Source organism: Rhipicephalus microplus, chromosome 6 (assembly GCF_043290135.1).
Source record: "Rhipicephalus microplus isolate Deutch F79 chromosome 6, USDA_Rmic, whole genome shotgun sequence".
In the NCBI taxonomy this organism is placed as follows: domain Eukaryota; kingdom Metazoa; phylum Arthropoda; class Arachnida; order Ixodida; family Ixodidae; genus Rhipicephalus; species Rhipicephalus microplus.
In genome coordinates this window covers 84,923,606-85,037,209 of record NC_134705.1, presented here as the reverse complement: position 1 = coordinate 85,037,209, position 113,604 = coordinate 84,923,606, and the positions used below count along the sequence as shown (strand labels likewise).

At 55.9% G+C, this 113,604-nt stretch overlaps 16 pseudogenes; all 16 read right to left on the bottom strand.

Moving 5' to 3' along the window:
* Positions 1–6,241: 6,241 nt before the first annotated feature.
* LOC142766422 (U2 spliceosomal RNA) lies at positions 6,242–6,416 on the bottom strand (annotated as a pseudogene).
* Positions 6,417–9,496: 3,080 nt separating this feature from the next.
* On the bottom strand, positions 9,497–9,671 carry LOC142766421 (U2 spliceosomal RNA; annotated as a pseudogene).
* A 3,087-nt stretch (positions 9,672–12,758) lies between these two features.
* Positions 12,759–12,937, bottom strand: LOC142766363 (U2 spliceosomal RNA; annotated as a pseudogene).
* A 7,882-nt stretch (positions 12,938–20,819) lies between these two features.
* LOC142766141 (U2 spliceosomal RNA) lies at positions 20,820–20,994 on the bottom strand (annotated as a pseudogene).
* Positions 20,995–29,378: 8,384 nt separating this feature from the next.
* LOC142766406 (U2 spliceosomal RNA) lies at positions 29,379–29,553 on the bottom strand (annotated as a pseudogene).
* Positions 29,554–32,629: 3,076 nt separating this feature from the next.
* On the bottom strand, positions 32,630–32,808 carry LOC142766362 (U2 spliceosomal RNA; annotated as a pseudogene).
* Positions 32,809–38,115: 5,307 nt separating this feature from the next.
* Positions 38,116–38,284, bottom strand: LOC142766203 (U2 spliceosomal RNA; annotated as a pseudogene).
* An 8,480-nt stretch (positions 38,285–46,764) lies between these two features.
* LOC142766170 (U2 spliceosomal RNA) lies at positions 46,765–46,937 on the bottom strand (annotated as a pseudogene).
* An 8,192-nt stretch (positions 46,938–55,129) lies between these two features.
* LOC142766211 (U2 spliceosomal RNA) lies at positions 55,130–55,298 on the bottom strand (annotated as a pseudogene).
* Positions 55,299–63,994: 8,696 nt separating this feature from the next.
* LOC142766169 (U2 spliceosomal RNA) lies at positions 63,995–64,167 on the bottom strand (annotated as a pseudogene).
* Positions 64,168–77,602: 13,435 nt separating this feature from the next.
* On the bottom strand, positions 77,603–77,771 carry LOC142766202 (U2 spliceosomal RNA; annotated as a pseudogene).
* Positions 77,772–86,253: 8,482 nt separating this feature from the next.
* Positions 86,254–86,432, bottom strand: LOC142766459 (U2 spliceosomal RNA; annotated as a pseudogene).
* Positions 86,433–88,763: 2,331 nt separating this feature from the next.
* LOC142766448 (U2 spliceosomal RNA) lies at positions 88,764–88,942 on the bottom strand (annotated as a pseudogene).
* A 2,332-nt stretch (positions 88,943–91,274) lies between these two features.
* LOC142766246 (U2 spliceosomal RNA) lies at positions 91,275–91,443 on the bottom strand (annotated as a pseudogene).
* An 8,696-nt stretch (positions 91,444–100,139) lies between these two features.
* On the bottom strand, positions 100,140–100,307 carry LOC142766463 (U2 spliceosomal RNA; annotated as a pseudogene).
* Positions 100,308–107,464: 7,157 nt separating this feature from the next.
* Positions 107,465–107,643, bottom strand: LOC142766361 (U2 spliceosomal RNA; annotated as a pseudogene).
* Between the last annotated feature and the right edge of the window lie 5,961 nt (positions 107,644–113,604).

Here is a 113,604-nt window from a genome sequence, read left to right as displayed (position 1 = left end):
CCTCACCCTGTCAAAGGCCTTAGCCTGGTCCAGGGAGAGGAAGGCCCCAGCGACTCGCTTGTAGGAGGCATACTCGAACACATCCCTGGTCAACGTTAGGTTGGTGTACATAGAGCGGCCAGGGACGGCGCAGGACTGGTGCGGAGCGATCAAGTCCGGCAGGAAAACCTTCGTTCTGTTGTTTACTATGGCCGCCACGATCTTATAATCTACATTAAGTAGGGTGATCGGGCGCCAAGATGACGGGTCGTTCGGGGGCGCACCGTCTTTAAGGATCAGGACGATCCGTCCCGCACCGAAGGAGGCCGGCTTTGCACGCTCCCCCAGTACCAGGTTGACGATATGCAGAAGGGGGGCGCCAAGGACGTCAAAAAAGGTCATGTAGAACCCCGCTGTCAGGCCATCGATGCCTGGCGCCGAGTTGGGCGACATTGACCTGATTGCCTGGCGGAGTTCGTCGAGTGAAGCGGGAGCGCATAGGGTCTCGCATTCGTCGACTTCGAGGCGTCGGAGGTTCTTGAATAAGGCCTTGTCGAGGGCGGGGTCGGGCTGCACTTCGCTCGGGTCGGGTTCGCTAAAGGCCACCTTGAAGTGGTCGCGAAATGTGGCCTCGATCTCTACCGGGTCTGAAGTAAGTGTGCCGTCGGGGCGCAACACTTCCGAGATGCGCAGCGACCCGTTCCCACTGACCTCGCGCAAGTCCGCGTCCGACGGATCGCCCGGGACGGCTCGCGCCGCTCGGGTTCCCTTGGCGGTCGCACTGAGCAGCCTGTCGTGTTGGACCATGAGTGAGTCCAAGTAGTCGCGAGTGCAAGTCGTGAGAGCGTCAGCACTTTGGATAATCCGGATTCTGCGTAGGATCTCATTCAGTCTTGCTGTTAAACGCTTCTTCCGTGCGCTACCCTCCTGCTGCAGGAGTTCCCGCCACGTCGCCTTCAGGTCGTCCCAATCGGCCGGGGATGCGCAGGGGGAAGCCAGGAGCGAACTTTCCAGCCGAGACCTAATGCGCGCGACGCACTCATCGTCTTGCAAGATCACGGGGTCGAGGCGCCAGGCTGCGTCGCGCCGCCGGGCACCCGGCTTCGCTTTCACGGTTACTACCACTGGGGCGTGGTCCGATGACTTCACCAGGGTGTTCGGCAGAGCGAGGACCTCGCACGAGATGACAAGGGGAAGCAGCATGTCTGGGACATAAATGCGGTCTAGCCGGCTCTCTGTGTGTCTTGACGTGCGGGTTGGTACAAAGTCATCACCGTGGTGGTGGACCCAGGCGTCCGTGAGCATGAGGTGTCGTAGAATCTTGGTGAGCTCCTTGGCGTGGTAGGATGAGCCACCGCGCCCCGGGCCTCTTACATCCCTCGTGGTGTCGACGACGCAGTTAAAGTCGCCGAGGACCACGTGGGGAAGGGGCTCGAGAAGGTAAGCGTGCAGGTCCCGGAAGAACCGATTGGTGTCCGAACGCGTGACGGGTGCGTAGACGTTAGTGAATCGAAACTTCCTCCCGTCGATAAATAAGTCGAGTAGGAGGGTTCGTCCGTCTGCTCCGAACACGCAATGCGCCTTTTCCCGGTAACGGCCCGAGACGAAAATCACGCCGACGCCACACGCCTTGGCATTCGTCAGGGAAAAAAACCCTTCGACCTGACAGTTACGACGGAAAAGGGTCACGTCGAGAGGGGTCCTAAAGTTGGCTTCCTGCACGAACAGAAGGTCGATGCCCTGGTTCTTGGCGAACGACACCACAGCGCTTTGCTTGACTCGGTTGCGAAACCCGCGAACGTTCCAAGTTGCAAATCGCAGTGGCGTCATCGGCTAGCGTGACGTAACGACAGACGGAGTGCGGAGGGGGAAAGGAGGAAGCAGCGCGCGCCGGCGCTACGGAGAGGGGGAAACATACGGCGCCGAAAGAAAGGAGGAGGCTGCGAGAGAGCGGGTGAGGAGAGGGAAGCTACGCAGCCGGCGAGGGCAGAGATCGGGCGCATACTCAATGTTGGGGGCCAGCAGGTTTGGGGGGGGGCTCCCCTTTGCCGGCGCTGTTTGTGTCGAGCTTCTTCGCTTTTGCGTGCGGGGGAGCATCGCTGTCGCTGCTCCGCCCTTCAGGCCCGGGTCGGCGCTGCCTTGGCTCCTTGCTAGGAGTCCTGTGGCGGGCGGTCTCAACGTCGTCTTTCCGCCTTCGGGAGCGCGAGCGGGTTCGCTGCTCGCGGCCGGGTGCCGATTGGTCCGCCGTCGTATTTGGGCGTAGCGCTGAGGGAACGGAGGGAGGGAGAAGGGTGGTCCTGTCGCCGTCTCGATCGCCGGGAAGCATGTAAAACCCGCGGCTTACTATGGGTACCTCGTCCCGGGCGGGGTCTTGGGCTTGGGGTTTCAGGTCCTCGGGGGTCACTGGGGCCAGCGCGTTCGCGGGTGCTTTCGGGTCGGGGGAACTTGCCGCATCCAGCACAGGGGCATCGGGCGACGCTTCCGGTGCAACAGGCAAACTTTGGCAAACAACCTCGCCCAGCGGGTGTGCGGGTGACGCGAGGGGTGACGATGGAGTCGACACGGTTTCAAAATCGCTCGATTCCGTGTCGGAGGATGAGGCGGGCGCGGTAGAAGCCTTCATCCGCGTCTCCTCCACCGTTGCGGTCAAGGTGGTAGTTCCGCCGCTGTCTGTGACCTGGTCAGAGCTCGTATCGCGCTCCTCAGAAAGGGGGCCCTTCGTAGTCGTGGGGGATGACGACTTGGGCGAGAGCACCTGCAGGCGCGAGGAGGAGCCAACTGCCCTTGGTGAAGCGGGGCTGCGTAACTGGGAAGGGGCTGTAGCGCGGTCAGGCAAGGAAGGGAAACCGCGGGCTGCCGACGCGTAAGAGCGCCTGCGGAAGCACTCCGCGGTACCGTGCTGACCACCGCAGCGCTTACATTCTGCACTACAACCCTCCGTCTCGTGGCCGAAAGAGCTACATCGTTTACAATAGGCGGTGGTACACGCGGTTGCCATATGCCCAGACTCGCCACAGCGCGCGCACACGCGCCGCATCCCCCGGTATTCGCACATTACTCTGTGCCCAGCGATTGTCAAAAAGTTAGGAACGGGGCGGCTCATTTCTATCTTAACTAACCTGACCCCGTTCAACTTAGTCTGGCGAGAGGGTAAGGTGGCAAAGGAGATGCTCTTAACCTTGCCAAACTGGGCTAAAGCGTTACTGAGGACCTCGTCGGGCAGGAAAGCCGGATAACGGTAGACGTTCACGTACGTCACCGGCGGCCCGACTGCCTCTACCGGCACCTTCACGCTGTTAACTTCGAACCCCTCTGCCACCATTAGCCTCGTCGCCTGACTGGCGTTCCGCGTGCACACTAGGAATTTTGCTCCCCCCATGTGCTGGAGCACAAACACACTGTCGTCACCGGCGGTTCTTTCGACCGCGTCAATCAAATCGTCAACAGAAACGTCGCCCTCGGGCGCCGAGAACATAAAACAATTCTCCCTTACCGGGAGCTCAAATGGCATGGCCATGCTGGTAGGCGGATCCCGCAAGCTGCCGGGGGGGGGGCGAGGCTCTGGGACGACTCGTGACGTGCAGACGAGCTGCACACTGGTATGCGGCGGCTCAGCCGAGGCGGGGGCCGCTTAAGGTCTGGTGGTGGCAGGGGTCGCAGCTAGGAGCTCCGGGGCAGCAGGGGCGGACCGGGGGCCTGGCTTGACCTGGCATGTAGAGGGTCTCCGGGCGGGAAGGCCCGAAACCCAAGGGTGGCAGCCGCGTGCACGAGGCGGCGGCGGCGAAGGGCTTGCACTGGCTTTGGAACTCGACTCCGAGAGGGCCCGGGGGCCGACGCCGACGTGACGTGACCCCGGGACTCGCGCGAGGACTCGTAGAGACAGCTAACTCGACACGTTGATCTTAGCCAAAAGGCCGAGAAGCGATGCAATTCATTAGCACGTAATTAAAATCCATTCTTTCACACCTCGTACTTAGTTCTGGCCAAAAGCCGGGCAAACAGTAGCAAAGCAATTCCGACGTCCACCCATGCACAACCAGCATTGTGCACCGACAGCGGCAGCGCTGGCTTCACGGCATTGCTTTTATCCCCAGTCCGCTTGAAGTTTCTAGTTTCGCTTACAAACATGTTAAAACTGAAACCTTCTTTTTCCCAGAGGTCGAAGCCACGCGTGCTTGCTTGCATGCGTACTCTCTATGCGCCCATGACGTCACACCAAATGCTTGCTGGCGAACATTATCAGGCATGTCGCGAGGGATGCTACAGCATTTGTTTTAAAAACTGATGCATAGTGTACATGTCCAACTCGAGCACCAAAGTCTGGAAGGAAGGAAAAAAAAAAAAAAAAATGACTGTGCAAAATGTGAATACGTCACCCATCCAACATGGCTTCTACGCCGGCTGCCCAAGCAACGCCTCTGCAACGACGCCCACAATCATCGGCAAAAAGGTGGTGCCTTTGGCTGCTTCAGCACGCTCAACATATGCCTTGCAAGTTCCGACGTGGCGGAACACCGCACCGAGGTCGACGAAGGTCCTGCCGTGAAAGGCAGACCCGGGAATGCGTGCGAAACGTCTACCGCGTGGGTTGTGAAGCCGGTGAATGAAGGATCATGTGGCAGAGGGTGACGGAACGTGAGTGTGCGACTTGACGCTGCGATGTCGTTCAAGCGTTCAACGGGCCGGCAGGTTCTGTCTGTCGTGGTCGAAAACGTCCGAGTTTTGCTGATTCCGAGGGGTAGGAGTGCTATGGTGGCGTGTACGAGGCGCTGGTGCGGCGCTCCGTCGATCGTGCCGGACGGACATGAGGCGGCCGAAGGCGGTCGTGAAGTGGTCGCGGAAATCAGTGGAGAAGTACTCGCCTGCGCTTTTCGTCGAAGACGCGCGACAGACGGTCTTCGGGAGACACGGGTGGTTGCACAAATGCGACCGTGCGTCAACGTGCAGCCATATTCGTGGATTATTTCGCCCCATTACGATAGCTTCGTCACTGCGCTCGCTGGTGTTGCTTGTTTTTGTTGACCTTCACTTGTGGCTCACACCCACTGTGGGGGATTGGCTGGTTTGTTGTTCTGCTTCTTCGACTTCTACATACTCGGCTTAGTGAAGCTGTGAGGAGTGACGAGTGGGTACGGAGGCAAAGCGCGCCCGGGGCGTGATCTCACGCGTCCTGGGGTCCACGTCGCTTCAGGTACGTGCGTGGTGCGTCCGAACGTCTAGTGCGCAATTTTCTTGGAACTTCCAGCAACTGGCAATTCCATTGAGGTGAGCGTGCGAGGATGTTCGTTGTAATTAACGAGAGCCAACGGTGGATGAGCTGGTATGAGATGGTGTTCAGAAATGAAGTGTTTGATCAACAAGGCGATGCCCGCCGTGGTGGTCTGATGGCCGTAAGGTACTCGGCTGCTGACCCGCAGGTGGTGGGATCGAATCCCGGCCGCGGCGGCTGCATTTCCCTGTGCTCAGATTAGGGTGCACGTGAAAGAACCCCAGGTGGTCGAAATTTTCCCATAATCATATGGTGGTTTTGGGACGTCAAACCCCAAAGGTCAGTGGACATAGGAAAAGCACATCGGGGCTTTGCCGCTCCACCGTACAGCAGGTGTGTGCGGAGTGGGTCCTGTGGCGTTCTTTGCGATTTTAATTTGTGATGGGGAATAGTGTAGATGCGTAGACGTGGCGAGAGCACGCGTCTTCAGGTTCAGACGCCGCGTGAAGATGTGAAATAAAAATGCCTTCGCTTGCCACTGCAACTGTAAACAGAAACACCAACCAAACCCCATTTTCTAGAGGCTTTTTTTATTTTTCGTTGCGAAACGGGTGAATTCGAAAAGCGGAAATAGCTTGGCACATACATACACACTTCTACACACATACATACATACACATCGCACATGCATACACATCGTATACACACTTCTAGCTTTCCTCCGAAACAGTAATGATAATTTCCTCAATAGTTTTATTAATATGAGTAGGAACGTTAAAAAAAATAAGAAACTTGAGTATGTACGTGTGAACATAACAAAATAAAAGAGACCCTCCATATATGAAATACACACGGAAACATTTATTTTCCCAGAGCAATCGTAAGTGTAAACACAGCTAGCGCACTCCCTGCACGCGAATACCGCGTCAGCCGGGGCGGCGTGCCGCCACCGTCTCGGACACTCGACGCACCCAAGCCGTTTACCCCGGTATCATGGGTAAATCCGAACACTCCTTCTATCATTGAATTTATTGTCGAACTCACCCCGCAGGGGGTGAGTGGGCCGATCCCGGAGGTAGTGCAATACCGGGCCAACCCGTGGCGGAGGTGAAGCAAGCTTCAAGCACTCCGCCGCATCACAAAAATAAGTTTAATATCTTGGATCCAAATAGGATCCGTATCAGATATTAAGCTGATAAGAACAGAGTGAGGTTGTCAAAAGAGGCAGCACACAAGAGAGGGAAGTAGAAGTCTCGGCCTTGCTGGCCCGATCAAAGGCCGCCCGGACCTCCGGGACCACCGGGCCAAACCAAGGGTGCGGCGCCCTACCGGCTGCCCCAGCGTCCACCCTTTCTCACCAAAGGGCTTGGCCAGTCGCCATGGCTTAGAGCCATGGTGGAGCTGCAATGGAGCAGGCCGGCAGAGCAGGGGCTGAGCCGCACGTCCACCCAGGGCCGGGGAACCCTGGGCTTAGTCGGGAAGGCCGCCTTGGGCGACCACCCGCCAGCTAAGCAAGCGACCCCAGAGCTTATAGCTCAATACAGCGGTGATAGCGGGGTGAGCCTTTTGCCCACCGCGGAGCGTCACTCCCCTGCTGCCACACCCCGAAGTGAGGCCACCAAGTGGATCCCGCAGGCATAACACCTTCGCGGGTCCAAAGACCCCAGACAGTCCTGCTGGAGAGGCCAGGCGGTCAGGGGTGGGTTTAGACCCACGCCCTGACCTCAGGACAGGGGAAGAACGTATAAGTTGCGGTGCAACTGCCCAGTCAGCTCCCAAGGGAGCCCGGTTTGGATGCACCGCAAGCGTAAGAAGGAAGCGGGAAAAGAGAAGCGAGAGGAGAAAGAAAAAAAAGGGAGTGAAAAGGGTTGTCCCCCCTCAAGGGGGGGCATCCAACCCCGGCCCAAAGGCCAAAAATGTAGTCCCGAGAGGTAGGACTACACTTGGATCTTAGCCAAAAGGCCGAGAAGCGATGCAATTCATTAGCACGTAATTAAAATCCATTCTTTCACACCTCGTACTTAGTTCTGGCCAAAAGCCGGGCAAACAGTAGCAAAGCAATTCCGACGTCCACCCATGCACAACCAGCATTGTGCACCGACAGCGGCAGCGCTGGCTTCACGGCATTGCTTTTATCCCCAGTCCGCTTGAAGTTTCTAGTTTCGCTTACAAACATGTTAAAACTGAAACCTTCTTTTTCCCAGAGGTCGAAGCCACGCGTGCTTGCTTGCATGCGTACTCTCTATGCGCCCATGACGTCACACCAAATGCTTGCTGGCGAACATTATCAGGCATGTCGCGAGGGATGCTACAGCATTTGTTTTAAAAACTGATGCATAGTGTACATGTCCAACTCGAGCACCAAAGTCTGGAAGGAAGGAAAAAAAAAAAAAAATGACTGTGCAAAATGTGAATACGTCACCCATCCAACATGGCTTCTACGCCGGCTGCCCAAGCAACGCCTCTGCAACGACGCCCACAATCATCGGCAAAAAGGTGGTGCCTTTGGCTGCTTCAGCACGCTCAACATATGCCTTGCAAGTTCCGACGTGGCGGAACACCGCACCGAGGTCGACGAAGGTCCTGCCGTGAAAGGCAGACCCGGGAATGCGTGCGAAACGTCTACCGCGTGGGTTGTGAAGCCGGTGAATGAAGGATCATGTGGCAGAGGGTGACGGAACGTGAGTGTGCGACTTGACGCTGCGATGTCGTTCAAGCGTTCAACGGGCCGGCAGGTTCTGTCTGTCGTGGTCGAAAACGTCCGAGTTTTGCTGATTCCGAGGGGTAGGAGTGCTATGGTGGCGTGTACGAGGCGCTGGTGCGGCGCTCCGTCGATCGTGCCGGACGGACATGAGGCGGCCGAAGGCGGTCGTGAAGTGGTCGCGGAAATCAGTGGAGAAGTACTCGCCTGCGCTTTTCGTCGAAGACGCGCGACAGACGGTCTTCGGGAGACACGGGTGGTTGCACAAATGCGACCGTGCGTCAACGTGCAGCCATATTCGTGGATTATTTCGCCCCATTACGATAGCTTCGTCACTGCGCTCGCTGGTGTTGCTTGTTTTTGTTGACCTTCACTTGTGGCTCACACCCACTGTGGGGGATTGGCTGGTTTGTTGTTCTGCTTCTTCGACTTCTACATACTCGGCTTAGTGAAGCTGTGAGGAGTGACGAGTGGGTACGGAGGCAAAGCGCGCCCGGGGCGTGATCTCACGCGTCCTGGGGTCCACGTCGCTTCAGGTACGTGCGTGGTGCGTCCGAACGTCTAGTGCGCAATTTTCTTGGAACTTCCAGCAACTGGCAATTCCATTGAGGTGAGCGTGCGAGGATGTTCGTTGTAATTAACGAGAGCCAACGGTGGATGAGCTGGTATGAGATGGTGTTCAGAAATGAAGTGTTTGATCAACAAGGCGATGCCCGCCGTGGTGGTCTGATGGCCGTAAGGTACTCGGCTGCTGACCCGCAGGTGGTGGGATCGAATCCCGGCCGCGGCGGCTGCATTTCCCTGTGCTCAGATTAGGGTGCACGTGAAAGAACCCCAGGTGGTCGAAATTTTCCCATAATCATATGGTGGTTTTGGGACGTCAAACCCCAAAGGTCAGTGGACATAGGAAAAGCACATCGGGGCTTTGCCGCTCCACCGTACAGCAGGTGTGTGCGGAGTGGGTCCTGTGGCGTTCTTTGCGATTTTAATTTGTGATGGGGAATAGTGTAGATGCGTAGACGTGGCGAGAGCACGCGTCTTCAGGTTCAGACGCCGCGTGAAGATGTGAAATAAAAATGCCTTCGCTTGCCACTGCAACTGTAAACAGAAACACCAACCAAACCCCATTTTCTAGAGGCTTTTTTTATTTTTCGTTGCGAAACGGGTGAATTCGAAAAGCGGAAATAGCTTGGCACATACATACACACTTCTACACACATACATACATACACATCGCACATGCATACACATCGTATACACACTTCTAGCTTTCCTCCGAAACAGTAATGATAATTTCCTCAATAGTTTTATTAATATGAGTAGGAACGTTAAAAAAAATAAGAAACTTGAGTATGTACGTGTGAACATAACAAAATAAAAGAGACCCTCCATATATGAAATACACACGGAAACATTTATTTTCCCAGAGCAATCGTAAGTGTAAACACAGCTAGCGCACTCCCTGCACGCGAATACCGCGTCAGCCGGGGCGGCGTGCCGCCACCGTCTCGGACACTCGACGCACCCAAGCCGTTTACCCCGGTATCATGGGTAAATCCGAACACTCCTTCTATCATTGAATTTATTGTCGAACTCACCCCGCAGGGGGTGAGTGGGCCGATCCCGGAGGTAGTGCAATACCGGGCCAACCCGTGGCGGAGGTGAAGCAAGCTTCAAGCACTCCGCCGCATCACAAAAATAAGTTTAATATCTTGGATCCAAATAGGATCCGTATCAGATATTAAGCTGATAAGAACAGAGTGAGGTTGTCAAAAGAGGCAGCACACAAGAGAGGGAAGTAGAAGTCTCGGCCTTGCTGGCCCGATCAAAGGCCGCCCGGACCTCCGGGACCACCGGGCCAAACCAAGGGTGCGGCGCCCTACCGGCTGCCCCAGCGTCCACCCTTTCTCACCAAAGGGCTTGGCCAGTCGCCATGGCTTAGAGCCATGGTGGAGCTGCAATGGAGCAGGCCGGCAGAGCAGGGGCTGAGCCGCACGTCCACCCAGGGCCGGGGAACCCTGGGCTTAGTCGGGAAGGCCGCCTTGGGCGACCACCCGCCAGCTAAGCAAGCGACCCCAGAGCTTATAGCTCAATACAGCGGTGATAGCGGGGTGAGCCTTTTGCCCACCGCGGAGCGTCACTCCCCTGCTGCCACACCCCGAAGTGAGGCCACCAAGTGGATCCCGCAGGCATAACACCTTCGCGGGTCCAAAGACCCCAGACAGTCCTGCTGGAGAGGCCAGGCGGTCAGGGGTGGGTTTAGACCCACGCCCTGACCTCAGGACAGGGGAAGAACGTATAAGTTGCGGTGCAACTGCCCAGTCAGCTCCCAAGGGAGCCCGGTTTGGATGCACCGCAAGCGTAAGAAGGAAGCGGGAAAAGAGAAGCGAGAGGAGAAAGAAAAAAAAGGGAGTGAAAAGGGTTGTCCCCCCTCAAGGGGGGGCATCCAACCCCGGCCCAAAGGCCAAAAATGTAGTCCCGAGAGGTAGGACTACACTTGGATCTTAGCCAAAAGGCCGAGAAGCGATGCAATTCATTAGCACGTAATTAAAATCCATTCTTTCACACCTCGTACTTAGTTCTGGCCAAAAGCCGGGCAAACAGTAGCAAAGCAATTCCGACGTCCACCCATGCACAACCAGCATTGTGCACCGACAGCGGCAGCGCTGGCTTCACGGCATTGCTTTTATCCCCAGTCCGCTTGAAGTTTCTAGTTTCGCTTACAAACATGTTAAAACTGAAACCTTCTTTTTCCCAGAGGTCGAAGCCACGCGTGCTTGCTTGCATGCGTACTCTCTATGCGCCCATGACGTCACACCAAATGCTTGCTGGCGAACATTATCAGGCATGTCGCGAGGGATGCTACAGCATTTGTTTTAAAAACTGATGCATAGTGTACATGTCCAACTCGAGCACCAAAGTCTGGAAGGAAGGAAAAAAAAAAAAAAAAAAAAAATGACTGTGCAAAATGTGAATACGTCACCCATCCAACATGGCTTCTACGCCGGCTGCCCAAGCAACGCCTCTGCAACGACGCCCACAATCATCGGCAAAAAGGTGGTGCCTTTGGCTGCTTCAGCACGCTCAACATATGCCTTGCAAGTTCCGACGTGGCGGAACACCGCACCGAGGTCGACGAAGGTCCTGCCGTGAAAGGCAGACCCGGGAATGCGTGCGAAACGTCTACCGCGTGGGTTGTGAAGCCGGTGAATGAAGGATCATGTGGCAGAGGGTGACGGAACGTGAGTGTGCGACTTGACGCTGCGATGTCGTTCAAGCGTTCAACGGGCCGGCAGGTTCTGTCTGTCGTGGTCGAAAACGTCCGAGTTTTGCTGATTCCGAGGGGTAGGAGTGCTATGGTGGCGTGTACGAGGCGCTGGTGCGGCGCTCCGTCGATCGTGCCGGACGGACATGAGGCGGCCGAAGGCGGTCGTGAAGTGGTCGCGGAAATCAGTGGAGAAGTACTCGCCTGCGCTTTTCGTCGAAGACGCGCGACAGACGGTCTTCGGGAGACACGGGTGGTTGCACAAATGCGACCGTGCGTCAACGTGCAGCCATATTCGTGGATTATTTCGCCCCATTACGATAGCTTCGTCACTGCGCTCGCTGGTGTTGCTTGTTTTTGTTGACCTTCACTTGTGGCTCACACCCACTGTGGGGGATTGGCTGGTTTGTTGTTCTGCTTCTTCGACTTCTACATACTCGGCTTAGTGAAGCTGTGAGGAGTGACGAGTGGGTACGGAGGCAAAGCGCGCCCGGGGCGTGATCTCACGCGTCCTGGGGTCCACGTCGCTTCAGGTACGTGCGTGGTGCGTCCGAACGTCTAGTGCGCAATTTTCTTGGAACTTCCAGCAACTGGCAATTCCATTGAGGTGAGCGTGCGAGGATGTTCGTTGTAATTAACGAGAGCCAACGGTGGATGAGCTGGTATGAGATGGTGTTCAGAAATGAAGTGTTTGATCAACAAGGCGATGCCCGCCGTGGTGGTCTGATGGCCGTAAGGTACTCGGCTGCTGACCCGCAGGTGGTGGGATCGAATCCCGGCCGCGGCGGCTGCATTTCCCTGTGCTCAGATTAGGGTGCACGTGAAAGAACCCCAGGTGGTCGAAATTTTCCCATAATCATATGGTGGTTTTGGGACGTCAAACCCCAAAGGTCAGTGGACATAGGAAAAGCACATCGGGGCTTTGCCGCTCCACCGTACAGCAGGTGTGTGCGGAGTGGGTCCTGTGGCGTTCTTTGCGATTTTAATTTGTGATGGGGAATAGTGTAGATGCGTAGACGTGGCGAGAGCACGCGTCTTCAGGTTCAGACGCCGCGTGAAGATGTGAAATAAAAATGCCTTCGCTTGCCACTGCAACTGTAAACAGAAACACCAACCAAACCCCATTTTCTAGAGGCTTTTTTTATTTTTCGTTGCGAAACGGGTGAATTCGAAAAGCGGAAATAGCTTGGCACATACATACACACTTCTACACACATACATACATACACATCGCACATGCATACACATCGTATACACACTTCTAGCTTTCCTCCGAAACAGTAATGATAATTTCCTCAATAGTTTTATTAATATGAGTAGGAACGTTAAAAAAAATAAGAAACTTGAGTATGTACGTGTGAACATAACAAAATAAAAGAGACCCTCCATATATGAAATACACACGGAAACATTTATTTTCCCAGAGCAATCGTAAGTGTAAACACAGCTAGCGCACTCCCTGCACGCGAATACCGCGTCAGCCGGGGCGGCGTGCCGCCACCGTCTCGGACACTCGACGCACCCAAGCCGTTTACCCCGGTATCATGGGTAAATCCGAACACTCCTTCTATCATTGAATTTATTGTCGAACTCACCCCGCAGGGGGTGAGTGGGCCGATCCCGGAGGTAGTGCAATACCGGGCCAACCCGTGGCGGAGGTGAAGCAAGCTTCAAGCACTCCGCCGCATCACAAAAATAAGTTTAATATCTTGGATCCAAATAGGATCCGTATCAGATATTAAGCTGATAAGAACAGAGGTTTTCAAAAATGTTAGGAACATTTCTGACCGAAAAGGAAAAACTTGTTCTCATTTTTTGTTCCTTCAACCAGAAAGGAAGAAGGTGGTGTATCGTGAACTGTGTATAGAGAAGGTGAAAATAGGAAATAGCAGGGGAGAAAAAGTGAAAGGGGCGTGTGTCGTGTAGTATCACCTCTTATTTTTGCGATGTCTTTGGGAGGGTGACTTTGTCAGCACGTGGCCCAGCGAGTGACAGTCACTTTATGGCCACGTGTGCGCAGTACACTTCCCGAGAAGCTGCAATGGTCTCGCTCACTGCAAGCTTCTTAAGTAACCGGAGATATCTCCGGCTGCAGAGTTTTTTGAAAACTCTGTCATTTGCCGGGTCCCAGGAGCCAAGCATGCCGACGACGACTGCTTCGATCGTGACTCTCTGGTAGCGGCGGAGCAAGAAGTCCCGAACTGGTTCGTATTTTCGTTCCTTTTCCAGTCGGGCTGCCTCGAGTGCTTTGAGCCGGTTGTCAAAGGGGCAGGTCACGTCCACGATGATCGCCTCTTCCCCCCTGGCGAGAACGAGGTCGGGGCGAAGGTTGGTGGTACCAACCGCTCTGTTCTCATGCGTGACCGTGAACTTCTTGCTGGCGGCTTGTTTCACCCTCGCCACAATCTTGTTGTGACGACTGGTGTAGGCCATGCTGTGGCGCATGCAGTGACCCAGGACGTGTGGCAGCGTTTCCACTGCGTAACCGCACACACGGCACCGTTTGTCGGCGGAGGTGGTCCATGGGTTGGCTCCATTCACAGGTAGGAGGTTCAGGCGTGCCCTGTGAATGAAGCGCCAGTCGCAAAAGCGGGTGAATTTGCCGGAGCGCATGAAGTGGGAGCTGCTCGGGTCTGCGGCGACGCATTCCATTGCCTTCCCTTGATTGGGCATTTCTTGAAGGAAGCGATCGCGTGCCCGCATCATTCGGAAGCGCAGCGTTTTCACCACTTTTCGTCGTTTCTTTGACGTGAGAGTTTCCTCTCCGTCACACGTGATGCTGGTCCCCCCGTCCTCGAAAATTTCCCAGGTGACGTGTAGCCTGCGGGAAGCCTTCCGAGCCTCGGTCCAGACGGACTGCAGTTGTGTCGGCCGTGCCTGGAAAATGCCCTCCGTTTCGCCGCTGAGGTAGCAGGCGAGCTCCTCGTTGGTGGCCTGCCTGCGAATGCGCTTGGAGACAATTTTGGTTAGCGCTTCGAAGGCAAGTTCCCGGACCTCGAGATCGGCCGAGGTCAGAAGCTTGAAGGCGTTGTCCACGCGGCAGGCGTCACTTGTGTCTGCGGCGAGGGGGATTCCAGCTGCTCCGGCCGCTGCGCTGCCGTAGAGGTAGTTGTTTGCAGCGTTACCTGGAAGATAAAGAGTTTTCTTTATCAGGGGCCGGAGTGCGTCGTCTAGGCGGGCCCATTCCGCCTTGCCCACTTGTCCGCACCGCATGGCGAAGTTGAGTGCTGGAAAGACAAAAGTTTTCAGTGCATCAATTCGCTGCCATGGGGCAAGCATGGACTCGAGCAGGGTGCGGCCGACGGAGATTGCCTCATCGACCTTAGAGCGGTCTTGGAGAAGGCTGAACCCGACGGGGCGTCCTAGAAAAGATTGACTCTCGTAGTCACTGATGCGAGGGATCTCTTCTCCGTTGACGAAGAATTTCGTGTCCCTAGTGCCTACGGGAGTCCTACCAGAGAGGTGCAGGCTTCTGCACTTCTTGGGGTTCAGCCGAAGTCCCAGCTGGCCCGCGAGAGCCGCCACGACGTTGATGCGGTCCTGCAGTTTCTTGGGGCTGTCCGCCAAGGGGGTCAAATCATCGGCGTAAGCCAGCACATTGTGCTGCCTCTCACCTCCTTGGACCGCCCGAATGACTGGATCGAGCACCAAGTTGAAGAGCAGGCCGCTCAGTGGGCAGCCCTGTCTAATTCCGGCGGAGATTGTGACTGGGGCCGTTGTCCCAGCTTCGGCGACAATCCGGGTGGCGTTGTCTCGGTAGAGGTCTGCGATGATTGCGCAGAAGTCCTCTCCTGCACCTGCACCACGAAGAGAATCGATTAGTGCGTTGTGCGGAACTGAGCCAAATGCGTTGGCGAAGTCGAGAAAGGCCACGCAAAGGTCACCACCGCCGGCCCGCGCGGCGTCCAGGCGCTCCTGCAGCACGAAGTTGTGTTCAAACACGCCGTCGTGCGGCAGGAACCCCTTTTGACACCTCGAGAGCACGTCATGGTCACACACCCACTGCTGCATGCGGGAAGCTAGGCAACCCGCATACAGCTTGGAGATGGTGTTCCCAAGGGCAATGGGTCTCCAATTCGTGACCTCACTCGGATCACCCTTCTTGTGGATTAGGATGGTCCTCGTTTCCTTCCAGGCGTCGGGCACTTGCTTGAAATGGAGGCACACGTTGAATGCTGCGGATAGAAAGAGACCATCAGGATCATGTTCTTTCCAATGACGGTAGGTGATCCTGTCACTGCCGGGGGCCGTGTTTTCGCTTCTGCGAAGACGGGCCGCCACCTCGTCGCTGGTGAATCGGGCGAGGCAGATCTCTGTCATGTCGTCCGGGCGAGCCTTGTTAAGGAGCAGGTGGGTGTTCCCTTCCTTCGGCGCCCATGTTTCAGCAAAGTGTTGCTCCAGTTTGTCGAGCGGAATCTCGCAGAGTTTTGTTTCGCCCTGTACGATGACACGAACAGCCCGACGGCGGTTGCGACGATACAGGCTCTGTATCTGCTGGGCGTTGTTCGGGTTGGTCGGGACGCGGGGTTTTCCACCGGCAGGGTTGTCTGGAATTTTCGCCTCCCTCCTCACCGCCGATACGGCTTCCTCCAGGATGGAGAGGAAGTCGTCCCAGAGCTCAGCAGTGGCGGGCTCCCGAAGCAGTTGCCGGATTCGCTGGGTCTGCTCTGCGAGTACGCTTGTGTCGTCGATTGGCCCGGAGAGGGTGATCTCGCCGGGGTTCACTGTCTGTGGGGCGGGGTCCTGTGACTCGCCGCCTGCGTCGTCTATCGAAAGTCCCTCGGGTGATGTTGGGGGTGTGGGGGAGTCGACGCTGTGGCTGACACTCCTGGCTGATGGACTTGGTTGAGGGTTCCCTTGTGCCGTGTCCAAGCTGTGCTGCGGTGCTCCTTGTTGACTGGTCCTCTGAGTAGCGCGGGCTGTGTCTGGATCCTGCTGGAGACGGGACGAAAACCATGACCCTTCTGGTGGTGACTCCTCCTCGCTGGTTGCTGATGGAATTGTCGCATCCCTGGAGCTCTGGCTTGGAGAGCAAGCTGTGCTGCCTAAGAGAGGAGGGAGAGGGGTAAGGGCCCGGTCCGGTGATGGTGGCCGGGAACGCCGTGGGTTGTCGTGGTCCGTGTCGCGGTGCGGTGACTCATGTTGCCTGGGACTCGGCGTGATGGAGGATGCATTTCCAACCTGTGAGAACAGAGAGGCACATGAAGACCTGCTCCTCGCTGTGGCGGCCTCGCTAGGCGTGGGCGATGGGGTGCCCGTAGTTGCCGAAACCCGGTCAGGGATTTCCTGCAAGTCACCTAGAAGGGGGGAGGAAGGTGTGAGTGCCAGCTCTGTTGGTGCTGGAGAGTCCGTCGTTGCGCTCAGTGTCGTGCTGTCCTCGCTTGGTGATGATCCCGTTGACGTCGTTGAGTTGGAGCTCTGTGACGATCGAAGGGTCATTGTCCGTGTGGCTTGGTTGCCGGCAGCAGCGCGGGGGGGTCGGCCAGTCGGAGTTGCAGTAGGTGCCGCCCTCGAAGTCCTTGAAGTCGTTGGTCCCTCGTTCATGTGCTGTGCTTCCTGTCTTTTGTGTTTGCGCATGTGGTTGTCCAGTCCCTTCCTTGTTGTCATGGTGGCAGGGCATTGTGGACACTTGTGCCTGTTGAGGTCGAGGGGCGACAGCTCGTGTCTGCCTCTTGCGATGCAGGAGTGGAGTGTGGGATGCAGCCCAAGGCCGGTCGTGGAGCATAGGGTACAGGTGTATGCCACCTTTACTTTGAGCTCATGCTCATCTAGTAGATGCCGTACCAAGCTTTGTCGCCTGCTTGTCCAGCTGATCCCGGAGTACCGTACCCCACATTTGTCTATGGGGCAGGTGAAGCTGTGTGGGATTGGGAAAAAGACATCAAGGGTCTGTCCCTCCTTGCCTAGCTGGGGTTGGTTTTGGGCATCTCGCGGCCTCGGTGCAGTGGGCGTCCCGGTCTCCCCTGTATTCGGGGGACCTACCTCCTCGGACATCACCTACTGGTGGGCGAACACTTGTAAAGAAAACAGGATTATCACGGCCGGATGTACATCATTGTGAGAACACTTAGGCATCTTGAGAAAAAACACTTCAATAAAAGACGGCACTGTACACTTGAATGAGAAGTAGAAAGATGGAGAGGAGATAGAGAAAGAAGAGAAGGAAAAAAAAAAAAGGGTGGGGGTGGGGGGTGATCGTCAACCCATGTTTAAGTGTAGCTGACGACCTAAGACGAAGGGGAAGAAAAGGAGGGAGTGTGTGACCTCCTCCCCCTAGTCGGGGGAGAAGAGAGAAGAGGGGTGCGCTCGCCGAGAGAGGAAGAGGAAGAAAAAGAAAATGAAGAGAGAAAAAAAAAACCACGGCGTGCGCACCAGTGAGAGTCGCGGGCTACCCGCTACATGGTGAGTGCAGCTGGCAGCCCCAAGAAGGCAGAGAGAGTACTGACCGCCTCAGCAGAGAGGAGGGTACCAGAAGGAATTAGTAAAGAAGACAGAGGAAAGAGAGCGAGTGAGAGAAGAGAAAAGAAAAAAAAAAGGGAAGGCAGGCGAACCCGGTTGAGCGTGCCCTCTACTGACACGTGTCACCAGAGGCGCTTCCGGAAAAAAAAAAAAAAAAAGGAGCGTGCAAGAGTAGAGAGAAAGTCGCCTGGCTACATTGTTAGTGTAGCTGGCAACAGTGGGAGCGGGAGGGGAGCCTTAGCGCGGGCCACGTGGACGGAAAGTAGAAGAGAGGAAAAAAAAAAGAGGGAGAGAAAAGTGAAGAAAGAGGAGAGAGCGGAGACGCTGCTTCCACGTGGTCACCAGCGGCGCTCGCTGGTGTCCAGAGTAGAGGCGCGCTCCGAAAGAAAAAAAAAAAAAAAAAGGCGTGCAAGGAAGGCTTGCGCTATCTTACATCACTTGGGCAGATGATGCAAGGGCCGCTGAGCCAACTAATACACAAGAAAAAGGGTGCTTTTCAGACGGGAAGCTGCCGGCAAGGCCGGTTGGAGCAGCCCGTCTCGCCGAGCACGAGAACCCACCCCCCCAAAGGGGGGCGGAAAAGACAGGCAAAAAAGAAGTGTTTTAAAGAACTAGCATCTCACCAATGACCAGAGCCAGAAATCCAGGGCAGCAGGAACCAAGTGTCAGCAGGGGGGTCCAAGAATCCGCAGGCAGTCGTTGCTGGTCGCTCGAACAAGCTAAGAAGGCATGCACACAACAACAACACAAGAAGAGACAGAGAAAGACACCGCACTAACCGGGCGGGTGGTCGATTGCTTCTACAAAGAGCAGGAGTAGGATGGACAAGCCAACACTACACTTTGATCTTAGCCAAAAGGCCGAGAAGCGATGCAATTCATTAGCACGTAATTAAAATCCATTCTTTCACACCTCGTACTTAGTTCTGGCCAAAAGCCGGGCAAACAGTAGCAAAGCAATTCCGACGTCCACCCATGCACAACCAGCATTGTGCACCGACAGCGGCAGCGCTGGCTTCACGGCATTGCTTTTATCCCCAGTCCGCTTGAAGTTTCTAGTTTCGCTTACAAACATGTTAAAACTGAAACCTTCTTTTTCCCAGAGGTCGAAGCCACGCGTGCTTGCTTGCATGCGTACTCTCTATGCGCCCATGACGTCACACCAAATGCTTGCTGGCGAACATTATCAGGCATGTCGCGAGGGATGCTACAGCATTTGTTTTAAAAACTGATGCATAGTGTACATGTCCAACTCGAGCACCAAAGTCTGGAAGGAAGGAAAAAAAAAAAAAAATGACTGTGCAAAATGTGAATACGTCACCCATCCAACATGGCTTCTACGCCGGCTGCCCAAGCAACGCCTCTGCAACGACGCCCACAATCATCGGCAAAAAGGTGGTGCCTTTGGCTGCTTCAGCACGCTCAACATATGCCTTGCAAGTTCCGACGTGGCGGAACACCGCACCGAGGTCGACGAAGGTCCTGCCGTGAAAGGCAGACCCGGGAATGCGTGCGAAACGTCTACCGCGTGGGTTGTGAAGCCGGTGAATGAAGGATCATGTGGCAGAGGGTGACGGAACGTGAGTGTGCGACTTGACGCTGCGATGTCGTTCAAGCGTTCAACGGGCCGGCAGGTTCTGTCTGTCGTGGTCGAAAACGTCCGAGTTTTGCTGATTCCGAGGGGTAGGAGTGCTATGGTGGCGTGTACGAGGCGCTGGTGCGGCGCTCCGTCGATCGTGCCGGACGGACATGAGGCGGCCGAAGGCGGTCGTGAAGTGGTCGCGGAAATCAGTGGAGAAGTACTCGCCTGCGCTTTTCGTCGAAGACGCGCGACAGACGGTCTTCGGGAGACACGGGTGGTTGCACAAATGCGACCGTGCGTCAACGTGCAGCCATATTCGTGGATTATTTCGCCCCATTACGATAGCTTCGTCACTGCGCTCGCTGGTGTTGCTTGTTTTTGTTGACCTTCACTTGTGGCTCACACCCACTGTGGGGGATTGGCTGGTTTGTTGTTCTGCTTCTTCGACTTCTACATACTCGGCTTAGTGAAGCTGTGAGGAGTGACGAGTGGGTACGGAGGCAAAGCGCGCCCGGGGCGTGATCTCACGCGTCCTGGGGTCCACGTCGCTTCAGGTACGTGCGTGGTGCGTCCGAACGTCTAGTGCGCAATTTTCTTGGAACTTCCAGCAACTGGCAATTCCATTGAGGTGAGCGTGCGAGGATGTTCGTTGTAATTAACGAGAGCCAACGGTGGATGAGCTGGTATGAGATGGTGTTCAGAAATGAAGTGTTTGATCAACAAGGCGATGCCCGCCGTGGTGGTCTGATGGCCGTAAGGTACTCGGCTGCTGACCCGCAGGTGGTGGGATCGAATCCCGGCCGCGGCGGCTGCATTTCCCTGTGCTCAGATTAGGGTGCACGTGAAAGAACCCCAGGTGGTCGAAATTTTCCCATAATCATATGGTGGTTTTGGGACGTCAAACCCCAAAGGTCAGTGGACATAGGAAAAGCACATCGGGGCTTTGCCGCTCCACCGTACAGCAGGTGTGTGCGGAGTGGGTCCTGTGGCGTTCTTTGCGATTTCAATTTGTGATGGGGAATAGTGTAGATGCGTAGACGTGGCGAGAGCACGCGTCTTCAGGTTCAGACGCCGCGTGAAGATGTGAAATAAAAATGCCTTCGCTTGCCACTGCAACTGTAAACAGAAACACCAACCAAACCCCATTTTCTAGAGGCTTTTTTTATTTTTCGTTGCGAAACGGGTGAATTCGAAAAGCGGAAATAGCTTGGCACATACATACACACTTCTACACACATACATACATACACATCGCACATGCATACACATCGTATACACACTTCTAGCTTTCCTCCGAAACAGTAATGATAATTTCCTCAATAGTTTTATTAATATGAGTAGGAACGTTAAAAAAAATAAGAAACTTGAGTATGTACGTGTGAACATAACAAAATAAAAGAGACCCTCCATATATGAAATACACACGGAAACATTTATTTTCCCAGAGCAATCGTAAGTGTAAACACAGCTAGCGCACTCCCTGCACGCGAATACCGCGTCAGCCGGGGCGGCGTGCCGCCACCGTCTCGGACACTCGACGCACCCAAGCCGTTTACCCCGGTATCATGGGTAAATCCGAACACTCCTTCTATCATTGAATTTATTGTCGAACTCACCCCGCAGGGGGTGAGTGGGCCGATCCCGGAGGTAGTGCAATACCGGGCCAACCCGTGGCGGAGGTGAAGCAAGCTTCAAGCACTCCGCCGCATCACAAAAATAAGTTTAATATCTTGGATCCAAATAGGATCCGTATCAGATATTAAGCTGATAAGAACAGATACTACATCAAAGAGAAGTTTATTTAACTTCAGACATAAAGGGCACTTTAGACCGGTTTTTACAGAATACTCAGCCACAGTTTGGCTGGGATCTTATGCACAAGTTGTGCGGAAACAAGTATAATCGTTCCGATGGTAGAACGAAAAAAAAGGGTAAAAGTGCATAAATGTCATCGTTTATACAAGAGTATACGTAGTCATGCAAACAGTTATGAATAAAAAGGCGTTTGAGAAGGCGCTGTTCACATGTGTCAAAAGCAAGCACTTAAATACACTATTCTTGATGTGCAAAAGGAACTGGAGAAAGGAACACGCAAATTATTTACATATGTACAAGGCGATGTGCTGTCACATGAACGTATATACATAAGACATGGGGGAAAGAAAACAAGAAAGGATTGTGCGTGCACTATCGTGCAGACATGTTTCAGGGCGTGTAGTATTTAGTGCGGTTGGAACGGCATGGAGGGGAGCCGGGGTTAGTAAGGAATTATTGGGGTGCGGAGCTTCGCATCTTTAACAAAAAAGAATTTGGTGTGCCAGCGGCGGAGGAACTTTTCCTCGCCACTGGCTTCAAGCTGTTCCGATAAGTAGCGCCATATCATGCGCCTGATTCTGGTGACGACCGGGTAAGCTGCCCTGACCGGCGAGCTGCGCGCCTCCGCAAGTGAGCGGCGCTGCCAGATAGCGAAGAGCGTACAAGCGACCACTAACTTTGCAAACGTGCCCTTGTTGCGCTTAAGGTGAGGAGGGGGGCGAATGCCAAAGGTGCGCTCAACGAGGCGCCAAACGGGTTTCGCCGCTGAGCATTGCTGTAGAGCGTGCGTTTGCGACTCGACTTCGCGGCAGTTGGGGCACTTGGCGTCCGGGACGATGCCAAATTTATGGAGTCGCTGTCTAGTCGGTAGGACTCCCCACGCTTTTTTCCAGAGGAAGTCGCGAACGGGCCTTGGCGAACTTCGGCCGAGTCTTGCTAGCGATCGCTTTGCAGCCTCTGCTTTACTCTTGTCGGCGTCGCTTAACTGGCTGAGCGTGAGAGCTTCGATCAGCCGCGCAGGTGGGTCTTCATCGACGTTGCCCGAGGGCGCTTCCTTGCTGAGCATTCGCATGGTAGCGGACGCCGCTTTATAGAACAGGGCGGGAGGTTCCGCCAGGGGTCCGGGGTGTCCGCTCGCACCCAACCAGGTGTTATTCGCGCCGCTCCAATAGAGTAGCAAGCGTCTCCCATAGTAGTCGCCCGCCTGGAAAAGGGAGCGGGCCGTCTTGAGGGCGAGAATTTTGGCGAGCGATTGCACGTGTGGGAGACCTAGCCCGCCCTCGCTCACAGCCAACTGCAGTAGGTGTCGGCGAACTGGCGGGGGCTTGCCATTCCACAGAAAGGCATTGATGATTTTGCTCAGCTGTGTTGCCGTTTTCGCTGGCATGACAGCAACACGGCTCGCGTAGGCTGCCAACGCACAGAGGCTCGTTTTTGCGGCGAGAGCCTTCTCGTGGAGCGTGAGGTCGTGAAGTAGGGCTCGCTCGATGAGCTGCTGCGCGCGTTGTAGCACTCTGGCCCACGTGGATGCGGCCACACCCTCACACGTGAAGTACACGCCCAGGACCTTAACGGTAGATACGGTCTGGATGTTACCAGCTGCTCCTGCTGGAAAACGGCCGAACAGCAGGGCTTTACTTTTTCCTTCATTGAGTTGAGCGCCGGACACCTCTGCGTAGCGGGCGAAGGTGCGGCGGAAGCGTTCGATGCTGCTTGGGGTTCTGACGAACAGGGAGACATCGTCGGCATAGGCCAGCACCTTAAGTTCATCAGTGCCCGTTAGTGGCAGACCTCTAAAGAGCTCGTCGCTGGCAAGTGTCGTGAGCAATGGCTCTATGGACAGGACAAAGAGTGTCGGGCCCAGCGGGCACCCCTGCCTTATTCCTCGGGTGTACATGAACTCGTCGGTCGTAGAGCCGTTCACCAGAACGCTGCACCTCAACTCCGAGTAGAGAAGCTTGATTACCTCAACAAAACCTTCTGGGAGGCCGAACTCGCCAAGCAGTCCGAAGAGGTAGCTGTGCCGCACTCTATCAAACGCTTTGGCTTGGTCCAGCGAAAAGAAAGCTCCCGAGACTTGTTTCCGTGAGGCATATTCGAAAACGTCCCTTGTCAGCGAGAGGTTCGCGAATATGGACCTGCCTGGGACGGCGCAAGACTGATGAGCAGCGATGATGTCCGGCAGGAACGGCTTGAGTCTGTTGTTAAGGATGGTCGCCACGATCTTATAGTCGGTGTTAAGTAGCGTGATCGGGCGCCAGGACGCTGGCTCGCACGGAGGGGCACCTTCCTTCAGAATCAGAACGATCCGCCCTGCACTGAAGGAGTTTGGCTTACTGTGCTGCGTTAGGACCTGGTTCACGAGTGCCAACAATGGGTCGCCCAAGACGTCGAAGAAGGTTGCGTAGAACGCTGCTGTGAGGCCGTCCGTTCCCGGAGCGGAATTCGGGGTCATACTTTTAACGGCGTAACGCTGTTCCTCCAACGACGCCTCGCCGCACAAGGTTACACACTCGTCCCCATCGAGGCGGCGCAACTTCGAGCACAGGTCCGACAGGAGGCCTGGTTCCGTCTCCGGCCCACGGGGTTGAGGCTCTTGAAATGCCGACTTGAAATGGTCACGAAAGATCGCTGTGATTTCCGCCGGGTCAACCGTAGTAGTTCCATCCGGGCGCCTAAGCTCCGTGATTTTCAGGGAAGCGTTCCCGTATGCCTCTCGCAGGTCAACTGTTGGGTCTTCTCCCTCAGACTGCTGGGTCGCCCCTGACCTCTGTGTCAACTCCTGGAGAAGCCTGTCATATCTCACTTGCAGGGAGTCCAAGTAATCCTGCGTGCAGGCGGTGAGGGTGTCAGCGCCTTCGATAATTCGCCTCCTGCGCAGGAGCTCGTTCATTTCACGAGTGATGCGGCGCTTCCGCTCTCTGCCTGTCTTTCGTAGGATATCTCCCCATGCCGACTTTAGGTCGTCCCAAGCTTCGGCGGTGACCCGGGGGACTCCTCTCACGGTCTCCACTATTGCACTTTTGACTTCTTGGAGACTAGCTGCGTCCTTCAAGAGCGCTGGATCCAGTCTCCAACATTCGTCCCCTGCTCGGGGCCCGGGTGAGCCTCTCACAGTCGTGATAACTGGAATATGGTCAGTCTTTTTATCCAATGAAGCCGGTAGGGTGGACGTTGTGCAAGATATGACGGATGGGAGAAGGAAGTCAGGGACGTAAGCTCGGTCGATTCTGCTCGCGGTGGATCTTGACGACCGGGTTGGTGCGAAGGTGTCACCGTGGAGGTGAACCCAGGCGTCTGTTAGCCGCAGGTGCCGGAGGATCTTAACCAGCTCCTTGGCGTGGTATGTTGAGCCTCCTCTCCCTGGGCCGCGGATATCTCTTGTCGAGTCGACCACACAATTGAAATCACCAACCAGTACGTGAGGCAGGGGTTCGAGCAGGTGTTCGTGCAGTGCCTGAAAGAAGGCGTTCGTGTCCCTTCGTGTCACGGGAGCGTAGACGCTCACGAAGCGGACTCTCCTTCCATCCACGTAGATGTCTAGCAGGAGAGTACGTCCATTCGCACCAAAGATGCAGTGTGACTTCTGGCGGAACCGTCCCGATACGAAGATCACTCCAGTGCCACAAGACTTAGCGTTTGAGAGGGAAAAGAAACCATCAACAAAGCAGTCACGTCGAAACTGCGCCACATCTAAGGGGGACCGAAAATTTGTTTCTTGGATGAAAAGTAAGTCAATATTATTTTGCCGAGCGAAGGACAAAATGGAACGCTGCTTGTCCTTATTGCGGAAACCGCGAACATTCCACGTGGCAAATGTTAAAAGCGACATAAAAAAAAGACTTTATCGGCCAAAGGAAAAACAAAAAAAGAGAAGGGAAACACAGCGCGAGTAAACAAGGGGAGAGGGGGGGGGTGCTCCGTATCGGGACGGTCGTCGGCGATGCAAAGCCGGAAAGTGATGAAAGAAAAGAGTGTGCCTCAATGACGTCATATCGGCGGCCGCGAGCTTATCGGCGGCTATCATTTCGCGAACGCTGTTCAGCTCGGGCAGCTGTTCGATGTGCGGTCATGGCGTTAAAGGAAAAAAAGAAAGCTCGGGGGGGGGGGGGGGTCTCGCCTGTCTTGGGCGCACTATTTAATCGACCGAAGCCGTGGGGGGGCCGTCACCAACCGAGCCCCTACGTAGCTTCTTGGGGTTCTTACGACGGGCAGCTTCGCTGTCGCTACTCCGTTCGGGGGGGATTGAGCGGCGTAAAAATCTCTCGGCGCTCTCTGCTCGCCCCGATTCCTCGAGGCTGGTGCCGGCCGCCGGCCTACGTCGCGAGCGTGAACGATGCCGCCTTTCGAGGCCACTTTTACTCTTGTTCTCAGAAGGGGTTCCGCTGCCTTTACTGATGTCGGCGTCTGACTTGAGGCTGGGCCTTGGGGCAGCCGCGGGGGGGTCGGACGGGAGTACGTAGTGGCCGCAGCTCTTAATGGGTGTGTCGTCGTAGTTCGCGTCGCTACTAGGCCCACGGGGGAGAGGTGGGAATTCGCGGTCCGTTACGCTTAGTGTCACTTGCTCCTCTTCGTAAGTTTCCCTGTCTTTCTCCGCCGAGTCCTGCTCCTCGCTAGCCGAGGTGTCCACTACCCAGGCGTCGCGCGACGAGTCAGGAGAGCTGGATTCCGAGCCGCTTCCCGTTGTGAAGTCGCCGAGTGCGACGGCGCTGGTAGATTCCTGCGCGCTGACAGAACACGCAGCGGAGGCTGAAGAGGGTCTCTGGTTGGTGTCGGAGGAGTCGCTGGCGCTTGTGGACTCGGCGGCATTTTTGAGGGTCGCATAACCGGGAGAGAGGGTGGGGGGCTTTGGTCGCAGGACCTGCAGATTCGGCGATGCGTGTCGGCCGTCGGGGGGGGGCTGAGACGCGTGAGCGGGTGAGTCCGTCAGCTGTTCCGTGCTCGGCCAAGAGGCCACGTGCAGCCGCGACGTATGAGCGCCTGCGGAAGCAGTCACGCGTTCCGTGCTTGCCGCCGCACTTTTTACACTCGGCGTCGCACCCCTCCGTGCCGTGGCCGAAGGTGCCGCACCGCGTACAGTACGGGGTCCGGCAGGCTGAAGCCATGTGCCCCACCTCGCTACACCTTGCGCACACTCTCCGCATACCGCGGTACTCCAGCATGACTCGGTGCCCCGCAACAGTTAAGAAGTTGGGCACCGGTTTAGTCATTTCAATGCGAACTACGCGGACCCCATTAAGCTTAGTTTGGCGGTTGCTAACGGTCGCGAAAGCCACGCTCTTCACTTTGCCGTACTGAGAGAGTACACTAGTCAAGGGATCGTCGGGTAAGAAGGCAGGGTAACGGAAAACATTTACAAAAGTTACCGGAGGACCCACGGCCTCTACCGCGACTTTCTGGTCATTAACAGTGAAGCCCTCATTGACCAACAACTTGGTAGCTTGTGCCGCGTTGCGAGTGCATACCAGAAACCTAGATCCACCCATATGTTGCAGTACATGCACACTATCGTCTCCCGCTGTACGCTCAGCTGCGTCAATCAGGTCATCTAATGTTATGTCACCATCAGGCGCATTAAAAAAGAAACAGTGCTCCCTCACCGGGAGATTCATTTGTGCGGCCATTGCAGGGGGCGTAGCCGGTTGCTCCTCCGGGAAGAGGCGGGGGGGGCGTGTCTCGTGACTGGTGGTAGCGCAGCGGTCGCCGCGCACTGGTAGACAGGTTCAGCAGGCGCTTGGTCCTGGAACCGGAAGTGGTTGGGGTGTGGCGCAGCAGGGGCCTCCGGGCGGGTAGAAGGGAACCGGGCTCCGCTCGCCTCCAGGCATGGAGTGGTGGTCACCGGGCAGGGGTAGAACCCGCGACCCAGGAGCTGCGAGCGCCCGCGTAACAGGCGCGGTAGCAGCAACGACTCTTTTTCGATGGTAGGGTCCCCGAGGGGTCAACGTCAGCGTGACGCGACCCCGGGACTCGCGCGTAGACTCGCAGAAGGAACGGCTAGCTCGGCCCTGATCCTCGCCAAAAGGCCGAGAAGCGATGCAATTCATTAGCACGTAATTAAAATCCATTCTTTCACACCTCGTACTTAGTTCTGGCCAAAAGCCGGGCAAACAGTAGCAAAGCAATTCCGACGTCCACCCATGCACAACCAGCATTGTGCACCGACAGCGGCAGCGCTGGCTTCACGGCATTGCTTTTATCCCCAGTCCGCTTGAAGTTTCTAGTTTCGCTTACAAACATGTTAAAACTGAAACCTTCTTTTTCCCAGAGGTCGAAGCCACGCGTGCTTGCTTGCATGCGTACTCTCTATGCGCCCATGACGTCACACCAAATGCTTGCTGGCGAACATTATCAGGCATGTCGCGAGGGATGCTACAGCATTTGTTTTAAAAACTGATGCATAGTGTACATGTCCAACTCGAGCACCAAAGTCTGGAAGGAAGGAAAAAAAAAAAAAAATGACTGTGCAAAATGTGAATACGTCACCCATCCAACATGGCTTCTACGCCGGCTGCCCAAGCAACGCCTCTGCAACGACGCCCACAATCATCGGCAAAAAGGTGGTGCCTTTGGCTGCTTCAGCACGCTCAACATATGCCTTGCAAGTTCCGACGTGGCGGAACACCGCACCGAGGTCGACGAAGGTCCTGCCGTGAAAGGCAGACCCGGGAATGCGTGCGAAACGTCTACCGCGTGGGTTGTGAAGCCGGTGAATGAAGGATCATGTGGCAGAGGGTGACGGAACGTGAGTGTGCGACTTGACGCTGCGATGTCGTTCAAGCGTTCAACGGGCCGGCAGGTTCTGTCTGTCGTGGTCGAAAACGTCCGAGTTTTGCTGATTCCGAGGGGTAGGAGTGCTATGGTGGCGTGTACGAGGCGCTGGTGCGGCGCTCCGTCGATCGTGCCGGACGGACATGAGGCGGCCGAAGGCGGTCGTGAAGTGGTCGCGGAAATCAGTGGAGAAGTACTCGCCTGCGCTTTTCGTCGAAGACGCGCGACAGACGGTCTTCGGGAGACACGGGTGGTTGCACAAATGCGACCGTGCGTCAACGTGCAGCCATATTCGTGGATTATTTCGCCCCATTACGATAGCTTCGTCACTGCGCTCGCTGGTGTTGCTTGTTTTTGTTGACCTTCACTTGTGGCTCACACCCACTGTGGGGGATTGGCTGGTTTGTTGTTCTGCTTCTTCGACTTCTACATACTCGGCTTAGTGAAGCTGTGAGGAGTGACGAGTGGGTACGGAGGCAAAGCGCGCCCGGGGCGTGATCTCACGCGTCCTGGGGTCCACGTCGCTTCAGGTACGTGCGTGGTGCGTCCGAACGTCTAGTGCGCAATTTTCTTGGAACTTCCAGCAACTGGCAATTCCATTGAGGTGAGCGTGCGAGGATGTTCGTTGTAATTAACGAGAGCCAACGGTGGATGAGCTGGTATGAGATGGTGTTCAGAAATGAAGTGTTTGATCAACAAGGCGATGCCCGCCGTGGTGGTCTGATGGCCGTAAGGTACTCGGCTGCTGACCCGCAGGTGGTGGGATCGAATCCCGGCCGCGGCGGCTGCATTTCCCTGTGCTCAGATTAGGGTGCACGTGAAAGAACCCCAGGTGGTCGAAATTTTCCCATAATCATATGGTGGTTTTGGGACGTCAAACCCCAAAGGTCAGTGGACATAGGAAAAGCACATCGGGGCTTTGCCGCTCCACCGTACAGCAGGTGTGTGCGGAGTGGGTCCTGTGGCGTTCTTTGCGATTTTAATTTGTGATGGGGAATAGTGTAGATGCGTAGACGTGGCGAGAGCACGCGTCTTCAGGTTCAGACGCCGCGTGAAGATGTGAAATAAAAATGCCTTCGCTTGCCACTGCAACTGTAAACAGAAACACCAACCAAACCCCATTTTCTAGAGGCTTTTTTTATTTTTCGTTGCGAAACGGGTGAATTCGAAAAGCGGAAATAGCTTGGCACATACATACACACTTCTACACACATACATACATACACATCGCACATGCATACACATCGTATACACACTTCTAGCTTTCCTCCGAAACAGTAATGATAATTTCCTCAATAGTTTTATTAATATGAGTAGGAACGTTAAAAAAAATAAGAAACTTGAGTATGTACGTGTGAACATAACAAAATAAAAGAGACCCTCCATATATGAAATACACACGGAAACATTTATTTTCCCAGAGCAATCGTAAGTGTAAACACAGCTAGCGCACTCCCTGCACGCGAATACCGCGTCAGCCGGGGCGGCGTGCCGCCACCGTCTCGGACACTCGACGCACCCAAGCCGTTTACCCCGGTATCATGGGTAAATCCGAACACTCCTTCTATCATTGAATTTATTGTCGAACTCACCCCGCAGGGGGTGAGTGGGCCGATCCCGGAGGTAGTGCAATACCGGGCCAACCCGTGGCGGAGGTGAAGCAAGCTTCAAGCACTCCGCCGCATCACAAAAATAAGTTTAATATCTTGGATCCAAATAGGATCCGTATCAGATATTAAGCTGATAAGAACAGAGTGAGGTTGTCAAAAGAGGCAGCACACAAGAGAGGAAGTAGAAGTCTCGGCCTTGCTGGCCCGATCAAAGGCCGCCCGGACCTCCGGGACCACCGGGCCTGACCAAGGGTGCGGCGCCCTACCGGCTGCCCCAGCGTCCACCCTTTCTCACCAAAGGGCTTGGCCAGTCGCCATGGCTTAGAGCCATGGTGGAGCTGCATTGGAGCAGGCCGGCAGAGCAGGGGCTGGGCTGCACGTCCACCCAGGGCCGGGGAACCCTGGGCTTAGTCGGGAAGGCCGCCTTGGGCGACCACCCGCCAGCTAAGCAAGCGACCCCAGAGCTTATAGCTCAATACAGCGGTGATAGCGGGGTGAGCCTTTTGCCCACCGCGGAGCGTCACTCCCCTGCTGCCGCACCCCGAAGAGAGGCCGCAAGTGGATCCCGCAGGCATAACACCTTCGCGGGTCCAAAGACCCCAGACAGTCCTGCTGGAGAGGCCAGGCGGTCAGGGGTGGGTTCAGACCCACGCCCTAACCTCAGGACAGGGGAAGAACGTATAAGTTGCGGTGCAACTGCCCAGTCAGCTCCCGAGGGAGCCCGGTTTGGATGCACCGCAAGCGTAAGAAGGAAGCGGGAAAAGAGAAGCGAGAGGAGAAAGAAAAAAAAGAGTGAAAAGGGTTGTCCCCCCTCAAGGGGGGGCATCCAACCCCGGCCCAAAGGCCAAAAATGTAGTCCCGAGAGGTAGGACTACACTTTGATCTTAGCCAAAAGGCCGAGAAGCGATGCAATTCATTAGCACGTAATTAAAATCCATTCTTTCACACCTCGTACTTAGTTCTGGCCAAAAGCCGGGCAAACAGTAGCAAAGCAATTCCGACGTCCACCCATGCACAACCAGCATTGTGCACCGACAGCGGCAGCGCTGGCTTCACGGCATTGCTTTTATCCCCAGTCCGCTTGAAGTTTCTAGTTTCGCTTACAAACATGTTAAAACTGAAACCTTCTTTTTCCCAGAGGTCGAAGCCACGCGTGCTTGCTTGCATGCGTACTCTCTATGCGCCCATGACGTCACACCAAATGCTTGCTGGCGAACATTATCAGGCATGTCGCGAGGGATGCTACAGCATTTGTTTTAAAAACTGATGCATAGTGTACATGTCCAACTCGAGCACCAAAGTCTGGAAGGAAGGAAAAAAAAAAAAAAATGACTGTGCAAAATGTGAATACGTCACCCATCCAACATGGCTTCTACGCCGGCTGCCCAAGCAACGCCTCTGCAACGACGCCCACAATCATCGGCAAAAAGGTGGTGCCTTTGGCTGCTTCAGCACGCTCAACATATGCCTTGCAAGTTCCGACGTGGCGGAACACCGCACCGAGGTCGACGAAGGTCCTGCCGTGAAAGGCAGACCCGGGAATGCGTGCGAAACGTCTACCGCGTGGGTTGTGAAGCCGGTGAATGAAGGATCATGTGGCAGAGGGTGACGGAACGTGAGTGTGCGACTTGGCGCTGCGATGTCGTTCAAGCGTTCAACGGGCCGGCAGGTTCTGTCTGTCGTGGTCGAAAACGTCCGAGTTTTGCTGATTCCGAGGGGTAGGAGTGCTATGGTGGCGTGTACGAGGCGCTGGTGCGGCGCTCCGTCGATCGTGCCGGACGGACATGAGGCGGCCGAAGGCGGTCGTGAAGTGGTCGCGGAAATCAGTGGAGAAGTACTCGCCTGCGCTTTTCGTCGAAGACGCGCGACAGACGGTCTTCGGGAGACACGGGTGGTTGCACAAATGCGACCGTGCGTCAACGTGCAGCCATATTCGTGGATTATTTCGCCCCATTACGATAGCTTCGTCACTGCGCTCGCTGGTGTTGCTTGTTTTTGTTGACCTTCACTTGTGGCTCACACCCACTGTGGGGGATTGGCTGGTTTGTTGTTCTGCTTCTTCGACTTCTACATACTCGGCTTAGTGAAGCTGTGAGGAGTGACGAGTGGGTACGGAGGCAAAGCGCGCCCGGGGCGTGATCTCACGCGTCCTGGGGTCCACGTCGCTTCAGGTACGTGCGTGGTGCGTCCGAACGTCTAGTGCGCAATTTTCTTGGAACTTCCAGCAACTGGCAATTCCATTGAGGTGAGCGTGCGAGGATGTTCGTTGTAATTAACGAGAGCCAACGGTGGATGAGCTGGTATGAGATGGTGTTCAGAAATGAAGTGTTTGATCAACAAGGCGATGCCCGCCGTGGTGGTCTGATGGCCGTAAGGTACTCGGCTGCTGACCCGCAGGTGGTGGGATCGAATCCCGGCCGCGGCGGCTGCATTTCCCTGTGCTCAGATTAGGGTGCACGTGAAAGAACCCCAGGTGGTCGAAATTTTCCCATAATCATATGGTGGTTTTGGGACGTCAAACCCCAAAGGTCAGTGGACATAGGAAAAGCACATCGGGGCTTTGCCGCTCCACCGTACAGCAGGTGTGTGCGGAGTGGGTCCTGTGGCGTTCTTTGCGATTTTAATTTGTGATGGGGAATAGTGTAGATGCGTAGACGTGGCGAGAGCACGCGTCTTCAGGTTCAGACGCCGCGTGAAGATGTGAAATAAAAATGCCTTCGCTTGCCACTGCAACTGTAAACAGAAACACCAACCAAACCCCATTTTCTAGAGGCTTTTTTTATTTTTCGTTGCGAAACGGGTGAATTCGAAAAGCGGAAATAGCTTGGCACATACATACACACTTCTACACACATACATACATACACATCGCACATGCATACACATCGTATACACACTTCTAGCTTTCCTCCGAAACAGTAATGATAATTTCCTCAATAGTTTTATTAATATGAGTAGGAACGTTAAAAAAAATAAGAAACTTGAGTATGTACGTGTGAACATAACAAAATAAAAGAGACCCTCCATATATGAAATACACACGGAAACATTTATTTTCCCAGAGCAATCGTAAGTGTAAACACAGCTAGCGCACTCCCTGCACGCGAATACCGCGTCAGCCGGGGCGGCGTGCCGCCACCGTCTCGGACACTCGACGCACCCAAGCCGTTTACCCCGGTATCATGGGTAAATCCGAACACTCCTTCTATCATTGAATTTATTGTCGAACTCACCCCGCAGGGGGTGAGTGGGCCGATCCCGGAGGTAGTGCAATACCGGGCCAACCCGTGGCGGAGGTGAAGCAAGCTTCAAGCACTCCGCCGCATCACAAAAATAAGTTTAATATCTTGGATCCAAATAGGATCCGTATCAGATATTAAGCTGATAAGAACAGAGGTTTTCAAAAATGTTAGGAACATTTCTGACCGAAAAGGAAAAACTTGTTCTCATTTTTTGTTCCTTCAACCAGAAAGGAAGAAGGTGGTGTATCGTGAACTGTGTATAGAGAAGGTGAAAATAGGAAATAGCAGGGGAGAAAAAGTGAAAGGGGCGTGTGTCGTGTAGTATCACCTCTTATTTTTGCGATGTCTTTGGGAGGGTGACTTTGTCAGCACGTGGCCCAGCGAGTGACAGTCACTTTATGGCCACGTGTGCGCAGTACACTTCCCGAGAAGCTGCAATGGTCTCGCTCACTGCAAGCTTCTTAAGTAACCGGAGATATCTCCGGCTGCAGAGTTTTTTGAAAACTCTGTCATTTGCCGGGTCCCAGGAGCCAAGCATGCCGACGACGACTGCTTCGATCGTGACTCTCTGGTAGCGGCGGAGCAAGAAGTCCCGAACTGGTTCGTATTTTCGTTCCTTTTCCAGTCGGGCTGCCTCGAGTGCTTTGAGCCGGTTGTCAAAGGGGCAGGTCACGTCCACGATGATCGCCTCTTCGCCCCTGGCGAGAACGAGGTCGGGGCGAAGGTTGGTGGTACCAACCGCTCTGTTCTCATGCGTGACCGTGAACTTCTTGCTGGCGGCTTGTTTCACCCTCGCCACAATCTTGTTGTGACGACTGGTGTAGGCCATGCTGTGGCGCATGCAGTGACCCAGGACGTGTGGCAGCGTTTCCACTGCGTAACCGCACACACGGCACCGTTTGTCGGCGGAGGTGGTCCATGGGTTGGCTCCATTCACAGGTAGGAGGTTCAGGCGTGCCCTGTGAATGAAGCGCCAGTCGCAAAAGCGGGTGAATTTGCCGGAGCGCATGAAGTGGGAGCTGCTCGGGTCTGCGGCGACGCATTCCATTGCCTTCCCTTGATTGGGCATTTCTTGAAGGAAGCGATCGCGTGCCCGCATCATTCGGAAGCGCAGCGTTTTCACCACTTTTCGTCGTTTCTTTGACGTGAGAGTTTCCTCTCCGTCACACGTGATGCTGGTCCCCCCGTCCTCGAAAATTTCCCAGGTGACGTGTAGCCTGCGGGAAGCCTTCCGAGCCTCGGTCCAGACGGACTGCAGTTGTGTCGGCCGTGCCTGGAAAATGCCCTCCGTTTCGCCGCTGAGGTAGCAGGCGAGCTCCTCGTTGGTGGCCTGCCTGCGAATGCGCTTGGAGACAATTTTGGTTAGCGCTTCGAAGGCAAGTTCCCGGACCTCGAGATCGGCCGAGGTCAGAAGCTTGAAGGCGTTGTCCACGCGGCAGGCGTCACTTGTGTCTGCGGCGAGGGGGATTCCAGCTGCTCCGGCCGCTGCGCTGCCGTAGAGGTAGTTGTTTGCAGCGTTACCTGGAAGATAAAGAGTTTTCTTTATCAGGGGCCGGAGTGCGTCGTCTAGGCGGGCCCATTCCGCCTTGCCCACTTGTCCGCACCGCATGGCGAAGTTGAGTGCTGGAAAGACAAAAGTTTTCAGTGCATCAATTCGCTGCCATGGGGCAAGCATGGACTCGAGCAGGGTGCGGCCGACGGAGATTGCCTCATCGACCTTAGAGCGGTCTTGGAGAAGGCTGAACCCGACGGGGCGTCCTAGAAAAGATTGACTCTCGTAGTCACTGATGCGAGGGATCTCTTCTCCGTCGACGAAGAATTTCGTGTCCCTAGTGCCTACGGGAGTCCTACCAGAGAGGTGCAGGCTTCTGCACTTCTTGGGGTTCAGCCGAAGTCCCAGCTGGCCCGCGAGAGCCGCCACGACGTTGATGCGGTCCTGAAGTTTCTTGGGGCTGTCCGCCAAGGGGGTCAAATCATCGGCGTAAGCCAGCACATTGTGCTGCCTCTCACCTCCTTGGACCGCCCGAATGACTGGATCGAGCACCAAGTTGAAGAGCAGGCCGCTCAGTGGGCAGCCCTGTCTAATTCCGGCGGAGATTGTGACTGGGGCCGTTGTCCCAGCTTCGGCGACAATCCGGGTGGCGTTGTCTCGGTAGAGGTCTGCGATGATTGCGCAGAAGTCCTCTCCTGCACCTGCACCACGAAGAGAATCGATTAGTGCGTTGTGCGGAACTGAGCCAAATGCGTTGGCGAAGTCGAGAAAGGCCACGCAAAGGTCACCACCGCCGGCCCGCGCGGCGTCCAGGCGCTCCTGCAGCACGAAGTTGTGTTCAAACACGCCGTCGTGCGGCAGGAACCCCTTTTGACACCTCGAGAGCACGTCATGGTCACACACCCACTGCTGCATGCGGGAAGCTAGGCAACCCGCATACAGCTTGGAGATGGTGTTCCCAAGGGCAATGGGTCTCCAATTCGTGACCTCACTCGGATCACCCTTCTTGTGGATTAGGATGGTCCTCGTTTCCTTCCAGGCATCGGGCACTTGCTTGAAATGGAGGCACACGTTGAATGCTGCGGATAGAAAGAGACCATCAGGATCATGTTCTTTCCAATGACGGTAGGTGATCCTGTCACTGCCGGGGGCCGTGTTTTCGCTTCTGCGAAGACGGGCCGCCACCTCGTCGCTGGTGAATCGGGCGAGGCAGATCTCTGTCATGTCGTCCGGGCGAGCCTTGTTAAGGAGCAGGTGGGTGTTCCCTTCCTTCGGCGCCCATGTTTCAGCAAAGTGTTGCTCCAGTTTGTCGAGCGGAATCTCGCAGAGTTTTGTTTCGCCCTGTACGATGACACGAACAGCCCGACGGCGGTTGCGACGATACAGGCTCTGTATCTGCTGGGCGTTGTTCGGGTTGGTCGGGACGCGGGGTTTTCCACCGGCAGGGTTGTCTGGAATTTTCGCCTCCCTCCTCACCGCCGATACGGCTTCCTCCAGGATGGAGAGGAAGTCGTCCCAGCGCTCAGCAGTGGCGGGCTCCCGAAGCAGTTGCCGGATTCGCTACACTTTGATCTTAGCCACTACACTCAACTACACTTTACACTTTACACTCTACTACACTCTACTACACTTTGATCTTAGCCAAAAGGCCGAGAAGCGATGCAATTCATTAGCACGTAATTAAAATCCATTCTTTCACACCTCGTACTTAGTTCTGGCCAAAAGCCGGGCAAACAGTAGCAAAGCAATTCCGACGTCCACCCATGCACAACCAGCATTGTGCACCGACAGCGGCAGCGCTGGCTTCACGGCATTGCTTTTATCCCCAGTCCGCTTGAAGTTTCTAGTTTCGCTTACAAACATGTTAAAACTGAAACCTTCTTTTTCCCAGAGGTCGAAGCCACGCGTGCTTGCTTGCATGCGTACTCTCTATGCGCCCATGACGTCACACCAAATGCTTGCTGGCGAACATTATCAGGCATGTCGCGAGGGATGCTACAGCATTTGTTTTAAAAACTGATGCATAGTGTACATGTCCAACTCGAGCACCAAAGTCTGGAAGGAAGGAAAAAAAAAAAAAATGACTGTGCAAAATGTGAATACGTCACCCATCCAACATGGCTTCTACGCCGGCTGCCCAAGCAACGCCTCTGCAACGACGCCCACAATCATCGGCAAAAAGGTGGTGCCTTTGGCTGCTTCAGCACGCTCAACATATGCCTTGCAAGTTCCGACGTGGCGGAACACCGCACCGAGGTCGACGAAGGTCCTGCCGTGAAAGGCAGACCCGGGAATGCGTGCGAAACGTCTACCGCGTGGGTTGTGAAGCCGGTGAATGAAGGATCATGTGGCAGAGGGTGACGGAACGTGAGTGTGCGACTTGACGCTGCGATGTCGTTCAAGCGTTCAACGGGCCGGCAAGTTCTGTCTGTCGTGGTCGAAAACGTCCGAGTTTTGCTGATTCCGAGGGGTAGGAGTGCTATGGTGGCGTGTACGAGGCGCTGGTGCGGCGCTCCGTCGATCGTGCCGGACGGACATGAGGCGGCCGAAGGCGGTCGTGAAGTGGTCGCGGAAATCAGTGGAGAAGTACTCGCCTGCGCTTTTCGTCGAAGACGCGCGACAGACGGTCTTCGGGAGACACGGGTGGTTGCACAAATGCGACCGTGCGTCAACGTGCAGCCATATTCGTGGATTATTTCGCCCCATTACGATAGCTTCGTCACTGCGCTCGCTGGTGTTGCTTGTTTTTGTTGACCTTCACTTGTGGCTCACACCCACTGTGGGGGATTGGCTGGTTTGTTGTTCTGCTTCTTCGACTTCTACATACTCGGCTTAGTGAAGCTGTGAGGAGTGACGAGTGGGTACGGAGGCAAAGCGCGCCCGGGGCGTGATCTCACGCGTCCTGGGGTCCACGTCGCTTCAGGTACGTGCGTGGTGCGTCCGAACGTCTAGTGCGCAATTTTCTTGGAACTTCCAGCAACTGGCAATTCCATTGAGGTGAGCGTGCGAGGATGTTCGTTGTAATTAACGAGAGCCAACGGTGGATGAGCTGGTATGAGATGGTGTTCAGAAATGAAGTGTTTGATCAACAAGGCGATGCCCGCCGTGGTGGTCTGATGGCCGTAAGGTACTCGGCTGCTGACCCGCAGGTGGTGGGATCGAATCCCGGCCGCGGTGGCTGCATTTCCCTGTGCTCAGATTAGGGTGCACGTGAAAGAACCCCAGGTGGTCGAAATTTTCCCATAATCATATGGTGGTTTTGGGACGTCAAACCCCAAAGGTCAGTGGACATAGGAAAAGCACATCGGGGCTTTGCCGCTCCACCGTACAGCAGGTGTGTGCGGAGTGGGTCCTGTGGCGTTCTTTGCGATTTTAATTTGTGATGGGGAATAGTGTAGATGCGTAGACGTGGCGAGAGCACGCGTCTTCAGGTTCAGACGCCGCGTGAAGATGTGAAATAAAAATGCCTTCGCTTGCCACTGCAACTGTAAACAGAAACACCAACCAAACCCCATTTTCTAGAGGCTTTTTTTATTTTTCGTTGCGAAACGGGTGAATTCGAAAAGCGGAAATAGCTTGGCACATACATACACACTTCTACACACATACATACATACACATCGCACATGCATACACATCGTATACACACTTCTAGCTTTCCTCCGAAACAGTAATGATAATTTCCTCAATAGTTTTATTAATATGAGTAGGAACGTTAAAAAAAATAAGAAACTTGAGTATGTACGTGTGAACATAACAAAATAAAAGAGACCCTCCATATATGAAATACACACGGAAACATTTATTTTCCCAGAGCAATCGTAAGTGTAAACACAGCTAGCGCACTCCCTGCACGCGAATACCGCGTCAGCCGGGGCGGCGTGCCGCCACCGTCTCGGACACTCGACGCACCCAAGCCGTTTACCCCGGTATCATGGGTAAATCCGAACACTCCTTCTATCATTGAATTTATTGTCGAACTCACCCCGCAGGGGGTGAGTGGGCCGATCCCGGAGGTAGTGCAATACCGGGCCAACCCGTGGCGGAGGTGAAGCAAGCTTCAAGCACTCCGCCGCATCACAAAAATAAGTTTAATATCTTGGATCCAAATAGGATCCGTATCAGATATTAAGCTGATAAGAACAGATACTACACAAAGGGAAGTTTATTTAACTCCAGACGAAAACAACAGATACATTGATATGTTTTACACAGAAAATGCATATACAGTTTCGTGACGCGTTATATGTACACAGGTGCACACTTACGCGAACGGAATACAAATGTGATGCGTAACCTATGTACATGTTTACAATCGTGAGCGTAAATTAATTGGGAAAGAAAGCACCTCGAATGGGTGTGTTGAACATAAGTGGTATACGGGGTGGTGGAGGGTAGGAGAAGGTGCAGTATCTATATACATATATACATGCGTAATATATTTACAAGCATCAACTAAGAGGCGGGTACCAAAAGGAATTCTCGGTGTATATACTTATACACTTAACAAAGCTCGGTGGCAGAAACAGGGGGGGGGGTTATTAACATACATACAGTGAACAGCGATGTCTTGATGCCTACCAGCGGGGCCAGCGGCGCTACACAACGTCACGAAAGCTTCATCACCAGGATACAAATCTCTTCATGAACACAGGCGTTAGAATGGTGTGTCTGGGGAGAGTGGCGAGGGGGGGTCACCATGTTTGGGAGCACATACGTGTCGCTCTTGAGTGTAGCGACACCCAAAACCGAGAGCGGTTAGTAGCTGACGATTGGTGCGACCAGCTTGCCCTCTCTCACGAAGAAGAATTTCGTGTGCCAGCGGCGGAGAAACATCTCCTCTCCGCTGGCCTCGAGTTCCCGGGAGAGGAGCTCCCACACTAGCCTTCTTATACGCGCGACGGCTGGGGGCGCCGCCCGAACCGGCTGTCGCCGCGCTTCCGCGAGCGAGCGACGTTGCCACACTACAAAAAGGGTGCAGGCGGTCACGAGCCGTGCAAACGCTCCCTTGTTGCGTTTATGACCTGGTGGGGGGCGGATTCCAAAGCGGTGCGCAACCATACGCCAGACAGGCCGAGCGGACGAACATTCAAGCAAGGCGTGCTTTTGTGTTTCTGGTTCCCGGCAGTTTGGGCAGCGGTCGTCGGGCACAATGCCTAGCCGCTTCAAGCGGTGTCTGGTGGGGAGGACGTCCCACGCCTTCTTCCAAAGAAAATCCTGAATTTCAGCGGGCAGCAGGCTATGCAGCAGGGAAAGGTCGCGCCTAGCCTGCTCCGCTCGTTGCCGGTCCTCGTCGCTCAGCTGGCTTGCCGTGAGTGCCTCCACTATGCGGGCCGGCTGCTCCGCGTCGGGGTCGCAATTCGGTAGTTCCTTGCGCAGCATGCGTGCCGTCGCTGCTGCCACCTTGTAAAAGAGCGAGGGCGATTCGGCGTGCGGGCCGGAGTGTCGACCGGCATCCAGCCAACTGTTTGTCGGGCCGCTCAAATAGAGCAGCAGGCCTCTCCCGACATAGTCGCCTGCTTGCGCCACCTTGCGAGCCGTCTTCAAAGCGAGCACTTTGCTCGAGGTGAGCGCGTGCGGAAGGCCTAGTCCTCCCTGCTTCACCTCCAGCTGGAGGAGGGTTCGTTTTACAGGGGGTGGCGTCCTGCCCCACAGAAGTTCATTCGCTAACATGCCGAGTCGAGTAGCCACCCGCGCCGGCATCACCGTCACCCTGCTCACATAGGAGGCCAAAGCAAAAACGCTTGTCTTCATAGCAACAGCCTTTTGATGAAGGGTCATGCTGAGCAGTTTTGCGCGCTCGGTAAGCTGTGCAGCCCTGTCTATGACGCGCGCCCAGGTTGAAGCGTCGATGCCTTCTCGGGTAAAATAGACACCGAGGACCTTTACTGTGCTGACCGGTTCTATATCGCCCAACGCTTCAGGAGGAAACGGACCGAAGAGCAGGGCTCGGCTTTTCCTCTCATTTAGCTCGGCTCCTGACGTCTTGGCGTACAGTTTGAATACGCTGCGAAAGCGGTCAAGGCTTCGCGCGTCCTTGACGAAGAGGGATATGTCATCGGCAAACGCCAAGACTCTGATCTCTTCGGTACCGGTCATTGGCAGGCCTCGGATGCACTCGTCGCTGGCCAAGGTTGTCAGTAGGGGCTCGATCGAGAGCGCGAACAACGTTGGGCCCAAGGGGCACCCTTGCCTGATGCCTCTCGTGTACCGAAAAAAGGCCGTCGTCCTGCCGTTCACCGCGACGCAACTGCGCAGGTCAGAGTACAGGAGCTCGATGGCAGCCACAAACTCCTGCGGGAGCCCGAATCGGCGAAGCACTTCAAAGAGGTACGTGTGCCTAACCCTGTCAAACGCCTTGGCTTGGTCGAGGGACAGGAAGGCGCCCGTGACTCTCTTCAGGGCCGCGTATTCGAAGACGTCTCTGGTGGCCGTAAGATTTGCAAACATAGATCGACCTGGCACGGCGCAGGCCTGGTGGGGGGCAATCAGATCTGGCAAGAAAGTCCTCAGTCTGGTGTTGAGTATGGACGCCACGATCTTGTAGTCTACATTGAGTAGGGAGATCGGGCGCCATGATGACAGTTCGCTTGAAGGTGCACCGTCCTTGAGGATAAGGGCGATGCGCCCTGTGCTAAAGGAGTCGGGTTTTATGTGCTGCTGAAGGACCGCGTTTACCATGGCCAGGAGCGGGGCACACAGGACATCGAAGAAGGTCACGTAGAAACTGGCCGTGAGGCCATCAGTACCCGGAGCCGAATTCGGCGGCATGGCTCGGATGGCTGTGCGGAGTTCCTCCTCCGTTGCTGCGCCGCACAAGACTGTGCACTCGTCCTCGGCAAGTCGAGGCAGGTGCGAACACAGTCTATCCATGAGAGTTGCCTCTGGAGAAGGGCCGCACGAGTCCGGCTCGCGGAAGACGGTCTCAAAGTATTCTCGAAACACCGTTTCGATCTCGGCGGGGTCCGAGGTGAGGCTGCCATCGGGACGTTGCACCTCTACGATTCGCAGGGATCCGTTTCCTCGTGCTTCAGTTAAAGCTGGTCCCGCTGGTTCCCCCACAGGGGTCCCTTGTTCGCGTGGGTTGCACACGTATTCCCGGAAGAGACGATCGTGCTGAACTTGCAGCGAGTGGAGGTAGTCGCGCGTGCATGCCGTGAGGTTGTCCGCGCTCTGTACTATCCGCATGCGGCGGAGTATCTCGTTCATTTGTCTTGTGATGCGCTTCTTCCTCACGCTGCCTTCTTCTTGCAGGAATGTTCTCCATCTCGCTTTCAAGTCGTCCCATACAGCCGGGCTAGTGCAGGGGGTAGCCTCAATCATCTCTTCCAAATACGCGGATATTCTCGGAGCACTCGTACGATCTTGGATGAGTGCCGGATCGAGGCGCCAGGCTTCATTTCTCTGGTTATGGCCAGGTGTCCCCCTCACCGTTGTTACCAACGGGAGGTGATCCGTTCTGTCCGAGAGCCCTTCGGGGAGGGCGAGGACTTCGCACGCCATGATGGATTGGACAAGGCGTTCGGGGACGTAGGCTCGGTCGAGTCTGCTGGCCGTGGTCCGCGAGGTTCGAGTGGGGACAAACTCGTTGCCATGTGCGTGTACCCATGCGTCCGTGAGCCGCAGGCGCCGGAGGATCTTCACCAGCTCTTTGGCGTGGTAGGTCGAGCCCCCTTGACCCGGGCCCCGGATGTCTCTTGTGGAGTCCACGACACAGTTAAAGTCTCCGAGAACGACATAAGGGACGGGCTCCAGCAGGTAGCCGTGCAGCTCCTTAAAGTAGGTATTTGTGTCCGATCTGGTCACCGGCGCATAAACGTTAACAAAGCGCACCCTGGACCCGTCGACGAAGACGTCGAGCACAAGCGTGCGCCCGTTCGCTCCAAAAATACAATGCGACTTTCGTCGGAACCTGTCCGTGACGAACACGACACCAACGCCGCAAGCCCTCGCGGATGTTAAAGAAAAAAAGCCGTCAACTTGGCAGTTGCGCCTGAATAAGGTAACATCAAGCGGGGAGCGGAAGTTGGTTTCCTGTAGAAAAAGGAGGTCGATGCCCTTAGATCGGGCGAACGTCACCACAGCAGCCTGTTTATTTCTGTCGCGAAAGCCGCGAATGTTTAATGTCGCGAACCGCAGCGTGGCCATAATCCGTCAGTTGGAGCGCCGTGTATCGCTTGGGGGGAGGAGGAAGGGTGAAGGGCGCGATAACCAGGCGAGTTCGGCATCAGCGGAGCGCGGGCGAAGGGGAGCGAGGAGGGTGCTGCATTGGAGGGGAAAGGGCCCAGCCAGGTAAGAGCGGGACAGCGGAGGGCGAGGGAGGCGGGAGAGCGGAGTGTGAAAAAAGGCGGGAGAGCGGAAGGCGACGAAGCCGTCGGAGCAGGCGCGCCGCTACTTTCTTCTGGTAGCCTTCTCGGGGCTTGGGCGGCGGCTCCCGTTGCCCCCTCCCGCTTGCTCAAGCTTCTGGGACTTCGGGTGTGGCGGGACATCGCTGTCACTCCTTTGGCCAACCAGCTCCGATCTGCGCTGCCGGGCGTCCTTGCTAGAGGTCCTCTCGTCAGCCGCCCGCCTGTCATCGTCAGGGCGTCTTCGCGAGCGCGAACGCGAGCGTGACCGCTGCTCGAGGCCAGGATGCGGCTGGTTCGCCTTTGCGTCGGATTTCCGGCTTAACCGTGTGAATTGAGCAGGGGAGGGGCAAGTCGAGGCGGTGTTGTTGCGCTCGACGTCCTCGGGCAGCACGTAGTACCCCTTGCTCGTTATGGGCAGCTCGTCCCGGGCGGAGTCATGGGTACGCGCTTCCAGGTCCTCCGAAGTCACCAGTGCGAGCACATTGGCCGGTGTTAACGGCACAGAGGGGAGAGCGCTTCCCCGTTCGGTGGCGTCAGCCGGCACCCTCTGTGCTGATGGCAGAGATTCGCAGTCGTCCTGGTCCGATGGGAGTGCCCGCGGTGAAGCGGAGGAGGACTGCGCCGAAGCTGTATCGGAGGGACTGGGCTCCGTTTCAGACGATGCAGTAGTAACCTCCTCACTCGTCTCCCGCCCCTCTCTCTCGCTGGCGAGTGAATCGGCCTCGCTGCTGCCTGTAGGCGGGTCGATGTTCGTGGGGTGCTCGCCTGCGTCTCTCACTGTCGCGCGGGGCGTGATCTTGGGCGTAAGCACCTGGAGGCGTGGGGATGCCTTGTCTAAGCGAGGCGATAAAGAGCCGCTAGGTTGGCCGGGGCTAGACGCGTGATCCGGAGCAGGGGGGAACCCGCGGGCGGCTGACGCGTATGATCGCCTTCGAAAACATTCCCTTGTACCATGGTGACCCCCACAACGCTTACATTCGCTTGTACAGCCCTCGGTATCATGCCCGAAAGTTCCACATCGTTTGCAAAAGGGGGCGGAGCATGCCGTCGCCATGTGGCCCACTTCGCCGCATCGTGCGCAAACTCGCCTCATGCCGCGATACTCAAACATTACGCGGTGCCCTGCGATGGTCGCGAAGTTTGGCACCGGTTTGCTCATCTCGATCTTAATAACTCTTACCCCGTTGAGCTTGTTTTGACGAGTGGCCACAGTGGCAAACGATATGCCCCTCACTTTGCCATACTGAGCTAGGGCGTTGCTAAGTACCTCGTCAGACAAGTAGGCGGGGTACCGGTAGGCATTTACGTACGTGACCGGCGGCCCTACGGCCTCAACCGGTACGTTTTCGCCATTAACACGGAAGCCTTCCGCCACCATTAACCTTGTCGCCTGACTGGCGTTGCGCGTACAGACGAGGAACCTAGCCCCGCCCATGTGCTGTAGAACAAATACACTGTCATCCCCAGACACTAGTTCTATGGCATCGATTAGATCATCAATCGATACGTCGCCTTCGGGCGCCGTGAACATGAAGCAATTCTCCCTCACCGGGAGGTCAGACGTTGACGCCATTCTGGTGCGCGTTGCCGCTGGCTGCCAGGAAGGCGTGGCTAGTTGAAACTCGTATCGTGCAGGCTAGCTGCACACTGGTAGGACTGCGGCTCAGCCGAGGCGGGTGCCGCACGGATACAGGAGGCGCCGGGTGGGTAGCAGGAGGACTCCGGGACGGCAGGCGTGGACCGGGGGGCTTGCTTCACCAGGCATGGGATGGGTGGGCGCCGGACAGGGAGGTCCGAGGCTCGGGGCGGCGGTCGCACGTGCAGGACGGCGATGCCGCGTAAACTAACTTTGGCGACTTGAACCCCGGGGTCGACGTCAGCGGGACGTGACCCTGGGTCTCGCGCGAGGCGCAAAGAAACGGCTAGCTCGACAATTGGTCTAGCCAAAAGGCCGAGAAGCGATGCAATTCATTAGCACGTAATTAAAATCCATTCTTTCACACCTCGTACTTAGTTCTGGCCAAAAGCCGGGCAAACAGTAGCAAAGCAATTCCGACGTCCACCCATGCACAACCAGCATTGTGCACCGACAGCGGCAGCGCTGGCTTCACGGCATTGCTTTTATCCCCAGTCCGCTTGAAGTTTCTAGTTTCGCTTACAAACATGTTAAAACTGAAACCTTCTTTTTCCCAGAGGTCGAAGCCACGCGTGCTTGCTTGCATGCGTACTCTCTATGCGCCCATGACGTCACACCAAATGCTTGCTGGCGAACATTATCAGGCATGTCGCGAGGGATGCTACAGCATTTGTTTTAAAAACTGATGCATAGTGTACATGTCCAACTCGAGCACCAAAGTCTGGAAGGAAGGAAAAAAAAAAAAATGACTGTGCAAAATGTGAATACGTCACCCATCCAACATGGCTTCTACGCCGGCTGCCCAAGCAACGCCTCTGCAACGACGCCCACAATCATCGGCAAAAAGGTGGTGCCTTTGGCTGCTTCAGCACGCTCAACATATGCCTTGCAAGTTCCGACGTGGCGGAACACCGCACCGAGGTCGACGAAGGTCCTGCCGTGAAAGGCAGACCCGGGAATGCGTGCGAAACGTCTACCGCGTGGGTTGTGAAGCCGGTGAATGAAGGATCATGTGGCAGAGGGTGACGGAACGTGAGTGTGCGACTTGACGCTGCGATGTCGTTCAAGCGTTCAACGGGCCGGCAGGTTCTGTCTGTCGTGGTCGAAAACGTCCGAGTTTTGCTGATTCCGAGGGGTAGGAGTGCTATGGTGGCGTGTACGAGGCGCTGGTGCGGCGCTCCGTCGATCGTGCCGGACGGACATGAGGCGGCCGAAGGCGGTCGTGAAGTGGTCGCGGAAATCAGTGGAGAAGTACTCGCCTGCGCTTTTCGTCGAAGACGCGCGACAGACGGTCTTCGGGAGACACGGGTGGTTGCACAAATGCGACCGTGCGTCAACGTGCAGCCATATTCGTGGATTATTTCGCCCCATTACGATAGCTTCGTCACTGCGCTCGCTGGTGTTGCTTGTTTTTGTTGACCTTCACTTGTGGCTCACACCCACTGTGGGGGATTGGCTGGTTTGTTGTTCTGCTTCTTCGACTTCTACATACTCGGCTTAGTGAAGCTGTGAGGAGTGACGAGTGGGTACGGAGGCAAAGCGCGCCCGGGGCGTGATCTCACGCGTCCTGGGGTCCACGTCGCTTCAGGTACGTGCGTGGTGCGTCCGAACGTCTAGTGCGCAATTTTCTTGGAACTTCCAGCAACTGGCAATTCCATTGAGGTGAGCGTGCGAGGATGTTCGTTGTAATTAACGAGAGCCAACGGTGGATGAGCTGGTATGAGATGGTGTTCAGAAATGAAGTGTTTGATCAACAAGGCGATGCCCGCCGTGGTGGTCTGATGGCCGTAAGGTACTCGGCTGCTGACCCGCAGGTGGTGGGATCGAATCCCGGCCGCGGCGGCTGCATTTCCCTGTGCTCAGATTAGGGTGCACGTGAAAGAACCCCAGGTGGTCGAAATTTTCCCATAATCATATGGTGGTTTTGGGACGTCAAACCCCAAAGGTCAGTGGACATAGGAAAAGCACATCGGGGCTTTGCCGCTCCACCGTACAGCAGGTGTGTGCGGAGTGGGTCCTGTGGCGTTCTTTGCGATTTTAATTTGTGATGGGGAATAGTGTAGATGCGTAGACGTGGCGAGAGCACGCGTCTTCAGGTTCAGACGCCGCGTGAAGATGTGAAATAAAAATGCCTTCGCTTGCCACTGCAACTGTAAACAGAAACACCAACCAAACCCCATTTTCTAGAGGCTTTTTTTATTTTTCGTTGCGAAACGGGTGAATTCGAAAAGCGGAAATAGCTTGGCACATACATACACACTTCTACACACATACATACATACACATCGCACATGCATACACATCGTATACACACTTCTAGCTTTCCTCCGAAACAGTAATGATAATTTCCTCAATAGTTTTATTAATATGAGTAGGAACGTTAAAAAAAATAAGAAACTTGAGTATGTACGTGTGAACATAACAAAATAAAAGAGACCCTCCATATATGAAATACACACGGAAACATTTATTTTCCCAGAGCAATCGTAAGTGTAAACACAGCTAGCGCACTCCCTGCACGCGAATACCGCGTCAGCCGGGGCGGCGTGCCGCCACCGTCTCGGACACTCGACGCACCCAAGCCGTTTACCCCGGTATCATGGGTAAATCCGAACACTCCTTCTATCATTGAATTAATTGTCGAACTCACCCCGCAGGGGGTGAGTGGGCCGATCCCGGAGGTAGTGCAATACCGGGCCAACCCGTGGCGGAGGTGAAGCAAGCTTCAAGCACTCCGCCGCATCACAAAAATAAGTTTAATATCTTGGATCCAAATAGGATCCGTATCAGATATTAAGCTGATAAGAACAGATACTACACAAGGAGAAGTTTATTCAACTCTCAACGCATGAAACAAAAAAAAACAGTACAGTATGCACCGCCGGGTAATCGGCTGATAACTACATCAAATACATGAGTTACTTATAGCACAGAGAAAAAAAAAACAGAGTAACATTGAACAACGGATGTGTGTATATACAAAGGTGAGTAAACAAGGCGTACAGAGAAACGAAAAAAACACGCGGGCTATATACATATATACAATGCCGGAAAACAAGATGAGCAATGGATATCAGTTTCCCCACGAATGAATATAGACGCTGGGGGGGGGGGGTACACAGCAAGGTCTGAGTTACACCTCAAAAGATTGACACATGGGATGCATGTAGAACGCACAACTTAAACATAAGGTGTTGGAGCCGGAGGGGGGGGGGGGTTAGAAGGGAGTGATTGGGGCGGCTAGCTTGCCGTCCCTGAGGAAGAAAAATTTCGTATGCCAGCGACGGAGGAACTTTTCCTCGCCGCTGGCTTCGAGTTCGGCCGATAAATAGGCCCACAGCAGCCTTCGGATCCTCGAGACTGCCGGAAACGCGGCTCGTACTGGTTTCCTGCGCGCTTCCGCAAGCGATCGCCTCTGCCATAAAACCAACACTGTGAAAATCACCACGAGTTGGGCGAAGGCGCCTTTGTTACGTTTGTGGTTGGGAGGGGTGCGGATGCCGAAGGAGTGGGCCACCATGCGCCACACGGGTTTCACCGCGACGCATTCAAACAACGCGTGCTCCTGCGTTTCCACGACGCGACAGTTGGGGCAGCTAGCATTCGGGACTATGCCTAATTTGTTAAGGCGCTGTCTTGTAGGTAGGACGTGCCAGGCCTTTTTAAGGAGCAAATCGTGCGCCTCGCGGGGGATGCCGCAACGGAGGGAGCCAAGTTCACTCTGCGCGCGCTTGGCCCGTTTTCGGTCGGCATCGCTTAGCTGGTTCATCGTGATGGCCTCGACGATGCGTGCTGGCGGGTCTTCGTCTACGTCACAGCCGGGTAGTTCATTCCCCAACATGCGCATTGTTGCCGCTGCCGTTTTATAGTAGGGCGCGGGTGCTTCAGCAAAAGGACCGGAGTGTCGGCCAGCGTCCAGCCAGTCGTGCCTGGCACCGCTCCAGTAGAGGAGGAGGTTGTGGCCAACGTAATCGCTCGCGCGCGCGAGCGCTCGGGCGGTTTTAAGGGCTAGAATTCTGCCTGCGCTCTGTACATGTGGAAGGCCGAGACCCCCTTCGGATACTGCCAGGTGTAAGAGGTGTCTTTTTAAAGGTGGCGGTTTCCCTTCCCACAAGTACGCCGTGATGAGCTTGGACAGCTGGTTTATCGTCCTTGCGGGCATCACTGCTACTCGACTTGCGTACAAAGCAAGTGCGCAAATACTCGTTTTAACCGCCAGCGCTTTCTCGCGCAACGAGAGGTCTCGCAGGCCTGCACGCTCTGCCATTTGAGCGGCCCTTTCAAGGACGCGGGACCACGTTGACGGTGCGACTCCCTCGCTCGAAAAATATATCCCGAGTACCTTTACTGTGTTGACCGCTTGAAAGGTGCCGATGGCATGCGCAGGGAAATTGCCGAAGCGAAGGGCCCTGCACTTTTCCTCGTTCAGCTGCGCTCCGGACGCTGCCGCGTAGAATGCGAAGAGCTGACGAAAACGGTCGAGGCTACTGGCGTCCCTCACGAAAAGGGAGATGTCATCGGCATAACCAAGGATCTTTAGTTCCGCAGTTCCTGTGAGCGGGAGGCCCCGAATACGCGTGTCACCGGCTACGGACGTGAGCAGGGGCTCTATGGAAAGCACAAACAGGGTCGGGCCAAGTGGGCATCCCTGTCTGATCCCACGCGTGTACTGGAAGGTGTCCGTAGTGGAGCCGTTCACAACCACATGGCACCTGAGGTCCGAGTACAGGAGCTTGATGATGTTAACAAACCCTGCCGGGAGGCCAAACTCTCGGAGCGTTTCGAACAGGTAGGCGTGCCTGACCCGGTCGAAGGCCTTGGCCTGGTCGAGGGAAAGAAAAGCTCCTGATACTCTTTTCTCGGTGGCGTACTGAAAGGCGTCTCTAGTCATGTTCAGGTTGGCAAACAGTGATCTGCCCGGAACTGCGCAGGTTTGGTGCGGCGCGATGATGTCCGGCAGAAAGGTCTTTAAACGGCTGTTTAGAATAGAGGCGACAATCTTGTAATCCGCATTCAGTAGCGTGATAGGGCGCCATGACGTGGGGTCGTTCGGTGGTGAGCCTTCCTTAAGTATCAGGACCACGCGCCCCATGGCAAACGAGGCGGGTTTCGCGTGGCCTTCGAGAATGCTGTTGATTACGCCAAGTAGCGGCTCGCTCAGGATACTAAAAAAGGTCGCATAAAACCCTGCAGTGAGGCCATCCGCGCCGGGAGCTGAGTTCGGTGGCATAGACTGGATGGCGGCCCACAATTCCTGCATCGTCGCTGCGCCGCATAAGGTCGGGCATTCACCTTCATCGAGGTGTTTCAAGAATTGGTACAGTTCTGACCGGTGCGGTAGCTCCGATGAGGTCGTTATGGGCTCCGGTTCGCGGAAAGCGGTCTCGAAGTGGCGTCGAAAGGTCGCCTCGATCTCTGCTGGGTCTTCCGTGAGTGTGCCGTCTGGGCGCCTTACTTGTAGGATCCGTACTGAGCCGTTGCCGCTTACTTCGCGCAGGTCCTCTTCCCGGTGCCCCTCTGAGGTGGTTCGGAACGCGCACTTCTCGCCGGTGATGGCTCGTTGCAGTCGTGCATGCTGTACCTTAAGCGCGGCAAGATAGTCGCGAGTGCAGGAAGTGAGACACTCGGCGTTCTGGACGATGCGCATCCTGCGCAGCAGCTCGTTCATCTGAGCCGTAATGCGTTTTTTTCTCGCTCTGCCCTCTTGTTGTAAATGCGCCTTCCAGGTCGCCTTGAGGTCGTCCCAGACGGCCGGGTCACTCGGGGGGTCGCTCTGATTGTGGCTTCAATGCGTTGCTGCATCAGGGGGGTGGAAACCGGGTCATTTAATAAAGCCGGGTCTAGGCGCCACGACGCGTTTGCTGGACTGGGGCCGGGCTTCCCGCGCACGGTTGTCACCAACGGGACGTGATCCGAAATGCCCGCCAAGGCAGGAGGCAACGGGAGCACCTCACACGCCTCAAGGGAAGGTAACAAAAGGTCAGGTAAGTAGGCGCGGTCGAGCCTACTGGCGGTGGTCCTCGACATGCGAGTGGGACCGAATGCGTTATCATGCTGGAGAACCCATGCATCCGAGAGTCGCAGTCGGCGAAGGAGTCTGACAAGGTCTTTCGCGTGGTAGGCTGAGCCTCCGCGACCTGGGCCCCTGATGTCCCTTGTAGTGTCGACGACACAGTTGAAGTCGCCGAGGACTACATGCGGGAGGGGCGCTTGCAAGGACTCGCCGAGCTCTCTAAAAAAGGTGTTCGTTTCCGTTCTCGTTGTTGGCGCGTACACATTAACGAGCCGTACTTTGCGACCGTCGATGAAGATGTCCAGGATTAGCGTACGGCCGTCGGCGCCAAACACGCAATGAGCCTTTTGCCTGAACCTTCCAGAGACGAAGACGACTCCGACCCCGCATGACTTGGCCCGCGTCAAGGAAAAGAAGGCATCGACCTGGCAAAGGTTCCGAAAAAGGGTGACATCGAGGAGGGAACGGAAATTCGCCTCTTGGACGAACAGCAGGTCAATGTCATGGAGCTTGGCCAAAGAGATGACGGCGGTTTGCTTCGTCTTATCGCGGAACCCGCGTACGTTCCAGGTGGCGAAACGCAGCCGGTCAGCCATAAAGCGGAGCTAGGAGGGGAGAGGGGGCGAGTTTACGAAAGGGTGAGTGCATGGCGCGCCAGGGGAAAGGGACACAGAGGGAGAAGGAAGGGAGCGCAGTGGGGGAAGGGCGCTGCCATCTGGGGTGGGGTCGGCGTACTAGGCGCTGGAATCGCCGGCTTGAGGGGGCGGGTCCCCTTCGCTTTCCGCGCGCTCGCCCAACTTCTGTGATTTCGCTTTCGGAGGGGCGTCGCTGTCGCTGCTCCTCGCGCCGAGCCCGGCCCGTCGCTGCTTCGTCTCTCCGCTCGTCGCTCGTTCTCTCGGATCGCTCTTAACACCCTCTCCTGTGCGTCGGCGCGAGCGCGAGCGCGAGCGTGTCCTCTGATCGCGGCCAGTCGCGGTCTGAGCTGTAATCGGGTCCCGGTTTCGGCAGAGACTGGGCAACGCATGGTCAGAGGAGGGCGCAGGGAGGGGTATCAGGCTTGGTTGAGCGCGAACTTCAGGGAGCACGTAGTACCCGCGACTCACGATGGGCAAGTCCTCTCGGGCGGGGTCTTGGCTCCTTTCTTCCAAGTCCAGGGGAGTGACTGGAGCCAGCACGTTAGTGGGTGGGTTTGCGACAAGGAGGCTCGCTGCTTCTTGCTCAGAGGCACCAGTAAGGGCTTTAGGCGCGACAGAGGAACCCTGGCGGCCGGGCCCGCCTAGCGGGCGTGCGGGCTGCGTGGTGGGTGACGATTGTGCAGAGACCGTCTCGAGGTCACTGGTGTCTGTTTCAGACGACGTGGTGGCGACGTCGTCAACGCTTCCCGGCTTCTCCCCTTCGTTGGCAGACGAAGTGTCCGCACTGCTGCCTGTGGGCGGGCCAGTATTGCAGTTGCGGTCCTCGGGTGGGAGCCCCTTCCCAATGGTGCGAGGTGCAGTCCTTGGCGATAGCACCTGTAGGCGTGGGGCACTGGCGGCCTTCGATACGGCAGGGCCGCTTACATGTACAAGTGAGGGGGTGGTATCAGTCAGTGTGGGGAAACCGCGGGCGGCAGACGCGTAAGAGCGCCTCCGAAAACACTCGCGCGTCCCGTGGTGGCCGCCACAGCGTTTACATTCGGCCTCGCAGCCCTCCGTATCGTGGCCAAAAATGCCACACCGTCTGCAGTACGCGGCAGAACATGCGGTCGCCATGTGTCCGACCTCGCCGCAGCGGGCGCACACGCGACGCATCCCACGGTATTCACACATGACTTTGTGCCCCGCTATTGTCATGAAATTAGGAACAGGCCGGGACATTTCTATTTTGACTAGCCTCACACCATTTAGCTTAGTCTGGCGAGTCGCCAAGGTGGCGAAGGAAATGCTCTTAATTTTGCCGAAAGGGGCAAGAGCATTACTAAGGGCCTCATCAGACAAGAAAGCCGGGTAGCGGTAGACGTTCACGTACGTTACCGGCGGCCCGACTGCCTCTACCGGCACCTTCACCCCATTCACCGTGAAACCCTCCGCCACCATTAGGCTCGTCGCCTGACTAGCATTGCGAGTACACACAAGGAACTTTGCGCCCCCCATGTGCTGAAGCACGAATACACTATCATCACCAGCGGTTAATTCTACTGCATCAATCAGATCGTCAACAGAGACATCGCCCTCGGGCGCGGAAAACATGAAACAATTCTCCCTCACCGGGAGCTCAACTGGCATGGCCATACTGGTGGGCGGATCCCGCAAGCCGCCGGGGGGGGCGAGGCTCTGGGACGACTCGTGACGTGCAGTCAAGCTGCACACTGGTAGGCAGCGGCTCAGCTGAGGCGGGGGCCGCTTGGGGTCTGGTGATGGCAGGGGTCGCCGCTAGGAGCTCCGGGGCAGCAGGGGCGGACCGGGGGCCTGGCTCGACCTGGCATGTAGAGGGTCTCCGGGCGGGAAGGCCCGAAACCCAAGGGTGGCAGCCGCGTGCACGAGGCTGCGGCGGCGAAGGGCTTGCACTGGTTCTGGGGCTCGAACTCCGAGAGGGCCCGGGGGCCGACGCCGACGTGACGTGACCCCGGGACTCGCGCGAGGGCTCGTAAAAAAACAGCTAACTCGACACTTTGATCTTAGCCAAAAGGCCGAGAAGCGATGCAATTCATTAGCACGTAATTAAAATCCATTCTTTCACACCTCGTACTTAGTTCTGGCCAAAAGCCGGGCAAACAGTAGCAAAGCAATTCCGACGTCCACCCATGCACAACCAGCATTGTGCACCGACAGCGGCAGCGCTGGCTTCACGGCATTGCTTTTATCCCCAGTCCGCTTGAAGTTTCTAGTTTCGCTTACAAACATGTTAAAACTGAAACCTTCTTTTTCCCAGAGGTCGAAGCCACGCGTGCTTGCTTGCATGCGTACTCTCTATGCGCCCATGACGTCACACCAAATGCTTGCTGGCGAACATTATCAGGCATGTCGCGAGGGATGCTACAGCATTTGTTTTAAAAACTGATGCATAGTGTACATGTCCAACTCGAGCACCAAAGTCTGGAAGGAAGGAAAAAAAAAAAATGACTGTGCAAAATGTGAATACGTCACCCATCCAACATGGCTTCTACGCCGGCTGCCCAAGCAACGCCTCTGCAACGACGCCCACAATCATCGGCAAAAAGGTGGTGCCTTTGGCTGCTTCAGCACGCTCAACATATGCCTTGCAAGTTCCGACGTGGCGGAACACCGCACCGAGGTCGACGAAGGTCCTGCCGTGAAAGGCAGACCCGGGAATGCGTGCGAAACGTCTACCGCGTGGGTTGTGAAGCCGGTGAATGAAGGATCATGTGGCAGAGGGTGACGGAACGTGAGTGTGCGACTTGACGCTGCGATGTCGTTCAAGCGTTCAACGGGCCGGCAGGTTCTGTCTGTCGTGGTCGAAAACGTCCGAGTTTTGCTGATTCCGAGGGGTAGGAGTGCTATGGTGGCGTGTACGAGGCGCTGGTGCGGCGCTCCGTCGATCGTGCCGGACGGACATGAGGCGGCCGAAGGCGGTCGTGAAGTGGTCGCGGAAATCAGTGGAGAAGTACTCGCCTGCGCTTTTCGTCGAAGACGCGCGACAGACGGTCTTCGGGAGACACGGGTGGTTGCACAAATGCGACCGTGCGTCAACGTGCAGCCATATTCGTGGATTATTTCGCCCCATTACGATAGCTTCGTCACTGCGCTCGCTGGTGTTGCTTGTTTTTGTTGACCTTCACTTGTGGCTCACACCCACTGTGGGGGATTGGCTGGTTTGTTGTTCTGCTTCTTCGACTTCTACATACTCGGCTTAGTGAAGCTGTGAGGAGTGACGAGTGGGTACGGAGGCAAAGCGCGCCCGGGGCGTGATCTCACGCGTCCTGGGGTCCACGTCGCTTCAGGTACGTGCGTGGTGCGTCCGAACGTCTAGTGCGCAATTTTCTTGGAACTTCCAGCAACTGGCAATTCCATTGAGGTGAGCGTGCGAGGATGTTCGTTGTAATTAACGAGAGCCAACGGTGGATGAGCTGGTATGAGATGGTGTTCAGAAATGAAGTGTTTGATCAACAAGGCGATGCCCGCCGTGGTGGTCTGATGGCCGTAAGGTACTCGGCTGCTGACCCGCAGGTGGTGGGATCGAATCCCGGCCGCGGCGGCTGCATTTCCCTGTGCTCAGATTAGGGTGCACGTGAAAGAACCCCAGGTGGTCGAAATTTTCCCATAATCATATGGTGGTTTTGGGACGTCAAACCCCAAAGGTCAGTGGACATAGGAAAAGCACATCGGGGCTTTGCCGCTCCACCGTACAGCAGGTGTGTGCGGAGTGGGTCCTGTGGCGTTCTTTGCGATTTTAATTTGTGATGGGGAATAGTGTAGATGCGTAGACGTGGCGAGAGCACGCGTCTTCAGGTTCAGACGCCGCGTGAAGATGTGAAATAAAAATGCCTTCGCTTGCCACTGCAACTGTAAACAGAAACACCAACCAAACCCCATTTTCTAGAGGCTTTTTTTATTTTTCGTTGCGAAACGGGTGAATTCGAAAAGCGGAAATAGCTTGGCACATACATACACACTTCTACACACATACATACATACACATCGCACATGCATACACATCGTATACACACTTCTAGCTTTCCTCCGAAACAGTAATGATAATTTCCTCAATAGTTTTATTAATATGAGTAGGAACGTTAAAAAAAATAAGAAACTTGAGTATGTACGTGTGAACATAACAAAATAAAAGAGACCCTCCATATATGAAATACACACGGAAACATTTATTTTCCCAGAGCAATCGTAAGTGTAAACACAGCTAGCGCACTCCCTGCACGCGAATACCGCGTCAGCCGGGGCGGCGTGCCGCCACCGTCTCGGACACTCGACGCACCCAAGCCGTTTACCCCGGTATCATGGGTAAATCCGAACACTCCTTCTATCATTGAATTTATTGTCGAACTCACCCCGCAGGGGGTGAGTGGGCCGATCCCGGAGGTAGTGCAATACCGGGCCAACCCGTGGCGGAGGTGAAGCAAGCTTCAAGCGCTCCGCCGCATCACAAAAATAAGTTTAATATCTTGGATCCAAATAGGATCCGTATCAGATATTAAGCTGATAAGAACAGATACTACACAAAGGGAAATTTTATTAACGAGTCACACGTTGCCCTTCACCGAGGGGCTACAACACAAATGGACAATAGGCTCAGGGTCACAAAATAACATGAGAGGTACCGCGACATGGGTTGAAATCACGCAGTAGCAGCAAAGTACATTTTCCAGGTTACAGCCTTATACACCATTTCAAGAGGTGTTTACCATGCAAGATTAACATGTGCATTCATTTAAGAGAAAAAAAATAATTATAATAATAATAATGATACAGAAACATGGGATCAAACACACAGTTGCCTACACATGTGTTGAGAAATTGCACAAGCACAGTGTGTATTGTGGCTAAACAAAAAAGACTCTTGCAAAACACAGAGGGTTATACAATCTCAAGGGGTGAAACAAGCACGCGGACAATAAAAACGAAGATACTAGTTTAAAGTAGAAACGTGGGTTAAGGGGTCAACACCATACCGAGCGGCAGTTTGGTGGAAGAGGGTTAGAAGGGGGTGATGGGGAGGCGCAGCTTGCCATTTTGTAGTACGAAGAACCTCGTGTGCCATCGGCGAAGGAATTTTTCCTCGCCGCTGGTTTCGAGGTCCTCTGACAGATAGTGCCACAACATCAAGCGTATCTTGGCTACCGCGGGGAAGGCTGCCCGTACTGGTTTGTGCCTAGCTTCGGCTAGGCAGCGCCGGTTCCAAAGCACGAACAGTGTGCACGCTACCACCAGTTTGGCGAATGCGCCTCTGTTCCTGGCGAGGGCTGGAGGAGGGCGGATGCGAAACTCTCTCGCCACTATCCGCCACACCGGCTTAGCTGCGGGGCACTTGTGCAGGGCGTGTGTAAGGGTTTCGATGGAGGGGCAATTGGGACAGCGGGCGGAAGGTACGATGCCCAGCCTGTGTAGGCGCTGGCGAGTTGGTAGGACGTCCCAATTCTTCGTCCACGAGAAGTCTGCTACCGGTTTGGGCATTCTCCGCCCATCTCTGCGCGCGTTTTGTTGCCATTTTTGGGACTGCCTGCATTCTTCCTGCGTCAACTGGTGCCGCGCAATGTCCTCCGCGATGCGAGCGGGTGGGGTTTTATCAATATCACATTCGGAGGCGTCTTTCACAAGCATCCGCATAGTGTTTGCGGCGCCCTTGTAAAAGCTCGAGGGAGCTTCCGCAAGCGGAGTGAGGGGGCGCTCCGCATCCAGGAAGGCAGCGTTTGTGCTGCACCAGTAGCGCATGATGTCCCTCCCTACGTATCCGGGTGTTTGGAACAATGCCCTAGCCGTTTTTAATGCGAGCACTTTGCTAGTAGTGGGCGGGTGTGATAATCCGAGGCCACCCTCGTCCGTCGAAAGGTGTAGGAGGGTGCGGCGTATGGGCGCGGGCTTGCCATCCCATAGGAAGGCACCGATCATTTTCATCAGCCTTGTAGCTGTCTTAGCGGGCATCACGGCGACTCGACTGGCGTAATACGCAAAGGCGCAAATGGTGGTTGTCACTGCCAGGGCTTTTTCGCGCAAAGACATGCCTTTTGGGCTGAGGCGCTCTATCGCCACTTGTGCGCGTTCCAACGCTCGCTGCCAGGTTTTTTCCGCCACGCCGCCACCAAAGAAGTAGATGCCCAGTACCTTGACGGTGTCCACTGCGCGCAGCTCACCCAGGGCCTCTCGGGGGAAGGCGCCAAAGGCGATGGCCTTGCTTTTCTCCATGTTAAGGAGCGCGCCTGAGGCGTCCGCGTAGGGTGCGAACGTCTCCCAGAAAGCCTGTAAGCTTGCCGGGTCACGGACAAACAACGAAACATCGTCCGCATAGGCGAGCACTTTGATTGTGGCCTCCCCCGTTAGTGGGAAGCCCCTAATGCGGTCGTTGTTCATGATTCTTGTCAGCAGCGGCTCGAGCGAGAGTATGAAGAGGGTGGGCCCAAGTGGGCATCCCTGGCGGATACCTCTCTCGTACGCGAAGTTAGTCGATGAGGCGCCATTTACGACTACGTGGCACGTGAGATCTCTGTACAGTAGGGCGATGCTTTCCACAAAGTGTGCGGGGAAACCGAAACGGCGCAGGACTTCGAGCATGTACTCATGCCCAACTCGATCGAAGGCCTTCGCTTGGTCGAGCGATATGAAGGCGCCCGACAAAGATTTGGCAGTCAAATATTCGAAGGCATCCCGCGTGACCGTCAAGTTGGCGAAAATTGATCGGCCCGGCACTGCGCAGGTCTGTTGTGTTGAAACTATAGTCTGTAGCAATGGTTTCATGCGGTTGTTTAGCAGGGAAGCCACCACCTTGTAGTCAGTATTCAGAAGGGTGACCGGCCGCCACGCCGAAAGCTCCTCCTGCTGGGCGCCCTCCTTGAGGAGGAGGACGATCCTCCCTACGCCGAAGGATGGAGGTTTCCGGTGATGGGTGACCACCATGTTTACCATCAGCACGAGGACGTTCTCCAGTTCATTCCAAAAGGTGGAATAGAAGGAAGCTGTGAGTCCGTCTGTGCCAGGAGCGGAGTTCGGTGGCATGTTCTTGATGGTAGTCCTTACTTCTTCCGCTGTTGCATCACCGCCCAACATTTCAGCTTCGTCCTGCTCGAGGCGCGCAAGGTTACGACAGAGCTCTTCATACAGATGCTCCCCGTCTGGGGTGCCGGCGCAGACTGTGTTTCGAAAGAGGTCTGCAAAGTAGTTCCGGAAGGTCATGCCAATGTCATCTGGGTCAGTGGCGAAGGAGTTGTCCGGGCGCTGAACCCGCGTGATGTGGACACGGCCGTTCCCGGTCACCCCATTTGGGTCTGCTTCGGCCTGGTCTTTGGGTGGCCTCCGCGCACGTTGTTGGAGTAGCCGGGTATGTTCGGCCTCCAGAGCAGCGAGGTAGCCCCGCGTACAGTCCGTCAGGGTGTCCGCCCCCCTGATGATACGGATCCTGCGTAGGGTCTCATTCAGTCTGTCTGTGATCCTGCGCTTTCGGGCTTTTCCCTCGTCCTGGAGAATGGTCCTCCACTCTGCTTTCAGTGCTTCCCATGATTCTGGGGTTACATCTGAGACTTCGTAAACTGAGGCCTGAATGCGCTCTCTGATTCGTTCGACGCTATCCTCGTCGAGGAGCAAAGCCGCGTCAAGCCGCCAGCCATGGTTGCCACTGAGAATTCCGGGGCGGCACCTTATTGTGGTGACAAGTGGGAGGTGGTCGGATCGGTTTGCGAGAGTGGCAGGGAGGGGCAGGACCTCGCATGCCTCCACTGAGGAAAGGAGGAAGTCGGGCAGGTAGGTCCGGTCGATACGAGAGGCGGTGAACTGTGAGGAGCGCGTGGGTGCGAAAAGATCGCCATGGACGTGAATCCAGGCATCCGTGAGGGATAGGTGCCTTAAGAGCGCCACGAGCTCCTTCGCATGGTAAGTGGAAGCTCCGCGGCCCGGCCCCCTGACGTCCCTGTGCGAGTCTATTACGCAATTGAAGTCTCCCAGGAGAATGTGTGGGAGTGGTTCTGAGAGCATCTGGAGTAATTCTTGGAAGAAGTTATTAGTTTGCGTACGCGTCACCGGGGCGTAAACGTTGACAAAGCGGCACCGCTTCCCATTAACAAATAAATCTAACAAAAGAGTGCGGCCGTTTGCGCCGAATGTGCAAAAAGCTGTCTGCCGGAAGCGGCCCGTAATGAAGATGGCCCCCACCCCACATGCCCTCGCGTTTGTGAGTGAGAAGAAGGCGTCGACCCGGAAGGTTCTCTTGAAGGTGGCGACGTCCAGCGGCGATCGAAAATTCGTCTCCTGAAGGAATAGCACATCGATCCCCAGGGACAGGGCAAACGCTAGGACGCTTTCCTGTTTTGCCCTATCCCGGAAACCCCTGACATTCCAAGAAGCTATTTTAAGGTGAGGCATAGCGGAATAAAATGGGTAATGGGAAGGAGGAGATGGGCCCTGTCATGATGGCAACAGGGCGCAAGAGCTGAGAAGCGCATGCCTTACTGAAGGAGCAAGCAGCCTTGTACAACCTCAACTGGGAGTCGCAGAGTGTAGCTCGGGAGGGAACGACCGAACGAAGCGAGAGCGCGCAGAGCAGACCGCCGCCGGGCGCGCGGGCGAGAAGGGCCCCCGGGCCGCGAGGAGAGGAGGAGGGGAGGCGAGGTAGAGTAGAGAGAGGAGGCGGCGCATCGCTGCTGGCGAGGAGACGGAAAGGTGAACCAGAAGGAAAGAAACAAACTAAGTAGGAGCAGACGACGCGAGCTGCGCGGCCGTAAAACATAGAGGGAAGCCAGGCGGAATCAGAAAAATATGCCCGGCACCGAGAACGCGAATAGCGTCTGCTCACACTCCAGGCGGAGAGGCGCGGCGCGTCCGAGGCGCGCAAGCAACCCCCCCCCCCACCCCGACGCCGCACGCGCCGAGACGCCGGCGGCCTACTCGCTTGTTTCACCGCCATCCGCGGGGGGATCCCCCTTGGACGCGGCGTTATTACCCAACCTCGGGGTCTTCGCTTTCGGCGGGGCGTCGCTGTCACTGCTTCTAACTTCTAGCCCGGTCCGCCGCTGCCTCGCCTCACGAGCGGGGGAACCCTCACGGGAGTCGTGGTGCGGCCCGTCTCCGTGACGTCGACGCGAGCGAGACCTCGGCTCGCGGCCCTTGTCGCGACTCGAGGCCCGCGCGCCCGAATCGCGACCAGCCCCGTCTCCGCGGCGACGACGCGAGCGCGAGCGAGATCTCCGCTCGCGGCCAGGCGACGGGTGAACCGCGGGCGGGTCCGGTCGCCGGCCCTTGCGGGGCGCGTCCCGCTCGGTGGAACGATCTGACGACGCGTGGTCATCAACCTCGGGCAGTGCGTAGTGCCCGCGGCTGACGATGGGCCTGTCATCACGGGCCGGGGCTTGCGGGAGCCCACCCAAATCCTGTGCCAAGACAGGGGCCAGCACGTTGGCCGGCGCGTCGGAGATGGGGTGGCTCGTCTCCTCTTGCTCGGGAGACGCCGGGGACGCGTCTTCTAAGGTAGGCAAAGGCGGCCAGTCCTCGGTGCCCGATACACTTGCGGGTGTTGTAAGGGACGCCGATCGCGTCCGGCCCGTCTCGGTATCAGTCGTTTCTGCGCCAGAGGACGCCGACGCCGAACTAACGGAGGCAGACGCTCCGCGCGTCTCTTCCTTAACATCCGAAGACGCCGCGCTGCCGCTTGCGCTTGAATCTGATTCCCCGTCGCGACGCCAAGAGAGAGAGCCCCTTGCGGTCGTGCGGGGCGTGATCTTCGGCGTGAGGACCTGTAGACGCGAAGTGGTCTCTCCCGACCTCGGCGAAGGGGCGCCGGATGGCTGACTAAGTGCTGCGTTGGTGACTGTCAGCACTGACGAACCGCGGGCAGCGGCCGCGTAGGAGCGCCTGCGGAAACACTCGCGCGTCCCGTGACGACCCCCGCAACGCGTACACTCGGCTGTGCAGCCCTCCGTGTCGTGGCCGAAGACGCCACAACGCTTGCAAAACGCGGCCGTGCACGCGGTGGCCATGTGCCCGACCTCGCCGCAGCGCGCGCAAACACGGCGCATCCCGCGGTACTCAAACATTACTCGGTGGCCCGCGATGGTGATGAAGTTGGGCACCGGTCGACTCATCTCAATTTTTACAACTCGAACACCGCTAAGCTTATTAAACCTCGTTGTTACAGGGGCAAAAGAAATGCCCTTAATTTTGCCGTACTGCGCAAGGGCGTTGCCAAGCGTCTCGTCGGACATGTACACAGGGTACCGGTAAACGTTAACAAACGTGACCGGTGGCCCGACGGCCTCAACCGGCACGTGCTGGTCGTTCACGCGGAAGCCTTCCGCAACCATTAACTTCGTCGCCTGGCTAGCGTTCCGGGTACAAACGAGAAACTTGGCACCGCCCATGTGCTGCAACACATAAACGCTATCGTCACCGGCAGTCAATTCAACAGCGTCAATCAAATTGTCTATGCTTACGTCGCCTTCCGGCGCGGTGAACAAAAAACAGTTCTCCCGGGCTGGGAGCTCCATTGGGGTCGCCATTCTTGAGGACGCTGGTCCCAGGAGGGCGAGACTTGTGGAAACTTGTAATGTGCAGACGGGCTGCACTCTAGTAGAGTGGGCGGCTCAGCCGAGGCGAGGACCGCTCAGTAGAGGTAGGTAGGCGCCGCGAAGACGGCAGGGGGACTCCGGGGCAGCAGGCGTTGTCCGGGTCCAAGCGGCTGCAGGCATCAGGGGGCACCAGGCGGGAGCCGGGAACCCAGGAGCGGCAGACGCGCGCGGAACGGAGCAGCGCTGCTACGGGGCGTCTTCTTTCTTCGGTCTTCAGAGGGGCCGGGGGCCGACGTCAGCGTGACGTGACCCCAGGTCTCGCAGGGTGACTCGTAGAAAACAGCTAGCTCGACACTTTGATCTTAGCCAAAAGGCCGAGAAGCGATGCAATTCATTAGCACGTAATTAAAATCCATTCTTTCACACCTCGTACTTAGTTCTGGCCAAAAGCCGGGCAAACAGTAGCAAAGCAATTCCGACGTCCACCCATGCACAACCAGCATTGTGCACCGACAGCGGCAGCGCTGGCTTCACGGCATTGCTTTTATCCCCAGTCCGCTTGAAGTTTCTAGTTTCGCTTACAAACATGTTAAAACTGAAACCTTCTTTTTCCCAGAGGTCGAAGCCACGCGTGCTTGCTTGCATGCGTACTCTCTATGCGCCCATGACGTCACACCAAATGCTTGCTGGCGAACATTATCAGGCATGTCGCGAGGGATGCTACAGCATTTGTTTTAAAAACTGATGCATAGTGTACATGTCCAACTCGAGCACCAAAGTCTGGAAGGAAGGAAAAAAAAAAAAATGACTGTGCAAAATGTGAATACGTCACCCATCCAACATGGCTTCTACGCCGGCTGCCCAAGCAACGCCTCTGCAACGACGCCCACAATCATCGGCAAAAAGGTGGTGCCTTTGGCTGCTTCAGCACGCTCAACATATGCCTTGCAAGTTCCGACGTGGCGGAACACCGCACCGAGGTCGACGAAGGTCCTGCCGTGAAAGGCAGACCCGGGAATGCGTGCGAAACGTCTACCGCGTGGGTTGTGAAGCCGGTGAATGAAGGATCATGTGGCAGAGGGTGACGGAACGTGAGTGTGCGACTTGACGCTGCGATGTCGTTCAAGCGTTCAACGGGCCGGCAGGTTCTGTCTGTCGTGGTCGAAAACGTCCGAGTTTTGCTGATTCCGAGGGGTAGGAGTGCTATGGTGGCGTGTACGAGGCGCTGGTGCGGCGCTCCGTCGATCGTGCCGGACGGACATGAGGCGGCCGAAGGCGGTCGTGAAGTGGTCGCGGAAATCAGTGGAGAAGTACTCGCCTGCGCTTTTCGTCGAAGACGCGCGACAGACGGTCTTCGGGAGACACGGGTGGTTGCACAAATGCGACCGTGCGTCAACGTGCAGCCATATTCGTGGATTATTTCGCCCCATTACGATAGCTTCGTCACTGCGCTCGCTGGTGTTGCTTGTTTTTGTTGACCTTCACTTGTGGCTCACACCCACTGTGGGGGATTGGCTGGTTTGTTGTTCTGCTTCTTCGACTTCTACATACTCGGCTTAGTGAAGCTGTGAGGAGTGACGAGTGGGTACGGAGGCAAAGCGCGCCCGGGGCGTGATCTCACGCGTCCTGGGGTCCACGTCGCTTCAGGTACGTGCGTGGTGCGTCCGAACGTCTAGTGCGCAATTTTCTTGGAACTTCCAGCAACTGGCAATTCCATTGAGGTGAGCGTGCGAGGATGTTCGTTGTAATTAACGAGAGCCAACGGTGGATGAGCTGGTATGAGATGGTGTTCAGAAATGAAGTGTTTGATCAACAAGGCGATGCCCGCCGTGGTGGTCTGATGGCCGTAAGGTACTCGGCTGCTGACCCGCAGGTGGTGGGATCGAATCCCGGCCGCGGCGGCTGCATTTCCCTGTGCTCAGATTAGGGTGCACGTGAAAGAACCCCAGGTGGTCGAAATTTTCCCATAATCATATGGTGGTTTTGGGACGTCAAACCCCAAAGGTCAGTGGACATAGGAAAAGCACATCGGGGCTTTGCCGCTCCACCGTACAGCAGGTGTGTGCGGAGTGGGTCCTGTGGCGTTCTTTGCGATTTTAATTTGTGATGGGGAATAGTGTAGATGCGTAGACGTGGCGAGAGCACGCGTCTTCAGGTTCAGACGCCGCGTGAAGATGTGAAATAAAAATGCCTTCGCTTGCCACTGCAACTGTAAACAGAAACACCAACCAAACCCCATTTTCTAGAGGCTTTTTTTATTTTTCGTTGCGAAACGGGTGAATTCGAAAAGCGGAAATAGCTTGGCACATACATACACACTTCTACACACATACATACATACACATCGCACATGCATACACATCGTATACACACTTCTAGCTTTCCTCCGAAACAGTAATGATAATTTCCTCAATAGTTTTATTAATATGAGTAGGAACGTTAAAAAAAATAAGAAACTTGAGTATGTACGTGTGAACATAACAAAATAAAAGAGACCCTCCATATATGAAATACACACGGAAACATTTATTTTCCCAGAGCAATCGTAAGTGTAAACACAGCTAGCGCACTCCCTGCACGCGAATACCGCGTCAGCCGGGGCGGCGTGCCGCCACCGTCTCGGACACTCGACGCACCCAAGCCGTTTACCCCGGTATCATGGGTAAATCCGAACACTCCTTCTATCATTGAATTTATTGTCGAACTCACCCCGCAGGGGGTGAGTGGGCCGATCCCGGAGGTAGTGCAATACCGGGCCAACCCGTGGCGGAGGTGAAGCAAGCTTCAAGCACTCCGCCGCATCACAAAAATAAGTTTAATATCTTGGATCCAAATAGGATCCGTATCAGATATTAAGCTGATAAGAACAGATACTACACAAGGAGAAGTTTATTCAACTCTCAACGCATGAAACAAAAAAAACAGTACAGTATGCACCGCCGGGTAATCGGCTGATAACTACATCAAATACATGAGTTACTTATAGCACAGAGGAAAAAAAAACAGAGTAACATTGAACAACGGATGTGTGTATATACAAAGGTGAGTAAACAAGGCGTACAGAGAAACGAAAAAAACACGCGGGCTATATACATATTATTACGAGGCAGTGGGCATGGCTCTACCGTCGTGGACAACAGTTCGATGAAAAAGAAGTGGACTCGCCGCGCGAGAGACTGGCAGCTCTGAAGCGTCACTTTGGCATGTAAATATAGGAAATACGCTCATTTCTCTCTTCCGTGTGTTTGCGAGCTCCGTAACAAATTGGTGGGAGTGCTGGGTAACGAAGCGCCATACAACGGAGCTCCGCAGTGGTCGTCAAATCGGAGTTTCCGTGATGGAACACGGGACTGATCCCACGGCCACCTCTCCATCGGCCTCGGCGACGCCCGCACCATCCACGGCAACGCCTCCAATGGCCCCACCCCCACCCACGTACGTGCTGACGCATCCGAAGCATCCTGGAACGTTCTGCGGTACGGACCAAGTTGATGTCGACGACTGGATAGCCGACTACGAACGCACCAGTGCTCTCAACCGGTATGATCCGACTCTTATGCTGGCCAATGTGCTGTTTTACCTGAAAGGCACGGCCAAAGTCTGGTACGAGAACCATGAGGAGGAGATCGGCAGTTGGGACACCTTCAAGGAAAAGCTTCGCGACTTATTTGGGAAGCCCATCGGTCGAAAGGCGGCTGCAAAGAAGGAGTTGTCTATACGTGCTCAGACGTCCACAGAGCCGTATATCTCATATATACAGGACGTGCTGGCTCTATGTCGTAAAGTTGACAACGACATGTCGGAGTCTGACAAGGTTGGCCACGTCCTCAAGGGCATAGCGGACGACGCGTTCAACCTGCTAATGTGCCGGAACTGTGCGACCGTCGACGAAATTATTGAGGAATGCCGGCGTTTTGAACTGGCCAAAAGCAGGCGGATTTCAAGATCATTTACTCGACTGCCGAACACCGCAGCGACGTCCTCCTGCGAAGATGGACTGTCCTCCCATCGGCAGTCTTCACCAGCGTCTGAAATTACGCGAATTGTCCGGCGGGAAATCGAAGCAATTACACCTACTCTTCCCGCCAACGGCCACGTCGATTTGCAAGTACCTCAGGTTTGCTTGGTACAGTCGATTGTGCGGGAAGAACTGAGCAATTTGGGCTTCGATGTCTGCGCCGTTGCTCAGTCTCGACCAATTGGCTTCCGTTCAAGGTCGCCGCCTCGCCCCAGGTCACCACCCCGAGAAAGGTCTTATCCACGCTCTCGCAATCCGGCCGAATGGAGAACTGCGGATGATCGGCCGATCTGCTTTAACTGCCGCCGCATAGGTCACGTCGCACGGTATTGCCACAACCATTGGTCTTCGTCCCGAAACCAGTATAACACTGCTCGCCGCACCGATAGCTACCGTCGTTTCCAACCTCCTGAGCCGATCGCCGACAACTACCGCCGGCCTCTGCCCGTCGATTCCTACGCCTGCCATGCCCCTGATACGCAGCACAGCCGCTCACCGTCGCCTCGACGTCACCAGTCTCGTTCGCCGCCAGGACGTCGCCCGTCGTCCCCTTCTCCTCTACGACGACGCCCGACCTCCCCGCTCAATTCTCACCAGGGAAACTAAGCGGTGCAGCTCTTGGAGGTGAAGCTGCATCCTCGGTACCGACCTCAAATCCTCTCCTTGTACTGCCGACACGACGAAATTTGATCGACGTCGACGTTGACGGCCTGACTGTTTCTGCACTTGTTGACACTGGGGCGCATATTTCTGTGATGAGTGCCCGACTTCGTCGCCGCCTGAAGAAAGTGCTCACACCGGCTGCCCCTGGCGTTATTCGTGTCGCCGACGGAAGAAGTCTTGCCATCACAGGAATGTGCACAGCACGCATCACTATCGCCGATCACCCCACATCTGTTCTCTTTGCAGTTATTGAGCAGTGCCCAAATGACCTAATTCTTGGTTTAGATTTCTTGTCCACCCATGCTGCTCTCATCGACTGTGCAACCGGCGTTCTTCAACTTGAACTGCCTCGACTTGGACCTGTGCCGTCCTCACCGTCACACCGCTTGTGCGCTGTTGATTATGTTCGGCTGTCACCGCAAGCCACCACGTGTGTTGCCTTAACGATATCACCAGCTCTTCCTGACGGTGACTACATAGTGTCTCCATTGGTGGATGTGCTCTTGGCTCGAAGTGTTGCTGTGCCGCATACAATCGTGACTATTGTGGACAACTACGTTCAGCTTCCGCTCCTTAACTTCAGTAGTTCGACCCAAGTTCTCCCGCAAGGCATTTCGTTAGCCCACGTTTCCCCACTTGATGCATGTAGCATCGTGGCATTGGACCCTGAAGACTGTTCGTCCCATACTGCAGCCAGCCGAGCAAACGCACCTAGCGACGAAATCACGATGATGATCGCCCCTGATCTTCTGCCCTGTCAGTTGGCGCAACTTCACCACGTTCTGACTACCTACCGAGATATTTTCGACTTCGATGACCGCCCTTTAGGTCAAACGTCCTTCGTGCGTCATCAAATACATACCGGCGATGCTAATCCTGTTAGACGGCGACCGTATCGTGTTTCCCAGTCCGAACGCCAGGTCATACAACGAGAAGTCGAGAAAATGCTCTCCAAAGGAGTCATAGAGGCCTCTTCAAGTCCATGGGCGTCACCTGTTGTTTTAGTGAAAAAGAAGGATGGCAGCTGGAGATTTTGCGTTGACTACCGTGCCTTGAACAAGATAACCCGCAAAGACGTATATCCGCTGCCACGAATCGACGACGCCCTTGATTGCCTTCATGGCGCGCGATACTTCTCATCTATTGATCTGCGTTCGGGCTACTGGCAAATTTCTGTCGACGACTTAGACCGAGAAAAGACTGCCTTCATCACACCGGACGGCCTTTATCAGTTCAAGGTTATGCCTTTTGGGCTGTGCAACGCCCCGGCAACGTTCGAACGCATGATGGACTCTCTTCTTCGTGGTTATAAATGGTCCATCTGTCTTTGCTACCTCGACGATGTGATTGTTTTTTCCCCAACATTTGAAACTCACTTAACTCGTTTGTCGACCATTTTAGCCGTTTTTCGTCGAGCAGGACTCCAGCTGAACTCGAAAAAGTGCAATTTCGGCCGACAACAAATCACGATCCTTGGTCATCTTGTAAGTGCTGCTGGCGTCCGACCTGACCCTGACAAGATTAGCGCTGTCAAGAATTTCCCTCTGCCTTCTTCAACCAAAGATGTTCGGAGTTTTGTGGGCTTATGCTCGTACTTCCGCCGCTTTATACGCGATTTCGCTACAATTGCACGACCACTAACTGATCTTCTCAAAAAGAACGTGCCCTTCTCGTGGGGCCAAGACCAAGCAGCTGCGTTTTCCACGCTGATCGACCTGCTCATTTCACCACCAATACTGGCTCACTTTGACCCGTCTGCGACGACTGAAGTACGCACAGACGCCAGTGCTCACGGAATCGGCGCCGTCCTCGCTCAACACCAGGGAGGCCAAACGCGTGTTATTGCGTATGCCAGCCGCCTTCTCTCCACATCTGAGCGAAACTATTCGATAACAGAGCGCGAGTGTCTTGCGTTGGTCTGGGCTGTAGCGAAATTTCGCCCCTACTTGTATGGCCGCGAGTTTTCAGTTATTACGGACCACCACGCTCTGTGTTGGCTGTCGTCGCTCAAGGACCCAACTGGCCGCCTAGGTCGCTGGGCTCTACGTCTCCAGGAGTATAACTTCGACGTAATTTATAAGTCGGGCAGGTTGCACCAAGATGCTGATTGTCTCTCGCGTTATCCGGTGGACCCTACTAGCCTCGCTGTCCATGAAGGCGATTCTTGTGTGCTCGCCATATCTGATTTGCACGACATCGGCACAGAGCAGCGCCGGGACGCAACCCTCAAGAAGGTCATTCAGCGAGTATCTTCAGGACATTCCGACCCTTCTCTCCGTCAATATGTCCTTCGCAACGACATTCTGTATCGTCGCAACATGAAGTCTGATGGCCCGGAATATTTGTTAGTTATTCCCCAACACATGCGTGCCACTATTCTTCAACATCTGCATGACGCACCGACGGCGGGACACCTGGGTTTTTCACGCACCTATCACCGCGTGCGGCAACGGTTCTTTTGGCCTGGCATGTATAAATTTGTGCGCCGTTATGTCGCTGCTTGCGAGCGCTGCCAGCGTCGGAAACGTCCTGCTCTCCGTCCGGCTGGCCTGCTCCAACCTATCGACATTCCCCCGGAACCATTCTTCCGCATCGGCCTCGACTTGCTCGGACCTTTCCCGACGTCCGTGTCAGGCAACAAGTGGATCGCTGTCGCAACCGACTATGCGACCAGATACGCGATAACTCGTGCATTGCCAACTAGCTGCGCTACAGACGTCGCAGACTTTCTCCTAAATGACGTCATTCTGCGGCATGGAGCTCCGCGCCAGCTTTTGACGGATCGGGGCCGCTGCTTCCTCGCAAAAGTTATCGACGAAATCCTCCGGAGCTGCTCTACCGAACATCACCTTACTACTGCCTACCATCCCCAGACTAACGGTCTCACGGAGCGTCTCAACCGAACTCTTACAGACATGTTGTCTATGTACGTCTCTGCTGACCACCGTGACTGGGACGCAATGCTCCCCTACGTTACATTTGCATATAATTCGTCAAGACATGACACCGCCGGCTACTCTCCATTCTTTCTTTTGTACGGCTGCAACCCTGCGTTGCCATTCGACACACTCCTTCCTTCTGCTACTATCCAACCAACGGTCTATGCGCAGGACGCTGCTTCTCGAGCCCGCGTCGCTCGCCAAATCGCGCACACTCGGCTCAGTGCTTCTCAGGCCGCACAAAAAGTCCGCTACGATGACTCGCACCGCGACGTTGACTACCCTGATGACTCTCTTGTCCTACTCTGGACGCCGTATCGACGTGAAGGTTTGTGCGAGAAGCTCCTCCCACGATACACAGGACCCTACAAAGTTCTCCGCAAGGTCACCGACGTCGACTACCTCATCACTCCCGTTCAACCGCACTCATCCTCTGCTACACCATCTACTGATGTTGTTCATGTGTCGCGCCTAAAGCCCTACTATACTGCCAGTCCTGATTGACTTAGGGGCGCCGTGACGGCGCTTTGTTCGCCGGGGGTGATATTACGAGGCAGTGGGCATGGCTCTACCGTCGTGGACAACAGTTCGATGAAAAAGAAGTGGACTCGCCGCGCGAGAGACTGGCAGCTCTGAAGCGTCACTTTGGCATGTAAATATAGGAAATACGCTCATTTCTCTCTTCCGTGTGTTTGCGAGCTCCGTAACAATATATACAATGCCGGAAAACAAGATGAGCAATGGATATCAGTTTCCCCACGAATGAATATAGACGCTGGGGGGGGGGGGGGGGGGTACACAGCAAGGTCTGAGTTACACCTCAAAAGATTGACACATGGGATGCATGTAGAACGCACAACTTAAACATAAGGTGTTGGAGCCGGAGGGGGGGGGGGGGTTAGAAGGGAGTGATTGGGGCGGCTAGCTTGCCGTCCCTGAGGAAGAAAAATTTCGTATGCCAGCGACGGAGGAACTTTTCCTCGCCGCTGGCTTCGAGTTCGGCCGATAAATAGGCCCACAGCAGCCTTCGGATCCTCGAGACTGCCGGAAACGCGGCTCGTACTGGTTTCCTGCGCGCTTCCGCAAGCGATCGCCTCTGCCATAAAACCAACACTGTGAAAATCACCACGAGTTGGGCGAAGGCGCCTTTGTTACGTTTGTGGTTGGGAGGGGTGCGGATGCCGAAGGAGTGGGCCACCATGCGCCACACGGGTTTCACCGCGACGCATTCAAACAACGCGTGCTCCTGCGTTTCCACGACGCGACAGTTGGGGCAGCTAGCATTCGGGACTATGCCTAATTTGTTAAGGCGCTGTCTTGTAGGTAGGACGTGCCAGGCCTTTTTAAGGAGCAAATCGTGCGCCTCGCGGGGGATGCCGCAACGGAGGGAGCCAAGTTCACTCTGCGCGCGCTTGGCCCGTTTTCGGTCGGCATCGCTTAGCTGGTTCATCGTGATGGCCTCGACGATGCGTGCTGGCGGGTCTTCGTCTACGTCACAGCCGGGTAGTTCATTCCCCAACATGCGCATTGTTGCCGCTGCCGTTTTATAGTAGGGCGCGGGTGCTTCAGCAAAAGGACCGGAGTGTCGGCCAGCGTCCAGCCAGTCGTGCCTGGCACCGCTCCAGTAGAGGAGGAGGTTGTGGCCAACGTAATCGCTCGCGCGCGCGAGCGCTCGGGCGGTTTTAAGGGCTAGAATTCTGCCTGCGCTCTGTACATGTGGAAGGCCGAGACCCCCTTCGGATACTGCCAGGTGTAAGAGGTGTCTTTTTAAAGGTGGCGGTTTCCCTTCCCACAAGTACGCCGTGATGAGCTTGGACAGCTGGTTTATCGTCCTTGCGGGCATCACTGCTACTCGACTTGCGTACAAAGCAAGTGCGCAAATACTCGTTTTAACCGCCAGCGCTTTCTCGCGCAACGAGAGGTCTCGCAGGCCTGCACGCTCTGCCATTTGAGCGGCCCTTTCAAGGACGCGGGACCACGTTGACGGTGCGACTCCCTCGCTCGAAAAATATATCCCGAGTACCTTTACTGTGTTGACCGCTTGAAAGGTGCCGATGGCATGCGCAGGGAAATTGCCGAAGCGAAGGGCCCTGCACTTTTCCTCGTTCAGCTGCGCTCCGGACGCTGCCGCGTAGAATGCGAAGAGCTGACGAAAACGGTCGAGGCTACTGGCGTCCCTCACGAAAAGGGAGATGTCATCGGCATAACCAAGGATCTTTAGTTCCGCAGTTCCTGTGAGCGGGAGGCCCCGAATACGCGTGTCACCGGCTACGGACGTGAGCAGGGGCTCTATGGAAAGCACAAACAGGGTCGGGCCAAGTGGGCATCCCTGTCTGATCCCACGCGTGTACTGGAAGGTGTCCGTAGTGGAGCCGTTCACAACCACATGGCACCTGAGGTCCGAGTACAGGAGCTTGATGATGTTAACAAACCCTGCCGGGAGGCCAAACTCTCGGAGCGTTTCGAACAGGTAGGCGTGCCTGACCCGGTCGAAGGCCTTGGCCTGGTCGAGGGAAAGAAAAGCTCCTGATACTCTTTTCTCGGTGGCGTACTGAAAGGCGTCTCTAGTCATGTTCAGGTTGGCAAACAGTGATCTGCCCGGAACTGCGCAGGTTTGGTGCGGCGCGATGATGTCCGGCAGAAAGGTCTTTAAACGGCTGTTTAGAATAGAGGCGACAATCTTGTAATCCGCATTCAGTAGCGTGATAGGGCGCCATGACGTGGGGTCGTTCGGTGGTGAGCCTTCCTTAAGTATCAGGACCACGCGCCCCATGGCAAACGAGGCGGGTTTCGCGTGGCCTTCGAGAATGCTGTTGATTACGCCAAGTAGCGGCTCGCTCAGGATACTAAAAAAGGTCGCATAAAACCCTGCAGTGAGGCCATCCGCGCCGGGAGCTGAGTTCGGTGGCATAGACTGGATGGCGGCCCACAATTCCTGCATCGTCGCTGCGCCGCATAAGGTCGGGCATTCACCTTCATCGAGGTGTTTCAAGAATTGGTACAGTTCTGACCGGTGCGGTAGCTCCGATGAGGTCGTTATGGGCTCCGGTTCGCGGAAAGCGGTCTCGAAGTGGCGTCGAAAGGTCGCCTCGATCTCTGCTGGGTCTTCCGTGAGTGTGCCGTCTGGGCGCCTTACTTGTAGGATCCGTACTGAGCCGTTGCCGCTTACTTCGCGCAGGTCCTCTTCCCGGTGCCCCTCTGAGGTGGTTCGGAACGCGCACTTCTCGCCGGTGATGGCTCGTTGCAGTCGTGCATGCTGTACCTTAAGCGCGGCAAGATAGTCGCGAGTGCAGGAAGTGAGACACTCGGCGTTCTGGACGATGCGCATCCTGCGCAGCAGCTCGTTCATCTGAGCCGTAATGCGTTTTTTTCTCGCTCTGCCCTCTTGTTGTAAATGCGCCTTCCAGGTCGCCTTGAGGTCGTCCCAGACGGCCGGGTCACTCGGGGGGTCGCTCTGATTGTGGCTTCAATGCGTTGCTGCATCAGGGGGGTGGAAACCGGGTCATTTAATAAAGCCGGGTCTAGGCGCCACGACGCGTTTGCTGGACTGGGGCCGGGCTTCCCGCGCACGGTTGTCACCAACGGGACGTGATCCGAAATGCCCGCCAAGGCAGGAGGCAACGGGAGCACCTCACACGCCTCAAGGGAAGGTAACAAAAGGTCAGGTAAGTAGGCGCGGTCGAGCCTACTGGCGGTGGTCCTCGACATGCGAGTGGGACCGAATGCGTTATCATGCTGGAGAACCCATGCATCCGAGAGTCGCAGTCGGCGAAGGAGTCTGACAAGGTCTTTCGCGTGGTAGGCTGAGCCTCCGCGACCTGGGCCCCTGATGTCCCTTGTAGTGTCGACGACACAGTTGAAGTCGCCGAGGACTACATGCGGGAGGGGCGCTTGCAAGGACTCGCCGAGCTCTCTAAAAAAGGTGTTCGTTTCCGTTCTCGTTGTTGGCGCGTACACATTAACGAGCCGTACTTTGCGACCGTCGATGAAGATGTCCAGGATTAGCGTACGGCCGTCGGCGCCAAACACGCAATGAGCCTTTTGCCTGAACCTTCCAGAGACGAAGACGACTCCGACCCCGCATGACTTGGCCCGCGTCAAGGAAAAGAAGGCATCGACCTGGCAAAGGTTCCGAAAAAGGGTGACATCGAGGAGGGAACGGAAATTCGCCTCTTGGACGAACAGCAGGTCAATGTCATGGAGCTTGGCCAAAGAGATGACGGCGGTTTGCTTCGTCTTATCGCGGAACCCGCGTACGTTCCAGGTGGCGAAACGCAGCCGGTCAGCCATAAAGCGGAGCTAGGAGGGGAGAGGGGGCGAGTTTACGAAAGGGTGAGTGCATGGCGCGCCAGGGGAAAGGGACACAGAGGGAGAAGGAAGGGAGCGCAGTGGGGGAAGGGCGCTGCCATCTGGGGTGGGGTCGGCGTACTAGGCGCTGGAATCGCCGGCTTGAGGGGGCGGGTCCCCTTCGCTTTCCGCGCGCTCGCCCAACTTCTGTGATTTCGCTTTCGGAGGGGCGTCGCTGTCGCTGCTCCTCGCGCCGAGCCCGGCCCGTCGCTGCTTCGTCTCTCCGCTCGTCGCTCGTTCTCTCGGATCGCTCTTAACACCCTCTCCTGTGCGTCGGCGCGAGCGCGAGCGCGAGCGTGTCCTCTGATCGCGGCCAGTCGCGGTCTGAGCTGTAATCGGGTCCCGGTTTCGGCAGAGACTGGGCAACGCATGGTCAGAGGAGGGCGCAGGGAGGGGTATCAGGCTTGGTTGAGCGCGAACTTCAGGGAGCACGTAGTACCCACGACTCACGATGGGCAAGTCCTCTCGGGCGGGGTCTTGGCTCCTTTCTTCCAAGTCCAGGGGAGTGACTGGAGCCAGCACGTTAGTGGGTGGGTTTGCGACAAGGAGGCTCGCTGCTTCTTGCTCAGAGGCACCAGTAAGGGCTTTAGGCGCGACAGAGGAACCCTGGCGGCCGGGCCCGCCTAGCGGGCGTGCGGGCTGCGTGGTGGGTGACGATTGTGCAGAGACCGTCTCGAGGTCACTGGTGTCTGTTTCAGACGACGTGGTGGCGACGTCGTCAACGCTTCCCGGCTTCTCCCCTTCGTTGGCAGACGAAGTGTCCGCACTGCTGCCTGTGGGCGGGCCAGTATTGCAGTTGCGGTCCTCGGGTGGGAGCCCCTTCCCAATGGTGCGAGGTGCAGTCCTTGGCGATAGCACCTGTAGGCGTGGGGCACTGGCGGCCTTCGATACGGCAGGGCCGCTTACATGTACAAGTGAGGGGGTGGTATCAGTCAGTGTGGGGAAACCGCGGGCGGCAGACGCGTAAGAGCGCCTCCGAAAACACTCGCGCGTCCCGTGGTGGCCGCCACAGCGTTTACATTCGGCCTCGCAGCCCTCCGTATCGTGGCCAAAAATGCCACACCGTCTGCAGTACGCGGCAGAACATGCGGTCGCCATGTGTCCGACCTCGCCGCAGCGGGCGCACACGCGACGCATCCCACGGTATTCACACATGACTTTGTGCCCCGCTATTGTCATGAAATTAGGAACAGGCCGGGACATTTCTATTTTGACTAGCCTCACACCATTTAGCTTAGTCTGGCGAGTCGCCAAGGTGGCGAAGGAAATGCTCTTAATTTTGCCGAAAGGGGCAAGAGCATTACTAAGGGCCTCATCAGACAAGAAAGCCGGGTAGCGGTAGACGTTCACGTACGTTACCGGCGGCCCGACTGCCTCTACCGGCACCTTCACCCCATTCACCGTGAAACCCTCCGCCACCATTAGGCTCGTCGCCTGACTAGCATTGCGAGTACACACAAGGAACTTTGCGCCCCCCATGTGCTGAAGCACGAATACACTATCATCACCAGCGGTTAATTCTACTGCATCAATCAGATCGTCAACAGAGACATCGCCCTCGGGCGCGGAAAACATGAAACAATTCTCCCTCACCGGGAGCTCAACTGGCATGGCCATACTGGTGGGCGGATCCCGCAAGCCGCCGGGGGGGGCGAGGCTCTGGGACGACTCGTGACGTGCAGTCAAGCTGCACACTGGTAGGCAGCGGCTCAGCTGAGGCGGGGGCCGCTTGGGGTCTGGTGATGGCAGGGGTCGCCGCTAGGAGCTCCGGGGCAGCAGGGGCGGACCGGGGGCCTGGCTCGACCTGGCATGTAGAGGGTCTCCGGGCGGGAAGGCCCGAAACCCAAGGGTGGCAGCCGCGTGCACGAGGCTGCGGCGGCGAAGGGCTTGCACTGGTTCTGGGGCTCGAACTCCGAGAGGGCCCGGGGGCCGACGCCGACGTGACGTGACCCCGGGACTCGCGCGAGGGCTCGTAAAAAAACAGCTAACTCGACACTTTGATCTTAGCCAAAAGGCCGAGAAGCGATGCAATTCATTAGCACGTAATTAAAATCCATTCTTTCACACCTCGTACTTAGTTCTGGCCAAAAGCCGGGCAAACAGTAGCAAAGCAATTCCGACGTCCACCCATGCACAACCAGCATTGTGCACCGACAGCGGCAGCGCTGGCTTCACGGCATTGCTTTTATCCCCAGTCCGCTTGAAGTTTCTAGTTTCGCTTACAAACATGTTAAAACTGAAACCTTCTTTTTCCCAGAGGTCGAAGCCACGCGTGCTTGCTTGCATGCGTACTCTCTATGCGCCCATGACGTCACACCAAATGCTTGCTGGCGAACATTATCAGGCATGTCGCGAGGGATGCTACAGCATTTGTTTTAAAAACTGATGCATAGTGTACATGTCCAACTCGAGCACCAAAGTCTGGAAGGAAGGAAAAAAAAAAAAATGACTGTGCAAAATGTGAATACGTCACCCATCCAACATGGCTTCTACGCCGGCTGCCCAAGCAACGCCTCTGCAACGACGCCCACAATCATCGGCAAAAAGGTGGTGCCTTTGGCTGCTTCAGCACGCTCAACATATGCCTTGCAAGTTCCGACGTGGCGGAACACCGCACCGAGGTCGACGAAGGTCCTGCCGTGAAAGGCAGACCCGGGAATGCGTGCGAAACGTCTACCGCGTGGGTTGTGAAGCCGGTGAATGAAGGATCATGTGGCAGAGGGTGACGGAACGTGAGTGTGCGACTTGACGCTGCGATGTCGTTCAAGCGTTCAACGGGCCGGCAGGTTCTGTCTGTCGTGGTCGAAAACGTCCGAGTTTTGCTGATTCCGAGGGGTAGGAGTGCTATGGTGGCGTGTACGAGGCGCTGGTGCGGCGCTCCGTCGATCGTGCCGGACGGACATGAGGCGGCCGAAGGCGGTCGTGAAGTGGTCGCGGAAATCAGTGGAGAAGTACTCGCCTGCGCTTTTCGTCGAAGACGCGCGACAGACGGTCTTCGGGAGACACGGGTGGTTGCACAAATGCGACCGTGCGTCAACGTGCAGCCATATTCGTGGATTATTTCGCCCCATTACGATAGCTTCGTCACTGCGCTTGCTGGTGTTGCTTGTTTTTGTTGACCTTCACTTGTGGCTCACACCCACTGTGGGGGATTGGCTGGTTTGTTGTTCTGCTTCTTCGACTTCTACATACTCGGCTTAGTGAAGCTGTGAGGAGTGACGAGTGGGTACGGAGGCAAAGCGCGCCCGGGGCGTGATCTCACGCGTCCTGGGGTCCACGTCGCTTCAGGTACGTGCGTGGTGCGTCCGAACGTCTAGTGCGCAATTTTCTTGGAACTTCCAGCAACTGGCAATTCCATTGAGGTGAGCGTGCGAGGATGTTCGTTGTAATTAACGAGAGCCAACGGTGGATGAGCTGGTATGAGATGGTGTTCAGAAATGAAGTGTTTGATCAACAAGGCGATGCCCGCCGTGGTGGTCTGATGGCCGTAAGGTACTCGGCTGCTGACCCGCAGGTGGTGGGATCGAATCCCGGCCGCGGCGGCTGCATTTCCCTGTGCTCAGATTAGGGTGCACGTGAAAGAACCCCAGGTGGTCGAAATTTTCCCATAATCATATGGTGGTTTTGGGACGTCAAACCCCAAAGGTCAGTGGACATAGGAAAAGCACATCGGGGCTTTGCCGCTCCACCGTACAGCAGGTGTGTGCGGAGTGGGTCCTGTGGCGTTCTTTGCGATTTTAATTTGTGATGGGGAATAGTGTAGATGCGTAGACGTGGCGAGAGCACGCGTCTTCAGGTTCAGACGCCGCGTGAAGATGTGAAATAAAAATGCCTTCGCTTGCCACTGCAACTGTAAACAGAAACACCAACCAAACCCCATTTTCTAGAGGCTTTTTTTATTTTTCGTTGCGAAACGGGTGAATTCGAAAAGCGGAAATAGCTTGGCACATACATACACACTTCTACACACATACATACATACACATCGCACATGCATACACATCGTATACACACTTCTAGCTTTCCTCCGAAACAGTAATGATAATTTCCTCAATAGTTTTATTAATATGAGTAGGAACGTTAAAAAAAATAAGAAACTTGAGTATGTACGTGTGAACATAACAAAATAAAAGAGACCCTCCATATATGAAATACACACGGAAACATTTATTTTCCCAGAGCAATCGTAAGTGTAAACACAGCTAGCGCACTCCCTGCACGCGAATACCGCGTCAGCCGGGGCGGCGTGCCGCCACCGTCTCGGACACTCGACGCACCCAAGCCGTTTACCCCGGTATCATGGGTAAATCCGAACACTCCTTCTATCATTGAATTTGTTGTCGAACTCACCCCGCAGGGGGTGAGTGGGCCGATCCCGGAGGTAGTGCAATACCGGGCCAACCCGTGGCGGAGGTGAAGCAAGCTTCAAGCACTCCGCCGCATCACAAAAATAAGTTTAATATCTTGGATCCAAATAGGATCCGTATCAGATATTAAGCTGATAAGAACAGATACTACACAAAGGGAAGTTTATTTAACTCCAGACGAAAACAACAGATACATTGATATGTTCTACACAGAAAATGCATATACAGTTTCGTGACGCGTTATATGTACACAGGTGCACACTTACGCGGACGGAATACAAATGTGATGCGTAACGTATGTACATGTTTACAATCGTGAGCGTAAATTAATTGGGAAAGAAAGCACCTTGAATGGGTGTGTTGAACATAAGTGGTATACGGGGTGGTGGAGGGTAGGAGAAGGTGCAGTATCTATATACATATATACATGCGTATCATATTTACAAGCATCAAACTGAGAGGCGGGTACCAAAAGGAATTCTCAGTGTATATACTCATACACTTAACAAAGCTCTGTGGCAGAAACAGGGGGGGGTTATTTACATAAATACAGTGAACAGCAATGTCTTGATGCCTACCAGCGGGGCCAGCGGCGCTACACAACGTCACGAAAGCTTCATCACCAGGATACAAATCTCTTCATGAACACAGGCGTTAGAATGGTGTGTCTGGGGAGAGTGGCGAGGGGGGGTCACCATGTTTGGGAGCCATATACGTGTCGCTCTTGAGTGTAGCGACGCCCAAAACCGAGAGCGGTTAGTAGCTGACGATTGGTGCGACCAGCTTGCCCTCTCTCACGAAGAAGAATTTCGTGTGCCAGCGGCGGAGAAACATCTCCTCTCCGCTGGCCTCGAGTTCCCGGGAGAGGAGCTCCCACACTAGCCTTCTTATACGCGCGACGGTTGGGGGCGCCGCCCGAACCGGCTGTCGCCGCGCTTCCGCGAGCGAGCGACGTTGCCACACTACAAAAAGGGTGCAGGCGGTCACGAGCCGTGCAAACGCTCCCTTGTTGCGTTTATGACCTGGTGGGGGGCGGATTCCAAAGCAGTGCGCAACCATACGCCAGACAGGCCGAGCGGACGAACATTCAAGCAAGGCGTGCTTTTGCGTTTCTGGTTCCCGGCAGTTTGGGCAACGGTCGTCGGGCACAATGCCTAGCCGCTTCAAGCGGTGTCTGGTGGGGAGGACCTCCCACGCCTTCTTCCAAAGAAAATCCTGAATTTCAGCTGGCAGCAGGCTATGCAGCAGGGAAAGGTCGCGCCTAGCCTGCTCCGCTCGTTGCCGGTCCTCGTCGCTCAGCTGGCTTGCCGTGAGTGCCTCCACTATGCGGGCCGGCTGCTCCGCGTCGGGGTCGCAATTCGGTAGTTCCTTGTGCAGCATGCGTGCCGTCGCTGCTGCCGCCTTGTAAAAGAGCGAGGGCGATTCGGCGTGCGGGCCGGAGTGTCGACCGGCATCCAGCCAACTGTTTGTCGGGCCGCTCAAATAGAGCAGCAGGCCTCTCCCGACATAGTCGCCTGCTTGCGCCACCTTGCGAGCCGTCTTCAAAGCGAGCACTTTGCTCGAGGTGAGCGCGTGCGGAAGGCCTAGTCCTCCCTGCTTCACCTCCAGCTGGAGGAGGGTTCGTTTTACAGGGGGTGGCGTCCTGCCCCACAGAAGTTCATTCGCTAACATGCCGAGTCGAGTAGCCACCCGCGCCGGCATCACCGTCACCCTGCTCACATAGGAGGCCAAAGCAAAAACGCTTGTCTTCATAACCACAGCCTTTTGATGAAGGGTCATGCTGAGCAGTTTTGCGCGCTCGGTAAGCTGTGCAGCCCTGTCTATGACGCGCACCCAGGTTGAAGCGTCGATGCCTTCTCGGGTAAAATAGACACCGAGGACTTTTACAGTGCTGACCGGTTCTATATCGCCCAACGCTTCAGGAGGAAACGGACCGAAGAGCAGGGCTCGGCTTTTCCTCTCGTTTAGCTCGGCTCCTGACGTCTTGGCGTACAGCTTGAATACGCTGCGAAAGCGGTCGAGGCTTCGCGCGTCCTTGACGAAGAGGGATATGTCATCGGCAAACGCCAAGACTCTGATCTCTTCGGTACCGGTCATTGGCAGGCCTCGGATGCACTCGTCACTGGCCAAGGTTGTCAGTAGGGGCTCGATCGAGAGCGCGAACAACGTTGGGCCCAAGGGGCACCCTTGCCTGATGCCTCTCGTGTACCGAAAAAAGGCCGTCGTCCTGCCGTTCACCGCGACGCAACTGCGCAGGTCAGAGTACAGGAGCTCGATGGCAGCCACAAACTCCTGCGGGAGCCCGAATCGGCGAAGCACTTCAAAGAGGTACGTGTGCCTAACCCTGTCAAACGCCTTGGCTTGGTCGAGGGACAGGAAGGCGCCCGTGACTCTCTTCAGGACCGCGTATTCGAAGACGTCTCTGGTGGCCGTAAGATTTGCAAACATAGATCGGCCTGGCACGGCGCAGGCCTGGTGGGGGGCAATCAGATCTGGCAAGAAAGTCCTCAGTCTGGTGTTGAGTATGGACGCCACGATCTTGTAGTCTACATTGAGTAGGGAGATCGGGCGCCATGATGACAGTTCGCTTGAAGGTGCACCGTCCTTGAGGATAAGGGCGATGCGCCCTGTGCTAAAAGAGTCAGGTTTTATGTGCTGCTGAAGGACCGCGTTTACCATGGCCAGGAGTGGGGCACACAGGACATCGAAGAAGGTCACGTAGAAACTGGCCGTGAGGCCATCAGTACCCGGAGCCGAATTCGGCGGCATGGCTCGGATGGCTGTGCGGAGTTCCTCCTCCGTTGCTGCACCGCACAAGACTGTGCACTCGTCCTCGGCAAGTCGAGGCAGGTGCGAACACAGACTGTCCATGAGAGTTGCCTCTGGAGAAGGGCCGCACGAGTCCGGCTCGCGGAAGACGGTCTCAAAGTATTCTCGAAACACCGTTTCGATCTCGGTGGGGTCCGAGGTGAGGCTGCCATCGGGACGTTGCACCTCTACGATTCGCAGGGATCCGTTTCCTCGTGCTTCAGTTAAAGCTGGTCCCGCTGGTTCCCCCACAGGGGTCCCTTGTTCGCGTGGGTTGCACACGTATTCCCGGAAGAGACGATCGTGCTGAACTTGCAGCGAGTGGAGGTAGTCGCGCGTGCATGCCGTGAGGTTGTCCGCGCTCTGTACTATCCGCATGCGGCGGAGTATCTCGTTCATTTGTCTTGTGATGCGCTTCTTCCTCACGCTGCCTTCTTCTTGCAGGAATGTTCTCCATCTCGCTTTCAAGTCGTCCCATACAGCCGGGCTAGTGCAGGGGGTAGCCTCAATCGTCTCTTCCAAATACGCGGATATTCTCGGAGCACTCGTACGATCTTGGATGAGTGCCGGATCGAGGCGCCAGGCTTCGTTTCTCTGGTTATAGCCAGGTGTCCCCCTCACCGTTGTTACCAACGGGAGGTGATCCGTTCTGTCCGAGAGCCCTTCGGGGAGGGCGAGGACTTCGCACGCCATGATGGATTGGACAAGGCGTTCGGGGACGTAGGCTCGGTCGAGTCTGCTGGCCGTGGTCCGCGAGGTTCGAGTGGGGACGAACTCGTTGCCGTGTGCGTGTACCCATGCGTCCGTGAGCCGCAGGTGCCGGAGGATCTTCACCAGCTCTTTGGCGTGGTAGGTCGAGCCCCCTTGACCCGGGCCCCGGATGTCTCTTGTGGAGTCCACGACACAGTTAAAGTCTCCGAGAACGACATAAGGGACGGGCTCCAGCAGGTAGCCGTGCAGCTCCTTAAAGTAGGTATTTGTGTCCGATCTGGTCACCGGCGCATAAACGTTAACAAAGCGCACCCTGGACCCGTCGACGAAGACGTCGAGCACAAGCGTGCGCCCGTTCGCTCCAAAAATACAATGCGACTTTCGTCGGAACCTGTCCGTGACGAACACGACACCAACGCCGCAAGCCCTCGCGGATGTTAAAGAAAAAAAGCCGTCAACTTGGCAGTTGCGCCTGAATAAGGTAACATCAAGCGGGGAGCGGAAATTGGTCTCCTGAAGAAAGAGGAGGTCGATGCCCTTAGATCGGGCGAACGTCACCACAGCAGCCTGTTTATTTCTGTCGCGAAAGCCGCGAATGTTTAATGTCGCGAACCGCAGCGTGGCCATAATCCGTCAGTTGGAGCGCCGTATCTCGCTTGGGGGGAGGAGGAAGGGTGAAGGGCGCGATAACCAGGCGAGTTCGGCATCAGCGGAGCGCGGGCGAAGGGGAGCGAGGAGGGTGCTGCATTGGAGGGGAAAGGGCCCAGCCAGGTAAGAGCGGGACAGCGGAGGGCGAGGGGAGGCGGGAGAGCGGAGTGTGAGGGGAAGGCAGGAGAGCGGAAGGCGACGAAGCCGTCGCAGCAGGCGCGCCGCTACTTTCTTCTGGTAGCCTTCTCGGGACTTGGGCGGCGGCTCCCGTTGCCCCCTCCCGCTTGCTCAAGCTTCTGGGACTTCGGGTGTGGCGGGACATCGCTGTCGCTGCTTCGGCCAACCAGCTCTGATCTGCGCTGCCGGGCGTCCTTGCTAGAGGTCCTCTCGTCAGCCGCCCGTCTCTCATCGTCAGGGCGTCTTCGCGAGCGCGAGCGCGAGCGTGACCGCTGCTCGAGGCCAGGATGCGGCTGGCCCGCCTTTGCGTCGGATTTCCGGCTTAACCGACTGAATTGAGCAGGGGAGGGGCAAGTCGAGGCGGTGTTGTTGCGCTCGACGTCCTCGGGCAGCACGTAGTACCCCTTGCTCGTTATGGGCAGTTCGTCCCGGGCGGAGTCATGGGTACGCGCTTCCAGGTCCTCCGAAGTCACCAGTGCGAGCACATTGGCCGGTGTTAACGGCACAGAAGGGAGAGCGCTTCCCCGTTCGGTGGCGTCAGCCGGCACCCTCTGTGCTGATGGCAGAGATTCGCAGTCGTCCTGGTCCGATGGGAGTGCCTGCGGTGAAGCGGAGGAGGACTGCGCCGAAGCTGTATCGGAGGGACTGGGCTCCGTCTCAGAAGAGGCAGTAGTAACCTCCTCACTCGCCTCCCGCCCCTCTCTCTCGCTGGCGAGTGAATCGGCCTCGCTGCTGCCTGTAGGCGGGTCGATGTTCGTGGGGTGCTCGCCTGCGTCTCTCACTGTCGCACGGGGCGTGATCTTGGGCGTAAGCACCTGGAGGCGTGGGGATGCCTTGTCTAAGCGAGGCGATAAAGAGCCGCCAGGTTGGCCGGGGCTAGACGCGTGATCCGGAGCAGGGGGGAACCCGCGGGCGGCCGACGCGTATGATCGCCTTCGAAAACATTCCCTCGTCCCGTGGTGACCCCCACAACGCTTACATTCACTAGTACAGCCCTCGGTGTCATGGCCAAAAGTTCCGCACCGTTTACAAAAAGGAGCGGAGCATACCGTCGCCATGTGGCCCACTTCGCCGCATCGTGCACAAACTCGCCTCATGCCGCGATACTCGAACATTACGCGGTGCCCTGCGATGGTCGCAAAGTTTGGCACCGGTTTGCTCATCTCAATCTTAATAACTCTTACCCCGTTGAGCTTGTTTTGACGAGTGGCCACAGTGGCAAACGATATGCCCCTCACTTTGCCATACTGAGCTAGGGCGTTGCTAAGTACCTCGTCAGACAAGTAGGCGGGGTACCGGTAGGCATTTACGTACGTGACCGGCGGCCCTACGGCCTCAACCGGTACGTTTTCGCCATTAACACGGAAGCCTTCCGCCACCATTAACCTTGTCGCCTGACTGGCGTTGCGCGTACAGACGAGGAACCTAGCCCCGCCCATGTGCTGTAGAACAAATACACTGTCATCCCCAGTCACTAGTTCTATGGCATCAATTAGATCATCTATCGATACGTCGCCTTCGGGCGCCGTGAACATAAAGCAATTCTCCCTCACCGGGAGGTCAGACGTTGACGCCATTCTGGTGCGCGTTGCCGCTGGCTGCCAGGAAGGCGTGGCTAGTTGAGACTAGTATCGTGCAGGCTAGCTGCACACTGGTAGGACTGCGGCTCAGCCGAGGCGGGTGCCGCACGGATACAGGAGGCGCCGGGTGGGTAGCAGGAGGACTCCGGGACGGCAGGCGTAGACCGGGGGCCTTGCTTCACCAGGCATGGGATGGGTGGGCGCCGGACAGGGAGGTCCGAGGCTCGGGGCGGCGGTCGCACGTGCAGGACGGCGATGCCGCGTAAACTAACTTTGGCGACTTGAACCCCGGGGTCGACGTCGGCGGGACGTGACCCTGGGTCTCGCGCGGGGCGCAAAGAAACGGCTAGCTCGACAATTGGTCTAGCCAAAAGGCCGAGAAGCGATGCAATTCATTAGCACGTAATTAAAATCCATTCTTTCACACCTCGTACTTAGTTCTGGCCAAAAGCCGGGCAAACAGTAGCAAAGCAATTCCGACGTCCACCCATGCACAACCAGCATTGTGCACCGACAGCGGCAGCGCTGGCTTCACGGCATTGCTTTTATCCCCAGTCCGCTTGAAGTTTCTAGTTTCGCTTACAAACATGTTAAAACTGAAACCTTCTTTTTCCCAGAGGTCGAAGCCACGCGTGCTTGCTTGCATGCGTACTCTCTATGCGCCCATGACGTCACACCAAATGCTTGCTGGCGAACATTATCAGGCATGTCGCGAGGGATGCTACAGCATTTGTTTTAAAAACTGATGCATAGTGTACATGTCCAACTCGAGCACCAAAGTCTGGAAGGAAGGAAAAAAAAAAAAATGACTGTGCAAAATGTGAATACGTCACCCATCCAACATGGCTTCTACGCCGGCTGCCCAAGCAACGCCTCTGCAACGACGCCCACAATCATCGGCAAAAAGGTGGTGCCTTTGGCTGCTTCAGCACGCTCAACATATGCCTTGCAAGTTCCGACGTGGCGGAACACCGCACCGAGGTCGACGAAGGTCCTGCCGTGAAAGGCAGACCCGGGAATGCGTGCGAAACGTCTACCGCGTGGGTTGTGAAGCCGGTGAATGAAGGATCATGTGGCAGAGGGTGACGGAACGTGAGTGTGCGACTTGACGCTGCGATGTCGTTCAAGCGTTCAACGGGCCGGCAGGTTCTGTCTGTCGTGGTCGAAAACGTCCGAGTTTTGCTGATTCCGAGGGGTAGGAGTGCTATGGTGGCGTGTACGAGGCGCTGGTGCGGCGCTCCGTCGATCGTGCCGGACGGACATGAGGCGGCCGAAGGCGGTCGTGAAGTGGTCGCGGAAATCAGTGGAGAAGTACTCGCCTGCGCTTTTCGTCGAAGACGCGCGACAGACGGTCTTCGGGAGACACGGGTGGTTGCACAAATGCGACCGTGCGTCAACGTGCAGCCATATTCGTGGATTATTTCGCCCCATTACGATAGCTTCGTCACTGCGCTCGCTGGTGTTGCTTGTTTTTGTTGACCTTCACTTGTGGCTCACACCCACTGTGGGGGATTGGCTGGTTTGTTGTTCTGCTTCTTCGACTTCTACATACTCGGCTTAGTGAAGCTGTGAGGAGTGACGAGTGGGTACGGAGGCAAAGCGCGCCCGGGGCGTGATCTCACGCGTCCTGGGGTCCACGTCGCTTCAGGTACGTGCGTGGTGCGTCCGAACGTCTAGTGCGCAATTTTCTTGGAACTTCCAGCAACTGGCAATTCCATTGAGGTGAGCGTGCGAGGATGTTCGTTGTAATTAACGAGAGCCAACGGTGGATGAGCTGGTATGAGATGGTGTTCAGAAATGAAGTGTTTGATCAACAAGGCGATGCCCGCCGTGGTGGTCTGATGGCCGTAAGGTACTCGGCTGCTGACCCGCAGGTGGTGGGATCGAATCCCGGCCGCGGCGGCTGCATTTCCCTGTGCTCAGATTAGGGTGCACGTGAAAGAACCCCAGGTGGTCGAAATTTTCCCATAATCATATGGTGGTTTTGGGACGTCAAACCCCAAAGGTCAGTGGACATAGGAAAAGCACATCGGGGCTTTGCCGCTCCACCGTACAGCAGGTGTGTGCGGAGTGGGTCCTGTGGCGTTCTTTGCGATTTTAATTTGTGATGGGGAATAGTGTAGATGCGTAGACGTGGCGAGAGCACGCGTCTTCAGGTTCAGACGCCGCGTGAAGATGTGAAATAAAAATGCCTTCGCTTGCCACTGCAACTGTAAACAGAAACACCAACCAAACCCCATTTTCTAGAGGCTTTTTTTATTTTTCGTTGCGAAACGGGTGAATTCGAAAAGCGGAAATAGCTTGGCACATACATACACACTTCTACACACATACATACATACACATCGCACATGCATACACATCGTATACACACTTCTAGCTTTCCTCCGAAACAGTAATGATAATTTCCTCAATAGTTTTATTAATATGAGTAGGAACGTTAAAAAAAATAAGAAACTTGAGTATGTACGTGTGAACATAACAAAATAAAAGAGACCCTCCATATATGAAATACACACGGAAACATTTATTTTCCCAGAGCAATCGTAAGTGTAAACACAGCTAGCGCACTCCCTGCACGCGAATACCGCGTCAGCCGGGGCGGCGTGCCGCCACCGTCTCGGACACTCGACGCACCCAAGCCGTTTACCCCGGTATCATGGGTAAATCCGAACACTCCTTCTATCATTGAATTTATTGTCGAACTCACCCCGCAGGGGGTGAGTGGGCCGATCCCGGAGGTAGTGCAATACCGGGCCAACCCGTGGCGGAGGTGAAGCAAGCTTCAAGCACTCCGCCGCATCACAAAAATAAGTTTAATATCTTGGATCCAAATAGGATCCGTATCAGATATTAAGCTGATAAGAACAGATCTTAGCCAAAAGGCCGAGAAGCGATGCAATTCATTAGCACGTAATTAAAATCCATTCTTTCACACCTCGTACTTAGTTCTGGCCAAAAGCCGGGCAAACAGTAGCAAAGCAATTCCGACGTCCACCCATGCACAACCAGCATTGTGCACCGACAGCGGCAGCGCTGGCTTCACGGCATTGCTTTTATCCCCAGTCCGCTTGAAGTTTCTAGTTTCGCTTACAAACATGTTAAAACTGAAACCTTCTTTTTCCCAGAGGTCGAAGCCACGCGTGCTTGCTTGCATGCGTACTCTCTATGCGCCCATGACGTCACACCAAATGCTTGCTGGCGAACATTATCAGGCATGTCGCGAGGGATGCTACAGCATTTGTTTTAAAAACTGATGCATAGTGTACATGTCCAACTCGAGCACCAAAGTCTGGAAGGAAGGGAAAAAAAAAAATGACTGTGCAAAATGTGAATACGTCACCCATCCAACATGGCTTCTACGCCGGCTGCCCAAGCAACGCCTCTGCAACGACGCCCACAATCATCGGCAAAAAGGTGGTGCCTTTGGCTGCTTCAGCACGCTCAACATATGCCTTGCAAGTTCCGACGTGGCGGAACACCGCACCGAGGTCGACGAAGGTCCTGCCGTGAAAGGCAGACCCGGGAATGCGTGCGAAACGTCTACCGCGTGGGTTGTGAAGCCGGTGAATGAAGGATCATGTGGCAGAGGGTGACGGAACGTGAGTGTGCGACTTGACGCTGCGATGTCGTTCAAGCGTTCAACGGGCCGGCAGGTTCTGTCTGTCGTGGTCGAAAACGTCCGAGTTTTGCTGATTCCGAGGGGTAGGAGTGCTATGGTGGCGTGTACGAGGCGCTGGTGCGGCGCTCCGTCGATCGTGCCGGACGGACATGAGGCGGCCGAAGGCGGTCGTGAAGTGGTCGCGGAAATCAGTGGAGAAGTACTCGCCTGCGCTTTTCGTCGAAGACGCGCGACAGACGGTCTTCGGGAGACACGGGTGGTTGCACAAATGCGACCGTGCGTCAACGTGCAGCCATATTCGTGGATTATTTCGCCCCATTACGATAGCTTCGTCACTGCGCTCGCTGGTGTTGCTTGTTTTTGTTGACCTTCACTTGTGGCTCACACCCACTGTGGGGGATTGGCTGGTTTGTTGTTCTGCTTCTTCGACTTCTACATACTCGGCTTAGTGAAGCTGTGAGGAGTGACGAGTGGGTACGGAGGCAAAGCGCGCCCGGGGCGTGATCTCACGCGTCCTGGGGTCCACGTCGCTTCAGGTACGTGCGTGGTGCGTCCGAACGTCTAGTGCGCAATTTTCTTGGAACTTCCAGCAACTGGCAATTCCATTGAGGTGAGCGTGCGAGGATGTTCGTTGTAATTAACGAGAGCCAACGGTGGATGAGCTGGTATGAGATGGTGTTCAGAAATGAAGTGTTTGATCAACAAGGCGATGCCCGCCGTGGTGGTCTGATGGCCGTAAGGTACTCGGCTGCTGACCCGCAGGTGGTGGGATCGAATCCCGGCCGCGGCGGCTGCATTTCCCTGTGCTCAGATTAGGGTGCACGTGAAAGAACCCCAGGTGGTCGAAATTTTCCCATAATCATATGGTGGTTTTGGGACGTCAAACCCCAAAGGTCAGTGGACATAGGAAAAGCACATCGGGGCTTTGCCGCTCCACCGTACAGCAGGTGTGTGCGGAGTGGGTCCTGTGGCGTTCTTTGCGATTTTAATTTGTGATGGGGAATAGTGTAGATGCGTAGACGTGGCGAGAGCACGCGTCTTCAGGTTCAGACGCCGCGTGAAGATGTGAAATAAAAATGCCTTCGCTTGCCACTGCAACTGTAAACAGAAACACCAACCAAACCCCATTTTCTAGAGGCTTTTTTTATTTTTCGTTGCGAAACGGGTGAATTCGAAAAGCGGAAATAGCTTGGCACATACATACACACTTCTACACACATACATACATACACATCGCACATGCATACACATCGTATACACACTTCTAGCTTTCCTCCGAAACAGTAATGATAATTTCCTCAATAGTTTTATTAATATGAGTAGGAACGTTAAAAAAAATAAGAAACTTGAGTATGTACGTGTGAACATAACAAAATAAAAGAGACCCTCCATATATGAAATACACACGGAAACATTTATTTTCCCAGAGCAATCGTAAGTGTAAACACAGCTAGCGCACTCCCTGCACGCGAATACCGCGTCAGCCGGGGCGGCGTGCCGCCACCGTCTCGGACACTCGACGCACCCAAGCCGTTTACCCCGGTATCATGGGTAAATCCGAACACTCCTTCTATCATTGAATTTATTGTCGAACTCACCCCGCAGGGGGTGAGTGGGCCGATCCCGGAGGTAGTGCAATACCGGGCCAACCCGTGGCGGAGGTGAAGCAAGCTTCAAGCACTCCGCCGCATCACAAAAATAAGTTTAATATCTTGGATCCAAATAGGATCCGTATCAGATATTAAGCTGATAAGAACAGATCTTAGCCAAAAGGCCGAGAAGCGATGCAATTCATTAGCACGTAATTAAAATCCATTCTTTCACACCTCGTACTTAGTTCTGGCCAAAAGCCGGGCAAACAGTAGCAAAGCAATTCCGACGTCCACCCATGCACAACCAGCATTGTGCACCGACAGCGGCAGCGCTGGCTTCACGGCATTGCTTTTATCCCCAGTCCGCTTGAAGTTTCTAGTTTCGCTTACAAACATGTTAAAACTGAAACCTTCTTTTTCCCAGAGGTCGAAGCCACGCGTGCTTGCTTGCATGCGTACTCTCTATGCGCCCATGACGTCACACCAAATGCTTGCTGGCGAACATTATCAGGCATGTCGCGAGGGATGCTACAGCATTTGTTTTAAAAACTGATGCATAGTGTACATGTCCAACTCGAGCACCAAAGTCTGGAAGGAAGGGAAAAAAAAAAAATGACTGTGCAAAATGTGAATACGTCACCCATCCAACATGGCTTCTACGCCGGCTGCCCAAGCAACGCCTCTGCAACGACGCCCACAATCATCGGCAAAAAGGTGGTGCCTTTGGCTGCTTCAGCACGCTCAACATATGCCTTGCAAGTTCCGACGTGGCGGAACACCGCACCGAGGTCGACGAAGGTCCTGCCGTGAAAGGCAGACCCGGGAATGCGTGCGAAACGTCTACCGCGTGGGTTGTGAAGCCGGTGAATGAAGGATCATGTGGCAGAGGGTGACGGAACGTGAGTGTGCGACTTGACGCTGCGATGTCGTTCAAGCGTTCAACGGGCCGGCAGGTTCTGTCTGTCGTGGTCGAAAACGTCCGAGTTTTGCTGATTCCGAGGGGTAGGAGTGCTATGGTGGCGTGTACGAGGCGCTGGTGCGGCGCTCCGTCGATCGTGCCGGACGGACATGAGGCGGCCGAAGGCGGTCGTGAAGTGGTCGCGGAAATCAGTGGAGAAGTACTCGCCTGCGCTTTTCGTCGAAGACGCGCGACAGACGGTCTTCGGGAGACACGGGTGGTTGCACAAATGCGACCGTGCGTCAACGTGCAGCCATATTCGTGGATTATTTCGCCCCATTACGATAGCTTCGTCACTGCGCTCGCTGGTGTTGCTTGTTTTTGTTGACCTTCACTTGTGGCTCACACCCACTGTGGGGGATTGGCTGGTTTGTTGTTCTGCTTCTTCGACTTCTACATACTCGGCTTAGTGAAGCTGTGAGGAGTGACGAGTGGGTACGGAGGCAAAGCGCGCCCGGGGCGTGATCTCACGCGTCCTGGGGTCCACGTCGCTTCAGGTACGTGCGTGGTGCGTCCGAACGTCTAGTGCGCAATTTTCTTGGAACTTCCAGCAACTGGCAATTCCATTGAGGTGAGCGTGCGAGGATGTTCGTTGTAATTAACGAGAGCCAACGGTGGATGAGCTGGTATGAGATGGTGTTCAGAAATGAAGTGTTTGATCAACAAGGCGATGCCCGCCGTGGTGGTCTGATGGCCGTAAGGTACTCGGCTGCTGACCCGCAGGTGGTGGGATCGAATCCCGGCCGCGGCGGCTGCATTTCCCTGTGCTCAGATTAGGGTGCACGTGAAAGAACCCCAGGTGGTCGAAATTTTCCCATAATCATATGGTGGTTTTGGGACGTCAAACCCCAAAGGTCAGTGGACATAGGAAAAGCACATCGGGGCTTTGCCGCTCCACCGTACAGCAGGTGTGTGCGGAGTGGGTCCTGTGGCGTTCTTTGCGATTTTAATTTGTGATGGGGAATAGTGTAGATGCGTAGACGTGGCGAGAGCACGCGTCTTCAGGTTCAGACGCCGCGTGAAGATGTGAAATAAAAATGCCTTCGCTTGCCACTGCAACTGTAAACAGAAACACCAACCAAACCCCATTTTCTAGAGGCTTTTTTTATTTTTCGTTGCGAAACGGGTGAATTCGAAAAGCGGAAATAGCTTGGCACATACATACACACTTCTACACACATACATACATACACATCGCACATGCATACACATCGTATACACACTTCTAGCTTTCCTCCGAAACAGTAATGATAATTTCCTCAATAGTTTTATTAATATGAGTAGGAACGTTAAAAAAAATAAGAAACTTGAGTATGTACGTGTGAACATAACAAAATAAAAGAGACCCTCCATATATGAAATACACACGGAAACATTTATTTTCCCAGAGCAATCGTAAGTGTAAACACAGCTAGCGCACTCCCTGCACGCGAATACCGCGTCAGCCGGGGCGGCGTGCCGCCACCGTCTCGGACACTCGACGCACCCAAGCCGTTTACCCCGGTATCATGGGTAAATCCGAACACTCCTTCTATCATTGAATTTATTGTCGAACTCACCCCGCAGGGGGTGAGTGGGCCGATCCCGGAGGTAGTGCAATACCGGGCCAACCCGTGGCGGAGGTGAAGCAAGCTTCAAGCACTCCGCCGCATCACAAAAATAAGTTTAATATCTTGGATCCAAATAGGATCCGTATCAGATATTAAGCTGATAAGAACAGATGCTACACAAAGGGAAATTTTATTAACGAGTCACACGTTGCCCTTCACCGAGGGGCTACAACACAAATGGACAATAGGCTCAGGGTCACAAAATAACATGAGAGGTACCGCGACATGGGTTGAAATCACGCAGTAGCAGCAAAGTACATTTTCCAGGTTACAGCCTTATACACCATTTCAAGAGGTGTTTACCATGCAAGATTAACATGTGCATTCATTTAAGAGAAAAAAAATAATTATAATAATAATAATGATACAGAAACATGGGATCAAACACACAGTTGCCTACACATGTGTTGAGAAATTGCACAAGCACAGTGTGTATTGTGGCTAAACAAAAAAGACTCTTGCAAAACACAGAGGGTTATACAATCTCAAGGGGTGAAACAAGCACGCGGACAATAAAAACGAAGATACTAGTTTAAAGTAGAAACGTGGGTTAAGGGGTCAACACCATACCGAGCGGCAGTTTGGTGGAAGAGGGTTAGAAGGGGGTGATGGGGAGGCGCAGCTTGCCATTTTGTAGTACGAAGAACCTCGTGTGCCATCGGCGAAGGAATTTTTCCTCGCCGCTGGTTTCGAGGTCCTCTGACAGATAGTGCCACAACATCAAGCGTATCTTGGCTACCGCGGGGAAGGCTGCCCGTACTGGTTTGTGCCTAGCTTCGGCTAGGCAGCGCCGGTTCCAAAGCACGAACAGTGTGCACGCTACCACCAGTTTGGCGAATGCGCCTCTGTTCCTGGCGAGGGCTGGAGGAGGGCGGATGCGAAACTCTCTCGCCACTATCCGCCACACCGGCTTAGCTGCGGGGCACTTGTGCAGGGCGTGTGTAAGGGTTTCGATGGAGGGGCAATTGGGACAGCGGGCGGAAGGTACGATGCCCAGCCTGTGTAGGCGCTGGCGAGTTGGTAGGACGTCCCAATTCTTCCTCCACGAGAAGTCTGCTACCGGTTTGGGCATTCTCCGCCCATCTCTGCGCGCGTTTTGTTGCCATTTTTGGGACTGCCTGCATTCTTCCTGCGTCAACTGGTGCCGCGCAATGTCCTCCGCGATGCGAGCGGGTGGGGTTTTATCAATATCACATTCGGAGGCGTCTTTCACAAGCATCCGCATAGTGTTTGCGGCGCCCTTGTAAAAGCTCGAGGGAGCTTCCGCAAGAGGAGTGAGGGGGCGCTCCGCATCCAGGAAGGCAGCGTTTGTGCTGCACCAGTAGCGCATGATGTCCCTCCCTACGTATCCGGGTGTTTGGAACAATGCCCTAGCCGTTTTTAATGCGAGCACTTTGCTAGTAGTGGGCGGGTGTGATAATCCGAGGCCACCCTCGTCCGTCGAAAGGTGTAGGAGGGTGCGGCGTATGGGCGCGGGCTTGCCATCCCATAGGAAGGCACCGATCATTTTCATCAGCCTTGTAGCTGTCTTAGCGGGCATCACGGCGACTCGACTGGCGTAATACGCAAAGGCGCAAATGGTGGTTGTCACTGCCAGGGCTTTTTCGCGCAAAGACATGCCTTTTGGGCTGAGGCGCTCTATCGCCACTTGTGCGCGTTCCAACGCTCGCTGCCAGGTTTTTTCCGCCACGCCGCCACCAAAGAAGTAGATGCCCAGTACCTTGACGGTGTCCACTGCGCGCAGCTCACCCAGGGCCTCTCGGGGGAAGGCGCCAAAGGCGATGGCCTTGCTTTTCTCCATGTTAAGGAGCGCGCCTGAGGCGTCCGCGTAGGGTGCGAACGTCTCCCAGAAAGCCTGTAAGCTTGCCGGGTCACGGACAAACAACGAAACATCGTCCGCATAGGCGAGCACTTTGATTGTGGCCTCCCCCGTTAGTGGGAAGCCCCTAATGCGGTCGTTGTTCATGATTCTTGTCAGCAGCGGCTCGAGCGAGAGTATGAAGAGGGTGGGCCCAAGTGGGCATCCCTGGCGGATACCTCTCTCGTACGCGAAGTTAGTCGATGAGGCGCCATTTACGACTACGTGGCACGTGAGATCTCTGTACAGTAGGGCGATGCTTTCCACAAAGTGTGCGGGGAAACCGAAACGGCACAGGACTTCGAGCATGTACTCATGCCCAACTCGATCGAAGGCCTTCGCTTGGTCGAGCGATATGAAGGCGCCCGACAAAGATTTGGCAGTCAAATATTCGAAGGCATCCCGCGTGACCGTCAAGTTGGCGAAAATTGATCGGCCCGGCACTGCGCAGGTCTGTTGTGTTGAAACTATAGTCTGTAGCAATGGTTTCATGCGGTTGTTTAGCAGGGAAGCCACCACCTTGTAGTCAGTATTCAGAAGGGTGACCGGCCGCCACGCCGAAAGCTCCTCCTGCTGGGCGCCCTCCTTGAGGAGGAGGACGATCCTCCCTACGCCGAAGGATGGAGGTTTCCGGTGATGGGTGACCACCATGTTTACCATCAGCACGAGGACGTTCTCCAGTTCATTCCAAAAGGTGGAATAGAAGGAAGCTGTGAGTCCGTCTGTGCCAGGAGCGGAGTTCGGTGGCATGTTCTTGATGGTAGTCCTTACTTCTTCCGCTGTTGCATCACCGCCCAACATTTCAGCTTCGTCCTGCTCGAGGCGCGCAAGGTTACGACAGAGCTCTTCATACAGATGCTCCCCGTCTGGGGTGCCGGCGCAGACTGTGTTTCGAAAGAGGTCTGCAAAGTAGTTCCGGAAGGTCATGCCAATGTCATCTGGGTCAGTGGCGAAGGAGTTGTCCGGGCGCTGAACCCGCGTGATGTGGACACGGCCGTTCCCGGTCACCCCATTTGGGTCTGCTTCGGCCTGGTCTTTGGGTGGCCTCCGCGCACGTTGTTGGAGTAGCCGGGTATGTTCGGCCTCCAGAGCAGCGAGGTAGCCCCGCGTACAGTCCGTCAGGGTGTCCGCCCCCCTGATGATACGGATCCTGCGTAGGGTCTCATTCAGTCTGTCTGTGATCCTGCGCTTTCGGGCTTTTCCCTCGTCCTGGAGAATGGTCCTCCACTCTGCTTTCAGTGCTTCCCATGATTCTGGGGTTACATCTGAGACTTCGTAAACTGAGGCCTGAATGCGCTCTCTGATTCGTTCGACGCTATCCTCGTCGAGGAGCAAAGCCGCGTCAAGCCGCCAGCCATGGTTGCCACTGAGAATTCCGGGGCGGCACCTTATTGTGGTGACAAGTGGGAGGTGGTCGGATCGGTTTGCGAGAGTGGCAGGGAGGGGCAGGACCTCGCATGCCTCCACTGAGGAAAGGAGGAAGTCGGGCAGGTAGGTCCGGTCGATACGAGAGGCGGTGAACTGTGAGGAGCGCGTGGGTGCGAAAAGATCGCCATGGACGTGAATCCAGGCATCCGTGAGGGATAGGTGCCTTAAGAGCGCCACGAGCTCCTTCGCATGGTAAGTGGAAGCTCCGCGGCCCGGCCCCCTGACGTCCCTGTGCGAGTCTATTACGCAATTGAAGTCTCCCAGGAGAATGTGTGGGAGTGGTTCTGAGAGCATCTGGAGTAATTCTTGGAAGAAGTTATTAGTTTGCGTACGCGTCACCGGGGCGTAAACGTTGACAAAGCGGCACCGCTTCCCATTAACAAATAAATCTAACAAAAGAGTGCGGCCGTTTGCGCCGAATGTGCAAAAAGCTTTCTGCCGGAAGCGGCCCGTAATGAAGATGGCCCCCACCCCACATGCCCTCGCGTTTGTGAGTGAGAAGAAGGCGTCGACCCGGAAGGTTCTCTTGAAGGTGGCGACGTCCAGCGGCGATCGAAAATTCGTCTCCTGAAGGAATAGCACATCGATCCCCAGGGACAGGGCAAACGCTAGGACGCTTTCCTGTTTTGCCCTATCCCGGAAACCCCTGACATTCCAAGAAGCTATTTTAAGGTGAGGCATAGCGGAATAAAATGGGTAATGGGAAGGAGGAGATGGGCCCTGTCATGATGGCAACAGGGCGCAAGAGCTGAGAAGCGCATGCCTTACTGAAGGAGCAAGCAGCCTTGTACAACCTCAACTGGGAGTCGCAGAGTGTAGCTCGGGAGGGAACGACCGAACGAAGCGAGAGCGCGCAGAGCAGACCGCCGCCGGGCGCGCGGGCGAGAAGGGCCCCCGGGCCGCGAGGAGAGGAGGAGGGGAGGCGAGGTAGAGTAGAGAGAGGAGGCGGCGCATCGCTGCTGGCGAGGAGACGGAAAGGTGAACCAGAAGGAAAGAAACAAACTAAGTAGGAGCAGACGACGCGAGCTGCGCGGCCGTAAAACATAGAGGGAAGCCAGGCGGAATCAGAAAAATATGCCCGGCACCGAGAACGCGAATAGCGTCTGCTCACACTCCAGGCGGAGAGGCGCGGCGCGTCCGAGGCGCGCAAGCAACCCCCCCCCCCCCACCCCGACGCCGCACGCGCCGAGACGCCCGCGGCCTACTCGCTTGTTTCACCGCCATCCGCGGGGGGATCCCCCTTGGACGCGGCGTTATTACCCAACCTCGGGGTCTTCGCTTTCGGCGGGGCGTCGCTGTCACTGCTTCTAACTTCTAGCCCGGTCCGCCGCTGCCTCGCCTCACGAGCGGGGGAACCCTCACGGGAGTCGTGGTGCGGCCCGTCTCCGTGACGTCGACGCGAGCGAGACCTCGGCTCGCGGCCCTTGTCGCGACTCGAGGCCCGCGCGCCCGAATCGCGACCAGCCCCGTCTCCGCGGCGACGACGCGAGCGCGAGCGAGATCTCCGCTCGCGGCCAGGCGACGGGTGAACCGCGGGCGGGTCCGGTCGCCGGCCCTTGCGGGGCGCGTCCCGCTCGGTGGAACGATCTGACGACGCGTGGTCATCAACCTCGGGCAGTGCGTAGTGCCCGCGGCTGACGATGGGCCTGTCATCACGGGCCGGGGCTTGCGGGAGCCCACCCAAATCCTGTGCCAAGACAGGGGCCAGCACGTTGGCCGGCGCGTCGGAGATGGGGTGGCTCGTCTCCTCTTGCTCGGGAGACGCCGGGGACGCGTCTTCTAAGGTAGGCAAAGGCGGCCAGTCCTCGGTGCCCGATACACTTGCGGGTGTTGTAAGGGACGCCGATCGCGTCCGGCCCGTCTCGGTATCAGTCGTTTCTGCGCCAGAGGACGCCGACGCCGAACTAACGGAGGCAGACGCTCCGCGCGTCTCTTCCTTAACATCCGAAGACGCCGCGCTGCCGCTTGCGCTTGAATCTGATTCCCCGTCGCGACGCCAAGAGAGAGAGCCCCTTGCGGTCGTGCGGGGCGTGATCTTCGGCGTGAGGACCTGTAGACGCGAAGTGGTCTCTCCCGACCTCGGCGAAGGGGCGCCGGATGGCTGACTAAGTGCTGCGTTGGTGACTGTCAGCACTGACGAACCGCGGGCAGCGGCCGCGTAGGAGCGCCTGCGGAAACACTCGCGCGTCCCGTGACGACCCCCGCAACGCGTACACTCGGCTGTGCAGCCCTCCGTGTCGTGGCCGAAGACGCCACAACGCTTGCAAAACGCGGCCGTGCACGCGGTGGCCATGTGCCCGACCTCGCCGCAGCGCGCGCAAACACGGCGCATCCCGCGGTACTCAAACATTACTCGGTGGCCCGCGATGGTGATGAAGTTGGGCACCGGTCGACTCATCTCAATTTTTACAACTCGAACACCGCTAAGCTTATTAAACCTCGTTGTTACAGGGGCAAAAGAAATGCCCTTAATTTTGCCGTACTGCGCAAGGGCGTTGCCAAGCGTCTCGTCGGACATGTACACAGGGTACCGGTAAACGTTAACAAACGTGACCGGTGGCCCGACGGCCTCAACCGGCACGTGCTGGTCGTTCACGCGGAAGCCTTCCGCAACCATTAACTTCGTCGCCTGGCTAGCGTTCCGGGTACAAACGAGAAACTTGGCACCGCCCATGTGCTGCAACACATAAACGCTATCGTCACCGGCAGTCAATTCAACAGCGTCAATCAAATTGTCTATGCTTACGTCGCCTTCCGGCGCGGTGAACAAAAAACAGTTCTCCCGGGCTGGGAGCTCCATTGGGGTCGCCATTCTTGAGGACGCTGGTCCCAGGAGGGCGAGACTTGTGGAAACTTGTAATGTGCAGACGGGCTGCACTCTAGTAGAGTGGGCGGCTCAGCCGAGGCGAGGACCGCTCAGTAGAGGTAGGTAGGCGCCGCGAAGACGGCAGGGGGACTCCGGGGCAGCAGGCGTTGTCCGGGTCCAAGCGGCTGCAGGCATCAGGGGGCACCAGGCGGGAGCCGGGAACCCAGGAGCGGCAGACGCGCGCGGAACGGAGCAGCGCTGCTACGGGGCGTCTTCTTTCTTCGGTCTTCAGAGGGGCCGGGGGCCGACGTCAGCGTGACGTGACCCCAGGTCTCGCAGGGTGACTCGTAGAAAACAGCTAGCTCGACACTTTGATCTTAGCCAAAAGGCCGAGAAGCGATGCAATTCATTAGCACGTAATTAAAATCCATTCTTTCACACCTCGTACTTAGTTCTGGCCAAAAGCCGGGCAAACAGTAGCAAAGCAATTCCGACGTCCACCCATGCACAACCAGCATTGTGCACCGACAGCGGCAGCGCTGGCTTCACGGCATTGCTTTTATCCCCAGTCCGCTTGAAGTTTCTAGTTTCGCTTACAAACATGTTAAAACTGAAACCTTCTTTTTCCCAGAGGTCGAAGCCACGCGTGCTTGCTTGCATGCGTACTCTCTATGCGCCCATGACGTCACACCAAATGCTTGCTGGCGAACATTATCAGGCATGTCGCGAGGGATGCTACAGCATTTGTTTTAAAAACTGATGCATAGTGTACATGTCCAACTCGAGCACCAAAGTCTGGAAGGAAGGAAAAAAAAAAATGACTGTGCAAAATGTGAATACGTCACCCATCCAACATGGCTTCTACGCCGGCTGCCCAAGCAACGCCTCTGCAACGACGCCCACAATCATCGGCAAAAAGGTGGTGCCTTTGGCTGCTTCAGCACGCTCAACATATGCCTTGCAAGTTCCGACGTGGCGGAACACCGCACCGAGGTCGACGAAGGTCCTGCCGTGAAAGGCAGACCCGGGAATGCGTGCGAAACGTCTACCGCGTGGGTTGTGAAGCCGGTGAATGAAGGATCATGTGGCAGAGGGTGACGGAACGTGAGTGTGCGACTTGACGCTGCGATGTCGTTCAAGCGTTCAACGGGCCGGCAGGTTCTGTCTGTCGTGGTCGAAAACGTCCGAGTTTTGCTGATTCCGAGGGGTAGGAGTGCTATGGTGGCGTGTACGAGGCGCTGGTGCGGCGCTCCGTCGATCGTGCCGGACGGACATGAGGCGGCCGAAGGCGGTCGTGAAGTGGTCGCGGAAATCAGTGGAGAAGTACTCGCCTGCGCTTTTCGTCGAAGACGCGCGACAGACGGTCTTCGGGAGACACGGGTGGTTGCACAAATGCGACCGTGCGTCAACGTGCAGCCATATTCGTGGATTATTTCGCCCCATTACGATAGCTTCGTCACTGCGCTCGCTGGTGTTGCTTGTTTTTGTTGACCTTCACTTGTGGCTCACACCCACTGTGGGGGATTGGCTGGTTTGTTGTTCTGCTTCTTCGACTTCTACATACTCGGCTTAGTGAAGCTGTGAGGAGTGACGAGTGGGTACGGAGGCAAAGCGCGCCCGGGGCGTGATCTCACGCGTCCTGGGGTCCACGTCGCTTCAGGTACGTGCGTGGTGCGTCCGAACGTCTAGTGCGCAATTTTCTTGGAACTTCCAGCAACTGGCAATTCCATTGAGGTGAGCGTGCGAGGATGTTCGTTGTAATTAACGAGAGCCAACGGTGGATGAGCTGGTATGAGATGGTGTTCAGAAATGAAGTGTTTGATCAACAAGGCGATGCCCGCCGTGGTGGTCTGATGGCCGTAAGGTACTCGGCTGCTGACCCGCAGGTGGTGGGATCGAATCCCGGCCGCGGCGGCTGCATTTCCCTGTGCTCAGATTAGGGTGCACGTGAAAGAACCCCAGGTGGTCGAAATTTTCCCATAATCATATGGTGGTTTTGGGACGTCAAACCCCAAAGGTCAGTGGACATAGGAAAAGCACATCGGGGCTTTGCCGCTCCACCGTACAGCAGGTGTGTGCGGAGTGGGTCCTGTGGCGTTCTTTGCGATTTTAATTTGTGATGGGGAATAGTGTAGATGCGTAGACGTGGCGAGAGCACGCGTCTTCAGGTTCAGACGCCGCGTGAAGATGTGAAATAAAAATGCCTTCGCTTGCCACTGCAACTGTAAACAGAAACACCAACCAAACCCCATTTTCTAGAGGCTTTTTTTATTTTTCGTTGCGAAACGGGTGAATTCGAAAAGCGGAAATAGCTTGGCACATACATACACACTTCTACACACATACATACATACACATCGCACATGCATACACATCGTATACACACTTCTAGCTTTCCTCCGAAACAGTAATGATAATTTCCTCAATAGTTTTATTAATATGAGTAGGAACGTTAAAAAAAATAAGAAACTTGAGTATGTACGTGTGAACATAACAAAATAAAAGAGACCCTCCATATATGAAATACACACGGAAACATTTATTTTCCCAGAGCAATCGTAAGTGTAAACACAGCTAGCGCACTCCCTGCACGCGAATACCGCGTCAGCCGGGGCGGCGTGCCGCCACCGTCTCGGACACTCGACGCACCCAAGCCGTTTACCCCGGTATCATGGGTAAATCCGAACACTCCTTCTATCATTGAATTTATTGTCGAACTCACCCCGCAGGGGGTGAGTGGGCCGATCCCGGAGGTAGTGCAATACCGGGCCAACCCGTGGCGGAGGTGAAGCAAGCTTCAAGCACTCCGCCGCATCACAAAAATAAGTTTAATATCTTGGATCCAAATAGGATCCGTATCAGATATTAAGCTGATAAGAACAGAGTGGAATTTTATTATGTTTCAGACAATGCATAGGTTGTCTTGAATTAGCCGGACGACATCGTTTAGTTCCTGTACATTGCACCGGGAGAGCCAGTTGGAAACCGGACACGGATGGTGATACAAGGACGCCAGGGTGTTAGTCATCACAGGAACCTTCGGGACTGCAGCGGCTTACCCAGGGTACTTGGCAGGTGGTAGGCGATGTGGCGACGTGGTACGGTAGGTCCTGCCTTAGTCAGCGGTGGTCTAGCTGCGTCCATGTCCCACGTGCGCGTGGTATATGGCGCGGGACGCTGCCACCACCTCGCTCACGCAGAGTTTCTTTAACAGACGCAGGTAGGTGCGGGAGCACAGACGCAGAAGGACGCGGTCGTTGGCCGGGTCCCAAGCGCCGAGAGCCCCGACGATGACGGCGGCCACCGTTACTCTTTGGTAGCGGCGACGCAGGTAGTCGGCGACGGGTTGGTAGCGTGCGACCTTGTCGTTTCGCGTGTTGGTAAAGGCCTCCGGTGTGTTCTCGAACGGGCAAGCCACGTCGATCACCAGGGCCTCCTCCCCGCGAACCAGGACAAGGTCAGGACGCAGTCCGGTGTCGCCGACCGGCCGGTTCTCGTACGCTACGGTGTAGTCGCGGGCAGCGGCCGTGCGAAGGCGCGAGACCACCGCGTTGTGCCGTGCCCGAGACATGGCGCTGTGCGTCATGCAGTGGCAAAGCACGTGCGGTAGCGTCTCCCTCGCGTAGCCGCAGACCCGGCAACGCTGGTCTCGGTCAACAGGGCCCCACATGACGGCGCCATTCAGGGGTAGCAGGTTGAGGCGTGCCCGGTGGATAAACCGCCAGTCGGCGAAGTGCGTGAATGCTCCCGTGGTGATGAAATGGGAGCTCGCACGATCCGCCGAGACGCATGCCATCACCTTCCCCTGGTTGGGCTGGTCATGGAGGGCGTTGTCCCGGACGTGGGCCAGCACATCTCGTAGCGTCCGCATGACCCGGTTCCTCTGGGTTGAAGGAAGCGTTGCGTCGCCGCATGTGATGGTGACATGGTCCGGCCGCAGGGACCACGAGACTTGTAGCCTTCGGGATGCCTTACGGGCCTCGGTCCACACGCTGCGCAGCTGGGTTGCCGGCCTTGAGTGGACGACCTGTCGGTCGCCAGAGAGATATGCCTCCAACTCAAAACGGGTAGCCTCCCATCCGAGGCGGGTGGAGGCGATCTCGTAAGCGTCCGACAGGGCGAGGTCCCGTAGTGACTGGTCTGGTGTCGTCAGGAGCTTGAAAGCGGAGTCGATACGACAGATGTCGTATAACTCCGCTGCCACCGGTATCGCTGCAGCTCCTCCGGAGGCGCTCCCGTAGACGTAGTGTGTCGAGGCATTCACCGGTAGGTAGAGTGTGCGCTTGACCATGGGCCTGATGGCAAGGTCCAACCGGTGCCAGTCTGTTTTGGTCAGGGCGCCGCACCTCATGGAGAAGTTGAGGGCGGGGAACACAAATGTCTTGAGGGCGTCAATACGCTGCCAGGGGGCTAGAAGGGACGAAAATATTGCCGTGGCGTTGCGTATGGCGTCGTCAATGACATTGGCTCCCGCTCTCTGTGGAAGGCGGAAACCCACCGGGCGTCCGAGGTAGCGGAGCGGCTCGGAGTCGTTCAAAGCCGTTACCGGGACGCCGGAGACCCGGAACACGGTTGGTCGCATTCCGACGGGGGTGACGCCGCTGAGGTGCAGGGTCGTACACTTGCTCGGGTTGAGAGATAGCCCGAGCGGTGTTGATAGCGCCTCGACCATGTCGATGCGTTGCTGGAGAAGAGCAGGACAGTCGGCCAGGGGCGTCAGGTCGTCGGCATAGGCGAGGATGTTGTGGTCGTCGCCCGTGCCTTGGACGCCTCGAATCACAGGGTCTATGACCAGGTTGAAGAGCAACCCGCTGAGCGGGCAGCCCTGGCGTAGACCCGAGTGGATGGCTACCGGATCTGTCGTGCCCTCTGCAGTAACGATGACAGTTTGGTTGTCACGGTACAGGTCCTCGATGAGGGCGGTGAACGTATCCCCAGCACCTGAACCACGGAGGGCGTCCAGGAGGGCTCGGTGAGGCACGGACCCGTAGGCGTTTGCGAAGTCCAAAAGGGCCGCGCAAAACTCCGTGCCACCAGCTCTGGCTGCGTCCATGCGGTGCTGAAAGATGTAATTCAGTTCGAAAACGCCATCATACGGGAGGAAACCTTTCTGGCACTTTGACAAGACCTGGTGATCCATGATCCAGGCTTGTAGGCGCGACGCAAGGCACTTGGCGTATAACTTAGAGGCAGTACTGCCGAGTGCAATGGGGCGCCAGTTGCCCGGGACAGAGGGATCACCTTTCTTGTATATGAGTACCGTACGCGACGTTCGCCATGAGTCCGGGGTGCGACGGTGGTGGACGCAGGCGTTGAAAAGGGCGGAGAGGAAGCGGGCCTCCGGGTCGACGGACCTCCAGTGGTGGTACGTCAGTCTGTCAGGACCGGGAGCCGTATTCTCCGACTTCCGGAGCCGGAGGAGAACCTCGTCCGCCGAGAAGGACGCCGTGTCGACCGGGACAGGGGCCGCGGGCCGCTGGAACAGCGCTGATGTGTCCGCCGTGCGAGGTGACCAGGTGGAGGCCCAATGGTCCTGGATGTCTGGTATGGGGATGGTACAGGACCGTGTGGGACCCTCCATGATCAGGCGCACGGCACGTCGGCGGTTCCTGCGGTAGAGACGCTGGATCTGCGTGGCGTTGTCAGGGTTGACGTCTCGAGCAGGGCGTCCCGGTGTTGACGGGGGGAGGCGGACAGCCTCCGCGGCCAGAGCAACAGCCTGAGACCACGCCTGCTCACACGTCGCCCATGAGTCTGGTGTTGGGGCTGAACGGAGCGTGGCTCGCAAGACGCGGACCTGCTCCGCAAGCAGCATGGTGCGGTCCGGTGGCATCTCCATTGTCGGTGCTTCCACAGGAGTGTCGTGTGCACCGTCGTCGGCTTCATCTGCGCCAGTGTCTTCCAACCGCTCGGAAAGGGAAGGGGATGAGGAGGAGCGGGAATTGGTCGACAGAGGGCGGCGGTCGACGACGATGCCGGCAGCTGGGACACTCTGTTCGTCCACCGGCTCGTTGGCCGATGCGTCGTCGGAGTCGTCGGTACCGGGGACGTCGGCAAGCTCCGTGGACATCCGTGAGGAAGTCCTCGAAGCAGACGACGTGGTGCCGGGACCGGTACGACGACGAGGAGACGAGCCGGGCGTGGATGAGACCTCGCCAGTCATGGACTGGGGACCAGGATCTGGTGGCACGGACGGTGGCGTTCCGGTAACCGAAGGTGATTGCCGAGGCGTGGAAGAGCCGGAGTCAGAAGTGGGGGAAGAGTGGCCCGGCATAGTTGACGCCTCGGAGCTTGACACCGACGGAGAACCGGTTGCTGAAGCGCTGGAGGCCGACCCGGTACTGGAAGATGGCGTCGGTGTGGAAGAATGGCCTCCACGACGTCTTCGAGACCGGGAAACGGTTGCTCGGGTCTGTGGTGCTGGTACTGCTCGGCTAGTTGTACCGGAAGGAGCTGGGCCGGAGCGTGGTGTGGTCTCTGTGCCAGAGGAACTGGAGGTAGTCGCCGTAGGCTGCCGTGGGGGGCGAAGAGGTACAAATGGAGTGGACTCCTCTTGCGCATGCCGTGCCATGGTGTGCCGGGCCAAGGAGCGTTCGCAATTAAAGCTCTTCGGGCAATACCGGCAGGGGTGGTAAGGCTCGTTCAAGGCAGGACCCGGGCAGTCGTGGCGGGCGGACAGCGAATTCAACCGGGCATCACAGGTGACGCACCGGTAGAGCCGCTCCGTTGGCCGAACCCCATGTTTCTGCTCCATGTGGGACCGCCACGCGGACAGTCGGAGCGAGACTGATGTGCGGGCTTGGCAGCCCGCGCAACAGGGATAAGGACAACGAAGGAGCCCTGGCACCGGCAGGTACACTGTCATGATGCCCCGGTAAATGACGGGCGGTCGGGAGCGAGGAGGGCCCGATGCTGCCGCTGAAACGCCAGTAGATGCGGGTGTGCCAGGACGAGGCCGCTGGGCCGGCGGGGGCGCCGGTGTGCTCGTCCCCGAAGGGGGAGCGGGACGCCGCCGACGGCTACCGGAACCCAGGAAGAGCGGCTCGACGGACACGGCAGGTGGCCGGCGGGGGGTAGGCATGGCCAGGCAGGGACTTCTCCAGGTCCTCGTGGACGGACGTCCGGGCAGGAAGGGCGGGGCGACGGCGACGACGTCGGCGAAGTGGTCACGAAGACCGGGGTCCGCTGGTGTCACCAGCAGGCATTGGCGACCGGACCAGGAGTGGCAGGCAAGGAAAGGCTTGTAGACTCTCACCACTCCCGGAGGGCGTCTTCTCCCGCTGGCTTGACTGGAACGCCCGGTCGTTCGGTGTCCACGTCCCCGTGGCTTGATGTCCGGTCCGGTAGGCTCCGACGACGGCGGCGATGAAGTGGTCACGAGGACCGGGGCCCGTGGGTGTCGTCAGCAGGCATTGACGACCGGGCCGGGAGTGGCAGGCAAGAAAAGGCTCGTGGACTCTTACCACTCCCGGAGGGCGTCTGCTCCTGCTGGTGGGCCCGCCGCGTCGGTAGATGGCCGGAGACTCCTTCGAAGGGGCAGCAGGGCCGAGGAACCAGGTTGACCCAGGAACAGCGTAGCTCCGTGCGACCAAGGGGGGGGGGGGGGACCTTCCAGGGCGGCCGGCTCCCCGGGAGGGACCGTTCTCGACCTTTGGCTGTACAGATCAAAGTGGGAGATCCACGTGTACTACACTTTGATCTTAGCCAAAAGGCCGAGAAGCGATGCAATTCATTAGCACGTAATTAAAATCCATTCTTTCACACCTCGTACTTAGTTCTGGCCAAAAGCCGGGCAAACAGTAGCAAAGCAATTCCGACGTCCACCCATGCACAACCAGCATTGTGCACCGACAGCGGCAGCGCTGGCTTCACGGCATTGCTTTTATCCCCAGTCCGCTTGAAGTTTCTAGTTTCGCTTACAAACATGTTAAAACTGAAACCTTCTTTTTCCCAGAGGTCGAAGCCACGCGTGCTTGCTTGCATGCGTACTCTCTATGCGCCCATGACGTCACACCAAATGCTTGCTGGCGAACATTATCAGGCATGTCGCGAGGGATGCTACAGCATTTGTTTTAAAAACTGATGCATAGTGTACATGTCCAACTCGAGCACCAAAGTCTGGAAGGAAGGAAAAAAAAAAAAAATGACTGTGCAAAATGTGAATACGTCACCCATCCAACATGGCTTCTACGCCGGCTGCCCAAGCAACGCCTCTGCAACGACGCCCACAATCATCGGCAAAAAGGTGGTGCCTTTGGCTGCTTCAGCACGCTCAACATATGCCTTGCAAGTTCCGACGTGGCGGAACACCGCACCGAGGTCGACGAAGGTCCTGCCGTGAAAGGCAGACCCGGGAATGCGTGCGAAACGTCTACCGCGTGGGTTGTGAAGCCGGTGAATGAAGGATCATGTGGCAGAGGGTGACGGAACGTGAGTGTGCGACTTGACGCTGCGATGTCGTTCAAGCGTTCAACGGGCCGGCAGGTTCTGTCTGTCGTGGTCGAAAACGTCCGAGTTTTGCTGATTCCGAGGGGTAGGAGTGCTATGGTGGCGTGTACGAGGCGCTGGTGCGGCGCTCCGTCGATCGTGCCGGACGGACATGAGGCGGCCGAAGGCGGTCGTGAAGTGGTCGCGGAAATCAGTGGAGAAGTACTCGCCTGCGCTTTTCGTCGAAGACGCGCGACAGACGGTCTTCGGGAGACACGGGTGGTTGCACAAATGCGACCGTGCGTCAACGTGCAGCCATATTCGTGGATTATTTCGCCCCATTACGATAGCTTCGTCACTGCGCTCGCTGGTGTTGCTTGTTTTTGTTGACCTTCACTTGTGGCTCACACCCACTGTGGGGGATTGGCTGGTTTGTTGTTCTGCTTCTTCGACTTCTACATACTCGGCTTAGTAAGCTGTGAGGAGTGACGAGTGGGTACGGAGGCAAAGCGCGCCCGGGGCGTGATCTCACGCGTCCTGGGGTCCACGTCGCTTCAGGTACGTGCGTGGTGCGTCCGAACGTCTAGTGCGCAATTTTCTTGGAACTTCCAGCAACTGGCAATTCCATTGAGGTGAGCGTGCGAGGATGTTCGTTGTAATTAACGAGAGCCAACGGTGGATGAGCTGGTATGAGATGGTGTTCAGAAATGAAGTGTTTGATCAACAAGGCGATGCCCGCCGTGGTGGTCTGATGGCCGTAAGGTACTCGGCTGCTGACCCGCAGGTGGTGGGATCGAATCCCGGCCGCGGCGGCTGCATTTCCCTGTGCTCAGATTAGGGTGCACGTGAAAGAACCCCAGGTGGTCGAAATTTTCCCATAATCATATGGTGGTTTTGGGACGTCAAACCCCAAAGGTCAGTGGACATAGGAAAAGCACATCGGGGCTTTGCCGCTCCACCGTACAGCAGGTGTGTGCGGAGTGGGTCCTGTGGCGTTCTTTGCGATTTTAATTTGTGATGGGGAATAGTGTAGATGCGTAGACGTGGCGAGAGCACGCGTCTTCAGGTTCAGACGCCGCGTGAAGATGTGAAATAAAAATGCCTTCGCTTGCCACTGCAACTGTAAACAGAAACACCAACCAAACCCCATTTTCTAGAGGCTTTTTTTATTTTTCGTTGCGAAACGGGTGAATTCGAAAAGCGGAAATAGCTTGGCACATACATACACACTTCTACACACATACATACATACACATCGCACATGCATACACATCGTATACACACTTCTAGCTTTCCTCCGAAACAGTAATGATAATTTCCTCAATAGTTTTATTAATATGAGTAGGAACGTTAAAAAAAATAAGAAACTTGAGTATGTACGTGTGAACATAACAAAATAAAAGAGACCCTCCATATATGAAATACACACGGAAACATTTATTTTCCCAGAGCAATCGTAAGTGTAAACACAGCTAGCGCACTCCCTGCACGCGAATACCGCGTCAGCCGGGGCGGCGTGCCGCCACCGTCTCGGACACTCGACGCACCCAAGCCGTTTACCCCGGTATCATGGGTAAATCCGAACACTCCTTCTATCATTGAATTTATTGTCGAACTCACCCCGCAGGGGGTGAGTGGGCCGATCCCGGAGGTAGTGCAATACCGGGCCAACCCGTGGCGGAGGTGAAGCAAGCTTCAAGCACTCCGCCGCATCACAAAAATAAGTTTAATATCTTGGATCCAAATAGGATCCGTATCAGATATTAAGCTGATAAGAACAGAGGTTTTCAAAAATGTTAGGAACATTTCTGACCGAAAAGGAAAAACTTGTTCTCATTTTTTGTTCCTTCAACCAGAAAGGAAGAAGGTGGTGTATCGTGAACTGTGTATAGAGAAGGTGAAAATAGGAAATAGCAGGGGAGAAAAAGTGAAAGGGGCGTGTGTCGTGTAGTATCACCTCTTATTTTTGCGATGTCTTTGGGAGGGTGACTTTGTCAGCACGTGGCCCAGCGAGTGACAGTCACTTTATGGCCACGTGTGCGCAGTACACTTCCCGAGAAGCTGCAATGGTCTCGCTCACTGCAAGCTTCTTAAGTAACCGGAGATATCTCCGGCTGCAGAGTTTTTTGAAAACTCTGTCATTTGCCGGGTCCCAGGAGCCAAGCATGCCGACGACGACTGCTTCGATCGTGACTCTCTGGTAGCGGCGGAGCAAGAAGTCCCGAACTGGTTCGTATTTTCGTTCCTTTTCCAGTCGGGCTGCCTCGAGTGCTTTGAGCCGGTTGTCAAAGGGGCAGGTCACGTCCACGATGATCGCCTCTTCCCCCCTGGCGAGAACGAGGTCGGGGCGAAGGTTGGTGGTACCAACCGCTCTGTTCTCATGCGTGACCGTGAACTTCTTGCTGGCGGCTTGTTTCACCCTCGCCACAATCTTGTTGTGACGACTGGTGTAGGCCATGCTGTGGCGCATGCAGTGACCCAGGACGTGTGGCAGCGTTTCCACTGCGTAACCGCACACACGGCATCGTTTGTCGGTGGAGGTGGTCCATGGGTTGGCTCCATTCACAGGTAGGAGGTTCAGGCGTGCCCTGTGAATGAAGCGCCAGTCGCAAAAGCGGGTGAATTTGCCGGAGCGCATGAAGTGGGAGCTGCTCGGGTCTGCGGCGACGCATTCCATTGCCTTCCCTTGATTGGGCATTTCTTGAAGGAAGCGATCGCGTGCCCGCATCATTCGGAAGCGCAGCGTTTTCACCACTTTTCGTCGTTTCTTTGACGTGAGAGTTTCCTCTCCGTCACACGTGATGCTGGTCCCCCCGTCCTCGAAAATTTCCCAGGTGACGTGTAGCGTGCGGGAAGCCTTCCGAGCCTCGGTCCAGACGGACTGCAGTTGTGTCGGCCGTGCCTGGAAAATGCCCTCCGTTTCGCCGCTGAGGTAGCAGGCGAGCTCCTCGTTGGTGGCCCGCCTGCGAATGCGCTTGGAGACAATTTTGGTTAGCGCTTCGAAGGCAAGTTCCCGGACCTCGAGATCGGCCGAGGTCAGAAGCTTGAAGGCGTTGTCCACGCGGCAGGCGTCACTTGTGTCTGCGGCGAGGGGGATTCCAGCTGCTCCGGCCGCTGCGCTGCCGTAGAGGTAGTTGTTTGCAGCGTTACCTGGAAGATAAAGAGTTTTCTTTATCAGGGGCCGGAGTGCGTCGTCTAGGCGGGCCCATTCCGCCTTGCCCACTTGTCCGCACCGCATGGCGAAGTTGAGTGCTGGAAAGACAAAAGTTTTCAGTGCATCAATTCGCTGCCATGGGGCAAGCATGGACTCGAGCAGGGTGCGGCCGACGGAGATCGCCTCATCGACCTTAGAGCGGTCTTGGAGAAGGCTGAACCCGACGGGGCGTCCTAGAAAAGATTGACTCTCGTAGTCACTGATGCGAGGGATCTCTTCTCCGTCGACGAAGAATTTCGTGTCCCTAGTGCCTACGGGAGTCCTACCAGAGAGGTGCAGGCTTCTGCACTTCTTGGGGTTCAGCCGAAGTCCCAGCTGGCCCGCGAGAGCTGCCACGACGTTGATGCGGTCCTGCAGTTTCTTGGGGCTGTCCGCCAAGGGGGTCAAATCATCGGCGTAAGCCAGCACATTGTGCTGCCTCTCACCTCCTTGGACCGCCCGAATGACTGGATCGAGCACCAAGTTGAAGAGCAGGCCGCTCAGTGGGCAGCCCTGTCTAATTCCGGCGGAGATTGTGACTGGGGCCGTTGTCCCAGCTTCGGCGACAATCCGGGTGGCGTTGTCTCGGTAGAGGTCTGCGATGATTGCGCAGAAGTCCTCTCCCGCACCTGCACCACGAAGAGAATCGATTAATGCGTTGTGCGGAACTGAGCCGAATGCGTTGGCGAAGCCGAGAAAGGCCACGCAAAGGTCACCACCGCCGGCCCGCGCGGCGTCCAGGCGCTCCTGCAGCACGAAGTTGTGTTCAAACACGCCGTCGTGCGGCAGGAACCCCTTTTGACACCTCGAGAGCACGTCATGGTCACACACCCACGGCTGCATGCGGGAAGCTAGGCAGCCCGCATACAGCTTGGAGATAGTGTTCCCAAAGGCAATAGTTCTCCAATTCGTGACCTCACTCGGATCACGCTTCTTGTGGATGAGGATGGTCCTCGTTTCCTTCCAGGCATCGGGCACTCGATTGAACTGGAGGCACACGTTGAATGCTGCGGAGAGAAAGAGACCATCAGGATCATGTTCCTTCCAATGACGGTAGGTGATCCTGTCCCTGCCCGGGGCCGTGTTTACGCATCTGCGAAGACGGGCCGCCACCTCGTCGCTGGTGAATCGGGCGAGGCAGATCTCTGTCATGTCGTCCGGACGAGCCTTGTTAAGGAGCAGGTGGGTGTTCCCCTCCTTCGGCGCCCATGTTTCAGCAAAATGTTGCTTCAGTCTGTCGAGCGGAATCTCGCATAGTTTTGTCTCGCCCTGTACGATGACACGAACAGCCCGACGGCGGTTGCGACGATACAGGCCCTGTATCTGCTGGGCGTTGTTCGGGTTGGTCGGGACGCGGGGTTTTCCACCGGCAGGGTTGTCTGGAATTTTCGCCTCCCTCCTCACCGCCGATACGGCCTCCTCCAGGATGGAGAGGAAGTCGTCCCAGCGCTCAGCAGTGGCGGGCTCCCGAAGCAGTTGCCGGATTCGCTGGGTCTGCTCTGCGAGTACGCTTGTGTCGTCGATTGGCCCGGAGAGGGTGATCTCGCCGGGGTTCACTGTCTGTGGGGCGGGGTCCTGTGATTCGCCGCCTGCGTCGTCTATCGAAAGTCCCTCGGGTGACGTTGGGGGTGTGGGGGAGTCGACGCTGTGGCTGACACTCCTGGCTGATGGACTTGGTTGAGGGTTCCCTTGTGCCGTGTCCAAGCTGTGCTGCGGTGCTCCTTGTTGACTGGTCCTCTGAGTAGCGCGGGCTGTGTCTGGATCCTGCTGGAGACGGGACGAAAACCGTGACCCTTCTGGTGGTGACTCCTCCTCGCTGGTTGCTGATGGAATTGTCGCATCCCTGGAGCTCTGGCTTGGAGAGCAAGCTGTGCTGCCTAAGAGAGGAGGGAGAGGGGTAAGGGCCCGGTCCGGTGATGGTGGCCGGGAACGCCGTGGGTTGTCGTGGTCCGTGTCGCTGTGCGGTGACTCATGTTGCCTGGGACTCGGCGTGATGGAGGATGCATTTCCAACCTGTGAGAACAGAGAGGCACATGAAGACCTGCTCCTCGCTGTGGCGGCCTCGCTAGGCGTGGGCGATGGGGTGCCCGTAGTTGCCGAAACCCGGTCAGGGATTTCCTGCAAGTCACCTAGAAGGGGGGAGGAAGGTGTGAGTGCCAGCTCTGTTGGTGCTGGAGAGTCCGGCGTTGCGCTCAGTGTCGTGCTGTCCTCGCTTGGTGATGATCTCGTTGACGTCGTTGAGTTGGAGCTCTGTGACGATCGAAGGGTCATTGTCCGTGTGGCTTGGTTGCCGGCAGCAGCGCGGGGGGGTCGGCCAGTCGGAGTTGCAGTAGGTGCCGCCCTCGAAGTCCTTGAAGTCGTTGGTCCCTCGTTCATGTGCTGTGCTTCTTGTCTTTTGTGTTTGCGCATGTGGTTGTCCAGTCCCTTCCTTGTTGTCATGGTGGCAGGGCATTGTGGACACTTGTGCCTGTTGAGGTCGAGGGGCGACAGCTCGTGTCTACCTCTTGCGATGCAGGAGTGGAGTGTGGGATGCAGCCCAAGGCCGGTCGTGGAGCATAGGGTACAGGTGTATGCCACCTTTACTTTGAGCTCATGCTCATCTAGTAGATGCCGCACCAAGCTTTGTCGCCTGCTTGTCCAGCTGATCCCGGAGTACCGTACCCCACATTTGTCTATGGGGCAGGTGAAGCTGTGTGGTATTGGGAAAAAGACATCAAGGGTCTGTCCCTCCTTGCCTAGCTGGGGTTGGTTTTGGGCATCTCGCGGCCTCGGTGCAGTGGGCGTCCCGGTCTCCCCTGTATTCGGGGGACCTACCTCCTCGGACATCACCTACTGGTGGGCGAACACTTCTAAAGAAAACAGGATTATCACGGCCGGATGTACATCATTGTGAGAACACTTAGGCATCTTGAGAAAAAACACTTCAATAAAAGACGGCACTGTACACTTGAATGAGAAGTAGAAAGATGGAGAGGAGATAGAGAAAGAAGAGAAGGAAAAAAAAAAGGGTGGGGGGGGGGGTGATCGTCAACCCATGTTTAAGTGTAGCTGACGACCTAAGACAAAGGGGAAGAAAAGGAGGGAGTGTGTGACCTCCTCCCCCTAGTCGGGGGAGAAGAGAGAAGAGGGGTGCGCTCGCCGAGAGAGGAAGAGGAAGAAAAGGAAAATGAAGAGAGAAAAAAAAAACCACGGCGTGCGCACCAGTGAGAGTCGCGGGCTACCCGCTACATGTTGAGTGCAGCTGGCAGCCCCAAGAAGGCAGAGAGAGTACTGACCGCCTCAGCAGAGAGGAGGGTACCAGAAGGAATTAGTAAAGAAGACAGAGGAAAGAGAGCGAGTGAGAGAAGAGAAAAGAAAAAAAAAAAAGGGAAGGCAGGAGAACCCGGTTGAGCGTGCCCTCTACTGACACGTGTCAGCAGAGGCGCTTCCGGAAAAAAAAAAAAAAAAAAAAAAAAAGGAGCGTGCAAGAGTGGAGAGAAAGTCGCCTGGCTACATTGTTAGTGTAGCTGGCAACAGTGGGAGCGGGAGGGGAGCCTTAGCGCGGGCCACGTGGACGGAAAGTAGAAGAGAGGAAAAAAAGAAAAAAAAGAAAGAAAAAAAGAGAGAGAAAAGTGAAGAAAGAGGAGAGAGCGGAGACGCTGCTTCCACGTGGTCACCAGCGGCGCTCGCTGGTGTCCAGAGTAGAGGCGCGCTCCGAAAGGAAAAAAAAAAAAAAGCGTGCAAGGAAGGCTTGCGCTATCTTACATCACTTGGGCAGATGATGCAAGGGCCGCTGAGCCAACTAATACACAAGAAAAAGGGTGCTTATCAGACGGGAAGCTGCCGGCAAGGCCGGTTGGAGCAGCCCGTCTCGCCGAGCACGAGAACCCACCCCCCCAAAGGGGGGCGGAAAAGAAAGGCAAAAAAAGAAGTGTTTTAAAGAACTAGCATCTCACCAATGACCAGAGCCAGAAATCCAGGGCAGCAGGAACCAAGTGTCAGCAGGGGGGTCCAAGAATCCGCAGGCAGTCGTTGCTGGTCGCTCGAACAAGCTAAGAAGGCATGCACACAACAACAACACAAGAAGAGACAGAGAAAGACACCGCACTAACCGGGCGGGTGGTCGATTGCTTCTACAAAGAGCAGGAGTAGGATGGACAAGCCAACACTACACTTTGATCTTAGCCAAAAGGCCGAGAAGCGATGCAATTCATTAGCACGTAATTAAAATCCATTCTTTCACACCTCGTACTTAGTTCTGGCCAAAAGCCGGGCAAACAGTAGCAAAGCAATTCCGACGTCCACCCATGCACAACCAGCATTGTGCACCGACAGCGGCAGCGCTGGCTTCACGGCATTGCTTTTATCCCCAGTCCGCTTGAAGTTTCTAGTTTCGCTTACAAACATGTTAAAACTGAAACCTTCTTTTTCCCAGAGGTCGAAGCCACGCGTGCTTGCTTGCATGCGTACTCTCTATGCGCCCATGACGTCACACCAAATGCTTGCTGGCGAACATTATCAGGCATGTCGCGAGGGATGCTACAGCATTTGTTTTAAAAACTGATGCATAGTGTACATGTCCAACTCGAGCACCAAA